Genomic DNA, 144,179 nt, shown 5'->3' on the forward strand with positions numbered 1-144,179 from the left:
TCTGTGTTCTAGAGCTGACAACATAGCTAAACAGCAGTTGCCCAGTGCCCGCCCAGTTAGAGCAAGTGTTAATGCCAAGAGGTTAGGGTGCGTGTCATCTTGCCTTGGCTAGTTAATTGCAGTCTGCAAAACACGACACTCGTTGCTAATGTAGCTAACGTTAGGTGTAAACGTCGGAGCCAGCTCTAAACTCCAGCTCTAATGCATTCTAAGCAGCTGTGATTGGCGCTATTCAGCTATACAGCTTGCTAGTGGACACACAGCCTTATATATTATGGATATTGCACCCACTGACCAGTTTTCCCAGGCAGTTAGTTATAGCTCTGGAATAATGGTGCGTTCGTTTATAACTGGGAGGTGGCAAATTGCGACTTGCTACTAGGAATGATTAAATAAAACGCTGCATGAACTCACACTTCCTCGTCGCAAATTCGGATATGTTTCTCAGCCTCCAGTTGCCGGCTGATGTCAATATCATATCATATCATCATCGTATCATTCGCTATAGCTCGAATGCACACAGGTCGGAGGTAGGTATTTTGCCACTTGCCACTTGCCACCTCCGACCACAAACGAATGCACCATAACACCGACAGGCACTATTGAGTGAAAATAATCAGAATGGGCGCTTGGGTCTGGTTTTCTGGTTGAACATTAGTGCTATACTGTAGAAGCCTACTGCTAGCTAATTTAGCTGTCAGTGGAAGTAAGGTTAACGTTAGCTACCCTAACGTTTGACATTAGCTAACGTTAACTTACCGGCAAATGTTTTTTCAGGTTGGACATTGAGTCCTTGGCCGTCGAGGCAGGTGGCTGGGAGGCATAGTTTACACTGTGCTGTAATATTGTTGTGGTTCTGTGACAGGTAAATAAAAAAAATGCTGGTATTTCCAGGATTTTAATGCACATTGCGATATTTCTGCCATGATGCCCGTGCTGCTCGCTGTCTGTCTGGCAGCTGTGGTCCAACAAGCACATCAATGGGAATCTTGTTGGCGCGCTGCGCGCAATTGGTATTACTAGCCTACTTCTTTTTTTTTTTTTTAACCTATTTTGTAAAACTGATGATGAGGCGAGGGGTGATTGTAATCACGCCTGTAATCCCCGTTACTATGCAAATGTAACTGTAATCTAGATTACATATTTTAAATTGTACTGTAACGGATTAGTTACTGATTTTTTGTAATCTGATTACGTAACGGCGTTACATGTAATCCGTTACTCCCCAACCCTGGTAATGAGCTCTAGGGCACTATAGAGACGAGAGCTGTGTTCCAAGCGCTTTTTAGCGCTATAGCACTGTGAGCTCTAGGCTTTTTTTTGCAGTTGAAAAAAGTTTAACTTTTTGGGCTAGAGTGCAGGCTGTAAACAGCTGTTCTGACAATAGCAACGGTCAGTTTTTGCCAAAACCGCAGAGATGGCGAACGTTAGCACTAGCTAACATGAGCTAGCTATCTTAACTTGACTAATCTGCAGTCTGCAATAACACAACACTCGTTGCTAACGTCTCTCACTCCTATCTTCTAACCAGGTCCAGTGGATGCCCCACTGTCACCAGCAGACTTCCCGGAGTCCGATAGATACCCCCGTGTCTGCTGTGGATGTCGTAGCATGTCCGTAGAATGTTCTCTCTCCTATGATGCTTTGAGCCTCTCTTACTCTGAAATGTAATTTAATGTAATGTATTGCTTTATAAATGTTCTTAGCCGGTAGACAAACATACTCCTGGAGCTTGCTCGATCGCCTTGTTGAGAGGGGTCAGGGAAGAATTTTTACAGCTCACTTATCTGGCCCCTGGGTGATTACTGTTTTTTTGCTTCCCTCTGGAATATGTAGAGAGTGGGTCGTATGCCCACCTCCCTTGTTCTCTGTAAAGCGCATTGTGTTGCCTCTGGGTATGAAATGCGCTATACAAATAAAGCTTTGATTGATTGATTGATTGATTGATAACGTAGCTATAAAACATCGGTAGCCTAGTCAGCTCTAAACTCTAGCTCTAGTGTGCTCTACGCACCTGTAAACTTGGCGCTGTTCAGCTACATACAGCTCGTTGGTGGACACAAAGACCACTACAACCAATGTAAGAGAATAATGGCTGCAACCTTTCCACTTCATGAACTCCAATGTATGCTGCATGAGAGAACAATGGAATAATAGATTACCACGAAGGAAAAATAACAAGGAAACCACTTGAGCCCTATTCTTCGTGCTCGCTGTTTTGCTAAGCATTTTACCAAAGTATAGGCTTCCCACTTCTATATGTGTGACCACTAACACCTTTAACAAAACAACCCAGATGTTGTCGGATTAAAATTATGCCATGTTACAGTAGTTTGCTTGAATACAGAAATAGAACATACTCGAAAGAGAGAGGGAGAAAGAGAGAACAAGAGAGAGCGCTTAGGGGGATAGACCACCTCTCCTGTATCCCTCTTCCTGTACAAGCCAATGCAAGATTGATATGATAGAAAAAAGTAAAGCTCTGTTAACTGAGAGATTGATAAAATCTTGAGAAGGAACAGAACAATTCTAATATTCATGGTATACAGTAGGGAGATGTTACTCCAATATATATCCTGGGCGGGTTATTCCCTCGTGTCCTTAATGGTGGATGTTAGGGTGAGGGGGGGATGATTCTATATTTCTGCCAAGAGGTAGCTTCACCCTGGAGCATACAAAGTAGTTATGCAGACATACCAGAAAACTTACAACTTTCTGGCCTGACCCAGTTTTTGATCCAGTGTATCCATTTCTCTGTTGATGCAGCTTCACCAGAAAGTATATTGCTGGATATGATGTAGGCGAACATAGGCATGCTATAATGCATAATGTGCAGACTGGAACATACCACTACTGCACCTCATTCACCTTGATCTGAACATAAGCATCATTAGTTGTACTTGTTTCAACAGGGAACTGGCTAAAGCACTCATACCAGTGTGAGACCAGACAGTGTATAGAACAAATCTGCACCAATTTATTCAAATGATACAGTAGAGAGGATGTGTGATTGCAATAATATGTATTTGATGGTCTGGAGGACCCGATCTGATTAGATCTAGGGGCCCATGCTATCATTAAATGTTCGGATGCAAGAGGGCAACATTTGAAATGTAAATTTGACATTTTGAGAATGAGATCAGTTTTCAAAGCTGATTGCAAAGAACTGATGGGTTTGATAGGACAAAGAATATAGATCTAAATACATCTAAATATACCAGTGTATCTACCAGAAACTAAATTAATGAATTAATCTGTATGGCAAGTGGGTTTTGTAAAAAAATTGTTTCTAATAAATAAATAAATCATTCAAATGAGGTCTAATGCAAAATGTAATTTTAATTGAATGTTTAATTGAACCAAACTATGCACAGGAGATAAGCCATTATAATAACCCTTTTCATAATCAAATAAGCTTTCATGTTTAACAAGTTATCATTTGTAAAGTGATTAATTTACCTCAAATTGGCATTCGTGAACAGAGTGTTCTGTTATTTGATGATGATGTCTGAGTGCCTGAGCTTTCCCAAAGCAGTCACAATGAGATTAATTAAATATAAAGAACTTCAATCAAAGCTCACCGTCTTGATACTTGACAATTTAAAGTGTGTTTACATGCCATGGCACATCTGTGTATCTCCAGTATCTGGTGTAATATTATATATATATATATATATATATATATATATATATATTCCACAACAGATTAATGGTCTTTAAAATGAATCATTGTACGGACATTTAACTATTTTTGAGGCTATATATTCACAATATAACAGCTTGGCACACAGTTCCCATTTGCAGTGTGCATACATATGTTTGGGTTTACATAGCACACTCTGCCGAGATGTGCTACCGCAGTCACTTAACAAACGTAGGGTTTAAACAGTTTCACTTTAACACTGCTCCTTTTATTTAAAATCTCACCCTGGCATGTGTTCTGAAGACATTAATACTGTACGTATGTCTTTTCCAGACATGCTGTTTGGTTGAGTCTAGTCTAATCCAATTTGCCTCCATTCTCTTGCTCTGCGACAGTACTGCATGTTGGATAGTGATACATAATGTAAAGGAATAAAGGAGTAAAGGAGTCAGGGGAACAAGACCTTTCCTGGTCTCTACGAGGACGTCTCTAATTAATGGTCTTTCCTTAATTGCAATCACATCTCAGGCAGCCAACCCCCTAATGTGAGGTTAATTCGACTGAGCAAAGCATTAGGGGCGTTTAAAAACGATCCCTGTTTCTGAGCCTGGATGTTAATACGGGACATTAAATGTAAATAAATAAATAATACATTTTATGCCGAGGGAACAGAATTATGCTGAAAGCTGGCAACCATCATGAAGGAGCTGCACGGGCAAGATGTGCTTAATTCATACAGTATGTGATTCATATGCATTTCTCCGTCGCCTTTTCTTCCATTTCGCTTTTCCAAGAGTGTGTCAGCCCATCTTACCAGGGTTTTTGGAGCATGATATGTCGATGCACTCTACTGTAGATGAAGGCCCCGTATCGAAAGCCACTCTGTTCCATTTCTATGCTTTCCATATGATTATGTTTCCATGACAGGGCCACATTAGAGGAAACAGAACTCTCTGGGGTCCGGGCCAGGAAGCACTTCAGGGAGCTGGGCCTCTTACCTGTCTCTTTGGATGCTTATCAAAGTGCATGGCTTCAGAGTACCTCAGGCTCGAATGACTGTAGTGTTCATAGCGACTGCCAACACAATCTTTCTTAACCCCATGATACCAAGTCTATTCTTCGAGCCCTCGGACACAAAAGTCTGTTTTACACCATCAGCCAGGCCTGTGCTCAGCTGGCCGGCTACTGACTGACGTTAGTGAACACCAGCCATGCCAAAAATCTGGGAGAAAACGAAGGGGTGGCTCATGTGACAGGCAGAGGCACAGTCATGTGATAGTGCCACGTGGTCAGCGGTCGACTTGTGTGACGGGGCTGATCGACCGTACGATGACAGCGATAGTTTTATGTCCTCGAAGTGTGCTATGTTTAGAAAACGCCAATATTTGGCGGCGCTGCTGGGGACCAAGTCGACAACCGAAGTGCACATATGAGACGTTTTCGGAGCCCTAAAACTACCTACGGTCTTTTAGGTATGCGATCAGGTTGATATGTTTGTGTGTGTGTGTGTAGGTTCTGGGTTCAGCAAGGATGGGGTAAATGCCTTGGAATCATATGTAATACTGCGGAGTTTCGCTGCTCGCCCCTGGGCCCACTGTCTCCTATAATGAAATTCTAACTATGACAAAGAGGAATGAGGAATGGGGAAATCAGAGCTGTTTTTTTATTAGTATCTGGATTCTTCGGCTTGCTCTCTCCTCTTGTGTGAGACCCACTAAAACATGACATTACAGATACATCGTCATACCGTAATTCATCACTATCAGGAAACGTATCTGCTAGCTGATTACGAGCCGAGATCAGGGGACAGAGATTTTGTGCAACGCAATTCACCTGGATCCTAAAAAAGTCCGGTCTCAACTCGCCTTAATTCCAATTCAGCAGTGCCCACACGACGCCTGTAAGACATTTGATGATTTAAGCCTGGAGAAAGCTGGGTGTGTCTCACATCAGCGCATCTCGTCAGCCCTGTCTGTCCTGAGCCTCGGTGCGTGACGATGTGTTTGTGTTGCTGGTGACCCTTGCACAGCGGTGCCCATCATCTCTCTGGGTTACTGGGCTTCCTCCGCCGCGGCTAGGCGGCGCTTCCCGACAGTGAACCGTATAAGGAGGCATTGCCGTGGGGGGAGCAGCAGGATGACAGGCTCCGGGTTGACTTCGGAAGGGCAGGTTGTCAGCAGGATGCCGCCGGTCTTCCGCGTCTGAGAATCTTGACTTTGCTCTGCCCCCCCTCCACCCCCTCCCCTCCCCTGTCCTCTCATCTTCCCACCTCCCTTTTCTTCACCTTTCTTCTGCAGAATGCAGAAGTGTCCTAAAGATGAAAAGTATTCTACGTCAATGTTCATTCTCTCCATGTGCCATAAGAAACAAATCAGTCTAAAGACATTTACTAGGCATAATAAAACATTTTGTCGTCCTACAAGGCCCAAACAATGGTTTTATTTTACCTGTGTATAACTATATTTTGTGTTTTGGAAATTGAAATGTGGCTCTTTTGGCACAGAGATGCCGGACAGGTACAATAAAAGTTTTGGCCAGCATGTCACATCAACACCTCAACACTGGGAGCGTGGCGACAGCACATGACACCCGTTCTTCTTCTCATCCATCCCAACTCATCCCTCTCTTCTCTTCTCTCCTCTCCTCCCCAGATCCCGCAGGTGAGCTACGCCTCCACGGCGCCGGAGCTGAGCGACAATACGCGCTACGACTTCTTCTCCAGGGTGGTCCCGCCCGACACCTACCAGGCCCAGGCCATGGTGGACATCGTGAAGGCCATGCGCTGGAACTACGTGTCCACCGTGGCGTCCGAGGGGAACTACGGCGAGAGCGGCGTGGAGGCCTTCATCCAGAAGTCTCGGGAGGAGGGTGAGTCGGCGAGCCTCTCGTACATCATCGCCTCGGACGAAAGGCAGGGAGACCCACACGCTGGAGATACCATGCATCACAATGGAGATACCATACATCACACTGCCATGTACACAACATGGGACTGTAGTCTAGGGAGACACGTGGTCCCTGCTGTATCAGCCACACGTGATCATGAACCAATCAAACAGCTGTAATATTACATGTAATGGGGGGAGCACAAAAATCAGCCAAAGATTAATTGGGGTGTCGATCATACACACACAGGAACCAAGGGCACACTGTATCATGAGATTAAATGATATATGTGACCGCCACTGGAGGTTTGGTCCTAATGTAGGCAGTCCTCAAAATGCACTAGAGGGCAAAATGCTTTTTTTTTCATATTATGAAGATTGAAGTTGCGAAAAACCCACTCAATATAACAAACAACAGTTTTAGGATCAGTAAATAGTTATATTTTGTCATCATATGTCCATGTCCTTTGAGAAGTGTGAACAGCTCTGAATCATTGAAGCCCTTTTTTCTCTGCTTAGGGATTTCAGGTGTGCCAACATTCACAGAAGCGTATCTACTTCAGATATTTGCAGATTTCAATGTATGGCACATCATTTGAAAGTTGATAAACTAAAAAATGACCTTGCCGTACATCAGGACCAAACCTCCAGTGGGGTCACATATGTGATTTAATTATATATGTACAGTATTATGTATATTAAGAGAGGCTAGTTATCATTCATTGCTTACCATCAGTACAAAGACTTCCCTTGCAAAACTACACTACCAAAAGAATAACTGTTGTACTGTACGTTCATTTTTTTTTCATCCAAAGAAATGCTTTAAAAATCAAAGGACTGTGTCAAGACTATTGAGCAAAATGATTGATTGGGTTTGCTGTTGAAGCACCAAGGCCATCTGTCTCTGTCAACCAACTCTCAAAATTAGTTCATTCGGGCTTGGCCCGTTTGGCAGAATCGGGTTGATGGGGCGGAGGCGACGGTCCGCTCTGCACACTTAGGAAAAACACTTCCAGATGCCAGATCTGTTTTTGAACAACTTTCTATATGCCTGGGGCAGACTGTGGATCAGGAGTTAGAGCAGGTCGTCCGATGGCCACAGGGTCAGTGGATCAAATCCTTGTTCCTCCTGTCTACATGTCGAAGTGTCCTTGGTAGGGTTGCAAAATTCTGGGAATAAATTGGAAACTTTCTGTGGGAATTAATGGGAATTAACAGGATTAAACTGGGAATTTTGTGGTTATTTATACCAACTGCATTTACCTTGCCATAAACAATGACAAGATGGTGACATGGTGGTCTCGCCAGATCCGAGTATTGCCAGATCCCAGAGGGAGTGGCCTATTGGGCTGCCGCTCCTTGAGGGTGGTTATTTTAATCTCAGTTTGAGGGTTCGTCACACAACAGGAACCCTGTTTGGTGTTGTAATTACAGTTGCGACCTCAGATAGTCAAGGAAATGTCTCTCCATTTCGCATTGCCGACCGGCTGGGTTGTGTGACGAATCCTCAACAGTTAGTAGGGGTAATTGGACACTAGGTCAGGGTCAATTGCTTACCAAATTGGATGAAAACGGGATACAATCCAAAAATAAGTATGTATAAAATAAAATAACAAATTGTTGAAAAAAAGCTGTTATAGGCTACAAAAAAATTCCAAAATTTCCTAGCTTAACTTCTGATGGTAAATTTTACACCCCTTTGCAACCCTAGTCTTTGGGCCAGAAATTAACCCCAAATTCCTCCCAATGAGCAGGCTAGCACATTGCATGGCAGCTGCCGCCATTGATGTGTGAATGGGTGAATGAGAGTCCATTGTAAAGTGCTTTGGATAAAAGTGCTATATTGTAATACTTTCACTTTTTTGTAAACTGTCTCTCCCGTTTGAAACCATTCAGATTGCGATACATTTCACAGGAGAGCATATTGAGACCAGTAAGATTACACTCTGTGCTTCCCGTCTCTGAAAAGCACATTCATCATAGTTTTTCCAATGCATTTACGGTGCCCCATTGACTTCCATTATAGCCTAGTGAGAGCCTGCATAAAAACTGCAGCTAGCTCAATACTGGAACGAACAGTGAAATGATGGTCTCTATGCTTCAGGTTCATGGTAGACAGACCACAAATATGGCTAAATGTCCAAAACACATTACATAGCACACTACCCCTTTAAGCAGAAGTCTAATTTAATGCCTGAGGCGTTGGCGTCGTCTGGTCGCGTCCCTGCCAGGCTGGGGCGGAATAGGCCTCTGCTGCTCATCAATAACTCCCTCCATCACTCTCCTGACTGGCCTTTAAATCAGCTGCCCACCAGTCGGGGGACAGCGCGGGACGCATAACAGTGACCCCGGGCCACTATAAGTAAACAGGAGCTAGCTGTCCCTCCTATCCTACAGGTACGTCACCCTCTGGACTCTGGCCTGATGGGAAAAGAAAGGGCAGGATTCAGTATACTGTATCAGCTTGTCCAGCAGCCATCTCTTTTTGGTGCTTGCAACTGCTCGGGGGCCTGGCTGCTCAAACAAATCTCTCTCACCCAAAGGAGAGAAGGCAAATACCTCCGACACAAACGATACTGGCAAAGGTGGCAGACGAAATGTGCTTGTAAATGCCGTACAGCATGTCTCCCAGCCAGGTGTGTGTGTGTGTGTGTGTGTGTGGGCAGAGTGCCACCGTGCTGCGTGCCCCCTTACCCCAGCTCCACTGCTTGGCCGGGCCGGGCCTAGGGAGCAGCTGTTCTCTTCCCATGCAGTGTGCCGGGTTGTGACTCCTCAACTACAGTACCCCCCCGCCAACTCCCCCCCTCCCCACCCAGAGAGGGAGACGGGGGCTGGGGAGGAGAGAGATGAAGGTTGGCGGCCAGGAAGAAAACCCCCTCAGAAATATGGGAAGGAGCTATAAGATCTAAGGCTCAGATTGCGCAAGGTTTGATTGCTGTCGCGCTGTTGTTATGAAGATAATTGATAGCGTCTTGATTTGAAATAAGCTACATCTATGTATGTTTTGACTGTGGCAGAAACAGGGAGGTTGTAAACTAAAGTTACCAACAGCGCAGTGGGGGCGGTTCGGAGACCGGGGTTGAGTGTGGGCGACCCTGCCGTCCCGGTCACACCCCTGTAGCAACAGCTGTTCTGAAGGCGGGACACAGCCGTGCACAGCCAGGGAGGGTTCAGTACAAACTCAGGCTAATGGGCAAGAGACCTGCAGAGCCCCGTCTCTGTTGCAGAGATGTTGATTGCCATGGAGCCATGCCCTGAGAGACGCCATTAATCAAGTTAATGAAACGCAATGTCAATAAAGGGCCTAACGAGATTCCCTGCTAACCAGCGGGCCGTCTGAGATCAACATGAGAAACTTCGCTAATGGAGTCACTGTCTCTGGGTGGGGACGATCACACACAGGTTGGGCCAGAAGATAACATGGCCTGACAGAATAGACGGATAGCTCACTACTTGTTCTTTAGAAAGTATGTTAACCTTTTCCAAGTTCATTGCATTACGTTACAATCATTTAGCTGGTGCTTCTATCCAAAGCAGCATGCAAGAATTGCATTTAATGTAGGAAATGTCAGTGTACTACTACTTGCCAGAACTCACAAGTGCATCTCCTTTCTAAAACAGGTGACTAAGAGCATAATCTAGTGCTGAAGGCAAAGTCAAGAATAGTAAAAGCCTGGACAAGCTCCAGAGGTTTAATGGCTGACCCCGGGGCCCCGGAGGAGGTAGTCCAGGTGCGAGATGACAAGGGTGAGCACCTGGGCCGTTTCGTCAGTGAGGAAAGGACAAATGCTCCTGATGTTGTACAGCAGGAATCTGCGTGTAACTGATGTGATATGTGCAGAGAACGACAGTTGGTCGTCCAGAGTCACACCCAGATTCCTCGCAGTCAGAGTTGGCATCACCACTGTGTCTTCAATCTTCTTCAAGGTCGCGGTGCAGCCAGCCCTTCCCCGGGACGAACAGCAGCTCAGACTTGTCCAAGTGGAGGATAGACAATCCTACAGTCGTACTAAATCAGACAGTACGATGCAGTACTATGTATTGTCAATTTAAATGATAAACCTCACACATTTAAACTTCACAAACCTTGCATCGCATCTCTCTGTCCTGAAATATTTTGTGACACAGACTCTGAACGATGTGATTTCTGAACAATGCGGTTCCCAGGGTCCAGATCAGAGCACACACAGGTCTTCTCGTGATCTCCCCTCCTCCTCTCCATACAGCCCTCTTATATCCACCTCTTCTCATCACCACTGTGAGCTAAGGTTTGGAATTGGGGGGTTAGATCACCAAATGATTCTCGAGCGCGGCACCGCTGCTGCTCACCGCTCCCCCAGGGGATGGGTCAAATGCGGAGAACAAATTTCACGCACTCAGGTGTGTGATAAATCAGTGGGACTTTAACCTTCTCCAATATCTTCTCCGTTTGTGTGATTATTTATGATCTGACATTACGCAAATGACCACCTAATGATCCAGATGTCTTCGTAATTTGTTTAGACAATTACATATCTCGGCCCTAATTGGGCCATACGAATGAAAGGGTAATCATCACTCATGCTTTTTTTTCTACTTTTTTCTTGCTCCAAGGCTTTCCCTTCATGACATAATGATTAGCTGAATCTTCACTAATGCACAGGCAAGCTAAACGCCAATTAGCTGGGCAAGAGCTGCTGTTTTAACCTTGGTCCTGACTCTGCTGGACCTGCCCAGAACGCCAAAGCTGTGATAACGTCAGTCTTGCTGAGAGCGGGAACTCCAGCCTCACACTGGACTTGGTCCATGGGACTCAGAGAAGGTCAGAGGTCATAAGACTGGACAGATGTTTTTCACACTCATATGAGGCGAGGATAAAATTTGTCCAGTATGTGTGTGTATGTTTATATATACTCATATGAGTATGTGCGTGCATGTGTGTGTGTGTGTGTATGTGTATGTGTGCGCACACACACACACACACACACACACACACACACACACACACACACACACACACACACACACACACACACGCTGTGGACACTAGATGCTTAATCTATCCTGAAGTACCCTTTGGGATGTTCGAATGCACAAATTGGCCACAAAAGGCGTGACTTGCCACAGGTAAGGCAAGCAGCTACTGAGCTAATATATGAATATAATTGGCTTGGAAATATAGATAAGAATAGGCTGATGCAGGCTCTAGGAGACCACCGCCAACATGTCTCCCAATCAGCAGCCAGCCCAGTCTGCCTGCCCTGGAATGGAGTTTGAATTCCATTTGGTGGATCAAATTGCTTTCAGTGGAGAGTATATTGACCACGAAATGAAACAAATTTGAGGACAGGAAATGCTCAAGACAATTGTACAATTCAAGCATGCAATGACAATTTGCTGGTTAAATTATTGAAAAGGATGCTATGGGAAAGAGCCGTAGCGTAGACCAGCTGTGGGTGGAGACGCAGAAGCAGGGAGGTGCACGGGGGACGCTGGAAGACACGATGTCTAAACCGCCGTCATGAGGCACTGAAGAGGGCTCCACATCTACATCTAAACATGGCAATTGATGGGCTCATGCACCTAATCTGGATTACAGGGCTCTGTCTGCTAATCCACCAACTCCTTCTCATTAGCTGTCAATGCAAATTCAAAGCACTTTTGTGAGTGGGATTTTACACTAAGCACCCAGACATCTTTATAGTGGTTCTGTTGGCAGAAGAGCTTTCAACACATATAGTATGCACCACACGCTACCAGAGGTTGACGATAACATCTTACAATATTGGGCTGTCCCCGGTTAGACAGCTACTGTGCTCAGAGTTTAGCTGAGATAGTTGGATATAGATGGCGGGAGTACGAACAGCAATATCCCCACATATTCGCCCCGGGGCGTGGATCTCAGACCAGGGTATGGCAGCAGTGCTGAGCTGGCCAGACACGACTCCGCCGGCCTTTTAGATGGATCTCATCCTGTCTCTGTTGCTGTGTACTATCTGACACAGAGCTAAAAACAGCCTGTGTTCTGACAGGTGCTGCGTGTCTTAGGTACAGACACATCTGTGCCCCTTCACTTCAGTCAGAGAGCGGGTCTAGATGGCGGGGAGGAGGGGCTTAGTGTAGAATACCCACAAACCCTCGCAGGCTGCCAGCTGTCCTCACAGGACCTCTCTATAGAGCCAGACCAGATCCCTCATCCTCCATGTCCACGCTCGCACACTGTGAGGGCTGAGAACCTCTTCCAATGTAACTGGGATGAGCTTGAAAGGTCAGAGAGAGAGAGTATTATCTAATTGTCTGGAAGATGAAATGCCATATAGTTCCTGCAATTTGTACTGTAGAATGAAGAGCTAATTTAACTCTCCTGCTATAAAGTGCACATTCCATACTTGTCGCTCTGCTATTATAGGTTTATGAAAGGGCCTTGAAAGTGCAGTAATAAAGGTTGCCAAAGATCAGACAGTGCAACACAAATGGAATTCATCTCTGCCCCTGAATCCTTTCTGGTTTAAAACCTGAATCAAGGTCCCACATACTTGAGAAAGAATGCAATTGAGGTGGTATTGTGACAAGCAGATGGCCCCCCAACAGACCTTTAAGTGAGGCCGTTGGCCCTTTGCTAAAATGGAAACTGACCTTTCCCTCTAATTTGCATAATAATTCTATTACTTATTACTATGCAGCATTCACCAGTGTCACAGAGTTCCATCCATTTCCCAAATCCCTGGGCTTCTTGTAATACGGGGACAAATGTAATTTATTTTCTGTGCAAGGACCTTGAAGGGATCAATTTGGAAACACACACACACACACAAACTCCGTGTTTGGGAGGGAGACAGTGAAAAATTGGGGTGCTGGGTTAGGTAATAATCAACAATGAAAAGAATAGAACCTGCACACTTGAATTTATTTATTTGAATTTATTTATTGAGGATAGCCCCTTGAGATGTATCATCTAATTTTCGAGGGGGTCCTATAACACAAATACAAACATTAAACAATGAATTACAGAATACATAAAACAACACAAATACACACGCACACTTGGCTCAACAACTCCAACCCACCCACACAGCCTAGTTACATCTTAACCACCACAACACACACCCGGCCCACGGAGCACAGAAGTGAGCCAGCAAGGTATGGATGGCAACAAGGCCACTCTCCTCATCCGAAGACCACACGTAAATATTCAGGGGAAAGAACTACAATGACCAGAACAATAAAGTATTAATAACAGTCATGAAAATAATAACATAAAAATAATCAAATTAAGTACACAATAAACAGACACAGGAATTAAAAACATGAACAAGTTGATTTAAACTGAGAAAGTAAAGATGATTTAAAGCGATGGTATGAAGTAATGGACCTAAGAGAGGGGGGAAGGTTATTCCAATCAGTAGGGGCTTTATATGCAAATGACCTACGACCTACTTCTTTAAAGATTCTAAGGACATAGAAACAGGGATCTTGCAAATGCCTCAAAGGGTAGGAGGATCTAGATGGAACTAAGTACTCTTTCAAATATGGAGGATAATTAAAATGAATACATTTGAAAATAGATTGATACCAATGAAATTGTCTTCTGGCTTTAAGCGGCATCCAGTTAAGTGAGTCGTACATGAGACAGTGGTGTGTTCTATAGGGGCATCTAAGGACAAAGCGGCATAGGGAGTTAAACACTACATTCAAGGGCCTAAGGTAAGTGTCATTAGTGTTTTGATAAACTATATCAACATAATCAATAATGGGTAAAATAAGTTGAGAAATTAGTATTTTCCTTATCTCCAGAGTAAAGCAGTTAATAGAACGGTAAAGTGAACCAAGACAACCATACACTCTTTTTATAATATAATCAATATGGGGCTTAAAAGAGAGTTCAGGATCAACCCAGAGTCCAAGATATTTAAACAACTCCACTTTTTCCAGGGGTGAGCCATCATCATAAATAATATTTAAATTTAAGAGATTTGGGCGCCGATGTCTTGAGCCAAACACCATGCTACAAGACTTCTTCTTGTTCAAAACAAGTTTGTTTTTGTAAAACCAGTTTTGGACTGAGTGAAAATCTAATTGTAAGGAATTCTGGGTTTGTGCTATGTCTTTATCAGCGGTGTAGATAACTGTGTCATCAGCGTATAGATGAACAAGGCAGTTGGAACAAGACAGAGGAAGATCATTAATGAAAATGGAAAAAAGTAGTGGCCCAAGAGTGGAACCTTGAGGAACACCCCTTTCAACAATTAAATAATCAGACTGAGAACCCTGAATGGCAACATATTGACGGTGATTATGAAGATATGCATTAAACCAAAAAAGAGCATTTTGAGAAAAACCAATTAAATATAACTTATCAAGAAGGAGGTAGTGATCAACCATGTCAAAAGCTTTAGAAAGGTCAATAAAAATAGCACCAGTGACCTGGTCTTTATCAAAGGATGAGAGCACATCACTAGTAAACTTTAACAGGGCAGTGGTAGTTGAAAAGGATGGTCTAAACCCAGATTGAGATGATGATAAGATATTAAATAAATCAAGATAATGTGACAGTTGATTAAAAATCAATTTCTCAAAAACCTTTGCAATAAAACAAATAATAGAAATTGGACGATAGTTGTTCATGTCAGCTGGGTTTCCACCTTTGAAAAGAGGGGTAACACGGGCACATTTCCATACTGAAGGAATTAGGCAAGTAGAGAGAGACAGGTTAAATAGGTGTGAGGGGATACATCAACACGAGCTGCTAATTTAACAAACTTAGCTTCCACACCATCTGGACCAGCACTACTACCTTTAAACTCAAAGATCGCATTGTAAACATCCATGGGCAAAATCTTTTGAAAAGAAAATGAATTGTTGCAAGTTGTAAGGTTCAAGGAGTCAGCCGCACCAGAGCAATTGGCATCAGGGGGACCAGAAATGGAAGTAAAATGCTGATTAAAGGCCTGAGAAATTAGTAAGGGATCAGAGATAGTTTGATCATTAACATTTATCTGGTTTATAAGGCCTTTGTTTGTTTTGTTGAGAACACGGTTCAGCTGATTCCAGAACTGTCTGGGGTTGTTGAAGTCCTGAGATAGACTATCTTTATAATAATTTGATTTTGCATTTCTTGTTTTGGTCTTGCAAGAGTTCCTCAAACCTTTGTAAATTTCCCAATCAACAGAATCTTTAGACTGGCGATATTTGGCCCAGGCTTTGTCTCTTGATTTAAAAAGATTGATGAGGTCTGAGTTGATCCAGGGTAAATGCCTGCCTTTAACTCTGATTAACTTAAAAGGAGCATGCTTATCAATAATATTTGTAACTTCGGAATGAAAAAAACTCCAAGCATCCTCAGGAAAAGGGATAAGCTGAAACCTATCCCAGTTAATAGCAGTTATGTCATGAATGAAACAGTCAACATTCATTTTTTTACATTGTCTCATTCTAATGAATTTAGGAGGAGAACGTGGAATTCCAATTTTCCAAACACAAAATATAACAGAATGATCACTAAAACAATCAGACATAACACCAGATGAAATTATTCTTTCAGGATTAGTGACCAAAATCCAATCTAATAAAGATGAAGATCGAGAATCGACTCGTGTAGGCTCCTTAATTAATTTTGCTAACTTAACTTGCTATGAATGAACTTAAATTAATGTTACGGGCATCTGCCCTTCATCAGGTCAATTTAAAAACTTACACAATAATCAATAATCATTAATCAATAAAAAATGGTGTCAATATTGGGTGGACTCACAAATGAATCATAATAATAGTACATTTCATATTCACCAAGACCCCAAAAGCTCAGTCGCCATGCACTTCATGCCAGGTTAAACACAAGGTGCACAAGTACAATCCCTAGATGCCAGGGGGTTGAACATGAGAAGTGTCCCAGATGAGGAGAAGACACTAGTAAACCAATAGTTGTTAGAGCGTGAATCCTTTTGGATCTACACATTGGACACGTGTCTCCCTCCTAAAGGCATGAATGAGGACTTCCCCATCAACCATTTCTTAGTTCCAGATGTCAGTCTGTATTCTGTCTCACCATAAGACACCTGACTATGGGAATCTTGTGTTACCAATCATGTCTTTGACACATGACACTGCGAATATGAAATGTATTATGATTCCTGTGTAAGTCCTCCCACTATTGATACTATTGATTATTGTGTAAGTCCGCCCACTAGTGATGACAGAACCTGAGGGTGTCTATTTATATGGGTCTGACATTTTATCTGACGCTCAAAACATTGTCAAGTAGTTTATTCTGGAGCGTACGAGTGTGCAGGTTCCATTCTTTTCATTGGGAGGAAGACAGACCACTGTCCCAGTGACCCAGGGAGGGAGGGGGGAGGGGGGGAGGGAGGACTGACATCCGGTGCCATGAAAAAAAAACATCATCACCTGGCAGCACGACCCGGGGCACGGGAAAATCCCCCGGCACAGCGAGCTCAAATAGATCAAACCTCCACCGCTGCAGAAACCAGAATTGGGAAAACATTTGCATTTAATGCAATTTCAGGACTGCAATTTCCATAAGGTAATAGGCTGCACACTGAGATGCAAATAGGATTCCAATTGGCCTATTAGCGCTGATGAGGCTGGGCTGAAGTTCAGGCCGGGGGCTCGACAGAGAGGTTTGATTGAGGTGAATGATGGAGTAATAGCCCTCTCCGTTTACCGCTGTATCAAACCCCCGTTCAACTGCCTCCTTCGCTAGCGTGAACCTGCATGTAGGCTGCTCCAATTCTGATCAATAATGAGCTGCTTCAGAAAGATAGGAGAATAAATTACTGCTGAAAGATTGTAATACATTCCGCTGCTCGCTGATGAGAACACATGCATGTAGGACGCCGAGTCCCGCGAGCTTAAACCCGGTAAAGTCAAGGGACTCAGCCTCCTACATGACTGTCTGTTGGCCATTGACCAATGGATGGCGGATAACTTCCTGCAATTGAACGCCTCCAAGACTGAAGTGCTGGTCGTTGCGAATGACAAGACTGCCGCTACAGTGGTAAACCACATGGGGTCCCTCAAGGGAAATGTTAGGCCCTCTGTTAGAAACCTGGGTGTCTTCTTTGATCAAGCTATGCACTTGGACAAATGTGAAATCTCTTACGCGTTCCTGTTTTTTCCACCTCAGAAATATTGTCAAACTCCGGTCCATTGTATCATATACTGAATTAGAAATGTCTGTCCATGCATTTATTTCATCACGACTTGACTACTGTAATTCACTGTTTACCTGCCTCAACAAATCCTCTGTGGGACAACTTCACCCAGCAAGCATTTTCTAATGTTACACAGGTCTATTAGACCAAGACGTCTAGGCTAAATTTCGTATAGATTTGGGCCAACAGCGCAACACCGATAGACGTCTATCTTAGACCGAAATTAGCACAAACGGGCTAACATAGTCCACACATAGACGTGCACTATACGTCTACCTTAGCCCAAGTAGTAGCTAAAATAGCCATAAATTATACGTTTATTAGACGACAAGTCAGCTAGCATAGCCATGAAATTCACGTTCATTAGCCGTGTAGCTTAGCAGACCTAAATTAGCCATTTCTATAGCATTCTAATGTTGTCCTTTTCCTGACACTTACATGGCTGAAGTTGTCCTCGCTGTCATCATGTTTCAAGCTGTTGTCTTGGCACCAACCACAATACCATAACACTGTTATACAATATAATGTAGCCTAGTATATTCAAGGAGTCACGGAGACTGGGAATTCCGTATGGATATTGATTTAGAACGGCGGGTATCATACAACTACTGAACCGTGGCTGATTAGAAGTCAAGCTCTCGTTGACTGACTTGAGGGGGGGAAGCTGGCTCAGAAACTGAACTGTGAACTCTCAACTAAACCACTAATTCCACCCTGAGGTTGGTATACTTATTACAGCAAGGTTACTACAAGTGTTATATAAAATAGTGTGTTATATTAAATACAACTACACAACATAATGGATAAAGTAGGCTATATTACACTTTCCCATTAATTCAACAAAGAGGAGAGGCAGATATAAATGACATTTTTACAATTAAATTCATGAAAATAAAATAAAATCAGGTATAGTTAAAAGTGGTTAACTAATGGTTTTGGGGTCTAGGGGACAGTAAGATATCAGATGGTCCCATCCTACTTTGCTAACCCCACCCACAATCTGCACCCTCCCCAAAGGATGCCACAAGTCAAGTCAAGTCAAACTTTATTTATATAGCGCATTTCATACCCAGAGGCAACACAAAGCACTTCACAGAAAGCCATGGGGCTTATGGAAAGCTATATTCCAGAGGAAAGCAAAAAAACCACCCAGGTCATCACCCAGGGGCCAGAAAAGTGAGGCTGAAAAATTCTTCCCTGACCTCTCCACGAGATGATCGAGCAAGCTTCTGGAGTATGTTTTCTAATGGCTAAGGACATTTACAGAACAATAAATCAACAATAAAAAACACATATAATGCAACAGGATAATAATACAAAGGACATGGCATTGGCTAAGGAACAATATACAGAGGAATATATTACAATTTACAGAGTAAAAAGGGCTAGATAATTTGTAGGACACATGGTGTGTATATAGTAACCACTGGTGTGTGTGTGTGTGTGTGTGTGTGTGTGTGTGTGTGTGTGCGCGTGTGTGCGCGCGCGCGTGAGCGAGTGTGTGTGTTTGTGTGCCAGGGCCTAGGTAGAGGCAGGGTTGAGGGTTGGGGTGGGAAAAGGATACAGACCCGGGCTAGGGTAAGGGGGAGGGGAACTGGGCCCACAGCAATTGAAACAGTGACACACTGCAAACTACAAAGATGGCAACATTGCACATGAGCTTAATTCATCACACAATTGTATTCACAGCCTCGGGGGTTCCTGCAGTCGTGCTTCACACTTGTGAATGGAGGCAGACAGTGACTATCCCTACAGCCATGGTTAGAAAAAAATAAGTCACACGGTGGTCCAGCAGCTGAGACTAAGGTGTAAACTAGAGCCCACTAGTGCTACAAGGTAGTGCTACAATAACCGTAATTTATATATATATTTGCTTTCTATAGGAGTTATGAGGAGGTAGGTGTCTGCGTAAGGGTCAGTTTTATGCTTCCTAAAGAGGCGAGTTTTCAGCCTACGGCGAAAGGTAGGTAAGTACTCTACCATCATCAGTGGGGAGTTGGTCCACCACTTAGGAGGCAGGGGCCGGTTGCACAAAACACCTTAAGTTAATATTTCCCATAAGTTCTGACTTAAGGTTTCCTTAAAATAAAATCTGTTGCACAAACACCCTTAAGTATTTCCCTTATGGTTTCCTTAAGATGTCCCTCAAGTATTTAAGGTTTTCTACTCATCTCGGTCTAATACTTAAGGAGTCCCTTAAAGTCCGTTAAGGTATTGCACAAAAGACCTTAGCAAGCAAAATAAGGGAAAAAACGTAAGGGACCTCTAACCCAACCTTAGCTAAGTCACATGGCTGCATTTATGAACATAAATGATGGAAATCGCATCCCAAGAAGAGTGTTCCGCGACAGGGAGAACCCACTAGACACTCTTAGTGAGGAGCGACTGATATTTCGTTACAGATTTGATCGACAGTCCATAGTTTTCATCACAGCGTTGCAGGACGTTTCAGTGTAGTGTTGTGACAGATAGCCAGTCACGTGCAAGCAAACCAATGGTCACCATGGAAACTACAATTTTACTGCTGTAAAATCTCTTTCCTTGTATGAAAATCCTTAACGTTTCTCCTTAGCTAAGGCAACCTTGTAAGGGATTCTGTGCAACACCCTTAAGTAATTCCCTTAACTAAGGGGAAATTAACCCTTAAGGGTCATACTTAAGGGGAAAACTTAAGATGTTTTGTGCAACCGGCCCCAGGACTCTGGAGCATTGGGTTAGCCAACCGTCCCTCAGTGTGATGTGGTCGGGCGGGGACGTAAGGCTTGATCATGGTCTGGAGGTAGAAGGAGCCAGTTGTTCATACTGCTCCATAGGCAAGGACCAGGGTCTTGACCAGGATTTGGGCTGCTACAGGTCAGCAGTGTAGAGCACGCAGCAAGAGGATCCAGTCCAGAGGATGGATATGGTCCAGTTGTCTGTCACAGTTGCAGCGTACAAACGCAACTCGATTCCCCACAGCTTTTGTGTCTTTCTCCTGAATTCCTCCGTCCTTCCGTGTTCACAGCACCTTCCATCCTCCACCAATTGTGAAGAACACAAAGGTAGACCTAACGTGAACTACAGAAAATATATCACAATACAAGCACAAATATTAATTTTGAATGTCTACATTATCCATCTCAGACCCGTACTTTTGTTTGGTGTGTTTTTTTTAAATAGCTTTTTGGGATTTGTCAAACTTAAAAGATAGGGCACGTTTAGCTCTAATGTCCCTTTGTCCTCAGTGAAACCGATCCGTACACACCAACAATTAACCGATCCATGCAGTAGTAAGCTAGCCCCACTTTTCTGTGCGTGCACCCCCTTTATAATGGAAGTATAGGGGACTCTTAACTATGATAAACACATGCATTGTCAAGGCAGAAAGTGCAGGGTATGTTCTTACCGGTGTTGTTAGGCTCTCATGTGAAATACATTACATTCTCAAACCAAATATTGAAACAAAAGAACAATTTGAACCACAACTATTTCACCAAACGCACTAAACCATGGTTTAAAAGTGGAGCTAATTACTCTATGGATCGGTTAAATGTTGGTGTGTACTCATCGGCATTAAGCTAGCTAGTTTGTTAGCTTGCTTAGCTAACTAGCTAATGATAGTGAAGAAGTTTCACATGGTAAGTGAATTTACATAACATCGTATGGATAATAATCGTAACTCTTACCGATTATGCTTCAGAACACCGTTGAATGTTGTAAACACGAAATGCTGTGGACACGAAAGTTGAAAGTTAGACACAGGGCTAGCTCCTATTGGCTAGCGAAACCCAGCTAGCCACATTGACTGAAGAAAAAAACATACTGTACACGCACCTGTGTCCAACCAAGTCCGGTGCACCACTGTATAAGCGGGCTTCGCCCGCACATCTGCTCCTTCGAAATTTTCAGCACGCATTGTGCTAGAAGAAAATCAAGATAAGAAAATGTCTACTCAGCGGACCCAAGCTGAGCCGGCGGCGTCCCTCGATGACCCCCTGCCGGCGCCGATTGATCCGCCAGATCGTTTCTGTGTCTGCGGCTCCCACTACAGCGACACCACCTCTGCTTCCGCCGTTGGCCATCAGAGGTCTTCTTCGCCAGTTCAACAGAGCTACAAGGGTAACCGGCTGGACTGACGTAGCAGCTATCGGCACTCCTCCCCTGGAACCCGAAATTGCAGCGGTCCTGGTGCCTGGTTCCTCCGCCTGGGGCTCGGCCAGGAAGCCTCTCATGCAGGACGTCAAGACAACCCTGTCCTTGGCCGTGGCTGCCTCCTCCTCCATTGCTATGCTGGCCATTTACATCGGCCAGCTGGCTACGGAGCAAACCCCCTCCTCTATGGATGAAGACAGGAGAGCAGAGATGACCGAAGCCGCCGGAGCCATTGCTCAGCTTGTGAGAGTCTCTGCCTCCTGTCTGGGTGGAGTGATGGCCACGTCGGTGGTGCAGCAGCGCCACCTATGGCTCTCCCTGACTCGTCTGCGCAAGGAGAACAAAGGTGTCCTCCTCAACTCACGGGTCAGTAGGGAGGGGTTGTTTGGGGCGGCTGTGTCTAACATCCTGGAGCAGTGTCGCTGCCAGGAGCAGGACCGGCTCCTCCTCGCTCGCCACCTCGCTGCTCCAGGGGAGCGCAGTGTGCCGGCACGTCTGCATGCTCCGGCTGATGCTGCCACGACCGGGAGCAAGCGCCGGCGAACACACAAGTCCAAACAACCTGCCACGGGGTCCCGCCCCGCTACGGCCCATGGACCGGCTCGCCCGGGCTCCTGGACTGCGCGTGCGGCTCCTCCCCCGCGACCTCCCCCTGCCTACCCCGCCCAGGGTGCCGGGACCGGACTGGCGTCTTCAAGCGCGCCCACCGCTCCGCCTCCGGCTTGGGTCAAGAAGAGACGCACCTATTGACGGTGCGTGGAGATGCGTGGCTGTGTTGTGCCCACACCACGCTCTGTTAAGAGCGGCGGTGAGCAAGTTTCCTTTTTTTCCCTGAGGAATAAAGCCACAATGCAACGCTATCCTGGTTGTCATGTAGCCTACAGTCCGCATCTCCTCCTGTTTCAGCTTCTGTAATGTGCTCGGCTAGAGCCGCTGGGTCTTCTGTGAAAGAGTCAGAATTGACCACGGCAGGTTTCGCCGCAGCTGAAAGACCGGCTCGAGCCGTGGAGTCTTTTCCTGCTAAAGCAGATGTGAATCACGCGGGGCTCGCCGGCTCAGCTGATGTGATGTATTCGGCTAGAGCCACTGGGTCTTACGGGTAAAAGTCGGAATTGATCATGGCAGGTCTCGTTGCAGCTGAAAAACCAGCTAGAGCCGCGGAGTCTTTTCCTGCTAAAACAGACGTGACTCACGCGGGTATTGCCAGCTCAGCTGATGTAATGTATTTGGCTAGAGCCACCGAGTCTTCCGTGAAAAAGTCGGAATTGACCACGGCAGGTATCGCCGCTGCTGGAAATCCGGTTCGAGCCATGGAGTCTTTTCCTGGTAAGAAAGCAGACGTGACGTGCGCAGCTCTCGCCAATTCAGCGAATGTAGGCCTAATATATTCGGCTAGAGCCGCCGGGTCGTCTGTGAGAAAGTCCGAATTGACCACGGCAGGTCTCGCCGCCCCTGTTCTAAACAGACCGTTTTGGTTGTTAAGGGGGAATGTGTGAGGCCAAGTGCTATGGCTGTACTGCCCTGTTCGGAGTTTTCTCGGGACCGACCGCTGGCAGGGTTTGGCGGCGAAAAAGATGCACTAGACCCCCAGACGGCTTTCATTCATTCGGGCCGAGCGTGTTCGACAGGTAGAGAGGTTTCACGCTCACCGGCCAGTGAGAATACTTCCATGTTTACTAAGCCTCCGGCTGGGACAGTGGCACATTTTTCTGCTTCGGCAGTTAAAACGTTTTCACTTGCCACCGGGGATAGACGAGGTAAACAGGGTGATGGTTTGACGGCAGCCTCGGCTAGCTATTTTCATGAGCAGCCGAGGCGCCGCTCCGTCAGTGTGTGTGATGCTAACGCTCGGCCTTTAGCTAAAAGGAGCAGGCCTATGGGGTCTGATATCCACACTTCATCTCACAACGTGCACCAGTCGCATGGTTTTCGCCTAGCCGCTTTGTGTGATGTTGGTGAGAAATCACTGCCCGCCTCTCATGTCCCGTCTAGGTGGTCTGCGAAAAAACGGCACCTTGACAGATCATGCAAATGAGAAGGCAGGGTTCCCCGCATTGCAACACTCCACAGTTTTCTCTCAATGGGTTGAGCAACGGCGGCTTGTTAGCAATGCAGACGGTGTAGACTCACTTCCTCTTTTTATGAATGAAGTGCTTCTTGACAGGAATGAAATGTCTCCTGGACAGCTGGTTGCAGCGTGTTCTACAGGAAGGATATCTCATTCAGTTTTGTTGCCCCCCACCGCCCTTCACGGGCGTAGTGGAGACAGTAATACCGCGTTTCAGCACAGATTGCAGAACTGATAGCGAAGGGAGCGGTAACTGTGGTCCTATCAGAGCAGAGGAATGAGGGATTTTATTCCCGCTACTTCCTTGTGCCAAAGAAGACGGGGGGCGTGAGGCCAATTTTGACGCCTTTTCAACAAAACGGTGGCGAATCTGAAGTTCCATATGCTTACAGTGCGGCAAATGCTGGAGGCATTCCAGATATGCGCTCGCCCCCAGAACCTTCTCCAATTGTGTGGAGACCACTACGCCTGCAGGGCATCAGGATCCTGGCGTATCTGGACGACCTGCTAGTACTGGCTCCGTCGCCTTTGTTGGCTCTGACGCATACTGCCATGGTGGTGAGGCATCTCACCGACCTGGGATTTGCAGTCAACTGGGAGAAGAGCGCTCTGTGGCCGGCCCGTCAGATTGTTTACCTGGGTATCAATCTGGACAAGAGCGCCATGAGAGCACGGCTATCCGATTCAAGGAGGGAAACACTAGAGAAGAGTCTCAGCGTTTGCCGTCCTTCTCGGAAGATCGCGGTTCTGTCGATCATGCGCCTTCTGGGTCTCATGGCAGCCGCCCATGTGGTAGTGTCACTGGGCCTACTTCACATGAGGCGCGTGCAGAGATGGTTCGTGCGGCTTCGTCTGGACCCTGTGAGGCACAGACGGTGCCTTGTGCGGATGCGGGGGTCGTTGTCAGCAGACCTTGACTATTGGAGGAACCGGCGCGTAATTGCGCACGATGGGCTCATGTCAATCTCCGGTCCCTGACGGCGCGGCACATTGCTGGCCGGGCGCGTTGCTGTATGCTTTCCCGCGGATGTGGCTGATTTTACCATTGTTGGCTAGGGTGCGGTCAGAGGGTGTATCAGTAATACTGATAGCGCCGGACCACCACTGGGCGAGATGCTATGCAGAAGTTATGGCCATGACTACTGTAGAACCGTGGCACATCCCTCATTGGCCGAACACGCTGTCCCAGGCGGAGGGCTCGATTTGCGCGCCTCCGGTCTTGGGACGGCCGCCGGTGGCCTGGCTGGCTTGAACGGCGGAGATTGTCTGATAGGGGACTCTCTGCGGCCGTGATCTGTACGATTCAGAGCTGCCTCGGTTTACTCTGGCAAATGGGCTGCTTTCGCGCGTTGGTGTGAAGAAAGGGACTTCGCTCCCGAGTCATGCTCGGTCGAGGTGATTTTGGAATTCCTTCAGCACCTGATGGATCATGGTGGCGGTTTGGCAGCATTCACTATCAAAGTGTATGCGTGTGCTATTTCCGCATGCCATGAGGGGTTCGCCAAAACTACGGTTTTCGGGAATCCCCTGGTTAAACGTTTCCTGGCTGGCGCACACCATCTTCGCCCTGTGCATAAGGCTGCGGCACCGCCTTGGGATTTGCTCTTGGTTCTGGATGCGCTATGTAAAGCGCCGTTTGAACCAATGGAGCAGCTCCACGAAATAGAATGATGGTTACGTCTTGTAACCCTAGTTCTATGAGTTGAGCAGAGCCCCACAGGGAACAGACTTGCTGACCCCGCAGTCTGCTCACTGAAAATTTCGGTTAGGAGCAGATGTGCAGGCGAAGCCCACTTATACAGTGGTGCACCGGACTTGGTTGGACACAGGTGTGTGTATGTTTTTTTCTTCAGTCAATGTGGCTAGCTGGGTTTCGCTAGCCAATAGGAGCTAGCCCTGTGGGGCTCCGCTCCACTCATAGAGCTAGGGTTACAATACGTAACCATCGTTGTTCTTCTTGTAGCAACATATATACCCAGCCGGCTACGCTCCCCACGGAACCAATATTTCCACCCCACAGGTAAATCAGCCGTGCATGCGTAGTAGGTGTATATAGGAACTTGCGGAAATGCTGAATAGCGGAAGAGATAGCCTAGAAGTTGGCTAAGAGAGACGTTTAGTTGCTGTATAATTCTGGGCTGATGTAGACTATGTATAACAACCCAAAAAGAGAGGAAATCGATATTGCAATGCATTGATATTGCAATTCGAGATTCATGATTATGTTTATCATAAGCTGCTTAGGCCAGAGCTGTAACAAAAATAGCTTGGGCTATTGTCGGCAAAAAAATAGACCGGTGAATTGAGGGCTACATCATGGCTAGCATAGACCATGTCAAATATATTCAACTAAAACCGTGTAACTACACGTTAACGTTGCTTCCATAATGTAACATTAAACATCTTACAAGCAGTGTACGCAAAAACGAATTCTAACCATTTAAAAAAAAAAGAATCTGGCTAAAAGTGGGCTAAGCTAAACCGGCTATATCTGGTATATGCTTAGCCTAGACGTCTATTAGACGTATTTTGCTTGCTGGGAAGCTAGTCCAAAATGCCGCTGCAAGACTACTCACTAGGTCAAAGAAGACATGCCACATCACCCCCATCCTGGCCTCCCTGCACTGGCTCCCAGTTCACCTCCGGATCCAGTTCAAAGTCCTGGTCTTCACCCACAGAGCTCTTCACGGATAGACCCCGGCCTACATCTCAGAACTTTTACACCCTCACTCTCTGAGTCTAAAAGACCCCAGGCCCTGAGAGAGCCATCCACTGAACTCATGTTCAAAAAACCTCTTAAGACACACATTTTCAGACAGGCCTTCGGCCATCTATAACACCTTGCTGCTCACAATGTTCTTTTTTTTTCCTGTTCTGTCGTTTTAATTTTGTCTCGTGTTGTATTGCCTTTGATTTTAATTTATTACTGTAAAGCACTCTGTGCATCCGTGCTGTGAAGAGCGCTATATAAATAAAGCTTACTTACTTACTAACACCGTTCTGTCATGACATCATCAGACAAAATAATCACACGTATCAGCCTTGGGGACAAAGAAAACAAAATATTTCCATTGCGGAATGTGTGACATTGAGTCAGTCTTACTCAGCTAAGCATGGCTATACAGTTTTTAACAAGGGGGGAATCCAGGACGGTTGTCATTGTTACCCGTTGCCCTCTTCTGGAAACCTTTTTTTTATTGGCCCAAAATAGTTTCATCCGAAAAACAACAACAGCAACAAATCTAAGACAAATCTCACAGCTTGATGAAAATTTGAGGTTATCTATCAAATCGCCTGGAGAAACTCTAGGAAGCAGAGGCAGGAAGCAGAGGCAGTGTATCCTTAGAGCAAGTACTGAATGAGAGGAGGCATAGCTATTTCACTGGAGAGAGGGGAAAAACAAGCAATATTTCAAATATTTAGTCATTTTAAAGTCCCGCGTAATCTCATTATTTTCTGTGGCAGAAAAAGAACGCAGTCAAGAGGTATGGAGGCTTTCAACTTTCTCAGCAAAACTCCAGTGAAGGCATTGGCTGGAGTTCATCAATCTTAAGTGTTATTGAAGACATTACGCTGGAGTCCTTTTGAAGTTATGGGGGCTCCGTGAGAGGGTTTGGATTTTAAATGAGGCGCGTGGCAAGAGTGATTGACTCTGGCAGGAATCACACGATTAAATTCTGACATAATGTCACTTTGACTCAGGGTGCGTCATTTCCATTATAAATGACAATACGCTTAACAGAGTCTGACGAAAATGAAATGGGAGAAGGAGAGAGAGGGCTAGGGAGAGAGAGAGAGATTATGGAGAGAATTGGATGTATAAAGAGGGGGAGTAATTGAGAAAGGGTACGATGTGTTGCACACAGACAGAATTGTTTCTTCTTTCTGCCTGTGAATATAGTGAGACTGCAACATTGTATTGTAATGATGAAAGGCAAAGGGTTAATTTCGTCCCAAAACAAAGTCTGCTGGCTACAATTTGGTTAAAACCAATTTCCTTTTAAGGATTTAGACATGCAAACTCCTGTAGAGGGCGGAGCAGGAAATCAATCCATTCCTCAGGTGTTCAGATGACTTTTTCCATCTCCTCCTATATACAGTAATTCTTTTCCTGGTATTGATCTGCATGCTGCAGCGGAGGCAGCTGTGTGAACGTGTTAACCAACGGACCGATAGACCGAGCGTGTTGTCCAAGCAGCATCAGCCGTCTGATCAATGACAGCGACAGTGCGGGTCAAGCATTCCAGAGCTGGTGTTTACTGAGGCAGAGTATTGGAGCTGAGGGAGGGGGTGTGTGCAGTGTAACAGAGGGCACAAACTAGAATCGATGGAACAGCGATCATCATTTGCAGGGTTTATTAATGGCTTAGCCCCAAGCTGGCAAAAAGTATAGCCCTCGCTTGCGTTCAGGCAACGCTCCAGCTCTTATGGCCTGCTCACTTCCCATCTATCAACTCTGTCCACACCGCTCCCAGCAACGATCTAGCTTTTTCAGTTTGGCACCCCCCCCCCCCCCTCACAAAAAAACACACAAAAAAACACAATAGCTTCCAATCTGTATTAATGAACGCCATCAATTATGTGACAAGGCTGCCAGGATATACAAATGATCTGAAATGGGGGTCAGAGTCTGAGACCTGCCACAGCAGGGTGAGTTTAAACGGGCTTCGCTTCGCACACCGCACGCCTTCCTGGCTCGGTACCGTACAGTAGAACCTCAGTGCATTTTAAAGCGACTAGTGCTGCAGAACCGACTGTACAGGCTCATCAGTTCCACTGAAAGCAGCCATAAGGAATAAGGCTGGCCCACTAACAGGTGCTGCTGCTTTCCTCCCTTGGGTCGGTAAGAAAATACATTTCCCCTCAGCGGCGAGGCCCGCCCTGCCCCCTGAGAGACTGCATCCGACATACGTAGCCGGGGGGAACAAAAGAGACTCCTCCATATGAATGGGATTGATGCTTCAGAATACAGTCAGTTGAAGAAAGAGAGCTCAATTCAAACAGAATAACATCTATCAATTCTGGGATTTTCCGACCGTCAAATTAAGGTACAGGATGTATTTGAATACTGCAAAGATTCTGTCGTATGTTAGTGTTTGGATCAATTAGAGACTACGGAAAGTGGTAAAATGGAGTTGAACAAAGAAAGCAGGGACTGAATATGCAGGTCATTAAATGAAAGAATAAATTACATCTACTGTAGATCAATCAAGCACCTTGATTCAATATGGCCCAAGTCTACACAGGCCAAACGTGATGGCATAAAACCTATTAAATCAATGAGACAGAAAAGGAGGAGTGCTTCAGACAATAGCATGATTCGGAATCACTGTGCTTCACAGTCCACAGATTGCACAATGAAAAAGACCAGGCTAATGAATTTGGCTGATGGAACGAGTTTTCTATCTCCAGCTACTGAGCTGTACTAAATGGGCTTTTGTGGTACAGTACTCAGTAGCGGACATGTTGGACGGTACAGGGCGGTCCTGGTTCCGGCCGTGCTGCAACCCACATGTCCAGGGATTAGCCCGCTGCTAGCAGAACCCTCCAGTTCTGACCCAGGCGAGGGGTGTCGGCCTGCTTGACTTGGACCTGGTCCTGGTTTACTGTACTCTGGTCGGCCGCGCCACGAAGCCTCTGGCTGACTGGTATCTCCTGTTCTCTGTCTCCCTCCCACTGCTCTCCTCATCTTTACAGGTACCTGACCTTTACTTGACCATCCCCTTCTCTCTCTCTCTGGGAACATTAGGATGGTCTACTCACACAGCAACTAACACTGGTGCTGCATGTGCTCTCTCTCTCTTTCTTTCTCTCTCTCTTTCTCTCTTTCTTTCTCCCCCCCTCTACCTCTCCCTTGCAACCTCCCATCCTCACCTCCAGACAGGCAGAACGACACCTTAACAACATGTTATTCAAACATTGCCTACTATATCTTTCAGTTGCTGCTTGTTGTGTTGGTAGGCATATGCATACTATGCATTCTGTTATTTGTGCAGGTATTGGCAAGGCAATACCGTTCTATTAGTTCCAGTAAGATACGCTTTACATAGCAACAACAATCCCAACAAGTCAAGCAAACGCAGCATGCAGCGTAGACACAGAGATGGACCATATCTCAGTGCATCTCTCTGCTGTTGCTGCTGCAGTGTCTAATGTAATTTGGCTTGAGCCAGGGATGCCATGAAGTAATTTGTTATCCATTTTATTCTTGGCCCAGATTCCTCTGTCAAAAATTCCTTTACTGTAGATCCAGGGAGATGAACAATGCGTTGACTCCTCTAGGAATTCTTCTGTGAATACACGTCACAAGTGAAGAGGGTAATAAAGCGTCACGTTTTAGTCACATCTTTCAGTCTCATCTTTCTGTCATCCCTTATGTTTCTGGATTATACAGTTTAATTCTACTGCTGCAATGTGTTGATAAAAAAACTGAATTCTACAATCTCATCTCATACTGTACATAAATCTATATTGTCTCATAGAGGCCTGTCTTAGAAAACTCTATCTGTTCTATGAAAGTGTTTATATACTTGGTTTAAGGTAGATTTCAAAGAACACGCGATTGTGATCGATTCAAGCTGGTTTCAAACAAAAGACAATAGTTATATTCTGTTACGATTTGCAAAAAGGACTCGAAACAGGAAGTGTATCCTGGTCAAGAGTACTGGGACCCTGTCGTGCAGTCTGTTTTATAACTTCGTATAGAGGGAGGTGACGGGTACTGAGACAAAGGGTAAAGGGGAGTGACGTCACAGACCAAATGTTCTATCTAAACAGATTCTCTGGGAATGGAGGAATAGGCAGTTTCACAAAGGTTGTAAAACAATAAACTGAGAGAAACTCAGAAAACATCAATCAAGTAGGATAAACAGAAAAGGCAAATTGGGTGTAACACATTGGTGAGACTTGAATTTCCTTCACAGTTCCTGTGCCATTAACACCTGTTATCATTCCAACTGTTCAGATCAGCATAAACACCACATCTTCAGGTTGACTGAGGTGATACTTGGCTCTGGTAGGTATTGTAAATCCAGTAAATAGCGTCAGATTGCCTATTTCATGAGTGTCTCAGTCACCCCTCCACCAGTCACTACAATGGACTATTCGATAACTGCATCTGCAGAAATGGTTCAGATACTTGGCACACTATTTCAAAACTGAAATAAGCTAACGTTACCCCAACCGCCAACAAACCAAAAGAAGACGAAGAAGAAGACAAAGAAGAAGAAGGTTACCCCAGTGATGTTGAAACAAGGAGGAAGCAGAAGTAAACTTAGGAAAACATAAAGTTTATTTTCGCAAAACTGACAAAGATAACAACCTTTTTCACGACGGGTTCTGACAACACTAACAAAGAGAAGTGCTAGCGGTGGGAGCATTGCTAATGCAGGAATACTCCAACTGGAGATGGTAACGTAGCAGATGGCGATAACAGATAATAACCGACTAGTGAGTAACAGTCACCCTATTATCCATTGTCAAACTAAGTCACTGCCAAGCCCAATGATTCATAAACCATAACTAGCTAGCTAGCTAACATTATAGCTTAATATGTGGTGATTAAGGTTATATGAGACAAATAAGCTTGCTAGCTAATGTATCTAACTACTCAAAGTAGTTCAAGATTCAAGATTGAAGATCTGTTTATTAGCCATGTATGATTCACACGTACTAGGAAATTGACTTCGGCAAGGCAAACGCTGTTGCAGACGACACAGGACAGAATGCAGGACAGTCAAGACATGTCAGTGCAAAATAGTGCAAAGAACAGTGAAAATACAAAAAACAGTGCAAACAAAATACAGTGCAATGTACAAATTACAATTACTCCCAAAAAAAAAAAAAAGAACAAAAACGGGGAGGCACAAATTTGTACAGTACTACATAAAGAATGGAGTGTGGTGAGTGTATGTATGTGTGTGCAGAGTGTAGTGTGGTGGATGAGCGGTGTTGTGTACCGTGTGTGTGCCGTTGAGGTATGTGGCACAATCAGAGGTTGTGTGCAAATGGTGCAGAACAATTAGCCTATGTCAATGTTTTTTAGACAAACACATATTAGCATAATAAAGAATGTCCACAGAATCCACAGAATATCATTATCCATTCATCCTCCCATTCCTTCATCCATCCCTCCCTCCATCCCTGCAGGGCCCTCTATCAGCTAATGATTAATAGAGAATCCCAGTGAGAATAGACATTGTATTCTGTTTATGTCTTTAAGCCAAAATCCCTTGATATGCAAAAGTGCATTTTAAATATGAAAAGCTGAGCTAAGGATAGTCACATTTATAATATAAATATAGCTGTATTAGATTCAGGAAGAAAGAGATGAATAAAATATTGTCCCTTTGAATTCTTGTCTTGTTGATGAAAAATTGCAGTGCGGAGCGGCACTTAAAGGGGTAGGCTCTTTTTCGACAACCTGGACCTTATTTACGGCATATAAGACGTTTGACCCACAGAGATAACTTTGGTGTAATTTGGAGGCCTGTAGAAGAAATTTAAAATCCAGCGCGAGCCAAGTATATCCATGTAATGGCGGCGGACGGGGCACCGAGAATGCCGCTTCTAAATAAAAAAAATATTTTCTGCCTCGAAACAGTTGTTTTCATCAATCTATTTTTATGAATCGCTAGTTGTGCTTCCCTAGAGCGAGGGCTTGTTGTAGTTTTCACATCTGTGGTTTGTTGCCTGTGTAATATGATATTTAGAAACGTCTTTCCCCACTTGCTCCAGACTGGCTATTCTCCGTGCTGGAGCATATATAATATGCCGTAAATAAGGTCCAGGTTGTCGAAAAAGAGCCTTTAAGTGCCGCTCTGCACCAAACCAATTTTGCATCAACAAGATAAGAATTAAATTTTTTTAGAAGCTGCATTCTCGGTGCCCCATCTGCCGCTATTACATAGATATACTTGGCTCGCGCTGGATTTTAAATTTCTTCTACACGCCTCTGAATTACACCAAAGTTATCTCGGTGAGTCAAACGTCTTATAATATGCCGTAAATAAGGTCCACGTTGTCGAAAAAAAGCCTACCACTTTAAGAAAAACACAGGGTAGGTGGAATATTTTTATTTATTTTTTCTCTCATAAAAACACTGAGCCTTAAAGCCCTGTTTTTATGTGACACAGAGCAATAGTACATGACATGTTTTTATACAAATCAAATGATATTCCAAGCATCGTTTGAATGTGATTGAGAGTGTTTACTATATCCTTCCCTCCCCCAAAAAACACTGAATAAATCAACAAAGACAGAAAATCAGAAATCTGACTTGACCTTCCCAAGACATGCAACTCTCTCTCTCTCTCTCTCTCTCTCTCTCTCTCTCTCTCTCTCTCTCTCTCTCACACCCACACACACACACACGCACACACGCACACACACACACATCCAAAACTCAAAAGCCAACGGCTTCACACAGCCGTCAGGTCGTCCCTCTATTTTTCATTCCTGGTGCTTTACAGTGTTTTTTTATGCAAACGTTTCCCCTGGTTGTGCATCCATTATGTATAGCGGAGTGTTTGATTTAGCATTGTTCCCGCCCGGTGTAATGAATGGGAGGTACGGCTCTGTGTTTTGCTCATATCTCTGCCAGCGTTTTTTTCTGCAGCAGTGGCAGCCCGTGCTGCTTATCTCCCAGCTTATGCGCTCAGACACTCTTCCTAGGCTGCTCCAGGGGCAACAGGTCTCATCTAATGATGGAAGATGGTGCTAGTGGCATGTCAATTATAGTGTTTGTGTGTGTGTGTGTGTGGGGGGGGGGGTTTCAGAGAAGAAGTCATGATTCATTGCTGCAGGTTTGACACTGTTCCCATTACAAGCTTTTATTTAAAACTGTACAAATTAGTTTAAAGCCCATACTGTATATGGAGCTGTCTGACTGGAGCATTACAAACAGATGATGTGATTATGCGCAGAGTTGTAAAGCAAATCAGGGTCCCGTTTGAGACAGCCGGGTGTGGTGTAACATTCACCATTCATCAGCTCGTCCACAGACAGGCCTCCCATCTTTGTCGCCAGTTATCCCGGGCCTCCATACACCTGGCGATCTCATCCCTGGCGGTGGTCTTCACTCCCGCATCCATCTTGATTATGCCTATCAATGTTTTGGCAGGCCGTTCTCGAGACTCGTGCCCAACGGGACGCACAGGGTGTAATCTTACCAGTCTCAGTATGCTCTCCTGTGAAATGTATAATCTGAATATTTTTACATGTTTGGCATGGCTTGGACATACTGTAAGCATTCCTCTGGCACTTGTTTTCACTGCTTCCTTCACAGGAGAGCATAATGAGACTGGTAAGATTACACCCTGTGTTTCCCATCTCAGAAAAGCACATTTATCCTAGCTTTTCCAATGCATTTACGGGTGCCCCATTGACTTCCATTGTAGCCCAGTGAAAGCCTGCAGAAAAACTGCAACTAGCGCAATACTAACGATCAGTGAAGTTATGTTCTCTAATGTATGTCAGGTTCATGGAAGACAGACCACAATTAGGGCTAAATGGCCAAAATAGCACACTACCCCTTTAATTTCATATTTCACAGTGAGTCAGAAATAAACGTACTGTCTGGTGGCGCTCTGTCATTTCCTCATCACCACGGTGACAGAGGGAAGCAGCAGAGCAGCGAGCCAGAGCATCGGGATCCTGCAGTCAGCCCGTCGCCTCCATATGGCGCCTGTGAGAATCCCCTCTCCATTTTTTTAATTATCATCTTTTTATAGCAGCGGCCCCTTTTTTTCAAGAAAAAGAGGTCAGAACCTTTGCAAAATGCTGTACCAAGGTGGGGCGTCCACAGGCCGTCCCACACAAGCATGTTCCTGTTCCTCTCAGCACGCCACTGCGTATTGTATTCCAAAATAATGAAGTCGATCCAGAACCCTGTGTCCCCTCTCAATAGCGGGGCACAATAGCATGTCTGGCAGTTCCACAGACGTTCCTCTCACTCCGAACTACCGGTGTGCATCTTTGTCTGTTCACTCAATGTTCACTTTAGGAGAGTATATGGCTTATACTCCATTATCTGGGGTTGCAGAGAAGGCACAGAGCTCCATGTTGAAGCCTGATGCATTTGAGCCTCCAGTTCATTGCTTACCTGTAGCATACCTGAACATAGTTAATTTGGAGATAGGAACCCTCTGTAAAGGATTTTAGATAGAACCCTTTTCAGGTCAGACACATTTTGGGGTTCTAAACAGCATCTTACAGACCTGAAAAAGTTTTCCATATTTCCAGAAGGGGTGTATTACCATTATCAATGGCTCTATGCTGCACTTTCTTTTTTTTCTTTTTTGAGTGCACTGAACTGTCACCGGAACACAAAGCACTCATTGAATCTCCCTACTGTTGTCAGAACCTATTCTCTGAGAGGTTACTATTAGAGACAGCTCAGCTGGAGGCATCCAGGAAGACTAAGCAGGGGAGGACAGAGAGAAGTCAACTGTTTTGAATGAAATCTCTTACCTGATCCACAACTCGCCTTTTTCTCTCTCCATACCCTCCAGTCAGAGAGATGTTCGAGCTCTCTGTCAGGCATGGCGCTCTGCTGCAGGGTCACAACACTTTGAGTTAGCTAAACCTGAGGCTCAGAGCTCCTCTCAGAACAATAGGTGCTGCTGTCTGTGTGGAGCGAACGACAATGTTCTAAACAGCGGAAAGCAATTTGCAGACTGGAATGCAACCTTGAGTGTGTGTTTACTTAAAATTGACACTGCATGCTACTGCATGTACATTACATTACATTACATTACAGTCATTTCAGATGCTTTTATCCAAAGCGACTTGAATAATTGCATTTAATGTAGGTACTCACCAGAACTCACAAAGGCATCTCCTTTCTAAACAAGTGACTAAGAGCATAATCTAATGCTGAAGCCAAAGTACAAGAGTAGCAAAATATAGATACAATATGTGCTTATGGGGAAGGATCCGGGGAGTACTTCTTGATGAGGTGAGTTTTGAGCCTGCGGCAAAAGATGGGCAACGACTCTATTGTTCTGACATCAGTGGGCAGTTCGTTCCACCACTGCAGGGTCAGGACAGAAAAGAGAGAGGGGCAATCAATCGCCCTGAGGTAGCAGAGCGTAGTAGTCAGGAGGGGGTGTAGGGCTTGACCATGGCCTGGAGGTACTGTAGGAAGGGAGCTGTTGCTTTAATTGCCCTGTAGGCTAGTACCAGTTTTAAACTGGATGTGAGGGAGCCAGTGTAGAGAATGGAGAAGGGAAGTTGTGTAGGAGAACTTGGGGTGGTGAACCCTAGGCGAAATGCAGCTTTCTGGCCAAGCTCAAAAGATTTAATGGCTGACACCGGGGCCCCAGCAAGGAGGGAGTTGCAGTAGTCCAGGTGGGAAATGACAAAGCCTGAATGAGCACAATGTTCATCCAGAGCATCGGTGAGGAAAGGGCCAATCCTCCTGGTGTTGTAGAGCAGGAATCAGCAAGAGCGCGTAACGGATGTGATATGTGTCGAGAACGACAGTTGGTTGTCCAGGGTTACATCCATATTTCTTGCAGTCTGAGTTGACGTCGCCATTGTATCGTCAGTGCTGATGGCCAGTTTGCGGTGTGGGCAGCCCTTCCCCGGGAGGAACAGCAGCTCAGTCTTGTCAAGGTTGAGCTTGAGGTGGTGTGTCCTCATCCACTCTGACGCTAGTGTGTCAGAGGAGGGAAATGACAGGACCAGCTGGGTGTCATCAGCTTAACAGTGGTAGGAGAAGCCATGCGAGCAAATGACAGAACTCAGAGTTGTAGTGTATAGAGGGAAAAAAAGAAGTGGACCCAGGACTGACCCTTATGGAACACCCATAGTCAGACTGCGTGATTCCGACACGTACTTTCAACATATCACCTGGTACTGTAGGAGAGACCCGTCCATTAGGATACAAACAGGGAGAGTGCAGAGCCTGTGATGTGTTTATTCCAGAGGGTGGAGAGGACGATCTGGTGGTCCACCTTGATCATGAGTCACCACCATGACTCATCACCATGAGTATCAGGACAGAGGGGAGAGAGTTTGCTCTCTTGCGCTTGCGGAGGGGAGTGACTCTGCATATTCATTATCATTGTATTTTACAAGAACAAAAAACGATCCACAAAAGCGCCTTGCTGATATTCAACAGCCTTCCACAGGCGTGGTAAAGGTGCAGCATATGCCAGTCAGGTTCTGTGATGCTCCAGCTTGCAGGAGCCAAATACTTTGTCGCGGCGTAGATTGACGCAGTCCCACCTGAGTTACACACCACAGACGAGAAGGAAAGGAGAGGAGAATGGAGCATTATGACACAGCTTGTGGCAGAAAGCCGAGCCAGAGCCCTGGTCTCAGTGGAGGGAGCTATTTTGGGTGGAAATCTCACACTGGGACGAAAGAGTTCACTTGTTCAGATCTGTTATCTTATACACTTGACTGAGCTTAAGATCCTCTGAGTGCTCTCTGGCCTGCGCGAGCACTACAAACACAGCCCTAATCACTTATTAGTAATTAAAACGATTTTGCATCATATTACAGTGCTTGGATGGCTATGGAAAAGGAGTAGGAGGATGATCCAAGGGCATTTGGAATGGCTGAGATCACATGAAGACCAGCTGAAACTGGGCCCAACAACCCTATAATTGTTGGATAGGCTGAAAAAACAAGATGGTGTAAGGCAATTATTTTGCCCGGATGGATCCATAGGCTGCTAAACACTTAGAAACCATGCTATAAAGGAGATAGGTGTAATTAGGACATCCAGTGAAGCAAGAAAATCACAAATTGTTTCTCTCAGGGCTAAAGCTATCGTATTTTGTATCTAATTGAACATGAACTTGGCAGAGACAGAACATTGTGACAGATTGAGGGCCGCAAACTACAATACCCTCTAGCATTTTAACAATGCAGGTAGTCTCTACCAGTATTGTGGCAATCTACTACAGAGGCATTATTTGTCAGGGTTTCCAGAATATTGTTGTTGAAACACTATCTGTCATTTCTATAATTTTCTAATTAGCATATAACATATACATGGCCTGACTCTTGTAGTTTGCTAAGCGTAATAATCCCTGCTGGTGTGTTTCAGCGTGAGACATCTACCCCAGTCCTGTTCATTATCACGCCATGAGGGCTTTTCTGCGCTTCTCCTTTGACTCTGTGTCTAATTCTGCATTCATTTGAAGTGTCTAGAATAGATGAAAGCCATCCTTGATCAAGGAAGGGCATCTTCAAAATGAGCAAGACTCAAGTGATGTCAGATTCCCCCCCTGCACCCCCCCCCCCCCCTCCCTTCCCCCACGGGGCAGTTACATGAGAATCAGACACAAGTGGATTCTCTCAGCAGGTCCTCAAACCACAGCTTTGATGATTCATGCGCTATCATGAAGACTATAGCCATCCTGTCAACACTGTTCTTTTTGGGACTATTATGGTGACCTACTGTCTATGCCCAAATTACTCTATGTGTTCTCTCTCTCTCTCTCTCTCTCATTCTCTTCCCCTCACATTATCTGCCCCCCCTCTCTCTTTCTGTACATCACACTCTCTATCCCCCTCTCACTTTGTCCCTCACACTCTCTTACCCTTTCTCTCTGTCCCTCACATGCTCTCCCTCTATCTTTCTCTGTCCCTCACTCTCTCTCTGTCCATCACACTCTCTCCCTCTCTCTGTCCCTCACATGCTCTCTCCCTCTCTCTATCTTTCTCTGTCCCTCACTCTCTCTATCTTTCTCTGTCCCTCACTCTCTCTCTTTCTCTTTCCCTCACTCTATCTCTGTCCCTCACTCTATCTTTCTCTGTCCCTCACTCTCTCTATATTTCTCTGTCCCTCACTCAATCTATCTTTCTCTGTCCCTCACTCTATCTCTGTCCCTCACTCTATCTTTCTCTGTCCCTCACTCTCTCTCTATTTCTCTGTCCCTCACTCTATCTATCTTTCTCTGTCCCTCACTCTCTCTCCTTCTCTCTGTCCATCACACTCTCTATATTCCTCACACTGTCTGTCCATCTCACTCTGTCCTTTCCCCTCTCACTCTGTCTATCCCTCTCTCTCTATCCCTCACTCTCTCTCTCTGTGTCCCTCACACTCTCACCCTCTCTTTTTCTCTCACTCTCCTTCTGTAGGGGGTGTGTGTATCTCTCAGTCGGTCAAGATTCCCCGCGAGCCAAAACCCGGAGAGTTCGACAAGGTCATCCGCCGTCTCAGAGAAAACCCCAACGCCAGGGTGGTCATCATATTTGCCAACGAGGATGACATAAAGTGAGATAAAACTTTACACTGTTGGGCTTTTGGGGAACCTTCCACACAAACCACTGTTATTATTGATACCACAGGTAATCATTGGTCCCCAGAGGAAAAATAGGTGTGTTTCTATTGGACAGCACATACTGTAGGTCTATACTGTAGGTCAGACAGGACTGGTCAGAGTGAGATGACCTTTACTCTCAGCTGGTTGTAATAACTGTGTTTACCTGCTGCTGTGTAATGACAGGCGGTTGCTGCACGCAGCCAAGAAGGCCAACCAGACGGGTCACTTCATCTGGGTGGGCTCAGACAGCTGGGGCTCCAAGATCTCCCCCGTCCTGAACCAAGAGGAGATGGCAGAGGGCGCCGTAACAATCCTGCCCAAACGGCAGTCTATCAGAGGTGAGGGGAAGAGGGAGGGGGAGGTAATTGAGTGGGGTAGGTGTGATGGGGTTGGGGGTGAGGGGAGAGGATGTGTGGTGCGGGTGAGGAGGTCAGAGGGTGGAGAGATGATGATGTTGGGTACTAGCCTGGTATGACCATCCCGATCTAGCGAGCTCACTGCTTCACTCTGCAATATCGGTCTGGCCTTCGCCCCATAGACAACGATTACGTGGGCGGGGGTACTTGCCTTGACAGACAAACACCTTCAGCCAATCAGCGTTCAGCAAACGTTTGCCAAATCCAGTCGGAAGAATGGCAACAACGTCTTTTCCACCGAGAAACTCCGCTAGTGCATACTCTTGATCTTGTTTAAGTGTTGTAATTAAGTCTATTTCTGCAATAACTGCACTTATAGCTGTGTTTATTCTTGAATAAATAATAGAATGTGAGCTTGCGAGAACAGGATGGTCGTACCAGGCTAGTTGGGTACTGGCTAGGACATAACTTGATCAAAACTGTGTAGCTTACAGAACATGGAGTTGTCCGATTCTGTCGCCAATTTAAAGCGACAGAATCGGACAACTCCATGTTCTGTAAGATACACAGTTAAAGTGTATTTCTTATAATACTATATTAATTTCTATAACTATATTATTACTATATTAATATAATACTAATTTCTTAGTAGACGGGAACTTGTGGCAATAATAACAATGTGAAAAAGAAAGGTGTTCAATAAAATCATTGTCAGTTTTGTGAACTGTAATGACTCTGCACTTTACTTCCTTAAAAAACAACAACTTTATAATGGATCTGTAACCATGCCAACATCATCAGGCGTACACCGCAGTCTCCACAGGACATGTTCTTAGTTTCAAAGACACAATTGGCTGCCAGAATCACCTGTTCAGCTAGGCCGTCGATAAGCAGTTAAAACAATACAAGTGTCAGAGGCTGGGTATAAAACGCCAGAGGTATATTCAATTACCGAGCAGGTCTGTCCGCCCCCACCCTGTCAATGCTACTCTTTTAGCGCTGAGGCCGTGGTGTACTCCTGTAACTGTGATCCCCTCGGTCTCTGCAGGCTTTGATCGTTACTTCATCAGCCGGACGCTGGAGAACAACAGGAGGAACATCTGGTTTGCTGAGTTCTGGGAGAACAACTTCAACTGCAAGCTCAACCGCCACGCCGTCAAGAAAGGCTCCGGCTTGAAAAAGTGCACCAGTAAGATGTTTTTTTCCTAAGAGCGCGGTTATATATCAAGCTCATCTCATCTCTGCTCCCGTGTTTCGGTTGACGCAACACTTCCCACCCCCCTCTGAGGGGAAGTGACGGATCTGGCCCACGCTTGATGATCCATGGCAACAGTCCTGCAGCGTGCAGTCTTGCAACCAGAGGAGAATTACCTTCCATATTGGTTAAGGCTGCCTGTCTGGGCGGCCGCAGCTCAGAGCTGCTGCTCTGCCTAATTTTTCTGCTGAGTGGAGTGTTTACCCACCTGGCTAGAGCAAGTGAATGGAGAAGCAGCAGGCCTGCCTGGTTACACAGCTCCTCCTGCACTGGGCTCTGGGCCATATGCTACCCAGCTGAGTGGAGCTGCAGTCTGCAGTCTCTCTCTCTCTCTCTCTCTCTCTCTCTCTCTCTCTCTCTCTCTCTTTTTGCTCTCTCAACTTTCAGCACTTTGAAGCCTGAAAACATGAATTCACACCTTTAGTCTGTTCTATCACCTGTCACACAGTGTTGTCATTCAGTTATTTTGGTGAGATGAGCCAATTAGTGTTCTATTTATTGAACAGGCATGAACAAGTTCAATAGTTACCAAGCAATTACTGTGAATGTAAGATCTTATCAGCTAGTTGGAATCTATAGAACATACCTTGTAAGAGCAGCATAACAGCATGCATAACACCATGCAAAGCTTGCTTTGTTGAATTGGTCTACCTCATTGAATTAGTCTACCTCATACATGTTATCAGGTCAATACCTTAATCTTGGGAGAGTTCAATAATAGTTGTTGGCAGAAGAAGTTTGTGGCAGCCAAGCCACAAAACCACAAAACATGAAAAATATGCTGTATGATGCCAAGTTGCAATTAAAAACATTTGTACCTTAGTTGGTCGAGACCAGTGCTTGCAACTCAGTTCAGGGTTTGATTCCTGTGGGGTCAACATATTTAAAACTAGAAATGGTGCTCAGAGAGCACAGACCTCTGCCCCTGAATACATTCCGTGGCTCTGTGCATGCCAACATTGAATGGGTTCTATGTTGGCCCATGCTACACCCCTCCACTAAGTTTTATGAAAAGCAGACTGGTAGTTTTTGTGTAATCCTAGTCCAAATAATGATCCAAAAATGAATGGAGGTGATTGGCCGTCCGGGCCGTGTTTGGGCGGGTAGGTAAAAATTACTGGAGGTGAATGGGTGGCTATATTTGCATTTGCCCTTGGGTCACAGCCAGAGGGAGGCAGTGCGGTGCACTCCTGGCTCTCACCCCGCACACCCCAGTCCAAACCCTGTGTCTCTAGCACCCTCACACAGGTACAGTAGCTGGCTTCGTTCTAAATTTTGTTTTAATTTTGTTTAATCCTAGTCCAAAAAATTACTGGAGGTAAATGGGTGGCTTTATTTGGCCGGCTCTGTGTGGCCCTCCTTGTGTCAAAACTGGCGTGTGGCAATGCGGTGCACTCCAGGCTCTCCCCCCGCAGTCCAAACCCCATGTTTCTGGCACCCCCACACCAGGAGCTGGCTTCGTTCTAAGTTTTGTTTTCATTCGTGGATCCGGTCCGTCATTCGGATCTGCTCCAAAATTTGATGAGTTCTAAGGTGGCCCATGATACACCCCTTCACTGAGTTTCATAAAAATCGGCCAGGTATTTTTTGCATAATCCTGGTTCAACAGAGTACTCAAGGTCATGCTTCTTGCATGTGCACCTCAGGCTGCTGCACTCTGTCTAGCAGGTGCATCAAAGATTGTGGTACTTTGCTGCTGCTGACGTGGGTGGCAGACTCTGTGGCTGTAAATAAGAAGTTCTAGTAGCCACCTTCTCACAAAGGCGCTTGTGTCGTTGAGTCGAGTCCCTCCCCAGGCTTCCCATTGTACAGGCACAGCAAAGCCTTCTTTCCTTCAGACACAACATCTGGGGTGGAAGCTGACTGTGTGTCAAACACTTTAGCTTTCTCAAGTCACCGCTGGTTGTGAATTTCTTGAGGGGAGCTCCTTTCCCAATGCCATGAAGGCGGGAGGTAGTGTCACACCCGGCTTTGCATGGATGAAGAAGATGTGAGTGCACACACACACACTGGGACCCAGCTGCTGCTTGACGGCCTTGATGTTCCAGACATGTGGCTTCTTCATGCATGTCTTTGGCTCAGGTTTGAATAAGAGGTCATGTGACTTGAGGTTGTCATGGTAGATGAGGACGAGCAGATCTGTATCATCACCAATGAGCACAGTGTTTGTTGTGGTGGCAGACTCCACTGCTTTTTGCACTATAAGGAGATCAGCATCACCTGGGGTATGGTGTGACAGTTCTTCGTCTGTAGGTGACCACTGAGCATGTTGAGGAACTGCTGCTTGTTTGTGTTGTTTGGAAGGAAGTTGTCTTTATTCCTTGTAAGCGGCATGTCCTCATCCATGGTTACGGTGGCTCCAGTCCTCCCACCTGCTCGCCTGTGGTGTCATGTCTTTCGTGGATGTGCTCTGATAACCGTCAAACACGACAACTGCCTCTACATACTTCCTTGTGACACTCGCTGTACAGCTCTTTTGCACAAGTCATGAATGTGCAACAGATAAAGAAGAAGATAAGAAGATGAAAAATGAAGATACCTCCTACATGTATCAGACATTGCTGTGTAAAATAATGCTCATCGCACTAGGCCACTTACTACTGGCAGTTACAGTTGATAAAAATCAATGGCTCCTATGAGATTAAATGCATAGCATATGGGTTAATTTTGACTTGGGTTAGTAATACAAAAACTACAATTTATTTATAACTATAAAAGGTACATTAAAATTCTAAATGTCTGATATTAAAAACATATTTTTTGAGGAATACAGGAATGTGTTCCCTGGGGGGAGAGGAAGCAAAAACCGACCCATACAAAGAAGAAACAAGGGGGAATGAGCTAGCATTTCAGAGTTAACTTGCTAGCTAACCAGCTAACTAACTAATGTTAGCTCTGACAATAATCGAGTTTCCATATTATTATGTTGCTAATTTTATAAAATGTAATATTGTATGGCAATAATAATTGGCATAAGCAAATTACTTACCGTTTAGGTGGTCCGTGGTGGTGTAGCGGTCTGCATCACCGTTTTGGTGCAGCGACCAACCGTGTTGTTGGAGTAACAGTGACAAGCCGAGAGTCAGGTAGCTGGCTCTCTTTTGGATCGCCAACCGTGGGGTTGTACAATGAATCCTCCACAGTACCAAGGGGACAATAGGTCGGGTGTGATTGGCTGCCAAATTGGGTGAAAATGGGACAAAATTTGAAAATAATAATAATAATAATACTTACTGTTTGCAGTCAGCCTCTTCTCCGTTTGCTTGTTGAAAGACAGTGACAAGGCAGGAAACTTTCTTTAAACCCATGATGAGCACGTGCACTAATTACCTTAACCCAAATGCTGGATATTTTTCAGATTCAGTAGTCCTCAACTCCGTATGTGTTGCTGGGTACAATTAACAGCTAGGCAAATTACCCAAATAATGGTCAAACTGCTCTTACATACCCTGCACATTGTAGTGAATAAGTGAGGACCCGCACTCACTCTCAAATATCCTGCTGTTGCAAAGGAAATTAAAATCAGATTTTGATTGCCCATGCTGGATTGTAACATCTGTGCACGACCCTGTAGTTGCATGTCCTTATATGGGGCTAGCGGGGAGCTTACCTATGATAATTCGGGTGAGCGGCCACGCGCTTTCAACTTGCGAAACCATGGGATTCATCATTAAGATAAGGCCCAATGACCCTATGCACACAGCCAAGATAACAAAGGAGTGGCATCGGGACAAGTCTGTGAATGTCCTCGAGTGGCCCAGCCAGAGCCCAGACTTGAACCCTCTGGAGCGATTTGAAAATGGCAGTGCACTGACGCTCCCCACACAACCTGATGGAGCTTGAGAGGATTATGGGGTATTGTGTGTAGTATTTTGAGAAAAAAAAGAAGAATGTAATCCATTTTGGAATAAGGCTGTAACATAATGTGGAAAAAGTGACTACATTCCGGATGCACTGTATTCATGAGTTCCCTGTACCCTGTGGGGATGATTTGTTAGGCTGGTGTAAACGTGTATTCATGTAGGAGGTGGAGGGGAGAGGTTTTGAGAAAAACCTTTGGCTCTGTGGTTTACTCCGGTCTGTCTGGCAGCTCTGCTACTGCTCTCGGGCTGCATGTGAGTCTGCAGGTGTCTCTTGGCTTTCACTCAGGGTCTGCGGTACTCTTCAAGGCTATTAGCAGAGCACACTGCCACAGAGGGACTTCAGGTTAGAAATAATCAATGTCTTGAGATGGCTTCGGTAGCTCTGTGAGATCAAAGGCAGAGAGAGGTTGTGTGAATGACAGGGAGAGGGGGCGGGGAGACATCTAGTCTTTTATCTGTGAATGAATGGGAGAGATATAGGGTTGATATTGATTATGGTGGAGTGGAGGAGGGAGGTAGAGAGGGGCCCAGTCTCATGGGGTGTGCTGTTTCTAGCTAATTAATATCTGAGCGGACAGCGAACTATGCGAACCTACTAGCACTAGGTCTGTGTATGTGTAATAAGGACAAGTGTGTTACATCATGCTGTATGGTACAGCATGATGTCATATGAGGCCGCCAAGGATGAAGTCATGATTAAACATTTACTCCATTTGATTCAGAGGGTATGAAGGCACAGTTCACAGACAAGCCACCACGGAACCAAAAAGTTCAGCAAACTCCATTAGAGAACATCCTCAGAAGTTGTAGTTTGTCAGTCTTCGGGCGAAAATCCTTCACAAATCAAATGTAATGGCGTCCATTGTTTCCAGCATCCGTTGAAGTGGAATCACATGAAACTACAGACTCAACCTGAAGTTTCCATTGATTGATGAGCCTGCCGTCTGGCCCAGCTTGTAGACAGCTGTTTTAGTTTACTCCAGCTGAAACACCTGACAGTTATCGTCGCAGGCCTATCGGTTACAGCTGAGTTCTTATTTATCGAATGCAACCACAGACAAGGCATCTCATCATCTTTCCATCTGATGAGAGAGACAGCCACCCTCCTCCGAGACAGCGTTGTGTAAAATTGTTTGGTGTATTGCGGGTAGTGTGTGTGTGTGTGTGTGGGGGGGGGGGGGGGGGGAGTATGTTTGGCCTCGGGGGTTAAGGGATGATGCCTGAGAGGATGTCCTGAGGACAGCAAAACACCGTGTTAGCGACTGTCCTGGGAGACACTTGGGAGAGGCCCTGGATGGGCTGCTCCTGCTGTTGCTCCTCGTCTGAATGGAATACATGGAGCTGGCCCCTGTGTGGTCGCGATCTAACTTGCCAATGAGATGGAGAGAGAGGGGGGGGGGCAGAGAGAGAGAGAGAGAGAGAGGGGAGAGAGAATATGAGCATGATGCATCTTGCCAATGAGATGAAGAGAGAGAGGGGGGGGGGTATGAGCGTGATGCGACTTGCCAATGAGATGGAGAGAGAGACATGAAGACAGAGATAAAGATAGAGAGAGAGGGGGGTGAAGAAAGAAGAAGAGAGAGGGAGAAAGAGAGAGACAGCTAGGGACAGAGTGATAGAGGCCTGCGTTGGAGTGAGGTAACACCAAGTTGGTGTGTGTGTGTGGCGATCCACCCTTGTGGGGCAGACATCACTTGCTCCCTCCCTCCCGGGCTTTCCATCAGCCCAAATGCATCAGCCAAACTGTGACATTGTACTTCTGGCCAATCAAAGCGCCCAGAGGAACGCTTATCCCAGACAATGGTCTTTGATTTCCAGTGGGAAGCGAAGATATCCTCTGTGGCAGATGAGAGATGGGTGAAAGAAACAGACTTACATTAATTTGGGTCTGCGATGCTTTCAGCTTGAAGTGGTTCTGCTGAGATAGGAAAATTGGCCTGCACCCCTGTAAGGACAGCCTTCCAGAGAAATGGTAGAAAAAAGAAATCTTGGCAGAGTGCAATAACAGTGCATGTCCTAAGTGTTTAGAGAGGGCTATGACCTGTAAGAGGCACTTTTCCTGTGAGGTTAGTGAGGTTCAATTTCTGATCATTTCAGATATATATATTTTTTTTTAAAACAAGTTTTTGATTGGTGTATAGTGAGGACTAGCCATCTCTTGGACATGTGAAATTGCGCTTTTTTCCAGCCAAAAGGCTAACTAGCTCTACAGAAGGCACAGGCAACATAGAAGAAACCAGAAAGTAGCTAATCCATTATTTTAATCCATTATTTAACCCTTTTCTCTCTTGAAACATACAGTCACCACCCCCCTACTGTCCACTTTTCAACTTAATTGAATTCAATTCGGCAGGTAAATGAATAATACACAACTCTGTCATTAGCTCATGCTAGGTAATGACTCTATTGTTAATCTAAATTGAACATACTCATGCAGTCTTTATCTCCCTCCCACATACAGTGGAGCTTCTGAACACAGCTTTAAGACCAAAGTGCTCCTAAGGAGAGGAGGACCAGGGAGTTAGGATTGGCCTTTTTTTTTAGCTCCTCCTTAACCTCCCCCAACGCCTAACAGCAATTAACACTTACAAAAACCAGAGGAACAACCGGGGCTGGGATTAATCAACACCTTTCATAAGTGATTATACTCAGTGTGGTTGATTATGTCCTGGCCTCACGCTGCATGCTTCCATGCGCTATCTCTTCCCAGGACTCCTCTACAATTGCTGCTGTGTCGGCTGGTGGACCACAGCCTTGGAAGAAAAAAATGATGGAACAGCAGCAGATTGTCTATGTTCACGTCAGGCTTGTAGAAGTGAAGAAGAGGAATGTTGCAAGCCAGCTTCTGACACTGAAGCCATTTCATGGCCAAACAGAGATGTTTACAGTACAAAAAACCCTCAGGATAGAAAAATCCATGAGTTTCCTGGAGGAAACAAGGGGGAGTTTTTGTTTTGACTAATTGGATTTCTCTGAGGAGAGAGAACCTTGCACTCCAGATATTGGCATTGATTTGCTCCTCTGCAGAGCTTCAGACATTCACCATCCAGCTAATTGTGTGAGGCAGCGCCCAGTCAGTCCTGGAAAGGCCGGGCTCGCCGAAAGTGTAATGTATTTAGCTCAACGTCTTCTGGCCTAGCGCCACACCCTCCATTAAAAGCGTCTACTTCTCTTTAGTGTTGCAAATAGAACTATGTTATCCAACTTTGTTGAGTTGCTTTACACGCTGGGAGAAAACTTTATTTCATATGGACAGGAAGTTGGCAGGATAAACACTAGGCTATTGGTATGAGAACTTACTGTAGGCCTGTGATACCAGTAGATGCTGTCCAATTCCTGGTCATTGGAATGGGAATAACTGTTATGGTTGCAGCCAGATTCATAGAGCACTTTTCTCTTTGATTTTCCTCATAGACCATATATAGTACGTACATCAACTACCTCAGTCTTGAAGACCTGTCTTTCCCATCAGATCAGTTTGCTGTGGAGTACCACTAGGTAATGCTGGTCACAAAAGCAATGACAGATTCCTGAGTAGGTAATCATAAAATCTCTCTTCACAAAGACACCACTTTGAACCTCATCTTTGAATCTCTTTTGATTGGCTACCTCCGTTGACAGTATACCAATCAGTAATCATGTGTGGTAAGGCCAGACTGATGTTTATTTCAAAGATGCATAAAAATAAAATAAAAATCATTCTGTTTCTAGTGATGGCCTCCCAGCACAGATACAGTGTGTGAATTGACACACGTTTGACAAAGACTAATAATGGGACAGTTGAGTCAAGCTGAGGGATCTAATTTCCTTGATTTGTAGTCTAAGAGTCCGTTCATTATTCTTTTAAAGGCTCCCTATGAATGGAAGATTTGCTGTCTGAGAAAACCTCACATGTTGGGGTGAAGCCAGTATACTAATTGTGGTAAAGGTAAAAGAGTTACAACTGTCGATATCAAACTAAAACAAAAATAAAACTCTTTCCAGTCCACTCAGTCCACTCTTATGCCGGTTCCTGATCACTGTACTAAAACCACTCGATTCAGTCTGTCACTATGCACTGCACTTTATTATTGATGCTGATCATTTTAGTACCTGCCTTCATACGGTGTAGTGTAGGCTGGCCCTCTCTAAAGTCATTACATTACAGTCATTATAATAATTTAGCTGACACTTTTATCCAAAGCAACTTAACAATAATTGCATTTAACGTAGGAAAAGCCAATGTACTACTACTTGCCAGAACTCACAAGTTCATCTCATTTCTAAAACAAGTGACTAAGAGCATAATCTAGTGCTAAAGGCAAAGTGCAAGAATAGCAGTCTAAAATACAATAGGTGCTTAACAGGGAGAGATTGTTGTAGTACTTCTTGAAGAGATGAGTTTTGAGCCTGCGACAAAAGATGGCCAGCGACAAAAGATGGGCACTTATGCTGTCCTGACATCAGTGGGCAGTTCGTTCCACCACTGTGGGGCCAGGACAGAGAAGAGCCGTGACCGTGTCGATCGACCGCAGTGGCCTCGGAGTGGCGGGGCAGCCAGTCGCCCTGAGGTAGCAGAGCGTAGCGGTCCGCAGGGGGTGTAGGGTTTGACCATGGCTTGGAGGTACAGTAGGAGGGGGCTGTTTCTTTCATTGCCCTGCAGGCTAGTGCCAGGAGTTTTAAACTGGATGCAAGCCGCTACCGGGAGCCAGTGTAGGGAACGTGGAAGGGAAGTTGTGTGGGAGAACTTGGCAGACAAGCTGTTAGGGTTGGGTGGTAGGTGGACGGTAGGACCCAAAAGCAGACAGCAGGCAGGCAGCGCAGGTTCAAAGAAATAAAGTTTTAATCTCTGAAAGGCAAAAATAAACAGAGGAACACTGGGAAAAAAACATTGACAATGAACTGACAGAGAACAAAGGAAACAGGAGGGGATATATACTCTGGGAGAACAATCAAGGAACAACGTATAGGTGTGGAACAAGACATAACGAGACAGGTGCAGACAATCACTCAGACAAGGACATGGAGGGATTCCAACAAGACACCAACACAAGGACAGAGGAACTAGGACACAAGGGAAGGGAACAGGGAACGAGGCTGGGACTGGGAATAGGACTGGGCAGAAAACTAGGGGAAACTAGAGGGGGGAGCTAGAGGGAACCAGACAACTAAACAAGGGGACTAGAACTAGGGACTGGGAACTAGAGAGGGGAGTAAAGAAACACAAGGAGGGGGCTAGAAGGGAAGACTAAGCTACTGTAGAGGGCCAGGAGTGATGCGGGACTAGTGAGGGACTGGTGTCTAGAGCTGGGGCTGGGAGGACACAAACCAACATAGACATAGAAGACGAGACAAACACAAAACGAAACACATGGAGGCAGAATAAAACCAGGTGACAACGTGAACAAAGTACTAATGTGTCTAGGGGTAGAGCAGGGGCAGTCACTGGGAGGGGAGGTGCTCAGGAGGGTCCAGGGGGCACAGGAGCTCAGGGTCAGGGGCAGGTGTGAGGGTCCAGACTGGGAGCAGGAGGCGAGCTGGGGCGGACCAGGCCCGAACCATAACACGAGCAGCAGCTTTCTGGACAAGTTCCAGGAGTTTAATGGCTGACGCCGGGGCCCCTGCAAGGAGGGAGTTGCAGTAGTCCAATCATGTAGATCGATTGCTCCCTCTTCATGTTTGAGGCCCTATTGCAGAACCTTACCTCATACCTTGATACTTGATATCTTTATACACACAGCTCATCACGCTATAACTCAGGACTGGTTAACACTTGAGGTCACTGTGATCAGTTCAGAACTTGAAAAGCCTGTTTTTAGTTATTATAAATATTGTTTTCTCAATGGGAAACCCTGCATAAATAAAGCCAAGGTTAAATAGAATAAAAATCAAGCGCTATCGAGTATAAGGATTCATCCAAGTTAATGATATCCGCATAATGTTCTGGTTTTGACATTGTAATATATGATCGCAGTTGATAGAGATATAGCCTACTGATTTGTATTCCCTCTCTTGAGTCTGTGTGTGTGTGTGTGCCCTGCAGACCAGGAGCGGATTGGGAAGGACTCGTCGTACGAGCAAGAGGGGAAGGTGCAGTTTGTCATCGACGCCGTCTACTCTATGGCCCACGCCCTGCACAATATGCACCGGGAGCTGTGTCCAGGGACCGTGGGCCTCTGCCCCAAGATGGACCCCATCAATGGCACGCTGCTGCTCAAGCACATCCGACTCCTCAACTTCGCAGGTCAGTAAACCCCTGTTTGTACATACAGTGCTGCTGTAAGGTTCACTCCTTCTTATTCTCTCCCTCCTCTATCGATCTCACTCTTTAACACACACACACGCACGCACACACACACACACACACATACAAACAGTAGTGTAATAAGGCTTAAAATATTGTTCTCTGTTCGGTGATGAGATGTGAACTGTTTATATACAGTACCTGTAGCTAAAGTTACATATTTACATAGGCTTCTGAGGAAGACAGTACAGTATACATACACAATCAAAAGCACAGACACACATGCATGCACGCATACACACACTCACACTCACACACACACACACACACACACACACACACACACACACACACACACACACACACACAAAACAGTGGTGTAATAAGGCTTAAATTATTATTCTCTGTTCTGTGAACATAATAGAGATGTGAACTGTTTATGTACACTGCAGCTAAAGTGACATGTTTACATAAGCCTCTGAGGAAGACAGGAAAGTAAAACAGAAAATGACTAAAGTAACAAAGCATACACAACACAGCACCCTATACCCTATAATAATGGTTCATACAGTAGGCTATATGTAGCCTACTGTATAGGGCATACAGTACAATAACACTCCCAGATGGACACACTTCAGTCAGCTACAAAAGAACATTCAAACCAGAGAGCTAAAAGAACAGTGGCTTAACAACAATACAAACACACAGCCCTGTAGCTGTATAACTTCACATTGTAAGGGAGGAAGGTTTGTAAGAGTTTGATGAAGCTGGCAAGAAGTCACAGTATCAACATGACTATGGTCCCAAACAACCTGGAGATACAGAACGACAGGGGTGGTGATTTAGGCATGTGAGACAGGGAGAGAGAAGAGGAGCTTCTTATATAGAGAAGGAGGATTGCACTTCATACACCAGATGTCTAGTGACCCGCAATCCTGCTGATCTGCATCTCTCAGTCATCATCCGGTACCCATGGAGTCGCCCAGGTCCCCGTAGCTGGGCAGCTAGTTTACGACGATATCAGGCTTTGATTGCGCCACCGATAAAGCTGAAGCCTTGCTAACAATCTTCTTAGATGACGCACACTAATATGCTCATTATCTGTGCCTTGCCGTAACGGCAAGGCACACAACTATTTCAGCCTGTGTCCAGCCTTGATTGAATAGAAATGTCACACGCTGTCCTGCAATTAGGCTATTTATAGGCCCGTGTTTTGTTATCTCGAGATCTCGAGAAAATTATCCCGTTATCACGAAAAAAACAAAGTTTGGTTATCTTGAGATCTCGAGAAAATTATCCCGTTATCTCGAGAAAACAAATTAAATTATCTCGTTATCACGAGAAAACAAAATTTGGTTATCTTGAGATCTCGAGAAAATTATCTCGTTATCACGAGAAAACAAATACAATTATCTCGTTATCACGAGAAAACAAAGGAAATTTACTCGTTATCAGAAACGGAAAACGGTGGGAAAAAAATGTATGAATGCATCGCCGCTTAGGGCTTCCGTACTATACATACTAAGTACACAGTACACAATTAGTCCTTAGTTAAGTACATTCCAGGTCTCAAGTTCAGGATTGTGTGTGTGTGTGTGTGTGTGTGGTTGTGTGTGTGTGTGTTTGTGTGTGCTTTTGTGTGGTAATGTGAGGGAGTGGATGGAGTAAGGAATGCAGGAGTTAGAACATTAAAATGTTGTCGAGGACTGTAGCATTCTAAGGGTTAGAACCATGGAAATATGACTATATAATATGACTATATAATTTATGATTATACCGTGGTTATCACAAATATTGATTTAATATATTAAATCAACTCCTATAATGGAGCTCCACTATATGTTCTATACAGGGAAACAGATAACATTATCAATAGTCTAATTTATCAATCTCAGTCTGAAAGATGTCTTGACTCAAGCAAGTGACCTAGATACCAGTTGATGACTCTACAATGACGTGATCAAAGCTCATATAAAATGTATTGAAGTTATACTAATCAATTATTAAGATGATATGAAAACACAATTCCATAATCAACAGAAACACAAATGTGGCAGTATGAAAACCCAGCAGAAATGAAATGAATGATATAAGATTGCAGCCTGTCCTACATTCTCTAAGCTCAAACAGCATAGCATCACACCACACCAATAGAGAGCAGCTGGGTTTCGACCTTACATTACTGTAGGTGTGTTGCCTGCTCGCTAGCGTCACTGGCATCTCTCGGCGTGGAGACTTGAAGAGGCACGTGACCGATGGTCGGTGGATCTGGTTTAGCGCGTAGCACGCCCGGGGCTCCTCCGTCGATGCAGCTTTGAAGGTAGACTGTTTGGTGAACGTTGGGAGTTGCAGAGACTCAGAGTTTGGACTTAGCACTCAGACTTAGAGTACAGAGTTCAATTTCAGCTCTGTTTGGTGTACAGCCCAACTGAAATGGTTCAGAATTAAAGTTGCAAATGTCTTACTGTTCAAACTCCCGCTCTCGCCAGGAGATTGTGGATAGGCTATTCAGCGGATACTCAACATGTCGACTCGCCGGTATCTACAGTTAGGCCTTTTTTTGAACAATTCCATGGAGTTACTTGTTACTTGTTTCAATGGCACAACAGGATCCGTAACGTTACAGTATGAACACAAAAGAACACAAGAGAACGAACAATGTTACTCTAGAGACTCAACATTCACAACACATTAGGCAGACATAATGAAGGATGGCATATTCATATACAGTACGTTAGCCGGAGTAAATAAAGTCCAAATATGCCATCTTTAATCACCTCAACATGTTGGATTCACAATTTCATTATTTCACCAAGCCTGCTCTGTCGTAGGACCATGTTACTCATACTGATATGCTTCACAGTATAGAATGAACAATGCACTTGGGAAATAACTCAGTTTCATGATTGAATTAGCGGTTTATCACTGAATTAGCAGTTTCATTCATCTGTACTTCAGTACATTGGTGCTCTGGAAAGTGTAGGGCGAGAGCAGCTACTCCGTGTGAGGGACGCATTGGGGGTCTGAGGCAATCATGTCAGCCAGTCTGAGGGGGCTTTGAAGATGGGCATAGTGAAAGGCATTCACCAGAGTCGGATCCACAATTTTAGAGAGCACACTGAGAAGCCTGGATAGTTTCGTTGTTGGATAGTTTCCATGGGAACTAGTGTAATGTCACTTGGACAGAAGCTGGGTGTCTGAACATGGCTGGGTGGTCTGGTTGGGGTTGTGATGTTAAAACACCCAAAACACCCTATGACCCCAGGAAGATCATTAATGACATGTACAAGAGCATCACAACATGTTTATTAGTTTGGAATATACATTATATTGAATATGAATATTGATACTTATATTGAATATGAATTATTGAATACATTACCCCCAGTGAGAAACATGTCTCAGAGGTCTAATCAAAGGAGCTACAGCATGGATTTACAGAACCGATCGGGATTGATAGCTGCTGACAGCACGCCAGGCCCGTCTGGACCGTGGTCTACAGCAGCACCGGGTTACTGGGACTGGATTAAGACGCTGTGCCGAAGCCAAACCAAAGCCTTGCTTCGGTTTGCTACAGCTCCAGTCAGTTGCATCAGCAGACATCAATATACTCAATAAGGACACACACATACACGCATGGATGCCGCGCGCACACACGCAAAGAAACACACACACACACGCACACACACACACACACACACACACACACACACACACACACACACACACACACACACACACACACACACACACACCAGGAAACAAACAGGATGGGGGTAGGGGGGTCACTCTTTAAAAAACATATCATCTGTTTTCATCTGTAGGATAGTGCAGGACACAGACAGTGCTGAATATCCATATTTCTGACACTGTAAATAAATATAATTTGACAGATGGGCGACGGCAATTTAATTTGTACGTTTCATTTGTACGTTTCATTACTTATCAATCATTGTTGAGAGGCCACAGTGACAGCCTGTTGACACATTCTTCTGTTTGCTTTCATGGCCAGATACAGACTCTCCGTGGATGGAGGACTAACACAGATCTGCTCCGAGTTGAGCTGCGGAGAGTTTCAGAGAGGTTCTGATGTCTCCATAGAGCTAGAAATACCGCTTTTATGAGTCTCCATCTGTCATCTCCTGTTATTATCTAACGTGTGTCTTGAATTCAAAGGGTAAAGGTCAGGTACAAATGCCTCTCCAGAACCACGGTGCAGCTGCAATTACTTACAGACACTGGGTCACATCTCTGACATGTCTGCTTGTTTAGGAGGCCTCGTTGGGCCTGTTCCTCAATAACGACAGCAGTGTGGCGGTACCATAAACTAGCCTGGCGTGACTGTCAGCGCCAGTACTAAGACACTTCATCTATTATTCTATACTAAGTTGACAGACATTTCTGCTAGATCTCATAATACCCATCTCTAGTAACAGAGCTTTAATATAATCACAAATAATATAACTAAGGTACTTCGCTCAGATATTTGCAGACGTTTGGCATATTTAATCTTTTTTTTTTGCAAAATGTATTCCAAATCCATTGTGAGCTGATTGAGAGATCGCAAAGCCTTTAAACCCCAATGCTTTAACTTCTTCCCAATCTAATCACGACTCTATTATCTATTCTAAAAACCCTCCCGCTTGTCAACAGCTCATTCTAGCTCTCTCAGCAGCAGCCAGAATACAAAGCAGAGTTCTCAAACAGTTTTAGAGCATATTCTCCGTTCCCTGTTCCACACACACACCTTGTCGGGCTTCCTCGCTTCGTGGCCGCCTCGTGCCTTTGAAGCGTCCTCAGAGTGGCTGGACACTCCAGCGGGCTGCCTGTCAGTGTTCCACGTCTGCAGCCGTCATGCCAGAGAGAGTGAGAGCAGGAGAGTGGGGAGATTTTGTGTCGTGCTGTGAGGCAGGATGGCGTCCACCCTCAGTCTCTCAGCCGTGCTAGGCTCTTGTGACTGACTACAGAACAAAGGGAAGCATTTGGTTTTCACATCTGCACAGCTCATTATCTTCCCTCCCCACACACACATACACACACACTTTCTCTCTCTCACTCTCTCCTCAGCTGTCTCTCTACCCTTTTCTCTCTGTCTCTCTCTCTCTCCAAATTCTCTCTTCGTCTCTCTCTCTCGCTCCCATTCTCTCTCTGTCTCTCTCTCTCTCATTCTCTCTTCATCTCTCTCTCTCATTCTCTCTTCGTCTCTCTCTCTCGCTCTCTCTCTCCGAAACGACACATCCAACAGGTGCTGAGACGAGGGTGAACAGACTGTAGAGAGGAAATAATGGAGATAGTAAAATCAGTCATAGGCCTACAGTACCTATTAATTTCTCAAGAACTTATCTCATTATAATTTCCCTCTTAACATAAACTGTAGTGTCTGCTCACATATTCAGTTTTAAATGCATCATATGGTTGATAACACTGTTTTAAGGACATACTTTATTTGGGCCTCTTATGCCCATGGGTCTGCCTGTGGGTATTAACACCCAGATTGAGACCACTTGATACAGCAGCACCGGTCCATTCAGTGATATTGACTAACTATTCAGACACTGGGGAAGTAATACACACACACACACACATGCAGATGCCCACACATATACCCCTCTCCATACTGTACACTCAGAGAAACACACACACACACACAGGCACATGCACACGCACACACACACACACACACACACACACACACACACACACACACACACACACACACACACACATACCCTGTGGGTCTGTATGTGCATGCATTGTGCACATGGCTGCATACACTTCATTAAGCACTAATAACTGGTGTGGCAGGCAACAGACTGAGCTGCTATCCACCAAGGTGCTCCAGCACACATGCTCAGTCACCCAGAACAAGTCCCAGACAGATTAATCATCATTCTCCCTTCAAGAGGGAAACAGGTAAAAGCAATATCACAATCATTACCTATTAGATCCACTTACCCGTAATCCATCAGCTCAAACATTGTCTTCAGTGCAGTGAATGAGCCTTTGCAAAAGGCAAGTCAAGTCAAGTCAGATGTATTTGACACACATACATCATACAGGAAAGGCTATAATATGCAGTGGAATGTCATTGTTTGGTCCTATGTAATTGTTTGGTCTTTAAACAGCAAATAAATAAAGTTGATGTTAAGCTCGTTTAACTCCTCATTGTAATGAAGAGAAAAGCTTTTGGCAGACGAAAAAGTTGCCGAGTAAAGATGGGGAGTTTGAGCGTTGTTGTAGCCTTCGTTAAATCTGGCAGAAACATAAGATAATATAATATTGGGTTGCTTAAACAGCCAATAAATAAAGCTGATATCTAAGTTGATTGAAGCTGATTTGACTCCTAATTGTAACGAAGAGCCAATGTTCTCTAAAGAAAAACAACACCTTCAATAGGACGCGAACCCGGGACTACAAATCACTAGAGCAGTGCCTTAAGCCGCATGTACACTGTGCGATAAAACCCACGATTCTGAGGTCGTAAGGTGGTCGTGGGTTGTCGCAGACCATCGTAGCTCATCGTATGCAAAATCGGGACTCGCAAGTCGCACAGTGTGAGAAGGTGTACGATCTGCGATTCATTGCTACGACGTTCTACGATGAGGCTACGACCTCCCGACAAAATATCTGGCATGTCAGATATTTTCGTCGTAGATCGCAGATCACATAGAACTTTAGCCAAGATGAATTGTGGGCATAATCATGGCTGACAGAAATCGTATAGTGTGAATACAAATTGCATAGCGTGAATACACATGTCGTATGGTCGTATGGTCTTGAGACGGAGTCACGGTCGTACAGTGGGAAGGGATCCCCGAAGACTTTTTCAGTCGTACAGTGTACAGAAGGCTACGACGGTAAATCTGGCACAGGAAGTAATGATGAACTGAAGGGAGATGGACTAAGTCTGGTCAAATATATATATATATATTTTTTTTTTATCCGCCCAGTGATTCTGATCCACTCCGTAATGTAATGCGTTCTAAGTTGGCCCATGCTACCCCCCACCGAGTTTCATGAAACTCGCTCTGGTTGTTTTTGTGTAATCCTGCTTTCTAACAAACAAACAAAATAACACATCCAGGTGAAAATATATCCTCCGCCCTGGCCGCCGCCAGCAGAGGCAAGTACAAGATATGTACAGTAATAATAACTAGACCGCACTCGGGCGTGGTGCCTTAGAGCGCAAATGACCACCCACTTTTGTATTTGCTTCTGATCAGAAAGTGAATTTTACCTACATTCACTTCACTGACATTTCAGAAAGTCCTTTTATAAAGAGTTTTAAACCTGAAACCAGGCTGGGCCATATGGGTGTGAAATCGGCTGAATGCGTTTGTCGAGTGCACGCTTCTGAAAATACTGCAGTCAAAAACGGACTTTTCCAAAATGCTTGCGAGGAGCTCAAAATCAAATGCAATGAGAGAGGTAGTCATTGCTGCCCTCTGGTGGTTGATCGGAAGTATTAATAACTCCTATAGACTCATATCGAAAGAGGAAAATTAATTTGTGGATCCGCCCTGTAATTCGGATCTTCTCCAAATCTAATCAGTTCCTGGGTACCTTGGGCGGAATATATGTACCAAGTATGAATGTCATAAGGTTATTTTTTTTCGAGCTATGGTGCAAACAACATGCCCATCTACCCACATACCCACATACTCACATACGACATACATACATACATACATACATACATACATACATACATACATACATACATACATACATACAAACATACATACATACATACATACATACATACATACATACATACATACATACATACATACATACATACATATATACATACATACATAAAAATAAAGTTTGATTTGATACATACATACACACAGACAGACAGACAGCAGTGAACATCTGCCTTGTGGTAGTGCAAGCAATAATCGAAAGAGCTAAAAAGGTATGTATAGAATCATTTATAGATGGGTTAAATGTATATGGATGTTAAATGATTAGAAATACATATACCGGAGGAGAGACTGACGGACATGGAGGAGTATAAGGCATTCAAATGCAACCTAAGGAGAGCGGTGATCTAGTTATTGGTGGAGGGGATGCACTGTGCTGTGGTTGCTGGTGAGTGTGCTGTCTGAGCCCTCTGTCTAGGTCTGGAATATATCCTATTCTAGCTCTGGAATATGTAGGGGTGGGACATATGCCCACCCTCCCATTGCTCTCTGTAAAGCACATTGTGTTACTTCTGTGTATGAAATGCTTTATACAAATAAAGTTTGATTTGATTTGAGGTCTCACTAGGTTCCTGGTGGAGACAGGTTCTGCTTAGACAGCCAGCATGTGGGACATGATAGGGCTAATCCCCCATGAGAAAGGCAAGGCGTTGACCGGCCAGCCTAGACCTGACTGGACCCTGCACTCACTCCTGCTGTCTGCACTGGACAGTACCTCTGAGTAGATCACTTTTTCTTGAATTGAATAGAATTGAAACCTGTATTTATTCAGGGGGAGACAATTGAGAACACATACAAAATAGGAACATGATACGACAAAACAACAAAATCAAGTACAAGAGATCCAGAATAAAAGCAAGACTACAAGATACAGGTACAGTCCACACGGAGCACAGCTTCTATTATAGTCCTGAACCTCTCCAGCAAGACAAGTTGGTCCAGCTTTAGGGAGTCCTGCTGTTTGTTCCGTCTCCACTGCTTATGTCTTTAGGGATATTCCCAAGTTACAGAGAAAGAAATGAAACATCAATACCAAACTGTCTCCAGTTCTCTTCATCCTTCAGGAGCTGCAATGTGGGATACAGTACCTAACTGGCAGTTTCTTACTATTCCAGACTAACCTAAATATTTTTTTGTCCCATTCCCTGAACTGTTTAAGAGGGATTTCTATTGGGAGTTGACTGAAACAGATAACAGTCTAGGTATTCATGTTAATTGCTCATATTCTGCTGCCAAAATCAAGAGTGAATATGTTCCATCTCTCAAAGCCATCATATTTTTGTTGATGTGACTATAGTTAATGTTATAGAGCAATGGTGTATCTTTGGACAGGTTTTCTCATGCGAGGGTATAATGGAATACTAAGCCTTATGAATATTGAGCACATGCCCAGAATTATGGACCATACATTTTCAGAATATCCATCAATTCAGGAAGACTTGAACCTGGGTTTGTCAGTGTTACTTGCACGTCGTCAGCTTACATACTGATCTTATATTCTACACCATTTATTGATATACCCCCTAGGGCTGTTTCCTGGCAGGGCAGCCCTGCCCACTCTATGTTGTGAGGTAGATAAACTAAATTTGCATGCATTGCATATGACGTCTTCACTAAATCTATTCATGACTTGGTACAGAAATTCCCACCCCACTGAATCAAAAGCTGATTTCAGAATCCAGACAGACCAAGATAGCGCTTTAATCTTCTTGCATTCCCCTGATTCTTATGAGACTGGTCTGGTCTGGTCGCCAATCAAAACAAGGATCACAGCCTCCATCCTTTTAGTCAGTCTGGATGCATGTAACTTGTTATTTGTGTTCAGAACACATATCGGCATATCCTTTACACTCCATCCTATCCTTACCCTCCTTTGAGATAATTGATATGTCTCCCTCCAAGATGGAGGGAGGGCCCCCTCTTTCAGGTGTAGTTAAAAGTGTCCTGAAGCAGGGGGATCAATGCTTCTCTCATGGTCTTGTGCCACTCTGGGGGGAACCCGTCAGTACCTGACAAATTATTTGCAAGGTTTGAGATTGCTTAATCAATTTCCTCGCTTGATATTTGTGAGGTGAGTTCCTCATTATGCTCCTTTCATTCCTAGATAAGAGAGGGCAGATCTAGAGAATTTAGGAACTGTTCAGTCGTGTGGGAATGGCCTTTACCTTGTTATATATAATGATCTGTAATAAGTTTCTAATGATTTCTTAATCCTATCCAGTTTATAGGTTATTCTCTTAGACAGTCTCATATTTTGTAGATTGTGTTCCTAAGCCTCGAGGCTAATACTGTATGTTTGCAGCTTTCAAGCCTGTCTCATTGTGTATTTTGGTTTCATGAACCCAATCTTTTTTCCCCTCAACCTCTTCATGTATTTATTTACTGCTTGTTTGGCCTCATTTGCTGTAGAAAGGAAACCTCGGGAGACCATTCTGATCTCGCGAGCTTCCCTCCACAGATTAGTCTGGCCTTCCTCCTATCTCAAGCGATTATTGTGGGCGGGACTATTTGCCTTGACATAATATCTCCTTCAGCCAATCAGCATAACAAAACCTTTGGCCAATCCAGTCAGAAGAAAAAAATTTCTTCAGAAAAACTGTGCATAACAGTATGCTTGTTTAATTGATATGTCTGCAGTACTGCACATACGTCTGTTTATTCTAATAACGTTAACATTACTGCTTGTTGCTTCGGGGACCAATCCGTGGTTACACCACATTTTCCTGCGGGAAGATCAGCAGTCAGAACACAGTCCCTGATTGGCCCGGTTAATACGTAATCTGAGAATAATCGAGATAGGGGGAAGTCCAGACTGATCTGCAGAGGCAAAGTGCAAGTGAGTTTGCGAGATTAGGATGGCCTCATGAGGCTAGTAGAATGGTGGGTTTTACGTTTATGTGACTGATCCGAGTCCTTAAGCTGCTCTTGTAAATCTATCAATTTCTTAGCCTTTATCATATCAGCAATACTCATTGAGGTACAGTATGCGTCTCCTTCTAAAAATTGCTTTGGCTGCATCCCATATGATGACTGGGTTCATGTGTGCATACATTATGTTCTGCTATCATCCCTGCTTTGAATGTGGTATCATTTAGCATACTTCTGCTTAACGTCCATGATGGGATTCTAGGACTGCTATGTTCTGTTTGATATAATGCAGAGTGGTCAAAGAGAGCATTTTGTCCTATTTTACAATCCTTCAGTCTATGCCAACCCATGCTGTGCTAAATTCTGGAATAGGCAGTACCTTCTTTTTACCCTCTTTATCTTTGAATTCTGAAGTGAGTTCAAAGCTAATGGAATTTGGAATCAATATTGCAACACCCTTTTACTACCGTTTTTTATATATGTTTTTCTAAAGCCCAACATTTTCATGTCTGGCATGGGATGAATGAGCTTCTGCCAAACAACAATGTTTATCCATTCCCTTTTCAGCTTAGCAATATGTTTTTCTCCTTTTGATGGTGTTTTATTTAGCTCATAATCATAATTATTCATGAAGCCTTTCAGTACCTGTCACCACCCAATCCTAGACCTCAAATAAGGATGACAACCAAACAAAAATATATAAAAACTACAATAACTATAAAACAGCACTTGTTCAACATATGTGTGTATCTGTTACCTCTATACATGAGGGGGTGGTTAGAAAATAAAAACAAACAACAGGGAGTGTTATGGCTCAATGTCAGCGCTGTCCGTGTATCCGTGTTTGTTTGTTTGTTCAAGTAGTATTGACCAGAGAAGGAGGGGGTCATCTCACTGTGTGGCAAAAAACAAATGGCAGCACGTACAGCTAACCGTCCAACTGTCAAATTAAGCGACATACAGGAAATGGGAAACGGCACAACTTCCTGTGGGGGAGTCATTCATCTGTCGCAGTAGTACCCTATCGATCCATCCTCTGGAGTTTTCCCCCGTAGACCTTCCTAGTAGAAGTTGGACTTTTGCTCCTGTGTCGGCGTCCACCGGCGTTCTTCCGGGGTAGAGTTTGGTGAGCGTCTCACCTGTTATGCCTCCTTGTGGCTCAGTGACGCCACACTTTTGCATGTCCCTCAGCCACTTACACAATGTCATACAGTTGGTGGCAGTGGCAGGTGCACACGCGCCCGCTTCCTGGTCAGTCGAGTTTGAAAGCGTAGACACAGTTGTATTGTCTGATGACTGCTGGCAAAAAGGCCTTAACTGTTCAGTCTTACACCTGGGCGGGATGAGTCTGTGGCTAAAGGTACACCACATCTGCTACAGATCGTCATAGAGGGGATGGGAGGGGTTGTCCAGGGTGGACTTTGTCCCTCATCCTCCTCTCTACCACTGCCCCCAGACAGTACCGTTTTTGCCCTACAACAGAGCTGGCCTTCCTCACCAGCTTGTTTAGCTTGTTGGTCTCCCCAGTCTTGATGCTGCCTCCCCAGCAAATCATGAACCGTGTGCTGGTTATCACACACAAAGCTATTTTTTCATGTATTGATGCAAATTGTAATGAAAATTAGTGTACTGCTGTGTTTTTTTGTCTTATACACAATCAATCATCCAGCAATAGACATGCAGAGGGTTATTGGGCAGGGAAGGTCTCTGAGCGGGGGAGCGGGGGACTGTGGACGAGGTTTAGAGTCTGCTAGGACACCTGCTGGGGAACTGCCTTCTTAAAGAGATACCCTAAACAATAGATACAGAGTCTGCTCACTTGAGTTTGAATCACTGGGAAAGCCTGTATTCCCAAGATCACAGACGTAAAACATTTAAATGCGGAGCGAGACAAGTAAATACTGAGAGCAGCGGTACATGCTTATAACCGTATGAAAATATGTTCATGCTTTTTGTCTAACCTTGATATTTTTTTTTACAGTGTTATTTGCTTGTTATTTGCTTGTTTGTTATTTACAGTTCAATCATGGTTTGATACTGTAGGATCCCGTAATGGTTGTCCGAGCTGACAGTATCAGGTAAGCCATGCTGCACGAAGAATGACTTGGTGTGTCATCACCGAGTTGACTGGAGTGCCCTTCAGTAACACCAGTCTGCGTAATGAGAATAATAGTCCATTAGAATCACGCAATGTAAAAAGATCTATCCCAACTGGAGACCTTTGAAGACCAACACCAGTACTGTACCTTGGTCTTGCTGATATAGCGTGTTCTAGGGTTAGAGCTAGGAATATGACCAGTATAATTATGATTATACCGCGGTTATCACAAATATGAAGGGAAATTGATTTTTATCAACTCGTATGGGGCACCACTCTGTTATGTACAGAGAAACAGATAACCTTTATCAATAGTCTAATTTATTCATCAATCTCATTCTGTAGGCGGAGTTCTTGACTCAATCAAGTGACCTAAGATAATGTAATGATGCTAGGACGTGATAAAAAAATAATAATATTTATTGAAGTTATACTAATTAATTATCAAGATAATATTATAACACAATTCAAATAATAGATTGGAAAAACACGTGGCAATATGAAAACATAGCAGAAATTAAAAGAATGATGTCAGAGATTATCACAGCCTATCCTAAATCTTCTAAGCTTAAACAACACTTTGGCATCACCCCACATCAAAGAGAACGCATGGATGTCGAACCTTACAGTGAGGGGTGCGCGTTGTCCGGGCGGTGTTGTCTGGCTCGAAGCATGGAGGAGGCACGTGGTGGTCGCTCGGTTTGATGAAGGGGCAGTGTGCCTGCGCTCCCGTTGAAACAGTGATAGTAGCATTGCTGCACGAAGTTGATGTTCGCAGAGTTTAAAAGTTCAGTTTCAGAGTTCACCAGTCATTCAAAACCTCTGCTCTCGCCAGAGGTGGATCTTTGAAGAGTTGGTGGAGATTCCTAAGCCCCTGTGTCGACTCAAGGCAAGGCAAGGCAAGTTTATTTATATAGCATATTTCAGCCACAGGGCAATTCAAGGTGCTTTACATGAGACATTAAAAGCATTAAAACAAAAAGCAAGACATTATAGACATTTAAAACAGACTCAGAGTTCTTAGATAGCGGTTCAGCATTCCACAGATACAGGCTGATTTGATCAACCAGCCACAAACTTAGTTCCTGGGTCGCGTGTTACTTGGAGAGACACGGACCCTGGCAGTTGAGGGTTACAAGAGAACAAGAGAGAGAGAGGGCACAAGAGAGAGAACTTCCTGTCTGATACCTTTTTAAGGAGCAGAGAGATGCGATTGGTCACTTGGGTCAATAAACCAGTGGGTCCTTGTTACCATCGTAAAACACAACTCACATTCTGTACACACTCTGGAATCAACAAATATCCCGGTTATGGTTTCAACATGATATGACAATTCCACAACCTGCCTAAACACCTGAGTCATGATTTTAGCCAAAGATAGATACCAAACATGGCTATGGTAGACTTAGCAGCATGGGAGCAGTTATTTTTAACACACAGTACAGTTGCATTACAAATACAGTGCATCACACCATAACTTGGTTCACCGGGCTTATTCACATGGTGTTTGCATCACATGGGGGAAGATGGAGCAGTTTCATCTTTATTAAAGTCCAGGTTAACCCAGTTCAAATTTTTGTTATGAGCTTCACACACCACAGGAAAACATGTCATTAACCACCCAGCCAAATCTGAGTGATTAAAAATGTCGCTAAGTATATAAAATAAGGCTTCAAAATCGGTTAAAAATCAGCAGCATTCTCTGGTCCGAGACTGTGGGGGCGTGTCTGCTGAAGGCACCGAAGCCACACCCAATTGCGTGGGGAGGGGGTGTGGAGGGAAGAACCTGTCAAATAGTACCGTTCTCTGGTCTGCATATTGTCACACTGGCACGCCGTCTCTTTTGTGGTAGGAAGGCACAGCTTTGTGAAAACAGAGAGGAGTTGAAATTACACTTGTCTAATGAGTCAAACGCACAGATGCTTCCTCCTAACCTACCTCCTGACAAACAACACAGGTAAAACTGTAGCTACTCTATACCAACGCGCCAGTGTTACTGCCCTTAGATGCAAAATACAAAAACAGGCAACGAGGAATGTATGAGTCTGTCCCTATTTTCTCCCTGCCACCTCCGGACCCATTCCTATCCCTAACAGGCGATCCTGTCGTCCCTTGGGATCAATGGAAAAAGTTGTTTAAAATGTACATTTTAGTCACTGGCTTGAACAGCGCTGATAGCGCGAAGAAGCGTACACTACCGGAGTTGATAATCGGGACAGACTCATCCACTCGCTTCAACTTTCCCGCAACATATCCAACAGAACTGGAATGTTCAGCCAGTAGCCGCCGAGCACCGCTTCACTGGGAGAGGGTGCGTCTTTCTCCAGCTGCAGCTGGTCTACCTAACCATCCCCCTCGCTCCCGTCTCTCCCGCTGGAGAAATATATTGTTACCATTATCGGTGAACCCATACGCATATCAGGTGCCACAAATATGGCAGGCAGTTTCTGTATAGTTAACGCTTATAGTCATAATATATCATCCGTAACGTTATTTGGTGGGTGGTCGCCTGGTCGGTGCTGCTAGCTATGTTAGCTAGACTAAGGTTATATACACACTCCCATCTGCAACAAACTACATAGCTAATGTTAGCTATAATTCCTCCTAAGATTACATATAATTAATCATAGCTGACATTACCACATAAATGTCAAGACACATTTTGTAGATTAATGTAGCAGTGTATTTTCCTATTGCTTACGTTACCTAGCTAACGTTATAATGTTAATTAGCTATAAGCACACAAGGCAGCGCTGTCGGCACCAAAGGTTGATGCAACAGGAGGAGAATGGAGGCCGGGGAGGGAGATGGTTGACAGGAGGAGAATGGAGGCCGGGGAGGGAGATGGTTGACAGGAGGAGATTGGAGGCCGGGGAGGGAGATGGTTGGCTCCGCCGAATTCACCAGGACCAGTCGTGAGTCCGTGAAACCCAAAAGCCTCATATTATAATTGCAGAAGCTTTCGGGGGTGAGGGTTTGCTGCAGAGGCGGGCGCTAGCGGTGACAGACTCTGTAACACCATGGCTCTTCACAAATGCTAACCATTTGCTTCTCATTTCAGCTTTACTCGGGAGTGAAAGAAGGAGACCTTATCATCCCATTCCTGCTGGCATCCAGGAAGGATGCATTTTCGTTTAGTTTTATGCATAGGCATTGCTAACTAAGAAAAACTAGCTAATTATAGACTGTTGGTTAAAACTAGCTAATTCTAGACTCAAGATTGAGCAGAACCGAAGATTCAAATCCGTTCTAGCTTTATATAGTGTTAGGGCGGGGATATGCTAAGAACACCGCTCTACGTCATCCGGTACCGTTTTAAGCCCGCCCAGAAAATCCAGAAATCAAAACTGGTCAAAAACACAAAACTGGTCTAACTTCACAATTCAGTACTACACATGGTTCATCCCATTTTTACATGTTATCAGCAATGCATCACTAACACATAGAATGTGTTTTCAAGCAAATCTCTGATTTTGGTTAACTGGGACTTTAAAGAACAAAGCAAGAATGGAGGTTCCTTTGTTCCACTGTGAGTGTCTGTTGATGTGTATTGTTGGCCTGGCCTGTTGCGGGGGATGGGGGGAGCAACAGGGTGTGAGAGGGTCTCCTTATGAAGATCTGCATTCCAACCTGAGGCAGAGTGTCCCACAATATCACAGAACTGTTTTGTGGTCAGTAGAACGGTCAGTAGTCTGTGTCATGTCCTACACCACTATACTGATGTTGAGTTGGTTCTCCTCAGACCATTCAAAAAATATCCTGATCACATCCCTGTACTCCTCCTCATCGTCTGCCCTGAAGCAGCCCACGATGGAGCAAAGTAAACACATTTACTTTAATTTTATGGACCTGCTAAACAGCCTCTACCTTGCACACTCTTTCGCTATCAGTGTGATCAAGTGGAATTGGTTAGACTCACTCCACAGTATAAATACCGCCCACCTGCACCATGGTTGTGCCATGGCCAGCACCATGGCTAGCTTGTTGGTGGCGTAGCTGGTGTCTCGTCCCTTTGCTTTTTTTTATTTTACTTCTTTTTTTGCTCCGAATTAAATGTGTTATGGTAATCTTGTAGTCGGTTGGCTTGCTTTCAGGCTTGAAACATCAATGACATGAATGGCATGAATGAATGGAAAAACCATTTCCAGAAATGGAGCCGTTCAAAAAGTGGGTGGTCACTGGTCACTGGTGAGCTCTGTCAAGGGGAAGTGTTGATAGCAGGTTAGCGCTGTGCAAGTTAACTCAGAGCAAAATTCTGCAAATTCTGTGGTTAGCTGTTTAAAAAAAAAACTTCTCTGAATTGGATTTCCCCAGTTTTTACTGTCAGGCATGTTAGGTTGTAGATGAATGAAGTAGGCTTTATCAGAATATTTATTTTCCTTTGCCCCTCACATGTCCGGCAGCTCTCCCTCCCTGGGATTGAAGAGGAACCGGAGCTGTCAGGAGCGAGAGCAGCTTCAAGGGCTGCGGTCTGATACTACAAACTTTGTTATTCACTTCTCCCAATCTGAAAACCTGCTCTGATCCAGAGGACCTGTCTCAACCCCCACCTCTTGATCAAACTCCAGCTGTGGAGAACAGTCAGATGTCAGATGAAGAGGACTAGGGAGCACCAGAACCAACCAGTGATTCTCTCAACTGTCACAGCTCAGAGTTTAGAAGAGGAGGAGAGAGGAGTGCTGTTGCCTGATCTAAGGCCATCAAATAAAGGAGAACACAGATCAAGGAGAACGCCGCCTAATGCTGTGTTCCATTTCGCTCGTGAAGTCATGATTCGCAAGATGCTACTCGCAGTTTTAACTGGAACGCCCCTCACGACTTGTTTTCTGGGCTTGTGAACTCGTACCACTTTTCCCGTCCGCCAACTAGCTCTACAAGTCATGAACAAGATGGCAGCCTCCTGTGTAACTAGGTGAAACTTTAGTAATACTGTTTTATTTGCATTTCTGTCTTATTTGTGTCTCATTAAATCAGTCGTACACACAGTATGCCCCAACTGTTCTGAGGACATGTTTTGCTACCTCTTTTCTACAGTATATGCAAAATACCGCGTGTGTAGCTCGTGGGTGACATCGTTCTCCATCTCTCTCACCTCACCACTTCCCAGACAAATGGAACGCAATATAAGTGTTTTAGACCTATTCCCAGCACTTGGCTGAGAGCAAGACAGCAGAAAAAAACACAACAGTGCCAATAATGTGAAAGAGCCTTTAGTTGTAAGAGTAATAGAGCGCAACAGTGACCGTCCCCTTTTGTGGGGGGTTCATGAAGTGAATTGTGCCTACATTACTACATTACTGATGGTTCAGAAACCTTATATCCGTATATAACATTTCAAACCAGGAATCAAACCAATTGGTCAGCTGATGAATTGTGACCTTAAAGGACAATGCTCCTTTTTGACATTAAGCTAAACGGTTGTTTTCATCAATCTATTTTTATGAATCGCTAGTTGTGCTTCCATAGAGCGAGGGCTTGTAGTGGTTTTCACATGCCTCTGTAATATGATCTTTAGAAACGTCTTTAGAAAGAAAATAAAGCTTCCCCACTTGCTCCAGCATGCATGCACAGAGCAGACTGGCTATTCTCCATCTGTAGGCTACACTCGCGGCTCACATTCTCTACGCTACGATCGGCTTCCCTCATATTCTAATCTTCCATTCATCTTCTATATCCTCAAAATCTGATAAATATTCAGCCTTATTGCACACAATATTCCAGGCACCAACAAGCCGATCGTAGCATAGAGAATGTGAGCCGCGAGTGTAGCCTACAGACAGAGAATAGCCTGTCTGCTCTGCGCAGGCGTGCTGAAACAAGTGGGGAAGCTTTATTTAGTTTCTAAAGACGTTTCTAAAGATATATTACAGAGACGTGAAAACCACAACAAGCCCTCGCTCTATGGAAACACAACTAGCGATTCATTAAAATAGATTGATGAAAACAACCGTTTCACGGCAGAGAATACTTTTTTTAGAAGCTGCATTCTCGGTGCCCCGTCCGCCGCCATTACATGGATATACTTGGCTTGCGCAGGATTTTAAGTTTCTTCTACAGGCCTCCAAATTACACCAAAGTTATCTCGGTGAGTCGTCCGCTAGAAGCATGCTTTGTGGTGTACAGTTAAGTTCTTTCTGAAAAATTCTATCTGAGAGAGCCTGCCACTTCTCTCCAAAAATCATGGACAGGACATAACATATAGGAATGTCTCTGTTTGGTCCAGGTGGCATAGAGTACAATAAGGAGATGTGTCTATTTTCATCTTATAGCGCCTCTTAGGTGTTAGATATGTTCTATACATTCTGTTTATATTTACGAATTTATTATTAAGTTTTGAGAAGTTCGTCTCGTATTCCTCCATACACTGGTCCAGTTTATTTGTGGTTCTGTACACTCAATGTTCCATACTGTTGTCACTGCCAATGGTGGTTGGGTGTGCTCGATCAATGTGCTATATATGGCCGATACGTGTCCTTTATTCAATGCTTGTACCTTCTTAACCCTTTAATGGCCTGCTCAACCGTTTGGTAGAGCACATTTTGGGTCTTGATATCTTGTTGAATTTTTTTTTTTTTTTTAATCACCTGTTTCAGCCATCTCTACCATTTGGTTGACACATGTTATACACAAACAAAACACTAGATGGCACTGTGTTTTTGAAGCGCATGCCTGTTCAGCTGGCTTCGTTCCAAGAAGTGAAAAGTGGAACAATCACTGCTCACATTTTCAGTGTTTTTGGTCAACTTTTCGAAGGTAAGCATATTATTTTTTACATATTATAGTATCAGAACACTTACTGAACAGAAATATATAACTTCATGCACAGAAAAATTCTTAACAAAGGTGTAAACATTTTTTTTTTTTACATGCTCAACCAAATAGTTGAATTGGCCTTTTATGGTAAAGGTAAGCAATGTGGTTAGCTATATGAGTTTTCAATATTTCAGAGATGTTTTCAAAGAAAATATGGTAAATAATTAGGTAGATTCATGGTAATACTAGTAATACTAGTATTAATCCTAATTCCATGATAACAAATTAACAGATTTTGTTAAACTAACAAGGGGCATCCACGTTTTTCAACGTTGACCTAAATGAGCAGGAGCTTCTTCTAGGGGCCAAAGTGGTGACAACCCTCTAGCACTGCCAACGATTTCAGTTGTCTACTTTGATAACTACTTCACCAGTTTCAACTTGATCCAGAACGTGCACTCAGCCCTGGGTGTCAAGTGCATCGGCACTGTCCGACAAAATTGCACCGGTGGAGCTCCGCTGATGACAGACAAGGAACTGATGAAGAAAGGGCGTGGAGCTTTCGATTACAGATCATATGAAGGGATCATCGCAGTCAAATGGTTTGACAACAAATGGGTCAACGTTCTAAGCAATGCCTGTGGGGTCGAGCCTCTTACGACTGTCAGGTGGTGGAGCAAAGAGGCCAAAGCAAAGATAGCCATCCCATGCCTCTCACTCATTCCAGCCTACAATTAGCATATGGGCGGGATTGATCTCTCCGACATGCTGGTCCACCTGTATAAGAGCCCAGCCAAGTCAAGGCGATGGTACTTTTCCCTGTTCGGCTACATCCTCGACCTGTCTGTCTCAAATGCCTGGCTGGTGTACAAGAGGGACTGTGGTCTGCTGAAGGAGAAACCCATACCTCTGAAAAGGTTTCGCCTGGTGGTCGCCCACAGTTTGGTCCAAGTCAACAAGCCAGCCAGAGTCGGAAGACCACCCAACTCCTCACCACCACACAGGCCAGCCCAAGTCAGGGGACCATCCTCCTCCTCACCACCACACAGGCCAGCCCAAGTCGGAAGACCATCCTCCTCCTCACCAACTCCCAGTGTCTCTGGTAAGAGGCACTACACCCAGGCAGGCCAAGCACCACCACCAGATGTGCGCTATGACAACTGCGGACACTTGCTCTTCACAGTGAGAACCGGGGCCGGTGCCTGTTCTGTCCAAAGGGTGTGTACAGATGGAAGTGCGAGAAATGCTTGGTTTTCCTATGTTTGAATGCAAGCCAGCAATGCTTTGTAGCATTCCACAAAAAATGAGGTGGATCTATTACCCTAAAACATAATTTGTGCTGTTGCACCACCACACAGATGAGCAAGTTAGGTCAACACAGGAACACAGGAAATGAGCAAGTCCTCATTTTATTATGCAAAAATGAGCATTTCACACCACATTTTGACGTTTTTCATATATTTTCTATTATAATTCTTTTTTTATATATATATTTGGTTTTGTATGTTGCTCATTTTCCATTAAAGACGTGTATGAATAAAAATGTATTTTATTTCAGTTTAAAGCATAATAATCTATGATTATTCATGAAAATGCACTTTTACCATAAAAGGCCGGCTCAACCATTTGGTAGATGTTCATAAAAATAAAACGGTGTGGTAAAAAAAAAAAAAATCTTAATTTGTTGTTATTTGTGTCCCAATTAACTAAAAAATGCAAATAAATACATTTTCAATAGCAGTTTTCTTGGTCTGGCTATTAAAGGGTTTTAATGAGAAATATTACTGTGTGGGGTATAAGGCATTGCTCAATCTCGAGGTTTGTTGATCTTAGAGCCGAACGTAGTTGTAAATATAAATAAAAGGTCTGAGGGGATATGCTTTATGTTTATTTTAGGTCTTGGAAGCTTCTGATGCCATTACCACTCACAATGTCTTCTAAAGTGTCTATTCCTGCTCTTCGCCACTCCTGTGAAGAGAACTGTTTACCACCTGATTTCAATAGTTCATTATAAAATATGGGTGTGTTGGAGTGCCATTTTGATTTCCATTTAAATATTTTTTCTATTTTCCCTAAGTTTTCAATTGTGCTAGTTATAATAATATAATAAATAAGTATTTCTGTTTATATTTTTTGATAGAGAAGTTTGTTAATAAAATGTCCTGTAGTTGCGCCGGGCCACTAAGCAGAGATGGGCAAAAATACATCCAAATGTATTTTGATACAAAATACCCCTCAAATAAATGTATCAAAATAAAATACTAAATACTGGTGCCAGAAAAATTATCAAAATACAATACATGTATTTTGTATATAAAATATAGGAAATGCTTTTCTTCTTTTAGTTTTTTCTCTCAATTTGGTATAGCAGAGTATTCAGGTCTGGGCTATATGATACTGTATACACAAAGCTCTGGTGAACCCCACACAAAGGGAGAACAGTCACAGAATGTCAGTGTAACTAAGCAAAGCTATTAAAAGACAACAGCTTGATTGATAGGTAGTTTGTCTCTTAAAGTGGCCAGCTGATTCAAACTGTCAACATAGAATTCCAACGTGTTGGGCATTGTGTTTTCAACTGTTCTTTTGTCAATTCTGACAGGAGCTCTGTCATCCTAGACAGCATGCTAGTGCTAGGGACATGTGTCCTAAAATATTATTTATTGTTACATCCAATATTATAAGAATATGTATTATTTTTGTTTTTTTATTTGTGGAGAAATATTTGGAGTATTTTAAATACCAAATTACTCCACTCTAAAATATTTTGTTACAAATTACATTAGATTTTTTATCGGCCTTATCAAATACAAATTACAAAAATACTACAATAAGTACAGTACCTGAAATACGTATTTCAAATACAAGTAATAGAAATACTGCCCATCCCTGCCACTAAGCTCCTTTCAATATTAATCCATGCATTCAACCTGCTGGCATCAAACCAAATTGCCACAGGACGGAGAGCAAGTGCATGGAAGTATAATTTGAAATTAGGTACTGACATTCCCCCCAGCTCCTTCTTTCTTTGTAAATTGGCTCATTTTATCTTTGCTCATCGACCTTTCCACAAAAAGCGAATGATCATAGCTTGTATATCATTCCAGTATCTTGGTGGAGGTGGCAAGGGTAAAATTTGACTGCAGTAATTAATTCTGGGTAGTACGTTCATTTTTATTATAGAGATTCCGCCTGGCAGGAAGATTTGTAGATTCTTCCATCTATCTAAGTCTTCTTTAATTTCGTTCAGAGTACCACTATAGTTCTTAGTGATTGTTTTTTTGTGGAGATGCAAATATGTTTATTTCTAAGTATCTAAACTGTGAAACCACAGTGATGTCAATATTGAAGTACTCAATATAACTAATTCGATATAGTGGTAGTAGTACGTATTTTGTCCAATTTATTTTGTAGCTAGATACCTGACTGTATTGCTTAAATATAGTGAGGATATGTGAAAGTGAATGCCCTACATCTGAAAAATACAAGATAACATCATCAGCAAAAAGACTTATGTGATGTTGGGTGGGTCCTATCTGTATTGGTTTGATGTTTGAGGATAATCTGGTCGCTTGTGCCAAGGGTTCCAGTGACAGAATTAAAAGCATTGCTGATATTGGGTCTCCTTGTTGACTACTGCTTAGCTCAAAAGGAGGAGAGCATAAATCACCGGTCACCACACAGGCTGTGGGTTTCATGTATAGAGTTTTAAGCATCTTAATGAAACCAGTGCTTACGCCCATTTGTTTAAGAATTGACCATAAAAAGGACCACTCTAACCAGTCAAAGGCTTTATCAGCATCCACCGATAGGATTGCTGATGGTGTAATATTGCTGGAGGCGTCAAGTACATGTAGTAGCCGTCTTAAATTAATGCTAACCGCCCTTTGACGAAACCGCTTTGGTCTGAGTGGATCAGTTTTGTTATGTATTTTTCTAAGCGGCTTGCAAGTGACTTGGATAAAAGTTTAATTTCTGTATTTAGCAGAGATACGGGGCGGTAGTTGTTACATCTGGATGGGTCCTTATTTTTCTTCAAGATTAGAGTTATTATAGCTATATTTACATCTCTACCAAACAATCCTGTTTGTATTGCAATGTTGAACATTTGACTTGAGTTTCTGATGGCCAATTGACCATTGTTTTTGCAATGTTGTCACATAGGTTACTCAGATTGGTCATCCTCAAAGCAACTCTGAGTTTGAATTCTTACAGTTGATGGTTTGGTGTAAAAGGGAATGGGTTGTGTAGTAACAGAAGCATTATTTTGAGACTTTGTTTAGCACACTGTCCTGTGCATTAGGCACATATTATCCAGTTCAGAGTCTAGTTTAGAGCCAACTCTTGTAGTCTATGTATTATATCTTAGGGAATACATTAATTGATTGATTGATTGATTGGTTGATTGATTGGTTGATTGATTTTACTATTTGGCTAAGAAATCTATGCCTACAAGCATGCATTTAAAGTGCCTGATTCTGATTCTCCTCATTTACACTCTTATCCTACTCAATTAATAAGCAATGTACTGTACTAACAGCTATTTAGAAATATCTTATTTAGAAATAGCTTCCGCCACACTTCTGCTATATCACTCACAGAGCTGGGCAGAGTGGAGCTGAATAAAGTGGATGGATGGAGAGTTTAGCTAGTTATCTCAGGTTTAGCTACTGTAGCAGTGAAATTGACAGCTTTGACTTGAAATGAGCGCAGAAGTGTTAGCTTGCATAGCAAAATTGTTACTTCCACTACAACACGGCTTAAGAATTCAAAAGATCCATAGGTAATCATAAAATGAAAATCCTGTGTTAACCATTGACCTTATAGGGGTGATTAGTAGTGAGTCTTTTGGGTGACTTGGGAGTTACAAGTCATCTCAGCGAGTGATCTGCTCATTTTCTGTATTGTGTATGTTCTGCATACACCCAAAAGGTTTGAATTAAATCGTTTGCGAATGATACACCACAGATCTCAATCATTCTTCACCTGACAGCTGCAGCAGTGCAATATGGGAAAAAATTGTGGCTAGCACCCCCAGTGGTGGACTCTGGTACATCTCGGGTGACGGATGAACAAACGGACAGACAAACAAACGGTCAGAGACTGGTCCACAGTCCACCACCCCTCACCCTGCCCCCAATTTCATCATGGCAGACAGTTATAGTATATGCAGAGCCTGAGGCTTGCACTGCATGCAGATCTCTTTAGTATGTAATTGGCAAGCATGATGCACACATACAGTACAGTCCTGCCTTCAGCCAACAATATCTGGGCGGGCCTCAATTTGATATTCAAGTGTGACAGAGAGACCATAAGCTGTTCATTCTAATTGGACCAACAGTGGCAGAATGTGTTGCTGTTGAATTAGCCTGCCTGAGAACACCATGTGTTATTTAGGATCCATATTGGCCTCTCAGAAGCAGCGAGTGCCCAGGCAAGGGACAGACACATAAAACACTCTCAGCCTCCAACACACAACTCCTACTGGGTGGGTGGAGACAGCATGAGATTTAAAGAAGTGGGGAGAAAAAAAAAAGGGGAGGGGTAATATATCACGTAACATTCACAATTAATAGTAATCGTGAATTATTAACAGATCCAAACTTTCAGTTGTGGAGTGTCTAAAAGAACTTCTTCTTATCCTCCCCTATACCTCCTCATTAAGTCCATGTAACCCCCTTGTTGATCATTATTGTCACCATCATTATTGTCACTTTAATCCAGAGGGGCTGACTCATTCAGATGAGTGGATTTAAGAAGCTACGCGCGTCTTCCGGCTCCAATCAATGAGGGGGAAAGAATACCTTCATCAGCAGAAACCCAGCAGCAACATCAGAAATGCTCCACACCCCCCAACACACACCATCTTATCCTTGTTCTTAACTGGGACGCTCATTGTGATTCAGAGGGGCTTAATAGTAAGCCAGACCTGACTGGGGAAATGCCCAGAGCTAGAGTCTTTCAACAGGAGATGGAAGACAGCCAGCCAGATGTTTGTGAAGCGCTATACTGGAGTACAATTACAAGGAATTACACCCCGTGTGCCAACTGTGAAGTCCTGTGACAACACAATACCCCCATTAAATCTCAATAATATGTCTGATATTGTAGGCTATGTGCCGTGTACAATGAGTTGTCTCACTCGACTTGTTTTTGGTGATTTGATGGGACATAATGAACATGAATTTGGACTTGTTCTCCTCTCTCGTTCAGGCATAGCTGGGAACCCTGTGTTCTTCAATGAGAACGGAGATGCTCCCGGTCGCTACGAGATCTACCAGTTCCAGATCAGAAACAAAATAGCCGAATACAAGATCATCGGCCACTGGACTGACCAGCTCCATCTGAACGTAAGACTTTCCTCTTCCGGTAATGAACAGTGATTAACTGGGATGAAATCCTAATCTCCTAGTTGTCCAAGCCCAAATGTCATTCCAACATCATTAGACCAAGTGGTCCATGGTGGGCCGAGCCTTTGGTGTTCATTTATACTGGATTGCCTCAATTACACACATTTATTTGATACATTGTGTTATTTCCAGTTCTGCTTAATCCCACTTAAACTATTAGATCTAATTTGGTGCTCCTCTCTTCAAAGGTCTAAATATCTAGAGGGGTCTTCAATGATTAACAGGGTGGATTTTGATGAAAGGAAAGCAATAAAAGCTTAAAGGCACATTCCTATAATGACTATGGTGTGGACAGAGGGTTGGCTATAAGAAAATAAATGACATGTAGCTGGCTACAAATGATGTCTGAACAGAATGGGAAGAGAAAAGAAAGCCTTGGGGGAGAAAAATAAAGCGGAGAAAATAAACAAGGTTGCCAGGGAGTGGCCTCTACAGCTCGTCCAAAGCCATGTGCACGGCACACAGAAGTGTCACTAGCTGTGGTGTGTGCCAGCTTTCACTTCAAAAATTATTTTACTCAATTAGTATTCTTTGAGCTGTTAATTAAACATAAATTTAGGGATGAATTTGCCAGTTAGGAATTCAAAAAATGCCATTTAAGAAAAATACAATTTAATATATACTTTAGCAATAAATTAAATATGCCCCTTTGGAAAACAGTTTTTATTAACATATTGTCTGAAAGTCACAGTGTGCCATCGCTAATTGTCATCGCTAATTGTAATTTCTACATGCTGTTTCCATCTCTATTTATTGCTCTGTCTATCTCTCTCTCTCTCTCTCTCTCTCTTTCTCTCTCTCATTTACTGTATCACTTTCAATTCAGTTCAGTTCAATTCAGTGTGCTTCATTGGCATGAATGTTCAAGATAAACAATGTTGCCAAAGCAGCTTCCAGCAAAGGGACAAAACATAATTTATTTAATTGAGAATGAATCTGAAATCATCACTCAAAACACATGAAATAGTAATGCAATTAATTATGCAAAAAAAAATGTCCCTCTCTCTCTCTCCCTCTCTCCCTTTCTCCCTCTCTCTCTCTCTCTCTCCCTCTCTCCCTCTCCCAGATCCAGACCATGCAGTGGCCCAGCGGTCAGCGTCAGGTCCCCCACTCCATCTGCAGCCACCCCTGCCGGGCCGGGGAGCGCAAGAAGATGGTGAAGGGCATCCACTGCTGCTGGCACTGCGAACGCTGCGACGGCTACCAGTACCAGGCCGACGCCTACACCTGCAAGATGTGCCGCTTTAACCTGCGGCCCAACGAGAACCACACCGCTTGCCGTCCGATCCCCATCGTCAAGCTGGAGTGGAGCTCGCCCTGGGCGGTCATCCCCATGCTCCTAGCCGTGGTGGGGATCGTGGCGACGCTGTTCGTGGTGGTCACGTTCGTCTGCTACAACGACACGCCCATCGTCAAGGCGTCGGGCCGCGAGCTCAGCTACGTGCTGCTGACGGGCATCTTCCTGTGCTACGCCACCACCTTCCTGATGATCGCCCCCCCCGACGTGGGCATCTGCTCGCTGCGCCGGATCTTCCTGGGCCTGGGCATGAGCATCAGCTACGCAGCTCTGCTCACCAAGACCAACCGCATCTACCGCATCTTCGAGCAGGGCAGCATGTCGGTGAGCGCGCCGCGGTTCATCTCGCCCGCCTCCCAGCTGGTCATCACCTTCACCCTGACCTCGGTGCAACTGCTGGGGGTGTGCATCTGGTTCGGCGTGGACCCCTCGCAGGCCATCGTCGACTACGAGGACCAGCGCACGGCCAACCCAGGGTTGGCGCGCGGCGTGCTGAAGTGCGACATCTCGGACCTGTCGCTGATCTGCCTGCTGGGTTACAGCATGCTGCTCATGGTCACCTGCACGGTCTACGCCATCAAGACCCGCGGGGTCCCTGAGACCTTCAACGAGGCCAAGCCCATCGGCTTCACCATGTACACCACCTGCATCATCTGGCTGGCCTTCATCCCCATCTTCTTCGGCACCTCGCGGTCCACAGAGAAGGTAAGCAGTGGGATTTAGAGAAGAACTACAATCCTTTTCAGGTTTGTTCTTCTGTTGCTATCCGGGGGGACAGCAGAGCCTGATATCCGGGGCTTATAGAATTCTCTCTCTCTCTCTCACACACACACACAAATTCTCCTGCTCTCTTCTTCTGCTTCTCTCTCTCTCTCTTTGTCTCTAGTCTCTACTTTCAAGTCCTGGATTATTTTTGTTTATAGAGGCCTCTTTCAGTGTCTTCTCATTACAACAGAGCGTGTGTAGGTGGAGAGGCATGGATCAAAACAGAAATATGGCACAGGATACCCAAGCCATTCCTGGCACAGCAAATGCTGAACCAACTGTTTTACTACTATATATTTTTAGCTAGCTCACAAATCTTCGATGTTAATCGTTAAAATTTAATCTCACCCCTGCAGCAATGGGTTTTATGAGAATGATGAGTGGAATTAAAAAATGCAATTTGTACAACTCCATGACTTTTATCTGAGGGTGGGAAATAATTACATTTGTGTTGGACTGCAGTTGGAATAGCCTCCATCCGAGCCCGAAGAAATAATGACACTACTAGATACCGAAAGAAATAATGACACTACTAGATAGATAGATAGATAGATAGATAGATAGATAGATAGATAGATAGATAGATAGATAGATTTCATGCTATTATTTTCAATTTCCCTGGACCCTCAGAGGACCAAACATAGACATTTTGACAGCCCTTGTTTGCTCCTGTGTGCATCCAGGAAAATTAATTTCAAAAGCATGAAAATAACCTTTGGAACAAGATCTCTCTTTTTTGAGTGCAACCCAGACCTCTCCTTCAAGAACATCCTTCAAGCTTTTTGCACACGTCAAAGGACCCGAGCCTTCAAAGGAAGAACAGTCTGCTTTGTCCTTTCCTATAGAGGGTATTGGTGTTGTCCACTCAGTCCAGTTTGTTGTTCAAGTGCACTCATAAGAACTTGTATTAGTCCACCATCTCAATATCCTCCCCCTGAATGGGAATAGGGGCTGGGAGCCTCTTGTTCCTTCTGAAGTCTACAACCAGCATCTTGGTTTTGCTGATGTTGAGTTAGAGCTGGTTCTCCTCAGACCATCTGACCAATCTCCCGACCACAGCTCTGTACTCATCTACATCTCCGCTGATGAAGCCCACAATAGAAAAGTTGTTGACCTTCATGACAAGTGACATCAGTGCCACTGGCCTGTAGTCATTGAGAACACTGGGACATGCTTTTTGGGCAACGCAGGAGGTCTTCCACAGCTGTAGCACCTTCTTCAGCCTCAGAGAGAGGTTGAATAGATGCTAGAACACTCCAGCTAGCTGTCCGGCACATTCCTTAAGCACCCTGGGGCTGATGTTATCTGGGCCATCTGCTTTGGTGATTCATAGCTTGCGAAGTTCTCCCCTTCCCTGGCTCTGTGTGATGAATGGACTGGTGGGGGTAGGGGTGGGGGCGGTGGGGTGGGGGGGGCGGGTAGACTGTTTTTCGAGCTCACAGGAATGGGAGTGGAAGCTAAGTGAAACCTATTGAAGAACTGGTTTAGCTAATTAGCCCCTTATTGACCCTCCCACCCCCCCTACACACACACACACACACACACACACACATACAGCTGGACCCAAAATACTTTGTTTTACATACATTCTGTCCCACCCTTCCTTCTGTTCTTGGCCTTTAGCACATTCTGGACTGACCTGGCCTCCTCCCTGTCTTTTGCCATGAGGGCCCTCATCTTTCTGTCGAGTAAGGCTTTAATGACCTTGTCTATCCCCAGCTATAGTTGGAGAAGCAGTGTCACTTTTTGGTGGGTACAATGCACTCCTTACAGAACCCGATGTTGTGTGACGTGCAGTCCTCCCTGTTGTCCTCCGTGAACAGGTCCCAGTCCATGGTCTGGAGACAGTCCGGTAGGCTCTCCACAGCCTCTCGACCTCACTTCCGCGATCCTGGTGGTAGCCGACTGCAGATGTATGAGGTTGTGATCTGATCTGCCAAGAGGGGGGAGGGCAGTGCTGTATGCCTCCTTCACATTAGCATACAGTAGGTCCAAGATCTTATTCTCTCTACTGTACTGCATTTGAAATACTGGGCGAAGTTGGAGACATGCAGTCGCCAATGATAATCATGAAGGCTCTGGGATGCTTTGTTTGCAGAGGATGACATCACAGACTCACACTGCCACTGCCGATGGTGGAATGTAGGCAAGAATGACAATGGCGCGCAGGAATGTGCGATGGAGATAGTATGGTCTTACTCCTATCGCCAGCAGTTCAATGTCAGGAGGACAGATGCTCTCCTACACAGCTATATGTCCGGGGCTACACCATTTCTCATTGAAAGACAGCTAGGACCACCCCCTCTTTCTTTTTACTGCACTCTTGTACAGTACCCTGTCTACTCGCACCACCACCAAGGCCCTCAATTCTAGGCCCTCAATTCTACTGCGCAGTCCAAGATATTATCATTTAACCACATCTCCGAGAGACACAGCGGGCGACTCTCTCGGTCCTCACCTTGGTTGTTGACCAGAGCTGTAAGTTCATCCATCTTGTTGGCCAGTGATCTCACATTCCCCATTACAATCGTTGGAAGGCAGGGTTTCAATCTCCTTTTTCCCTCTCCCTCTCACTCAGGCTCTCTTACCCTGGATGTGAATGCTTACTGTAGTTCTCCTGGTATAGTCCCAGCTGGTGGACTGCCCGTTTCTGCCCTGCGTCCATGTAGGTCAAACTATGTTTTAGGCTATACACACTCAAAAAATAGCGATTGAAAATAAAAACAAAGTCAATAATGCATGTGAAATAAGATAAAGGAGCGCTCTTGCGCTCCACGGCACTGAGACGATGGGAAAGCAGAAATAAGCAACAAAGAATAGTCAAAGAATAGTCAAAGAAACACAGAGCTGCTGAAACAGGCTGCCACTCAGAGTGGTGCCGGATGCTCTGTACATGTTCCCAGAGATAACAACATCACTACATGTTCTGTACATGTTCCCAGAGATAACAACATCACTACATGTTCTGTACATGTTCCCAGAGATAACAACATCACTACATGTTCTGTAACATGTTCCCAGAGATAACAACATCACTACATGTTCTGTAACATGTTCCCAGAGATAACAACATCACTACATGTTCTGTACATGTTCCCAGAGATAACAACATCACTACATGTTCTGTAACATGTTCCCAGAGATAACAACATCACTACATGTTCTGTACATGTTCCAAGAGATAATAATATCACTACTGTTCTGTACATGTTCAGAAAAATAATAACATAATGTCTAGAGTGCAGTATTATTTCACCCCTCAGGCTTGTTCTGCTTTGGCCTAATGCGATCCAGTGATTCATGTGTGTGACAGCCATGCGCCACAGCGCATTAGAGACCCCTGAGCTTTTTGAACAACCACCAGCTCGCCCCTGGTGTCACCGTGTCACATCATCATATCTGGGGGCCTTTGAGCCGAGCGCTGGGAACACACCCAGCGGAAACAGGGAGGATACAGAAGGATAGAATAAACAGACACACTGAATAAACACACACACACACATGCATGTGAGCATGTACACACACACACACAAATGCATGTACTGTAAGCATGCCATGGGCGTTGGAAGGGAAATGAAAGTGGGTGGGACACCAAAAGGGGGGGTCTGGGGGTTCTAATTATACGTGTTGAAAGTTAAGATAATTAGCCTACAAGCCGCTAGGCTACGCAACACAATAAGCAAAACAATCTTACTGTTTCACTAGTCCCACTCCTCTGTTTCACTCGCCCCGCACGGCAGGGACAAGAGAAACAATGCACATCTTCTGTTCTCGGCCATCTTGAATTGAACTGTTACACCACAGAACGAAACTTACAACTAATAGGTTAGTAAACGACATGTACAAGTTGTTTGTCATCAAAAAAATGTAATCTCCATCTTTATTAATTTCTGTGTTAATCTGATCAAACCAAAAAGTGTTTCATTCGTCCCGGTCCTCCCCTACAGTAAATAATAACAGTCTGTGGTCTACTTGAACAGTAATATAGCCTATGCTGCACACAGTGTAAGTAGTATTAGGAGGATACACTGGTGATCAAGTTAACAAACGCAAAAGGAACATTGAAACAACAGGAAGGTGGGAACCTCCAAAGGAACCCTACACGTTAGCTAGCCGAAAGACAGACGAAAAGACGAAAAATCTCTCTCAGGTGTGTGCCAGTAACGTTAGCCCAACTGCCGTGGGTCAGTGTTGCCAACTCTTCAGTAAGGGAAGTAGCTATTGGCTGTCCCAGAAGTCGCTAGAAGTAGCTAGATGGCGGGGGTATTTACAAACTTGTTTTTTTGTTGCTGTATAACATTAGCTTTTCTTTTTTTTTTCTTTACAGTGCAACCCTAGTAGCCTACATGAGCCATGTGATGATGATGGGCATGGGACAAAGAATCAAACTATTGACTTATTTACAAACTTGTTTTTTTGTTGCTGTATAACATTAGCTTTTTTCTTTTAAACAACGTAGGTCTGTAAACCTAAAGAATAACGGGGAATAAAATAGCCTACATGGCTTAATTAAAACTTAACCTAACATCACCAGTATCTAGGTAAACTAGCCGTTTCTGACAATATGATTGGTTGTTGCGGGAAGGATCCCAGCGCGTGTGGTGTGTGTGTGGGCGAGCGAGCGAGGGAGAGAGGACGTGAAGGCAGCTAAAAAACTCTTCTCTTGTCGTGACTCGTGAGCTGAGCTCGCTTCCTTGTCAACACAATAATTCCCCAAATGACCAGAAAAAGTAGCTAGATTTGTCGCTAGTCGCTTTTCATGAAATAAGTCGCCAGGGGGGTCTGGAAAGTCGCTAAATCTAGCGACAAAGTCGCTAAGTTGGCATCACTGCCATGGGTGCCTCTAATGGTGCACACCCTCCGAGGTGTCACATAAGCCCTCTCCCACCACCCGGCTGCGCAAAAGTTTTGCATACAGTTGCACTTTGCTAGATTTACCGCAAGATCGGGAATTGTAAGCATTTCCCGGTTAATGTGCACAATCCCCGACCGTGCGGGAGATGTTAGAAATTGGTTAGTATTTCTCACATCTCCCGCATGGTCGGGGATTGTGCACATTGCCAGGGAGATGTGAGAAACGCACATGTTTCTCCTACATTCCCCGCGAGGTCGGGGAATGTGCACATTAACCGGGAAAAGCCCACATTCCCCGTTTTCTCACATTCACCGTAACATATATATAGATATTTATTTATATTTCCTGCACAAATTTAACATACTAAATAACATAGTATCCAGAGCCCTAGAGAGAAAGAGGGCTGGCAAGCTTTCATAATGCTGCCAACGAAAGTCTAATTTACCTGCGACTCTCTGTCTCTCCCTGTCTGTCTCTCGGACCATGGCAGAGTTAGGCTACTGGTCCAGTCACGTTATCCCTAGCCTACAATGCATTATCTGGCACTAACGTTAGCTAGCTAACAGTTACCTATGAAGGTACGCTCCATCAATGCATAATGCTGCAGTAAATGGCAGGGTAAAAGCGTCAATGATGGCCTACAATGCGTTTTAAGGCTATTTTAACCGTTTTATGGCAAAACTAATCTACCTTTTCTCAGTTGGTAGGGTCGACGCTATACTCTACTCTGCTCGGGTATACGTTGTCTAGACTCAGATGAAAACGCCCGCGCAGTATTGCAGGTGGAGCAAACCAAGTGTAGGCTACTACCGGGGGGGTCCAAGTGAAATAGTGACCAAAAAAATGGTACATGCTGGTAAAAAAAGAAGAAAAAGTGTCCTCACACACTGAGTCACTCAATATTTCAGTACACAAAGTGTATGTACTGAATTTGAGTAGACAAGTGCAGAAAACAATGGTAAAAGTGGGTGGGTCCAATATTATTGGACCTAAAAAGTGAGTGGGACTTGTCATACTTATAATGGTTCCGACGCCCATGAAGCATGCACACAAAGCGCACACACACACACACACACACACACACACACACACACACATACACACACATACAGTACATGCATGCAAGTGAGCATGCATGCACACACACACACACACACACAAATGCATGTACTGTAAGCATGCACACACATACACATGCAAGTATTGTAAGCATGCATATACAGCACACATACACACACACAACTACACACACATACACACACGCAAGTGAGCAAGCATGCACACACACACACACACATACACACACACATGCATGTACTGTAAGCATGCACATACAGCACACATACACACACACACTTGTGTAGCAGCGATTAAGTACGTGTTTTACGGCGATATAACAATGGTAGCTGGAAAGGAGTCAGTCCTGTAGAGAGAGGATTGGTAGCAGTCTGACAGACCGATAGGGCTCAGAGAGAGATTTACAGATCAGCAGGCATCGCTGGAGACAGGGGATCGGGGATGCCTTATGCTGGCAGACACACTGCCATTTGGGGGGGGTTTACAGATACAACCAAGTAATCCCTATCTTCCCTTCGATTTGGATTGAAGAGTGCAATCAGCATTCCATTTTAAGAACCTTTCTGGTTGGGGTATCTGCTGCAATTCTGTGTGAAGCAATGCATTTCATAAACTGTACACACCATTCCCAATGCGATTCACATGTTGAGGTAACATTTGTGAATATTAAGAACAAAGAACATAATTTGATGAAAGGAAGTCACTTACTTGGAGATTTGTGCCAAATTTTCAGTATTATTCAGCTCTATTTACCTGCACAATGTGCTGTGTTAACACACTGAAGTGGAGAGGTTATTTTGCTTGAGGGCTGAAAATGAAGATATTTTTAGCGTGAGATTGTACAGCGTCTGCTTTGCCTCCTTTGACTTGTCAACGAACGTCTGTCATGTTCATAATCACTGTTCATCATCATTGCGTAGAGCGCGGCAATGGACACCTTTGGCTTTTTCGTTTATGTTGCTTTTCTTTGTTCTCTGAAGATGAAACAGAATGGTGGAATAGTAGTGAAATTTAACATCAGCTTCTTTTTTGCAGATAAGACAGTGTTTTCTGGCATTGCTTTGAATAACAAAATAGGTGGATGAGAAAAGAAGTTGAGTCAGTAAAGCCTTGTTTAGTGTCATCCAGGTCTAATTCAATTTGAAAACCAAAGAAATAAGTTATCTTACTGGGGCATAAGATAAGAGGCCCATTTTTCTTCTGCTACATTTAATTAGATTAGTTCATTAATAAAGATGTCTCACAGTGGCAGCAGGATAGGCCCATTTCTACTCACTAGGAGTAGGTCCAACTTTACATCACGCTCTATACACACTACACAGCTGGGTTCTGATGTCACCCTCTAGGTTGTTTAGCATCTTGAGCTTTATTCCAGAAGCTGTTTTTTACTACCATGCAGGAGGCTTTCAATGTAAAGAATGCTCCAGGATAGCCCACATCAAGTTATGATGTTAGTTAGTCAATGCGACCTGCACTCTGAATAAATGTTAATCTTTTTTTTTCAAACTTCAAAACATGATTGCATGACTGCTGCAAAGATGATTTGTATCTGCAGCCACTGAGGAAGGCAGAAGCCAAAAAGTCTAATTGCTTTATGGCTGAATGAAAGCAATCATATTTTGAAGTTTGAATTTAATTTATTATAATATAAATAAATTATACCCAGAGTGTGGGTCATATTGAACTGTGTTGGAGTCTCCTTGCTATGGAGTGACCCAGCACCTGAGTAAAAATAAACAAAACCGTTTTTTGTGGGTGAGTACATTACAACTGGTTCTTGAACTAGTTGTAAGTTGTAGCATTGAGTTAAAGGACTGTTGTCAGCCCTTCCAGATGGGGCATTTAAAGATTCACAATGGCAGTCAGCCACTCCAGGGCCGGGGGCGCCTCAAACAAGATACACTTAGTTTTCAAATCAAGTAGAAGAATTCTGTGACAGCTGCTCTGAGCGGGTTAAGTAAACAACCCTCCCTTTTTTTCAGAAATTTTAACATGCCACAACAGAAGCACCATTGTGATCATCGTAAGTGACAGGCGCAACAAAAGCCTGGCAGCCCGAGGATGACACGTCTCTTAGAGCAATTAAACACTCCGCTTCCACGGGCTCTTGATTTACCCCGGCCGTCTGCCGGTCCTCTCATCGTTGGTTTACAGCCAGACTTAGCTCCCCCGGGACCCTCATTTATTTGTCATCTCGCGTCGGGATAACTGTAAGGAATGCCATGGGGGCCTTTCTCTGTCATTCGAGAGGTGGTTGTCTGGCTCTATCTATAGTGTGCGATCACAGAGAGTCTGATACTAGAACAGATCTGTCGGTGGCTCCCGCTCACCTGTGAAGAGCACTCAAAGTAAGAGGCCGTGTGACAGGCAGGGAGCTGGAGGAGGGGAAGCGGCCGCTTCAACGATAGGGTCCTGGAGGAAGGGCTGTCTCTCTTTACGATGGACCCGTTCCAAATGCAATCAGACTGCGCGGAGAGCTCTGTCATTACAGCGGCCTGAGCGGCTGATTGAGCGAGTGAGACGTTTTGTTTACTTCCTTGTAAAGCCGCCGTTACGTCGTTGGCGGTGTCAGTGGCGTGATGATAACGGTTGTCAGTGTCCTCCGGTGAGTTATGAAAGAGAGAGAGAGAGAGCAGAAGATTAGAGCGGGAGAATGTGTGTGTGAGAGTGTGTGTGTGTGTGTGTGTGTGTGTGTGTGTGTGTGTGTGTGTGTAAGATAGAGAGTGAGAGAGAGACAAAGAGAGAGAAAGAGATAATGAGATTGAGAGGGAGAGTTCTACAGCAGACAGCGCGAGATGCCAGGATGATGCCTACAATATGCCCACCCAGCATCAGGTCCGTCTCTAGCAGCAGCTCCAGGTCCCAGCCCCCCCCCTCTCCTCCAAAGCTGTCCAGCCCATAGATAAACACCATTCCTCACAGCGCTGTCCCACAGGCCCAATAACACATAATGAGGATCAATGCCATAGAGCAGGGAGGGCTGAGGGCTTACATCTTGGATTTCATAGTGGTTTTACCCCAGCTGCAAAACACAATGAGGCCCTGTGGTGATGGTCTTCTGCGGGTCTTAGGTCTCCCCCGGGGGTCGGGGTGCAGCGGGCCAATCAAGACGAAGTCTTGTTGTTCTCTGAACATGTCACTCCACAGCCACGCTGCCCGTCCTTCCCCTGAGGGACGGCGTTGGCTTTTTTTTGGCGGTTTAATCAGGCCGAGCCCCAGGCACAACGGCGCCGCCACGCCGGGCCACGTTCCCACCCACAAAAAACACATGCGTGACGCGGGCCGTGCAAAATCATTCCTGGCATTTCGCTCGTGTGTGTAAAACACTGATTAGGAGCAGAGCCCCCTTGGACAGGAACCATGGACATTGAGCCGGTCAGCTACTCCATAATACTTTGCTTTCAATTTATCAGCCTTAAGATAAAGACTCCTGCTATCTTGACTTGTTGAAGGATTGGCCCTCTCTTATTAGAACAGTACAGTAGAGACAGTGAGTGCCAAGTCTCCTAGGACTCACTGACATCCCTTCTTCTCCTCTACATTCTCTCTCTCATTAGTGTTGCAGTACGGTTATAGTTATGGGGCGTCTAACTATGCACGCGTGGCCCGGGGCTACTGGTGTTGATGACTCGATGATGAGAGGCGTGTGTGTGTGTGTGTGTGTGTGTGTGTGTGTGTGTGTGGATCCTCCTCAGCTTGTCTGCCTACAGTATGTGCTGCTCCCTTCCTCCTCCTCCTCCTCCTCCTCCTCCTCCTCCTCCCCCCTCAGTCTGTCTGTGTGCTCCTCCTCAACCTGGGTGCTGCTCCACTCTACTCTACTTAGGCAGAAGGCCATTACAGACACACTAATGAGCTGGTCGGCACCACCATGTTCCTGTCGGCCATCATAAATGAGCTCTCCTCCTGTGGGTGCCACCCAAACCCAGGTTGGACGACTCTACATAACTGGGATTATTAGGATACAGAGGGGACTGATTCCCCATTGCCAATGCTTATTGTTTTTCTAATTATATTTCCATTCCTAGAGCATGCACAGCCATTGCTGCAGAGGCCCTACCCCCAGTGGGATATTTTCAATGAGTAGAAAACAGGATATTGTTTTTTTTCTTGTATTATCTGAGAGTTTGCTGTGTTCCGTCTTCTCCCCAAAGCTGCAGCGAGGTCATCGTAAAAAGGGCGCACTACAGTGCTATAGTAATTACCCTCCCTCCCATCTGGCTGGGTGGGGGAGCGCTACAGATGCTCTCCTCTCCTCCAGCTCTCTGCCCCTGACCCACCACACCAGGGGTGGCTGAGGTGAGGCACGGCCAATCAGGAGAAAAAGTGGGAGCCAGCGGGGGAGAGAGAGGAGAGTATAGAGAGAGAGGAGAGTGTAGAGAGAAGGGGGAGGGGGGGGGGTGGGTGTAGAGAGGGAGGGATGAGGGTTGTGGGGGAGGGGGCGGGGGGTAGATGGACCCCCAGAGAGTCCTCCCTTCGAATGAAAACAAACACAGCAACTCGCCCAGAGGTCACGAATGATGACACCCAGTGGGGATCCGTGTTAACGAAACATCAGCAGGGCTCCACACTCCATACTCTGGAGTCTGGACCCTTGCTCACTGACCAGAAAAAAAAGTGGTGTATTTTTTATGGTGCTGAGAGGGAGTGGGGGGGGGGGGGGGGGCAGTGTGGATCAGCAGTGCACCTGGTTGTGTTGGCTTGGCTACCCCGGCTTGGCGCGGACCCCCGTTGTTCTTCATGCCATCCTGCGTTGGCAGGCAATCTTTAATCATTGCGGCGTGAGCGGTGCGCCGATCGGCACTTCCTACGACGTATGCCGCTCCTGAGAGCATTTCCTCCACTTTAATGCTCTCATTAATGCAACACGGATCCACAAACACTTTAGAGTGGAGTGAGGGATATGGATACTCAACAGGGTCCTCCTCCGCCATTCAGAATGCTCAGCCGTGTATAACATTTTCATGAGGCTGTTTCTTTTTTATGGCGGCAGCTTGTAGCGGATCACAATGGGACCCTATTGACTGATGTGATGAAATTCATTTCCAGGCTGACGTGATGGCCATACTAAACCTAGCGCCGCAGAAAATTAAACAAACAAGGTGGGCTTGGTTTGCCATTGTAAAAGCTGAGGACATGTTGATTTAATAGGAAACATGATGTCGTCCCCCCAGGTAGTTACAGGATGTTTAAGACATCAGACCAACTCCGTCAGATCAAGGGCCACGAAACCTCCATGGTTGCCACATAACACAACACACAGCTTCTCAGCCTCCATTTGGAAATACATACACAAGAACATTGACAAAGAGCTACAGTATCGCCAAGTACAGTATAGTGTTACGTGTTTGATGATGCACACAGAGGCGTTGAATACACAGTACACCAAGTCCTTCTGCTTCAACAACTCTCGAAATTGGGACTGCATGTCCCCAGTGGGAACCGTTGAGCCTTACAAATCAGAGAAATGAGATGAGGCTGGGTGCTACTTAGATTCTAATGTTAGACAAAAGGTTGTTTGGTGGGTGCTTTTTGGATATAAGGGTCAAGTCATTGAGAAAATGTACTCCCAAGGCTCTAGGATACCTATTCAAAAGCACTGTATTCACTTCTACTTTCTATGCCACTCACATAAAGGCTTTTTAATGGATTTTGGAGTGCTTGCCTTGGACTAGTTTTAGACTACCGTCTATTACTACTCAGGACATCATTCATAACATATCAGATTTGCTGCGTATTTGTAACTGCGTGTCATTCTGTGCTCTACCCCCCCCCCCACCTCCTCTCCTCCTCTTCTCTCCAGATGTACATCCAGACCACCACCCTCACCATCTCCGTGAGCCTGAGCGCCTCCGTGTCTCTGGGCCTGCTCTACATGCCCAAGGTCTACGTGGTCCTCTTCCACCCAGAGCAGAACGTGCCCAAGCGCAGCCGCAGCCTCAAAGCCGTGTTCACCGCAGCCACCATGTCCAACAAGTTCAACCCCAAGGCCGGCCTCCGGCCCAACGGAGAGGCCAAGACCGAGCTGTGCGAGAGCCTGGAGACCCAAGGTGAGGGACTGACCGAAGCTGAGGTCAGGATGAGTTTGAGTTTTGGGATAGAGGTTTGAGGTGAACCGAGGAGTGATTTGATTTGATTTTTATTAGATTTTTATTTGGAACTCTTTTAGCCAATGGCTATTCTTCCAAGAGTCCATTAAAACACAAGAATACACAAAATACATAAAATACATTCAAATCACAAAATACATTATAGAATACATTAGAAACTACATTCAAATCACACAACATAGTAAAATACATCATATATACCCACTCCATAAGTTTTACATAAAAAATGAAACAATACAATATCAATACCAGAGTTAGTTAATTCCAATGACCATCTAACAAAGTCCTTAGCTGTTTCTTGAAATCCCTTTTGGGTAGCATTCTGATAGATGCCGAAAAGCTGGTTCCATAATGTTAAAGCTCGATGAGTAAATGTACGCCTACCACTAGAGTTTTTGAAATATGGAATAGCATAATCAAATGTCTGTGCAGCTCGAGTATTGAATGAGTGTCTGCTTCTCACTGAATGAAATCTGGAATTAGTTGATTTTGGCGTCTTTTAATGTGTAAAATAGAGTCCATTGAGTCCAGACCTATCAATTGTATCCCTAGCTGGCCAGCATAAGTCGGTGTGAAGCTCAACAGTTGGAGTGTCCCATGGACATTTGAGAATGATTATGTGATGACACATTACATCGATTCGCAAACACTTTCAGTTGCAAATGTGGTCCCCGATGCCTGTGACCTGGCTCCAGCCCCTGAATCGCACGCCTGCTTTAATTTTCAAAATGTGATTTGGGGTCTGGAAAGGCTCTCGTCGGAGGCCAATCAGCGTCCTTTGAATGAGAAGACATGCTGTAATTTAACTGTGCAATGTGATTGGTCAGGGCATGCACTACAGTAATTGCTGAGACTCCCTCTTGGGTAACGCCCATTTCAGAAAATGGCAGTGAGAGCTTATACAGACCAAATACCGTAATGAAGTGAAACGATATGACAATTCAGTCTGGGCATCAGGCTACGATGCTGGATGAGCAGAACGAATAGGAGTAACAGCACTGAACACAAGAACCCAGCATCAGGGGTCCGGTGGATGATGGTAAAGGGCTTACTGTATACAGTATATGGTATACAGCATATGGCTGTTTGTTCAGTGCTTTCTCAGCTCTGTTTCTGTCCTTCAATAACAGAAACAAATTTATGTAATTCAGAGCTACCACAGAGGGACCGAGGCATAAAATAATTACTTTACCGGCCAATGCGCCCCGTTGGTATTTTACACCTCAGTGAATTTAGGAAATTAGCTGCCATCTTTCATTTTAGGAGAAAGAAACAAACAAATGAGTTTGTTTGTGAGTCAGGGAAAAGCATTGAAACATATCTAATGTGTTGTGTGTGTATCTGGATGTCCCAGAGCGATACATACTACTGTCAAATTAGCCTTTAGAGGGACAGGCCCCCTGCCCCCGACGTGAACCGGATTGTGCTGACCTCAGTGCCTCACCGTGTAACATCACTGTAGAACCTTAATGACCAATTAAGCGTTCAAGCACTGTGATGGCCACCTCTCTGGCTTCAGGCCTAGAGTAGTCTCTTACACGCAAATATATATTACCGAACAGGCCTACCAGGGCCAGTGGCCCAAGAGCTCAGAGGACCCTTTGCATTTCATGTTGCCTACTCAAAGGGCTTAGTCATTCATGTCAATAACAGAGACCCCAAAATCCTGCTGAAGCAACTGAAACAATAGCCTAAATATTCTCTTTGAAGACGTCACAAGAAAGAAACCATCATGATACTTTACGATACGAGTGTTTATAGTACTTCAGAGGGACTGAGTACTCCATGCTATATGGGCCATTCAACTCTTTTGGAGAGAAATCCAAAAAGCAAGTCCTCCCCACAAAGTTGAGGTCCCTCGAGTCAAAACCGAGCTGGGTAAAGTTTTATTGTGAGTTTTCTCAAATTATCTTCAAATTGGATGCCGTCTCATGAGGCAAATTCAAAAATGTTATAAATTAAATGGTTTTGGGGGGGCTTTATGTGTCTGGGCCTAGGGGCCCATCATGTCCTAATCTGTCTATTCCTACACGTGTTTCCCTCCCACAATCATTATTTTAATGAACTGTGTGTAGGTTTTACTGGATTTGAGAAGTTCAAATGTGTGTGGGATTTTTTTTCTCCAGCAATAGTGTTCTAGAGACAGGCACCTCTTCCAACCAATCACACGTTTGGGTTGGTGGAGGTGAAAGTGGAGGGATGTCTTGGTGGCATGTTGACAATGATGCACCAGCGACAACGGAAGTGGAAACTTCATACCACATCTAGCGACTCACCCCTTTCCTGTACACAGTAAGAGCTGAATTATATCAGACGGTTTGCTGGAACAATGAATGGAGGAAGCAACCAGATGTGCGAGAGACTGGACTTACTAGTACAGCTAGTACTAGTCAGGGAAGACCAGGAGTTGTCCAGAATTCATTTCAATCAGATCAGTAACATTACATCCAGCAGCATGTTTCTCTATTAAGTTACATTTCAAAACAAACCATTAGGTTCAATATGCTGAACAAGGAGGCCTTTCTCTTGCTGAATTCTCTTTCTTTGTGGTCCACCATGTAATTGTCTGATAGTGCTGTTTTAAAAAGCCCCAGACTGTAAATAATTCAGGAGAAAATTACTTTATTTTCTGAACAAGCTGAACCTCTCCCAGGGTCCATCACCCTCTAATTTCAAATGACAAAGCACTATAAGTGTCACAGTCACAGACACTCAGTGTTTATATAACTGGGGTGAATAATTACTTCCTTGATTAACTCAGAAACGCAGAAATGACTGAGGTGATGAGCAAAAGCATTCTGCCTCAGCTGGCTTCCTTGGCGCAGGCGGGGGATAGGGGGGCGGAGTTATCAGTCAGGTCTGTCAGACGGATATAGACTCCCTCCCTGTTTCTGTCCCATCTTAATGAGGCATGCATAGAACGTCACGCTATGTGTTCAGGGATGGTTCAGAACCTCTCTTTGTCACTTGATAACAAAAGGAAAGTAGAGCAGTTGTGGTTTATGGAAGGTCAAGGTCAAGGTCAACTTTATTTATATAGCACATTTAAAATCAACCGAAGTTGCACCAACACAAGACCACTGAGCTGGTATAATTAAGTGAAAGATGGGATTACCCTTTACAACCTCTGAACACCTCCCAGGGACCAATTAAATATATTCTAAACAGCTCATCGTATATGATTTAATGTAAAAACAAACAAACAGAAATTGGAATGTTATTTTCTGAAAATGTTTGTTGAAAATGTTTATAAGGCTTTTGTTACCACGACACATCAACAAGTGGCATGACAGGAGACTTGGAGAATATCAGAGTGCCAGTGCCAATTTCTCCTGATGGGACTTAGTGTGTTCACATCATCCAAACAGTGTATGGGTATTTAAATAAGCACCATTTGTCATTGTCAGTGCCATTGCAGACACATCGCTTGATGGAATTGAAAATTTCCTTTCTGGCCCATTTTGCCCAGCCAGCGTCTGCTTCTGCTAGCAGAATGTCAGGATTTATCTGCTCCACCTCGACGAATCAGGCGACACGGTCTGGTGACACAACAGGGAGTCTAAGGCCTGATTAACCAGCAGACAGCATGAGGCAGAGATTAGGAGGCATAGAGGAGGAGGAGCAGGTTAGGAAGCAGAGAGGAGGAGGGGGAGGAGGAGGTGCAGGTTAGGAAGCAGAGAGGAGGAGATGCAGGTAAGGAAGGGGGGCATGGAAGATCAACAGGTGCAACAGTCGACTACGATCTGTTGTAGATTTTGCTTAAAAGCAGTGAGTGATGTGAGGACGGTGAGTTTGAGAGTGTGCTGCAGCAAATCGGAAGGCGTTGCGGACAAAAACGGTGCGGGATTTTGGAATGGTGAGTCTGATGAAGTCATTGGACAGGGATGAGTCCAGCCAGATGCCAAGATAGAGAGGAGGAGTTCCAAGTTAGGAAGAAGAGAGGAGGAGGTGCAGGTTAGGAAGCAGAGAGGAGGAGGAGGTGCAGGTTAGGAAGAAAAGAGTAGGAGGTACAAGTTAGGAAGCAGAGAGGAGGAGGTGCAGGTTAGGAAGCAGAGAGGAGGAGATGCAGGCTAGGAAGCAGAGAGGAGGAGATGCAGGTTAGGAAGCAGAGAGGAGGAGATGCAGGTTAGGAAGCAGAGAGGAGGAGATGCAGGTTATGAAGCAGAGAGGAGGAGGAGGAGGTGCAGGTTAGGAAGCAGAAAGGAGGAGGTGCGAGTTAGGAAGCAGAGAGGAGGAGGAGTTGCAGGTTAGGTAGCAGAGAGGAGGAGGTGCAGGTAAGGAAGCAGAGAGGAGGAGGTGCAAGTTAGGAAGCAGAGAAGAGGAGGAGGTGCAGGTTAGGAAGCAGAGAGGAGGAGGTGCAGGTAAGGAAGCAGAGAGGAGGAGGTGCAGGTTAGGAAGCAGAGAGGAGGAGTATGTGCAGGTTAAGAAGCAGAGAGCAGGAGGTGCAGGTGAAGAAGCAGAGAGGAGGGGGTGCAGGTTAGGAAGCAGAGAGGAGGAGATGCAGGTAAGGAAGCAGAGAGGAGAATGTGCAGGTTAGGAAGCAGAGAGGAGGAGATGCAGGTAAGGAAGCAGAGAAGAGGAGGAGGAGGTGCAGGTTAGGAAGCAGAGAGGAGGAGGGGGAGGTGCAGGTTAGGAAGCAGAGAGGAGGAGGAGGTGCAGGTTAGGAAGCAGAGAGGAGGAGATGCAGGTGAGGAAGCAGAGAGGAGGAGATGCAGGTTAGGAAGCAGAGAGGAGGAGGTGCAGGTTAGGAAGCAGAGAGGAGGAGGAGGTGCAGGTTAGGAAGCAGAAAGGAGGAGGTGCAGGCTAGGAAGCAGAGAGGAGGAGGTGCAAGTTAGGAAGCAGAGAGGAGGAGGAGGTGCAGGTTGAGAAGCAGAGAGGAGGAGGTGCATGTGTAACCAGTACCAAAAGCTTAGCACTGTGGTAACAAATTAGTTTGGGTCCATGCCCTTCAGTCCTGGGAAACAGGACAAAATTCACAGGATGAAGACGTGAACCAGCTTTCTCTCTCCCAAATCCTCTCTTCTGTTCATTAACAACATTCAATAAAAATATACAAAAATATCAATCATGTCCCTTGTGCTAGTGTATAATGCCCATGTCAATATCTCAATTCAATGTCCAGAGTCTCAGCATTCATGCTGGTTTGTATGCTACATATTGTATGTACTTATAGTAAGTAAATAATATTAGATATAATAAATGTTCCATATACACTCTTTCCAATTCACCAAACACAAATACATTCTGACAGGAAATAAGACTACTGCTGTCTTGAAAATTAGTGACTCACTCCTAAACATACAAAGTCGGCTCCTCCAACTATTCAGCACGTCACACGGGGAGCTAGTATTCAATGTGGAGCATTCAAACTCAAGTCTCACTATGAGGCTTTTACCATTCAATACATGTAACACATGTAGGCTATATTGGTTAATAATTATAAACAACAAATCCATAAAATATGTTCTGCGATTCTCTGAATTCGGTGCACATTGGGTTTGAAAAAAATACCACAAATAATTTTGTTTCTACATTGCATCTGATAAAGGACTATTTAAACCTCTGAGAAAATACTTTTCCCCACCTTAGGCATGAAATCCCAAACATTATTAGGCATTTCTTTGTCACCTAAGTTGTTTTGAATTCAACCCTGTAACGGACAACTTGATCCCTGTGTGAATATAATTCTAAAACATATTCCAACTATTTCTTGCAGAATATTGGTAGTCATCTGTCCCTTGTTTAAAATAACTTATTATAAGTAGATTTTATTTTATTTTAAATATTAATAATTTGACCGTCAAGTAGGATATGGCAACTTTATGTAAAAACGGTCTTCATATATTAGGAAAATTTGCATTAACTTTAAGATCCGATTAGGCTTTCATATATTTTCTGGTTGTCCTCTACATTCTACATACAGTTCAACAAACATTTATCTAATATTTCTTATTATTATCCAAAAATGTATGAGACTATCAAATAACAGGGTTGAACTCACTGTAACAGGGTTGAACTCACTGTAACAGGGTTGAAGTGACAATCAATATTTCAATTCTGTATTGCCTAAGAAATTAATGACACAACATTTAATCAAATTGAAATTGATTTTAATGAATTCATTAAAACAGACAAGAGGAAAAAACTGACTACACTATAGTAAATGGTAAATGGTAAATGGACTGCACTTATATAGCGCTTTTCCGCCTTTGCGGCACTCAAAGCGCTTTACAATGGCCTCTCATTCACCCATTCACACACACATTCACACACAAATGGCGGTAGCTGCCATGCAAGGTACTAACCTGCTCATTGGGAGCAATTTGGGGTTAGGTGTCTTGCTCAAGGACACTTCGACATGTGGACAGTCAGAGCTGGGATTCGGACCACTGACACTTCGATCATTGAACAACCCGCTTTACCAACTGAGCTACAGCTGCCCCTAGTATAGTATTTACATAGTATGCATAGTATTGACATAGTAATTAATTGTAACTACTATGTAATAAATGCATTCATTACTATGTAATTACACAGTAGTTAAAAACACTTAATGTAAAGTGTTACCCAGTTCACATAAATCTTTCCAACTGAATTGACTTAAGAACTGTCCAACTTTCAATCACGTAACAATAATTCAACCCCATGAGTGTTTTTTGTTATGGGGTTGAATGTTACGGGGTTGAAGATTTTAGCTAAAAGTAGCCATAAGTCCATAATTAGCTAGGGTATGTTGCACCACTTGGCATTAGGAAATCATAAAATTAATATATTTTTCAACACTATTGTTTGTTTTTTCCTAAACAATAGTTAACTATCATTTATTTATGTAACAGCGTTGAAAGGTTGAGCTTGACGACGTCAATCTGACAGTGAAAATATAATAATAACACTTAACTCTCTTTACAGCATGACCTGGAAAAGACTTGAGTGATGTCACTTCCTGAATGCTGAGGATGTTGGACTGAATCAATACATTTAAAAGGGGGGAAATTGGTATGCTGTTATGGGGTTGAACTAAACTGGGGGACATGATTAAATAGTGCTTTTTCATAAAGAGTTAATGTATTTTTTTCTGATTTCTTTTATTTTGGTTAAAGTAGACAGCCAAGTGATTATATTAGCAGAAATAACTTGGGTTAAATCGCAATTTTTATTCATTGTATATTCAATGAAAAAGTAGCTTTGGTCAGTGGGGACATGCACATTTGGCTGTCATCTACTCCTAAGCAACCCATAAAAATTTTTAAAACATATTTTATTTTTTATTTTGTGTGTGTGTTATAATCTAAAGACACGTGGATCTATCCATTAATTGCTTTAAAACGCATTTTATGGGTTACATAATTTTTTAAATCTTTGAGGTAAACCTGTGGGACGTAAAGTGCACCGAATTCAGAGAATCACATCTGACGTTTTGACCGCGGCACCGCAGTGCCGTTAGCTACTAGCTAGCTGGCTAGCTAGACGGAGAAATGCAGAGGCCGCGGGGCACAACTCTCCTCTAAACTCAAATACTGACACTCAAATGTACACAAACTGCATCGGACGTATTCTACATGAATATAACAACCTTAGAAGTTAGTTTCTTGTGCTTATCATGATCTACTGACCTGGGAAACAGGACAAAATTCACAGGATGAAGACGTGACCCAGTTTTCTCTCTCCCAAATCTTCTCTGAGGGGAAAGGCGCGCGCGCCCTCAGAGGAACTGGGCAGAATATCACATGACCTCCTTATCCTAAACTCATTGGCTCCATTCCTGATCTAAACTAAACTTATTACAGTGTATGTAGAATACATTATTAATTTGAATAATATAGAATAATAATAATATATATATATAGAATAATATAAAATAGCAAATACCAAAATGAATATAGCTTTTCTTTGAGTGTACTACACATGCTAGGAAGCAGAGAGGAGATGGTGCAGGTTAGGAAGCAGAGAGGAGGAGATGCAGGTTAGGAAGCAGAGAGGAGGAGGTGCAGGTCAGTTACTGTAGGAAAATAACACTGAAAGGGTCAGATGGTAAACTGTATGTCATCCAATAACAGAAGCTTACCACACTGTGCAGTGTGGTAGCCTTATTGCTTTGTCTTATTCGCCTTCAACAATTGTGAGTGAAGTGATTAAGACAAAGTAATAAGGCAAAATAATCCATAATGTGTTACAAAAGTTACAAGAGTTCATCCTAAACAGCACTCCCAAGGCAAGATCTGAAACTCTAGGTGCATGGGGAGGCTGCTGTCAGTCAGGATGGATTCTGCTGAATCAGACAGACTTTTCTCTTTGGTACCTGTGATACTGCTGCAGACCTTGATAACCTTGGTTAATGCATTTTTCATCTTCAAAATAAGAGAAGCTTACCAATAGATAAAAGAAAAAGTTAAAATTATCTCAATAAAAGATCTGTAGAACAAAGTCATCAGAGACCTGTTAACCCCGAACTTCGCCAGCTTCCTCAGACAGAAAAGCTGCTGGCTTCTTTTTTTTTACACAGCATACTGGTGCTGCAATCAAAGCTCAGCTTATTATCAAGTATAGTGCCCAAGTACTTGTATGACTCAACAATTTCTATATCCAAATGGCACATTCTTTAGGATCAAAGAAAAAAAATATGTACATCGGCATTTGGTCTGCATTTTGATCTGCTTTCTGCAAGACGTTTAAACATAAACCCAACAAAACCAAAACCTTTGTAGGCCTACCACTCGTAAAATAAGAATCAACGTGATACTTAACATGGGCACTAAAAGCATTCAATGTACAATTTACAGAAACACAGCTTTTAATGCAAATTTTTGAGTCGTCATCAGTTTGTCTTCGTCTCACAGAACACACAGAACGCAACAGAACACTACAATATATCATACACCATACACAATACACTACAATACATCATACACCATACACAATACACTACAATACATCATACACCATACACAATACACTACAATACATCATACACAAAACACTACAATACATCATACACCATTTACAAAACACTACAATACATCATACACCATACACAATACACTACAATACATCATACACCATACACAATACACTACAATACATCATACACAATACACTACAATACATCATACACCCTACACAATACGCAATATAAAATACAATACAAGACAGGGGCCATCGGGTGTCCCGCTCAACCTGAGTTGAAGGCCTGGGAGAACAGGTGAGTCTTTAAAGAAGACTTAAAACTCTGTACGGTCTGGGCAGACCTAATGAGCCAGGGCAGACTGTTCCAGAGCCTAGGGGCTGCCGCCCCAAAGGCTCGGTCACCTCTAGTCTTCAGGCGAGTCTTTGGGACAGCCAGCAGCAGCTGATTAGAACATCTCAGTTCTCTAGCTGGGGCATGAAAGAACCTGATCTTGAAGACCCAGATCTGTGAACATCCTCCTGCTGTCTGTGCCCGGTAGTGTGCACTTAAAGATCTGGAATAGGGATGAAAGCGGCCCTTGTCTTAGAACAGTCCTTCAAGTGTAACTGTCAGGAATGTCGTCAGGCCACTTCTGACTCAGCGGCCAGTAAAATCACATGTTTTGCCATGACTCTCTCTTGATTATTTCTCCTTCCTTCTCTTTCAGCGTTCGCCTCGAAGCAGACCTACATCAGCTACAGCAACCATGCAATCTAAGAGGAGGGAGGCCTTCCTCATTGTTGTTCAGCATTGTCACCTCATGGTGAGCGTGCCTATGCAGTGGACACAGTGGAGAGAGAGAGAGAGAGAGAGAGAGAGATGAGTGTGTGGATCACAGAGGAGTGTCCTGGAACATGAACACCATTAATGGGAACAGACCACTCAGAACAGGGACACCAGGTGGTTCCTTCCCCCCGGGGGGCCACAACAGACAAGGTATAATAGTGATTTTCCATCTTCAGTAAGCCTCAGCACACAAACACTATGGAGTGAACGAGACAGGACATAAAGGACGGGCCTCTCTTCCGCTGAGTTAAACCTCAAAGGTGTATCCTCTCTCTCTATGCTGTCTCACCCTGGGGTCAACGGACTGGCATGCTACCAATGCAAGATCATGTTCAGGTGTGAGCCATGTTGTCTGCCAGTTTCTGTGTTCCATAGTGAATTATTGTTCTCTGAGGCTTCAGGAAGACGCCGAAACGCAAGGGTATATATGGACACAGTCCTTTATTTCAATTAGGGTGTTTATCTTTGTATCTATACTCCTGATCGTATTCCAGATGACGGGGGGTAAAAATCTTTCCAACAAGACAGGACACTTGTATGGCTCCATCTTTCATTGTTTGTACTCTTCCTGTCTTCATACTTCGCACTGCAACAAAAGAAAAATCGTCATTATTGATTTTTAGCATGCCGGTTTGAACATCCTGTGTTGTGTTGTTAAGAAAAAAAAAATCTTTGGAATGCGTTCACTCTTGCAGTATTGTTGCAACTGTTCAGGTCTGAGTCTGTTGTACGTATAAATTGGATCTCGAACTGGTGAATAAGGTCTAGTGAGTGATCTCTGTTTATCTGCTAAAGTAAGGCCATGATCGTAATGACCAGCTAGCCAAAGCCTGTTACTGCCCTCTGCATTTGTGCTTACCTACAGTGGGCCATGATTAAATAAATAGAGTACTCCAGCCCTGAAGTCCTGTCCTGATCCATCATCTTAGATGATGCCCATCACTGCCACAGGCTGCCCCTCCAGTCACACAGAGACATACAGATCAGCTATACTCCCCAGGTAAGACCCAGACTGGGTCAAAGCCCTTTGGAGTATTTTCTGACTGTTTGTGCCCCCCTCTTGTGAGAATCCCCCACAAATGTAGGTTGATTGATTCATACCATATAATCAAATGAAATGGTCTCAGAGGGTTTCAGGAAGGTGAATGACTTCTGTTAAAAGGTGTGTGGAAGAAAACAAAAAAACGTGTGTGGAATATAAAAAAGGGATAGTTCATTCATTTCAATCATGCTCAGCTGACTGCTTAGATTCATCAGAGGCTGTTGCTACAGTGCTGAAGCGAACCCTCTCCTGTCTTAGGGGGAATAATGTGGGGTCATTTGTGAGTTCAAAGCTGCTTTTCATCTATCCCTCTGTATTACTTTCACTAGTGTTGCAGAATTAAAAAAAAATAATAATAATATGAGTGCTGACCAAATTAAATGGCAAGTTAATGTACGTTATTAAATATATTGATGATGTCTGCTTTTATGTCCTGACATATCTATATATAAAAATAGGGGGAAAAAAGTAAACAAAAAGAAACAGTGCCTGGCTATCTAAATGACTATGTATTTGTAAAACATCATGAAAACTATGAAGTGTGTGGAGCATGTCAGTTTTTTTTTTAATACAAAATCTTATTTCTAATAAAAATGTTTAATAAAAATTCCAGGTTGCCCTCTCTCAGAATGATTACTTTAAAGGCATTCATATATTATACGTATATATATATACATATAATACATATATACAAGAAATGTGGAAAAAAGGAAGCAAATGTCATTCTGGCTCACTCGTCACACAGTGGGTTACCTGATGCTTCAGACAGTGTGACACTGTTGACAAACAAGTTCTTCACGCATAAAACATACATGATGTCTCGCTGCCCGAAATGATCACCAAAAAAAGACAGCTCTTTTGAATAAGATTCAATAAACCGGATGTTATTTTCACTGAATGAGTTTCAAGTGTTTTTGCTCTGATACGCAAGGTACAGACTAGTTTGAATCCAGTGGAGCACTGAGCTCTTAAGGTTGTTCTTAAATGACCATGATTACTTGTTAGAGAAGCTGTATTTATCAGTAAAATGGACACAGCAGCCTACTTTACCTAGACCTCCGCTAATGACCTCTGACCCAGTGACAGCAGGATTAAGCAAAAACTGCCAGATGGATTTTCATGAAACTAGGTGCGGAGGTAGCATTGGCCACCATAGAACCCATCACATTTTAGAAGTGCCCCCTCTGTGGCCCGAAGGGGGTGCCACAGAGCCACCCAAACACAGCCACCGCTACCCCTCCATTCAATTGGACTGTGTGGGGGTGCCAGCGACACAACGTTTGGACTGGGGGTGTGTGGGGTATGGGGGAAAGCCTGGAGGGCACCGACCTCCTGAGGGGGGCGCCACAGAGCCACCCCCACACAGCCTCCCATTCACCTCCATTCATCTGGACTTGTTTCATAGCACAATGGCAAAGACCAACTGCTCTGAATTATCAAAAACCTGATTTGAGCTGTACTGCGACATGACAAAGTCTAGGTGTGTTGACCTCCTGAAGAGAGGTCATCCTGTCATAAATTAGGTTAGCACAGCTATGTGAAAGGTTGATGGAGGTGGTGAATTACAAGGGAGGTGGTGAAACTACAATTTTCTATGACAGGCGTACCCCAAAAACAACCTCGGCCTGCACTAGGGCAGAATGAAGCAGCAGTTGATGTAGGTGTACAGACAACATTTGCAGTCCTATTCCTCAGAAAAGGATACTGTTCCCAGAATCTGTTTCCAAGGAAAAGGCACCACCGACTCAAGAACAAAAGGCTCCGACTCATCTGCACCTCACAGAATCCTGACCAACACCCTGTCATCACTCACTCACTCACAAATACATTGAATTGAGTTCCATCACACTCAATGGTTTTATATCCAGCTGTACCTGAGCCTGGGCATCAAGACTAGTAGGTGAGGGGCAGTGGGAAACCTCAGCGAAATAATAATTCCTACGCAACCCACGGTCAGACCTTTATAAACTTGACTCAGGCCCTGCACCGAGAGGTCAGCGGGGCCAAAACCAAAAGAAGTCTCCCTATAACCCTAGTCGCCGCAGCCACAGCACTCACCAAAACTCCCTTTATAAGTCAGGGCATATGTTTCGGCTAGGACAGTAGCCTCTGAGGCAGTCTGTACTTTATTTTCATTAATATATCTGAAAATAATAGTCAGAGACAGAACATTTCAGAACATTTGAACTGTTCCGATGTCATCAAGCTGCTCTTTGACTCATAGGTGGTACCATCAGAAGTTGAAATGGCTGACGAGCTCTCTGACGAACTCAACGTAGGGCTGCATTTCCGCTTTGGGCAATGTTCTGAACCGCGGTCGGTAAGCCTCCGGCACAAGCTAGTACGATTCCGGAACAGCCGCCTCAAAGTCTGGGAGTCTGTAAAGGTATGGGTTCGTAAGCAGTCATTTTGAGCCCTTTATGCCCCTTTACGGCAAGTCTGCGGACTTCTGCAGACGCTGCCTAAAGGAATTACCCACAGTTCATATCATTGTGACGTGAAACATGGGGTTACCTGAAAAACGGCCAATAAACAAGCACGGGTGGATCTACTGAACTACTGCAGTTTTCCTTGAATTGAGATTTCCAGCATGAATATGGAAAGAGTTGTGAGGTACAGAAATGTGTGTTGTCACTCTTCAGTAAATACTTTTGGATTCATCACAAACAAGAATCACAGGCAGTAATGTAATTAGCTTATGACCACAAAATGAAATTGTTTTCAAGTTGAACAGAAATATTTTGAGGGTGACACAGAGGTATGTAATGGGGATTTGATTCAGCCCGTCGTTAAATAAACGTTAAAAAAAAAGATCCAAACCCACAATAGTAAGAAATATGTTTTGGCATCAACATAACGTGATGTCTCATTCATTTTTAGACCATTTCGAGCCTCTCGCACTCAACCACTTACAAGGTGACGTCAATAAGTGAGGGTTCAGCGTTTGAGGGTTTAGGGGGAACATTGGGACTGGCCCACCATTGTATTGATAATAGGATCTCAAGGAGAAAGAAGTAGTGGTGAGAAACATGCAATTATTTCTAATGAAAGACTTCAAATTGGTTTATAGCCTACTTGCATCCATTGACCGTACAATGGCACAGCATAGTTGTCAGACTCTTACTATCTACAATAATCTCCAGCCTAGATGGATGTGACACCCCTTTAGCTGACTACAAAAGGCAAGAAAATATAAATCTGATTCTGTACACGTTCACTTACAAAGACTTTCAGAGAAATTGCATTTCAACCCTCATGGTGCATTCCATGTGCCAGTGTTTCAACAGAAGGCTATGGACAATAAATCATACCCCATACCAATTGCTTTTACAGTGCATCTGGAAAGTATTCATATCCCTTCACTTTTTCCACATTTTGCTACAGCCTTTTTCCAAAATGAATTAAATTATTTTCAATCTACACACAATACCCCATAATGACAAAGTGAAAAAAGCATTTTTTTTACCTTTTTGCAAATTTATTAAAAATAAAAAACTCAAATATCACATGTGAATGTATTCACACCCTTTACTCAATACTTTGTTGACAAAGCCTCAAGTCTTCTTCAGTATGAGGCTACCAGCTTGGCACACCTATTTTTGGGCAGTTTCTCCCATTCTTCTTTGCAGATCCTCTCAAGCTTAGGCTGGATGGGGAGCGTCTGGCACAGCCATTTTCCAATCTCTCCAATCAGGTTCAAGTCTGGGCTCTGGCTGGGCCACTCAAGGACATTCACAGACTTGTCCAGAGGCCACTCCTTTGTTATCTTGGCTGTGTGCTTAGGGTTGTAGGGATGCTGTCCTGTTGGAAGGTGAACCTTTGCTTCAGTCTGAGGTCCAGAGTGCTTTGGAGCAGGTTTTCATCAAGGATCTATCTGTGCATCGCTGCATTTATCCTTCCCTTGATCTTGAATAGTCTCCCAGTTCCTGCCGCTGAAAAACATCCCCATGGCATGATGCTGCCACCACCATGCTTCACTAATACTGATACTGATACACATCATGCAAAACCTTTTTTAGTTTGTCATTATGGGGTATTGCGTGTAGTTTTTTTAGAAAAAAGTGAAGGGATATGAATACTTTCTGGATGCACTGTACTATGGATAGTGGCATCATGCTAGCCTCTGAAAGCTTTTAATTTATAGATGTATGAATAAGATGTCACATTGTTTAAGTTCAAAATGGTTTGGTAAAAAAGCAAGGCTATAGAGATCCTCTTGAGCATGATAGCATAGTACATGAATGGCTCTAAATGATCCAGATCACTAAACTAGACTTTTCTCCAAAACAGATACAGTTACAGATATCACTACAGCAGCTGTCTCAGCTTTTGCTTCAGCAGGTCTAAATCTGAAAGCCAGCGATTTTCAATAAACTCTAGCGTATTAGGACAAGTTCAGCTTTTGTTATGCAAAGTAGTAGCTGTGTACATAGAGAAACACAATTCTGGGCTGTCAAAATGAGTCTGCCCACTCTTTCTCTTCTGTGAAGTGGCTATTAAAGGGACTGCAATTTGCTGGAGTGTGTAATTGCAGATGGTATGTTACATTTGGCCTGATTGAGATTGAAAGGTTTATCTGAGCAGGCCTGTGACTTCAATATGAACTGATGAGGCTGTAATGGACAGCTACTATAGGAGGTTGATTGGAAGGCCTGTTTGAACGTGAGGTTGCCCAGTGGTCATGTAGTAATGAACGTCGACGACTATCTCTCACATCCAGATAAAAGCTTGTGGCAGGGCTCCTCTCGGGACCTGTCAGTACTGACAGTAAAGAATCATTTCAAATGGATGAATCACTGGAATAGCGCTTCTCTCTAGGGAAGAACAGGACTGAGTAAAAATGGACTGATCCACCTACTGATTATGCAGTGTCCCAGAATACACTTACCTATTCATACTGTACGCATTAGTCTAAAGTCCCAGAGGGAGTGGATGGACAGTGTACAATCTAAGATCCAGGTAAACCCACCGATCTGAGGAGCCCATTCTCTTCACCTTCCACCCTAGCCTTTGAGGGTGTCCAGGCAATTGTCTGGTCCCTGTGCTCATTATGTAACCCCGCCTAAACAGAGAAGAACACAGAACCTGGTCCTTTGCTAGATAGCGAACAGTGCTGCCGTCAGCATTGACGACAGAATGAGACCAAACAATAGACTACAGCACATCTCTCTGGGATTGAACAGCAGCAACTGATACAGAGGGCTACTGCAGTAATGTTTATCTCAGGATTTCTTTAATGGGAACTGAGCTCGCTCTGTTGTAGTGTGCCATTGCATAGCCTAAACAGATGGCCAACTCAACTGAGAAAACATGTCACTGAACGTGGACAACAAAACATCTTACAGAATGCCATATCTTTCCTTTTGGATGGGCCATCTTGGCATTATGTGACTTATTTCCTCACTATTCTATTCTTCTTATAGTAGTACAAAGCTGCTCACTGGTTGGGCCAGAGTCATGCCGTATACAATTGCATACGGTACGTTGCTAGGAAACACAGGGCCTCATGAATACCCCACAGAGAATGCTAAAATCAAAGCGTTGATGCCCTGACTATTCAATGATTGGTTAAAAGGCACTGTGTTGCGTTAATACCGATCTCACAGAGATACAGTACATACAGTAAGACCAGCTGCAATGATGTTGAATGCATGAATACTAATTACCAGACAGACGCACATAGTGAAAGGTGGAGATCACCTCCCATTCAATCGTACTGAAATGGCCTCAACCTGGAAATGGGTATCAATATGGAGTTGATATTATCAAGGGATAATATCATTATAACTGAACTGCACTCCTCCTTTCAATCTGAACTCATTCATTCTTCTCCTATTGTACAATTTCCCATCTCGGTGTCCTGTGGTTAGGATGTAGGTTGTTGGGGGGGGGGGGGGGAGGGGGTCATTGGTCTTCTTATCTGAAGGTTGTAGTGTTACAGAGAACACCCTAAAGGATGATATACACCAGTCAGATAGGACTCCCACTTCAGAGTCCACTGAATGCTACCTCTTAATTGAGCCCACGGGAGAAGGAGAGAGAGTGAGACGAGAGAGAAGGAGAGAGAGGGTGAGAGACAGAGGAGAGAGTAAATTAGGGGGGGGGGGTAGAGTTGATGACAGAAGAGGGAGGGAGGAGTGTGCTGAGGTCCCCAGGTTAAGGACAGACATTGTTAGCATGTCCTCCACAGAGAGAGAGAAAGCCAGTGTGAGGACTGGTGAGGTGAGCGCGGGTTTGATCATGAAAGTAGGCCAACGTTGTGAGAGAGACTCTGGAGGAGAGGGGGGGGGGGGGGTACTGAGCGCACCACTCTCAAAGCTTCATCAACTCACTGCCAGATTCTTTGTATCCTCTTAAGCTTAACTTCACTGTCCTATTTACACTACTATATATACCTACAGTTCACAAATGAAAAACTGTACGTGGCATTTTCGGGTGGTCATTGACTTTATATAAATGCCTTGCAATGCCTTGGAATATTCAGTGAGTGGTAATACAACCCAGCACAACACGACCTGGCAAGAGGGAGGAACTGATTGTGTGGCTGCCAAAGGCGCGTCATCTGAATGATTGTTCGTCTGGTCTCCCATCTGGCTGTTTGCAGTGCGAAGACCAGACTGGCAATACCGTGACTGAACGGTGTCTTCCTAAAACAGCGTCTGTTCTTGGGTCTACAGTGATAACCGCGCCACAAGAAAACAGTAAGAATGAAAAGACAGTGCAGTTGTATCATTCCGGGTCGGACATGGGAGCAACAGATAGTTTCCCTCTTGTTTTGATTCTGGTCTGGGTCTTGGTGCATATGTCTGGTAGAGAGAGAGACACCCACTGAAGCATATTTGTCCCACAAGCTGACTGCTTTTTGGCTGGTTTCCCTGTGTTATATAGCACCCCTCTGTCCTCCTGACACCTCCAGCCCTCTGCAGGGGTAAGATCAAATGAGACTGCTGCTTAGAGGGCAATAGATGAGGGCAGCACAGACAGCAGGGATAAAGGCCCACACTCGGTTTATCATCGCTGTCTAATTAGGGGGATTGATTACATGGATGACTAGTGTGTTTATCAAGCTTTGTATGTTTAAATAGACGAATGAGCTAGTGTTTTGTTGATTGTTTACTTTGACTTGTCGTCAGCTAGATCTGACAGATGGGAGACTCTACTGAGACTGGAGTCTATCTATCTGAACATCTGCGGGGTTGTAATATGTGGTCCTCACCCAATCACCAAACCGTGACACAAGGAAATGCTGTGCTTAAATGTTATGTTATAATCAGATTTTAAATCAAATGAAGCATGGGAATTCTACTTAGGCAGATGGGTACAGCTTGTTCAATCAATTTGCACGCTTCTTAATAAAGCTACATTTTAATACGATACATGTGGGTAGGAAGAAGTGCAAATGACTGGAATAGACTCTCTGTCACAGCGTCCATGCAGTTCCTGGGTAGAATGAGGCCTACATTCTGTATACAGAACATCTAGAATCAAGAGTGCAGACCTGGGTCAAAATACTATTTGAAACACATTCATGTACTTTATGTGCATGATTGCTCTTGTTTGGCACAACGGAACTAATATGCTGTTCCCAAATATAGAAGCCCCACCCACCGGACACTCCAAACAGACTCAAGGGAATGCTAAAGGGATTGAAACTATTTCAAATGGTATCTCAATCCAGGTCTGGTCCAGTCTTCCTACAGTAGCAACTCTTCTCTCCAGCACTGCAAGGCACAGGGTCCATCCCCCTCTGTTAATAGACTGCAGGTGTTTGGCTAATTGAGTGCCTGCCAGCTATTCAAAGAACCATCCTGCTGGTGTTTGTTTTAAAATTTAAATAATTGCCTTACAGCTCACCAAATTGCACTGGCCTTTGTTCTACAGATGTACTGGTGGATTTTAGCATGGAGGCCAAGGTGTTGAGATGAATATCAAATCAAAGACTCAATAAAGTGTATTTTATTTGAAGTATGACTATACTGTAGCATGCATATAATTACATACAGTACTGCAAACCACTTTGGTGGATTTAGTCCCTGGTTGCACACAATCAATGTTACACATGGTGGCATCATACCCTGCATCACAGCAATTCTCTGGCCTTTAACTAAAAGATAAATAAAGAGCAGTGCAATCCATTCAAATTGTTATCTTAAGTGCAAATAAATGGCATCTGCATCTGATGTGGAATTAGTGATCGGAAACAGACTCAGTTCTATTTTGGGGAGCTCCGCCCCACAGGGCAAGCTCCTATTGGCTTCTGAAACCTAGCCAGCTACAATTGACTGAAGAAAAAAAAACATACACACACCTGTGCCCAACCAGGTCCAGTGAACCACTGTATAATCTAAGCGGGCTTCATCTGTACATCTGCTCCTAACCGAAAATTTCAGCGAGCAGACTGCAGGCTGCACCCTTTGTGGCTACGCTGCACTCATAGAACTTGGGTTACAATATGTAACCATCGTTCTATTTCGTGGAGCTTCGCCCCACAGGGCTAGCTCCTATTGGCATAAGCGGAGCTACATGACCGCACCATACACTCTTGCTGGACTCATAACAAACTGGCCAGCCAGGACACAAGCCAGTGCTTGTGAGACCATAGGTGAGACCATACCAAAAGTTGGCCCAACCCAAGCACTGGCCCCTCCCCGCTACACCCAGTTTATCCCAACCGAGGGCAAGGAGAGGTACTTGAAGGGAGAGCCGGACCAGAAGCGGTTACACCGTAACATAGCCCGTCGGAGCCTCTCCCAAAAGACAGGAGCGGACCGCCACTCACCAGACGGTCTCGCCCTGGACCATCATGTCTAACACTGACTCCCGCTGGCGGCTGTGCCCAGCACAGACGACGCCACAGAGACAGTAGACATGGATAACAGATAATAACGGAGAAAAGGAGACGGTGACGACCAAGTCGCCGCCACACAAATATCCTCCACAGACACACCATTGAACAGGGCAACCGATGTGGCCACGCCCCTCGTAGAGTGCGCCCGAACAGTCCCAGGCAGAGGGCGACCCACAGTCTCATAAGACTTGGAGATGCCCTCAAAATTCCACTGGGAGAAACACGGTGTAGACAGCGACAAACCCATCTTGCCCGGGCCGTGACAAACTAACAGCTGGGGAGTAGTTCTGACCACAGCCGTACGCTGAACATAACAAGTCAGCGCATGCACAGGACACAGCAGGTGTAAGCGAGTCTCTTCCTCGCTCGCATGAGACAGAGGATAGAAGGCTCTTAACTCCAAATCCTGCGTGATGAACACACCCCGGACCACTTTTGGATCTGTGCACAAAACAGCTTTGCTCCTATCACCCATGATGGGAGAAACTGTCAGCAGTCTTGATGGAGAGCCACTTGATGGAGATCCACTCCATTGGTTCGAATGGCGCCTCACATAGTGACCAAGAGCAAATCCCAAGGCGGCGCCATAGCTTCGCGCACTGGACGAAGACAGTGCACGCCGGTCAGAAAACGCTTAACCAGGGGATGCCCATAAACCGGTTTTGGCGAACCCCTCATGACAAGTGGAAATAGAGCATGCACACACTTTGATAGTGGATGCTGCTAAACCGTCCTCATGATCCACCATGTGTTGAAGAAATTTCAGGATCAACCGAGCAGGACTCGGAAGCAATGTCCCTCACTTTACACCAGCGCGTGAAAACGGTCCATTTGCCAGAGTAAACCATGACAGGGATGCATCATACGCACTCCAAATCGTACTGATCACAGCCAGAGAGAGTCCTCTACCAGACAATCTCTGCCACTCAAGAGCCAGGCCGCCACACCTGAGACGGTGCGTTCGGCCACCGAGGGATGAACCACGGTCCTGCAGACACCATGGCCATCACCTCCGCATACAACCATGCCCAGTGTTGGTCCGGCGCTATCTGAATCACTGATAGGGCCTTAAACTGTATCCTGGCTAAGAATGGTAGGATTAATCCCATGGGTGGGAAGGCATACAGCAGCGCTCTCAGCCAGGGGGCATGCGCGGACGTGTCCACCCCCAGCAGAGGCTGGTCCTGCTGACTCAGAGAGAACGAGCAATGACACTTCGCGCTTTCTTTTGAAGCGAAGAGATTCACCTCAGCCCTCCCAAACCGAGCCCAGAGCTGAGCCAAAATCAGAGGATGTAGGCTCCATATGCCCGGATGAGGTCTGCCCAAGGACATCAAGTCCGCACCAACATTCAGGCGGCCGGCAACGTGCCACACCGTCAGAGACTGGAGGTTGACATGAGCCCATCGCCATAGCACTACCGCCAGTCGGTGAAGCGCTGGCGACCAAACTCCCCGTTGCCGGTTGATGTAAGCCACAATTTCAGAAGATTTTCAACGTGCAGCCAAAGCCATCATGGCAGAAACTATGGTAAATGGCAAGTTTGTTCCGCATGAGGAATGACGTAAGTGCACCAAGTTTCATCCATTTTCATCCAATGGGGTGGAAATGGCAAGTATTGTATGCTAAATTGCTCATTATAGGCGAATCTGCAAATGCTGGTGCAACATGGTAGGGCCATATTCGTGTACAGTGAGTTTCATGTTCGTAGATTATTGTTGATAAGCACTTGAACTTTGCAGCCCAATTTTTTGACTTTTTAAATTTTTCATGCCAGTTTCTCCGCCATCTCGTATTGGATCTCTTAGCTGTGAACACACTATAGGAGACATGCACCCTAAACATATGTATGGAATTTCAGACCGATCAGACTTACAGTTTATGAGAAGAAACCTTTTGTAGCTTTTGCCAAATTTTTAACCTGCAGCCAAATCCATCATGGCGGAGATCATGGGTTCCAAATTGCAAAGTTGTTCCTCATGAGGAATGACGTACGTCTACCAAGTTTCATACATTTTCGTCAATCAAGGCGGACATGGCAGCATTGTACGCTAAATTGCTTATTATAGTGCCAAACCATGGTGAGTCTTTATGGCGTAGTTACTCATGGTTTGTTGTTGCGACATGCCGAGTTACAGCATTTTTGGTTGAGGACTTCAAGAGTTATTCGAGGGTGTCAAGGAATATAATAAGAAAGCAATTACCAAAAAATTACCATAGGGTTCTACGCACCTGCAGTGCTTGACCCCTAATAATAGATTGAAAAATACATGTGGCAATATGAAAACACAGCAGAAATGAAATGACTGATGTCATAGATTATCACAGCCTATCTTAAATCCTCTAAGCTTAAACAACACTTGGTATCACATCACATCAAAAGAGAATACTGGATGGCAGGCTTATGGGTAGTGTGTTGGAAAGCGATGCATCCATAGGCTCGAAGAAGGGAAGAGGCATGTGACTGATGGTCGCTCGGTTTGATGCAGGTTGTAGAGCTCCTGCCCTTCTGTTGAAACAGTGATGGTAGACTGTTGGCGAACGTTGATATTCCTGGAGCTTCAGAGTTCAATTACAGCAACTTGTTGCAAATGTCTCGTTCAAAACCTCTAAAACGGTTTTGTGTTAAAAATGCTTCAGGTGTTTGGACTTGTCGGGTGGTACAGTACATGACAATACAGCCCTCAGTAAGTCAGTGGTACATGACAATACAGCCCTCAGTGCGTCAGTGTGTTCTTTTTTTTAATGAAACCAAATCCCCACCACACTCACATGTATTTTATTAGCTTAAACCAACCAACTGCTCCAGCGGTGCGCTATCGTCATTTGTCATAAAATTACTGAAATTGTGTTGTCCACGCCTTAAAGTGTTGCTGTCCTCACTTTTGCGTCTGCGTGTTGAATTCACCAAAATAGGGTACCTTGTGTTTAAGTGCACGATATATTTGAAAGTGTATAGTGATTGGAAACACACAATTTCCTTTTCATAAAATGCTTTTTAATCTGTATGAGGCTTCCATGGTGATTTATCCCGAGTCATAACCTCTTGGTGAGACTCTGAAAAACCTCTCACAACCAGAAGGAAATAACATGGTGGCTGACTTTCTGAAGTGGTGGCTGGAATTGACTGCAGTAATATTTCTGATGGTGAACCCGTTGGTGTTTTTAATTATGGAAAAATGCCAAACTCTGTCACACTCAATCAAATAATGCATGTGCTGAGGTTTGATTTGAAGTGTCCTTATTGAGTGAAAGCAGAACTGATTGTGGCTGCCGAGTAGCCTACCTGATATTTACATTGTTGACCCAAAATGGCACAGAACTATATGCTGATGAAATCATTTGAAATAAAGTTATGATGTGGATAAGTTATAGCTAGCTAGCTGGTTTTTATATCAAGAAAATTACCTTCAAACCTAATATCGTAGCTCCGTATTTCCCAACCTCAGGGCGGAACTTGTCACTCTCACCAATGCACTTGGGATAGACACTTGGCTGACCACAATGTTCTGGAGTGCCTCATGTGTTTATATACTTTCAAAATATTTCCAGATAGTCCTACTTCTGGGTAGCATTTGAGTGATCGTTTCATAGTAACATGGTTGATCTTTCGTTTATTTTTTTCCGTTTCATTTTATTGCTGTGCTGTGACTTTCGACTTTAATATACTGAGAGAAGTTCAGCTGCCGCAGCGCAGTGCCTGGTCCACAGAATGAATGGCTGTTATGATGGGAGGTGATAGATTGCACACACATATTTGGTTTTCACTCCAGACTGCCTTGTCCAAGGCCGGAAACAGCCGAGGCGGCAGCAAAACATTAAATGAGTACACAATCCCATTCCAAACAAGCTTCCAACTGCACAAGCCAATTTCTCTTTTTATACTGCTCCCCAAACTATAATTTATCTCCTAAACTGGCAATCCATCATGTTTTAGGAAGTAGCGACTGCCACTGGGAAGCCCACCCATGATGTGAATGAAGGTGTAACAGTGATACAGTTCACAGTTTCCCCATTTTACTTCAAACTAAAAAAAGTTGTTCAATGTGTTGTTTTGTCTTAGAAAACATGTACAGACCATGTACAGTCAGTCATGTACAGTCATGTTTGTAGACACCACGTACTGTACTAAAGGTGTTATTTACTGCAGAACACAAAATCAATGCTCTAACGTTATGGTTGACACATACAGCAGCTCCCCCAGTACTGCACGTGCATCAACTTGTGGAGTTGAAAGGTCAATCATCAAAACTCCATCTAATTCCCCCTCTTGATTCCAATTGCCCTTTCTTCCTGCTGTTCCACAGCTGGCAGTGGGAAGCACAAGCGTCCCAGAAGTCCATTAGGATGTGGTATGTCAGAAAGCTCATCAGCCAGTGCAGGATGAATGGCATTCAGTGCAGCTCAAGCAAAGCCTAAGATGTGCATTTAAATATATCAGGCTAAATGATGACCATCATTCCCTCAAGCAAAGGCTAAGGTCGCTCACCATGACCGGTCCAAAGTAATGGCCGTTAAGTCAAGGAGTAATGGTCATGGAGACATTAAGAAAATAAACTGATTTACTGAGGTGTGAGGCCATATTTCAGTGACACCTTAATCACATTTTTGAAGCTGATAGTAGAATTTGGCTCAAGGATAGGGAGCTTGTGGTTGATAAAAGCATATAAACCTGAAATGAAATGTTCTTCTAAGAGTTAATGGGCAATACGTAGCCTATAAAACTGTAGTCAGCTAACTGTAGTCTAGCTAGCCCAAACTAGACAGGGTACTGGAAATGTGTCTTAAAAGACTACATTTTGCTGTAGTTCTCAGGTTTGGAGTGAGGACCAGAATTTCCCCCACCTGCCCATCAGTGTGCCATGGAGAGGGGCGCCCAAGCATGGTGGATGAATTACCTTGTCTGGAGGTGCTGAGCACCAAATTGGACAACAAATTATTCTCATTTCTGAGAACCCCAACTGGCTCCGGAGTGGTGAGTGAGGACTCAGGTCTCTCTGGGTTTCCCACACCGGTGAGTCTCATGGGGGGTGGTCCAGGAGTAGTAGAGCTTTTATTAAAGAAGGGTGTTTTATTAAGAGTGTATTTCTACAAGAGGGGCTCGTCCATCATTAATTCTGTGCTAGGCCCCATTATTGGAGCAGAGTTATCGCTCCATGCCTCTGATAGCTCTGCAGCTCCCAGACAGCTCCTATAAGGAAGACCTATCGTGTCCAGGACAGAGAGATATACAGTATAATAGCCACATACATCACATGATGAATTACTACTATGGCTGCCTTTATTCACTGGCACTTAGAAGTAGCTGGAGTAATACACTAAATTACAGCAGTCTGATCTAAAGCTGTTTGGAGTCAGTCAGTCAGTCAGTCAGTAGAGTTGACTGTCAGATAGTCCGCGGCACCAGGGAGGGTGAGGGTGGTAGGCCTAAAGACAATAATAATGTGATTTGAGTATCTCATACATTGTGACCGCATGAGTCGCTATGCTGTGCATGCTACAGTATGCTAACCCTAACCCTACACAAACGAGCACTATACTGTCAAGGTCTAGGTTATCTATATCTCACAGAGGGAAACATGTTAAACAGCTAGCTCAGACTCCCAACTTTAATGGCAGAAAGTGTAGGTCTTGATGATGCGACAGCAAATTGGCTTCCTGTACAGAAACCGTTCTAGCATTCCTGTGTTCAGCTGGAAGATAATTGTTCAGGCTGTCTTCTTATCAGTATAGTATTAGACTATAATGACACAATCTATAGACATGCTTCTGTGACTACCCTGAAACCCCTAGACTTTGTCTACCATTCCAGCCTAAGATTTATTATGGGTGATAGTTATGACACCCACCACTGTGTTCTTTATGATAAAGTAGGCTAGTCTCCTCTCTATTTAACTATCACTGGTATTTGTTTATTTTCAAAGCCATTATTGGTAAACTTCCACCATACATCTCGTCTCTGTTGGATTGGAGCCTTGGTACCTACCAGACCCGATCAAACGAACGACTTGTTTTTAGGGTTCCTCGAGTGCATTCTGAACTTGGTAGAGCTGCTTTTTTCCATGATGCTCCTTACACCTGGAATACTTTACAACAGACTCTAATGCCAGGCTCACACTACAGGATATTTAAAATCCTAGGAGAGATATTCTTTTTGCGTATCTCAAACAAGCACACACAGCAAGATTTGAAAATAACGGCTCAGCAAACACTACAGGATCTTATCGTGCCCGAGGGATCAACGAACCACTGGTCTCACCGTCTCACTTGTAAAGTCGGGACGTAATAATCTTAAATATCAAACATGTTTGATATTATCGGGGCCGCCCCGATGGGTCTGCGAGCCAATCGGGAGGTATAAGATTGGATCTGTAAACCCCTCACATTACAAGATAATCTGGGCCGATCATTGGCCCCGACCAACGTTCCAGACCAGATTTCTCCTCCGATTGTCGGAGGGGTGAATCGGGGATAAATCGGCCCAAAAGTCCTGTAGTCTGAGCCTGGCATAAAGCTTGAGGTACTTCCTTCAGTCACAGTTAAATCCATGGCTCTTGACATTTGTACTTCGACCTGTAACTGTTTTATTATTATTATGATTATTATTATTCTACAAGCTAGCCCAACTTGTGATATTCCCACTATTTCTTTCTTTCTTTCTTTCTTTCTTTCTTTCTTTCTTTCTTTCTTTCTTTCTTTCTTTCTTTCTTTCTTTCTTTCTTTCTTTCTTATAGTTTTCCCCAGTTTTTGCTGCTTAACTACTTCTTCATACTTTGTGCTAGAAACTTCATTCAAACTTTAAAATGTTCATGACGTTTAGCTATTAATCGGATGTATTCAGATTTTTTATAGTTTTTATAGTTTTTTAGTTATTTAACTTTTAATAGTAATGTTTGTGCCATTGAAACTGCTGGTGGAACGTTCAGTATCATTATGTTTTTACACCGTGTCCTAATTGCTTGCGACGCGAGCGAGCGTCAGCGACAAAATGCATTCCATTGCTTTGTTTTCTGTTGTTTTGTCCTAACTGGACGCGAGCGACGCAGCGCGAAGCGGCACAACGTTTTCACTGCCCTTTTGACGCTCGCCCTGTTCCTATTTTCCGCTTGCGTTGACAGGTGTTCGTTCTTTAACTGTCTTCAGTTGGGAATATAGACAAGTGACGTAACAGAACAGGAAATTTAATGGTTTCAGTTAGGACAGCAAGCATGTGATGTCGCGTTCTGTTGCTCGCGTCGCAAGCAGTTAAGACACGGTGTTAGAGTGGTGGCAGCTGTTGCTTTGAAAATATTCACACATTTAGTAAACTGCTGGCACTCCTACAGTTTTGACAGCTCACACACATTATATATCTAAATGTCCACACAACTGTGCTGATTCGCACAATGTAAGTATCTAAGCTGTGTGACTTATAGTTTTCGCTGTATGACGATTTGTTCGGCAACTGCGCTCCTTATTGAAACATATGGCGACGCACTAACTTTTGAGCTGCTAATTTTGCATTTTTACCCTTTTTCTAACTTGTCGCTATGCCTACAGTTTTAACAGCTCATACACATATTATATATCGAAATGTTCACACAACTGTGCTGATTCGTACAATGTAAGTATCTAAGCTGTGTGTCTTACAGTTTTCGCTTTGTTCGGTTATTACAGAATGCGTTTTTTGCACTTTTTTAGGAAGAAAATGTAATAATTTGGTGCATTATGTAATAAACCACCAAAATTGATGTCTTTATTAGAAAGAAAAAACTACACCAGAACAGCATTGATTTTAAGCATGTAGCGCCGTGTAGCGCCGCATTATGTAATAATCGTGCATTATGTAATAATGTAATACATTTTCACATCATTATGTAATAACGCCGCATTTTGTAATAATCTGCCTCATTAGGCTATGTAATAACATTCTTGAATGCAATATGTAATAAACTTTGACACATTTTCTAATAAGTTGTTACATATTGCCTCGGTTATTACAGAATGCGATTGTTGCACTTTTTTTTATGAAGAAAATGTAATAGTTTGGTGCATTATGTAATAAACCACCAACATGGATGTCTTTATTAGAATTGTCAGACTTATTATTATTATTCAATAATCTAAGTAGCCTATGCTGTTTTAAATAGCAGTATTCACGATAAGCTAATAAAATAGATGCAGGCCTAGTTTAAGCAGGCCTAAGACGTCCATAATTGCCAAGGTGTAATTTTAACCAATTCACCCAATGAAGCGAAAAGCCGGCATGTAGGGTAGGTCTACTACCTGCACGCATATGGAAATCAGCGCGTATGGGCAGATGAAAGTAGCTAGCATTGCCTTGTCGATTCGTGATGGATTACAGTTTGGAACAGCTTGAAATGACCACGAAAGGGTAAGGAAACAATATTTGTTGCATTTTATGACAAATACGTTGGGATTTGATGTCATATTGAGACATGAACACAATAGTTGATATAGATTACTGCAAAACTTGAAGTTTACGCAACGTGTTTGTTCTGGCATTGACAAGATCTGCCTAGCTCAATTATTTTAATGGGCCATTTTTTGTTGCTTATACATGCAGTTTGTTTTGCCATCTTGAACGTGTCCTTTGCTATTATTTCTAGCCTACCTGTTATGGGATCTCACATTGTCCCGTGCATCTGTGAGCTGTTGATATTTGGTGGACATGGCTTCGACTCCTGCTCTCCATGAATATCTCAGCGTTTTCCCCATTATGTTTGTTGGGGTCACGGCATCATGTAATGTTATTTCATTTTGTTTTCATTTACTTATTTTTCTGATTTTTATCAGGGTTATTGGACATTATTTGCATCAGTTGATGTTTTCATTCTGCTGCGTGCGTAATGGCACTTTCGTGGGGAACAAGTAGGCCTGTCACTGGTGATTCATATTTGCATGGGCAATGTGAGCAAGCCTATTTAATTTGTTTAGCACAATACACATTGCACATTTATGGGACATAATGTTATCCTACATAGAATATGTAGGCATAATAGCAGGGGAATGGGAGATGTGTGGATTCAGCCCGCAATTAGTATTATAATCGTGTTCGGGCGTCTCCTTTCCCCGCGTGTTCATTTTTAGCATTATTTTATTGGTGGGGATGAGTAGGACTCCACTTGTTACATCAAAACTTCATTTGGGAGCATATGGAACAATCTATTAGTCTGGTATCGATTGATTTGTTTTCAGCACTGAGGTGGTATAGCTCATGTTAAGAAGCTTCTTAAGTCACTGTCATGTTACAACTGAAGGCTTTCAGCAAAAGATTCCCTGATGTAGATTTGAGGAAGAAATTGTGATGCAAGGTCATGAAAAAGTTTAGAAACCCTGTTGAATACACCAAGCATTGACAGTGCGTGCTGGCTAAAGGATTACAAATGAATGGCGATAAGACCCTATACCAACTTCCACAACAAGCCACGATTCGGTGTTCCATGCAAATTGCTATAATGTAGTACTTGTTTCTCTTTATTTTATTTTTTGGCAGTCTGTAAAAAGACATCTGCTTTCTTGTGAAATCTGTTAGTAGGCGACATGTGCAACAGCTCCAGATGTTTTTTGGCACAACGCGGTGCCAGATTCTTGCCACTCATAACGCGTTACTGCTGTGAGTTGCGCATCCCCTCTACAGTATATAGGCCTCATGTTTAGTTGTTTAGGACATTAAAAACTAAACTTCAGACATGTGTAGGTTATCAAAGAAAGATGACAAAATGTCATGACAGTTCATTCACTCGTAGGCTAATCTTTAATCTCATCCATTGAGTGTGCTATAGGCTACAGTTACGAAAACGAAATCACATATGGGCAATACTTTAAAACTGAACGAACAAGATAGCCTGGCGAGGCAGATAGGCCTACCACTGTAGTCTATGCCAGCCAGACAAAATAAGACCCATGTTCGTGTCCATCTCAATGAGCTTTCAAACATTATCTATCATAATGAATACAGTTAAGTCTATTTTGATTTAATTTTGACCAATGAAACATCCTACTAGTTAAAAAAAATAAAAAATAATAATCCCTAGTTATGATTCAAGCTGGGATGCTTAAAATCAATGTTGTTCTGGTGTTATTTTTTTCTTCAATCAATCAATTTTGGTGGTTTATTACATAATGCCCCAAATTATTACATTTTCTTCATAAAAAAGTACAACAACCGCATTCTGTAATAACCGAGGCAATATGTAACAACTTATTACAAAATGCGTCAAAGTTTATTATATATTGCGTTCAAGAATTTTATTACATAACGCGGCAGATTATTACAAAATGCGGCGTTATTACATAATGAAGTGAAAAATTATTACATTATTACATTTTGCACGATTATTACATAATGCGGCATGTAGCGCCATCGATCGATCGATCAGTAGACCACGGTGGCTCACCAAACAGATAATGAGTTTTGAATGTAAACATCCGGACTGTTTTTGTGTCGTACTGGGTGACTTCAACAGAGCTAATCTGAGCCAAATTCTTCCCAAAACCCGGCAGCATTACTTAATTTGTGACACTACTGATGCAAAGGGCATAACGTGAAAAGACAAAAAATAAATTATACTGCATATAAATGAAATAAAGTAGCCAATAGGCTATGCTTTACATAACAACATAACAACACACCATTACATAACAAATGGCTGCTCTTAACTAAAGAGTATTAGAGAAAGACAATCTCCCTCCCTCTTTCCATCCCCTTCTTCCCTCTCTCCCTCCCTCTCTCTCCATCTCCCTCTCTCCCACTCTGTCCCCCTCACTACAGTATACTTTACACAACAATAACAACAACAACATGACATGACCAGCACTGCAGCTTGCTAACGTTAACCAGCTAGTGCTATAGCATTGTACATGCAAGTGCTATGCTATACACTATTAGGCTATTTTACGTTGACATTGACAGTCCTTAAATCTAGATGTCTTCTTTGCAAGCTAGATTCCCTCTGTCATCTGCTTGCTAAAGGCTACAAAAACATTGTAGTATAACTTAGACTACAGTGGGTCATTCATTCATTTACTATCTGTGCCCAGTAACGTAACGTCACTGCACCGAGCTAGCAAGCTAACAGTAGCTAACTTTAGGTATAGCTGGCTAGCTGCAGTATGTTACTACTAGTCTAATGAATGAACCACTGTAAATTATAGCTTTAGCAAGCCGATGACGGAGGGAATCTAGCTAGCAAAGAAGACATCTAGCAGTAGATTTAAGTACTGTCAATAATCACGTTTCCATTACACCTAGAATTGTGCAAAACCTAAATATCGCAATAAAAAATTGGTAATGGAAACACCTAAATTTCGATATACCTCTCAAATTTCGATAAAACGTTTTTACGCTGTCATGAGGTGGTTTTTCAGAAGTTTCGATATAGAAGTATTGCAAAAGCGTAATGGAAACACTTTTTTAGAATTTAGGCAGGAGAAGAAGAGGTAGGGGTCACGTGATTTGCTCGCTTCAAAAAATTACGTGATATGCCTCCGGAGCAAGTGGAAGACCCTAAGCAACGATACTCAGCTGGGAAACGCACGCTGTTTAAGAGCAGAGCCGAGGGGAAAGCTAAAATAAAGTTCAACGGTTTGTTTACTTAATACATCCATGGTTTACTTCCTGGTTGCGCTTTGCGTGAATTGTGTGGAATCGCGAACACTAGACTACGAGAATTACGGCTCTTGCGCAAAACACCTTTCAATGGAAACACCTGTGTAGGAGTGTAGGACATGACACCGTGCTACTGACCACCAAACAGTTGTGATATTGTGGGACACTGCCTCAGGTTGGAATGTGGGATCGTGATAAATAGACCCTCTCACACCCTGTTGCTCCCCATCCCCTGGTGACAGGCCAGCCACATTCCACATCCACAGACACTCACAGTGAGACAAAGGATCCTCCATTCTTGCCTTGTTTCTTTAATAAAATGAAATTGCTCCATCTCCACCATGGGATGCAAACGCCACATGAATAAGCCTGGTGAACCAAGTTATTGTGTGATGCACTGTATTTGTTAATGCAACTGTACTGTGTGTTATAAATAACTGATTCGATGCTGCTAAGTCTACCATAGTCATGTTTGATATCCATCTTTGGCTAAAATCATGAACCAGTTGATTAGGCATGTTGTGGAATTGTCATATCATGTTGAAACCATAACCGGGATATTTGATGATTCCAGAGTGAGTACAGAATCTGAATCTTTTACGATGGGAGCCGCCCTCTGGGTGATCCAGTGACCAGTCGTGTGCCTGGCTATGCCCACAGGACACACCTCGCCTCTCTGCTCCTTAAAAGTGGTCAGACAAGGACTCTCTCTCTCTCTTGATCTCTTGCTCTCTCGTGCACTCTCCTTCAACTCTCCAGTAACTTCAAGTGTGTGCCTGGTTGATACAATCAGCATATATCTGTGGAATGCTGAACCGCTATCGAAGAACTCTGTAGTCGACACAGGGCTTAGGAATTTCCACCAACTCTTCAAAGATCCACCTCTGGTGAGAGCAGAGGTTTTGAATGAGATATGTGCAACTTGTGAACTCTGAAACTGAAAATTTAAACTCCACGAACATCAACTTCGCGCAGCAACGCTACTATCACTGTTCCAGTGGGAGCGCAGGCGCGCTGACCCCTTCCTCAAACTGAGCGACCATCAGTCACTTGCCTCCTCCATGCTTCAAGCCAGACAACACCGCCCGGACAACGCTCTTCACACATCACTGTAAGGTTGACATCCATGCGTTCTCTTTGATGTGGGGTGATGCCAAAGGGTCGTTTAAGCTTAGAAGATTTAGGATAGGCTGTGATAATCTGACGTCATTCTTTTCATTTCTGCTGTGTTTTCATATTGCCACATGTGTTTTTCCATCTATTATTGAATTGTGTTATAACATTATTTTGATAATTGATAAGTATAATTTCAGTAAATATTAACTTTTGACCACGTCCGAGCGTCATCACATTATCTAAGGTCAGTCCTGCAGACTGAGATTGATGAATAAATTAGACTATTGATAAAAGTTATCTTGTGTCCCTGTACAAAACAGGGTGGTGCCCCATATGAGTTGATTTAATCCATTTTCCTTCATATTTGTGATAACCGTGGTATAATCATAAATTATACCGGTCATAGTCATAGCTCTAACCCTAGAACACGCTACACCTGCAAGTCGCAATTGTACTTTGTCGAAACTTTATAAATATCGCTTTTATTTTGCGAAAAAGTGTAATGGAAACGCAGCTAATGTCAACGAACGGGACTTATTGAGGTGTGCACAGCATGCATACCTGGGGTGGTAGAAGAGGACGAGGGAGTTGGTCTGTCTCGCACTTTGAGACTATCACATGTAGTGCAAGTCCCAATTCTAATCTGATGGGCACCATTTAAGTTCTTTAGCATAGACGTTGTATTTCCCCCCTTGTTGGAAAATATCTTAGAGCACAGGTTGCATTTCGCCTCCCCCTTTTCTTTCACTTTTGTGAAATGTAACCACGTCTTAGATCGCTTTGTGCGCTCAGCCATTCTTTCCGCCAAAATACATCTCACTTTCGGCAATGGCGCTAGTGTTGTTGTTTTCGCCTGAAGTCAAAACTCCGCCTACACGCTGCTACCTGTGTGGCTCTTCCTCGGAAATTGAACGGGGATGAGGGTCAGAAAGCATATAGCATGTTTTTCAAAGTCAGAGAGCTTTTAGTATGATTTTTCAGTGACGTAGTCATGCACGGTTTTTTATTTTTTATGCACGGTTATCTTGATAAATTAAATTTTAACCAGTTGTACTGTTTTCACCGCGGTTCACCGTGACACCGGTAACCGTCCCATCCCTACCCTCGGGGGTTTCTTATTCCACAGCAACCGTGAGATTTCACTGTCCAATTGTCCAAAAAAAGATTTGTTAAGCATGATGGGAATACATTGGAACAAAAACATAAATCTCGGAAGAACATTCATTTTAACAAGATTCACCTTTCCTGCCTATGTCAATGGGAGGTGGGACCATCTGTCCAGGTCCCTAATCATACGTTGTACCAGTGGCTTAAAATTCAATTGAAAAAGGTCAGAATATGTTCTGTTCACCCTAACACCCAGATGTTTAAAAGAGCCCTGCACCACCTTGAATGGGAATTGAGTGTATGATATTTCCTGAGCAGCCTTATTGATTGGAAAGAGCTCACTCTTAGAAAGGTTAAGCCTATAGCCTGAGACTCTGCCAAATTCGTCAAACAGGGACAGGATGTGAGGGAGGGACTCAACAGGATTTTGAACATATAGGAGCAAGTCATCCACGTACAAGGAGACCATCTGTTCTCTACTTCCCCTGTGCACACCCTGAAACTTGACAGACGATCGCAACGCGATTGCGAGAGGTTCGATAAACAGGGCGAACAACAGGGGGGAGAGGGGGCATCCCTGCCTGGTGCCTCTATGTAGAGGAAAGGGGGCAGAGATAATATTGTTAGTCTGGACACATGCTTGTGGACATTTGTACAAAGGTTTCACCCAAAATATGAATCGTTCACCAAATCCGTCTCAATGCGGTAAACAAAAGGTTTGATGGATTTGAGCTAGGTGTATGGATAATATTAAGAAGTTTGCGAACGTTTGAAAAAAAAAGTCTGTTTGGTCTTGTGATATCACTGTTGGGAGAACTCTCTCCAACCGGATGGCCTGTATCTTTGCCAGTATCTTGGTATCCACATTTAAAAGACTAATGGGTCTATAGGAACCGGGTTCAAGTGGGTCCTTATCTTGCTTAAGTATTAAAGAAATGGAAGCCATATAAAATGTATGGGGGAGTGTCTTGTCTTTTCCTGTAAATGATTTGTTGAACACATCTAGAAATCTGTGCCTCAATAGCCTCATATTTACATTCCTGAATTTAAGAGAGCAGTTTACAATCAACAAAAAAATAATTTTTAATACAGCTAAATGATTGGTGGACCGGAGAAAAAAATAGTAGGTGCGATCTGAGGCGTTTTTGAAACGCCACGGGTCCATAATTTTGTAAGTGGAAAGAAAAGTTTTAATACATTTAGCCAACCTCGTCAGTGGCTGGGTAGAGGTAGCTTATCTGTCAAATCTGGGATCCAATACACAATTAAAATCTCCAGCCACGACGAGATCATAATTGTTCAGGGCCGGAAGGGATGAGAAAAATGTGGAGAAGAATTTCTCATCATCAAAGTTAGGGGCGTATATACTCGCCAAAATGAGAGGAACATTGTACAAATGACCTGCAACTACCACATATCTACCGAGGCGGTCAGCTTTAATGTATGATGGGCTAAAAGGGATTTTTTTGTTTATTAGAATGGCTGCCCCTCGTGATTTCTGGTTAAAGTTTGAATTAAATATTTGTCCAACCCAATCTTTCCTTACACAGGGACGGTCCTTATCAATTAGATGTGTCTCCTGTATGAATGCAATATCCACTTTTAACATTTTAAGGTGCAATAATACCCAGGTTCTTTTTTCCGGTTTGAGTCCCTTCACATTCCACGATGCATAGCATACTAAATTCCCTTCTGATGCATTAATACTAGTCATGGTGCATTATCAGGCAACATATCAAGGGAATGATCATATCGTAAAGTTGAAATACACTGTGTCTCATTGGGAATAAACATAAAACACACAAATACCCCGCTTAAACATATAACCTCCCCTCCCCCCACCCCTCTGTGCGGAGCAACAAAAATAACTTAATAGCTCCCGGTATGGGCCATTGAGCCATTATCACTTCTTATTCTGGTCTTGACTAACCAATACAGCAGAATTGGGTCAGAGAAAAAAAAGAAAAAAAAAACTAGTAGCAAAAGGCCTATTGTAATAGGTAAAGAAAAAGAACGAAAAGTAGACACCTGTCAATTTGCCAATAATTATATTCCCAAGGGCTATGCAACCTTTTACGCAAGTTAACCTACTCGGTTATGTCTAAGGGAAAGTAGGTTAGTAAAGACTATTGCCAGTTATAATAAATAAAGACAACGAACGAAAAAAATAGTGTCGCATATAGTGTGCATGCGCACAGCGTGCTGGAGCAACGATTGCGCGCTGTGCGCATGCGTGCTAGAGCAAGTGGGGAAGCTATTTCGTTTCGAAAGACGTTTCTAAAGATCATATTACAGAGGCATGTGAACAACCACAACAGGCCTACGCTCTATGTAAGCACAACTAGCGATTCATAAAGACAGATTGATGAAAACAACTGTTTCACGGCAGAAAATAGATTTTGAGAAACTGCATTCTCGGTGCCCCCACCACCGCCATTACATGGATATACTGGCTCGCACTGGATTTTACATTTCTTCTACATGCCTCCGAACTACACCAAAGTGATCTCGGTGAGTCAAACGTCTTATAATATGTCGTAAATAAGGTCCAGGTTGTCAAAAACGAGCATTGTCCTTTAAGTGGTGCGTAATCGAGGGTTTCTTTTTTTCGAGAATTGCTTTTTCGACATCAAGCCACCGTTTAACTCTTTTTCATTCTTATTTTTTATGCCATCTAGGCTCTATCTCGCCACATAAACTCGGATACTGGTTCAAAAAGTAATTTTTGCTCATGACGTCCGCTTCACACCGCCATTATTGGAAAGTCTGGGATTTGATTTTAAGCTTATTTGTTCAATAGCTGTGTTAAATTTTGGAGATGCCTCATTTTATTCAAATCCCTGCTGTTCACTGACATGTTCAACGCCTCACTGGAGTCATGCCATGTACCAGCCTGCTTCAAGACCTCTACCATCATCCCGGTTCCCAAGAAGGTGAAGATCACAGGCCTAAACGACTACAGACCCGTCGCCCTGACCTCTGTAGTCATGAAGGTCTTTAAGCGCCTCATCCTCGCCCATCTCAAGGCCATCACAAACCCACTCTTGGACCCCCTGAAGTTTCCATACAGAACCAACAGGTCCGTTGAATTTTGCGGACGACACCACCCTCATAGGACTCATCTCCAAGGGGGATGAGTCCTCCTATAGGTAGGAGATTGAACAGCTGCTGACCTTGTGCGGCCAGAACAACCTGGAGCTTAACACTCTAAAGACAGTGGAAATGGTGGTCGGCTTCAGGAAGAACCCCCCCCCCCCCCCCCATATATCTGCTCAGCTTACTGGCACTGCTACCAGGTGTTTTCTGTGAAAGGGGTCAACTGAATTAGGTTAGCCCTTTGGAGTGCTGGGCACTGGCAGTGGCAACTGACAGCCCATCGGCATTGCAGTGATGATCTGCTTACCTAAGGGTTAGGCTTAAAGGAAAATGCTCGTTTTTGACAACCTGGACCTTATTTACGACATATTATAAGAAGTTTGACTCACCCAGATCACTTTTGTGTTGTTCGGAGGCCTGTAGAAGAAATTTAAAATCCAGCGCGAGCCAGTATATCCATGTAATGGCGGCGCACGGGGCATAGGGAATGCAGTTTCTCAAAATCCATTTTCGGCCGCTAAACGGTTGTTTTCATCAATCACATTGCATGAATCGACAGTTGATATTCCTCTACGCGAGCCATTCTTTCGGTTTTCAAATACGTGGTCTGTAGCCTCTGTAATATGATCTTTACAAGCCTCTCCCCCACTTGCTCCAGCACGCATGCGCACAGGCCAGCGCGCAGCCTGCTATTCTCCGGCTCACATTCTCTGCTCACATTCTCTGCGCTACGATCGTAGTTGGTGCCGAGAATATTGTCGTCGTCATTCGTCAGCAACAATCCGATCGTAGCGCAGAGAATGTGAGGGAGCATAGCCAGTGTAAAGATCATATTACAGAGGCTACAGACCACGTATTTGAAAACCGAAAGAATGGCTCGCGTAGAGGAATATCAACTGTCGATTCATGCAATCTGATTGATGAAAACAACCGTTTAGCGGCCGAAAATGGATTTTGAGAAACTGCATTCCCTATGCCCCGTGCGCCGCCATTACATGGATATACTGGCTCGCGCTGGATTTTAAATTTCTTCTACAGGCCTCCGAACAACACAAAAGTGATCTGGGTGAGTCAAACTTCTTATAATATGTCGTAAATAAGGTCCAGGTTGTCAAAAACGAGCATTTTCCTTTAACCCTTATTATGTAGCGCAAATATTCAATGTAATATTTGAGTCTGTAAAGAGACTAGATAGCTGCCATTTGCCTTATTGGGACTCAGAATTGTGGTTAGTGGATGATGATCAGTTTCGCCTGGTTCAGTGTTCTTGATGCAAAGTCCTCATTAGACCTCTCTTGTCCATTTGGAGGGATGTGGGAAATGACAATGCCTAGACTACAGAGGAATATGTTAAACACCAGCCTGATGGGAAGCTGTGGGTCAAAGTGGGTCAATACACTTTGTGATAGCAGCTGCTCGTTGGGCTCTTTAAATTGCACATTCTGACTATAGCCTTGTGAGACCATCCTGATATTGCAACTGGCTGACTATTGTTCAGGCGATTGTTTAGGAGCCTACACAATCGTCTGAGCCTTTTCAGGAGACTTAGGCGGCAATCTGGACCCATAACCAAAATATTGTCTTAGGTAGCAAAGAACGTTTGAAAGACCCTGAAGAACCCGGTTCATGGCTCGTTGGAACATGGTTGGTTCTGATGTGATTCCAATCCAGTTAGAAAAGAGCAGTCCTTTTGATGTTGTGATGACGAGGTACTGTAATGTTTCAAAAGGTGGACCCAGTGGTGCAGAGAATGAAACAGATAGAGGCAGGTTTTCAGAATAATCCAAACTTGGTCTTTATCTAGAATATGGCTTGGCTTGACAGTCAGGGTAACAGACAACTCAACAGACAGCTGGGTAGAAAGGGGAGGGGTCACCAAGGGGGGAGGACAGGAGGACATCTAGTGGACCAGGAGGGGAACACGGAGACAAGAGGTTAGAGAGAGAGAACACATGAGAGGGCAAAAAAAGGGCAAGTGACAGGTACTGTATTTGTGAGATTGTCCCTTTGCATGCATTTGTAAGTAGGCTACACATGAGACAAAGTCAAGCTTACAGAAATGCTGACCCACTGAGAGCGAGGAGAATAAATCTTCAATTTGTGGGAACGACAAAATCCTGGTTCAGAGCTATGGTACAGTAGCTTCAATGCCTTTATATTTCTATTTCAGAGCCTTTATTTCAGCACATCCAACATTTACTGCATTCTACAACTAGGGTGTGTAGCAGAGGGGACATGACCCCATGCTCCTGTCAACCAGACATTGGACAGTCCAAACTACCAAGGTCTGATTGGTGACCCCGACCCAAAGGGAGTCACAGCAGAATGGAGAACTGTTGCACTGTTAGACATTCCACAACTACCCCGTTCCTCTGGACTGGGCCATTAAGTCAAAAAATGAATCTAATCGAGTTCATTCCAGGATGCCTGTGTCAACAGACTGGCACGTGAGACCAGGGAAATTGTCGTTCATTGTGTAGCGTGTTCTAGGCTTAGAGTTATGACTATGACCAGTATAATTTATGATTATACCGCGGTTATCACAAATATGAAGGAAAATGGATTTAAGACATTAAATCAAAACTCGTATCGGGCACCACCCTGTTTTGTACAGGGAAACAAGATAACCTTTATCAATAGTCTAATTTATTAATCAATCTCATTCTGTAGGCGGAGTTCTTGACTCAATCAAGTGACTTAAGATAATGTGATGGCGCTCGGACGTGGTCAAAAGTTAATAATGTTTATTGAAATTATACTTATCAATTATCAAGATAATATTATAACACAATTCAATATTAGATGGAAAGCTTAAACAACACTTTGGCATCTCACACCACAATCACAGGCGACTGTTGGATACAACCTTAGTACAGATGTGAGAACATAAGAATGTAACTTGACACGCGGTATTCTAACAGGCGCTTTACGGCATTCCGCACCACCGCTCGCACACCCATAGGGGCGCAGTAATACTACTCATTGACCCATTCCTGTAGCTCATCTCGCACATTAGATGAGCCTACCTTGTTCTCAAACTCCTTGTTCTCTGTCTGGTTGTAATTTAATTATTACGAACAAAGCCTATCTATCTATAGTTTATATCTCTGTAACTGTCGCCGGGTCTATATGTTAACTCATGTGTCGGGACAAGTAGAAGTTTAATACAGTAGGCTAACTGAGTGTTCTCATATGGAACATGGCATCAGGACGAGTAAGATGGCTAACGGAGCTGACCAGAGATGTGTTTGAAATGGTTCACTCACTCCCTATTCCCTATGTAGTGCTACTCATAGTAAACTGCATAGGGAATGATTTAACATTTAACAGTTTTGGGACACTACATGGAATGTCATTGCGTAGGATATTCATGACGCAAACAAGCAGACGCGCCGATCACTGATGGCAGCCGGTTGAAATATCAGGTAGTATTCAGGTTCCATGTTTAGTTGAATGATAAATCCCATATAAATGGTTGGAATTCTAATGATGTGCAAGTGTGATTTTGTCAACTTTAGTGCTGTCTGCTAATAGAAGGCTGTGAAGCTGCACGATAAGACCGTGATAGCAAGTTAGCTCACGACAGCAGCTTCCATAATATTAACGGTAGCTGTCGGTGGCTAAAAAGCAGATAGCTAACTTTACAACGATGATTCCTGTAGCTATTTTGATTTTGATGCTATTAGTTCAACTTCTGTTTCTCGGGCAGGAACGGAAACGAGCTCGCATTAGCAGCAAATCAGCTACAGGAATGATCTTAACATTAGCTAACTGCTTTAGCCACTGATAGCTACCGTCTTCCTTACTTCTCCTTAAACATGACACCGTTGTATTGTGGAGTGCTTAGGCAGAAGCAGGAAGAGAAACCCGTCATGGGACCTTAAATCAGAAAAAATATGGAATGGTAGTGAACGGCGTGAGAAGCTATTGTAAGCTAGACTGCAACGTAAACAACCACCATTCACGTAACACAGGGGACGTCAGGGGTCAGCTAGCTAGCTAACTACTGTACCAGTTAGCTAACAACTATGTGAACTCAAACTCCTTGTTCTCTGTCTGGTTGTAATTTTAATTATTACGAACAAAGCCTATCTATCTATAGTAGGCCTATCTATCTCTGTAACTGTCGTCGGGTCTGTATCTGTTAACTCATATGGAACAAGGTATCGGGACAAGTAGAGGTTTAATACAGTAGGCGGAGAGTGTTCTAATGGAACATGGCATCAGGACGAGTAAGCTAGCTAACGGGGCTGACTAGAGATGTGTTTGAAATGGTTCACTCACTCCCTATTCGCTAAGTAGTGTTACCCATATAGTGAACTACATAGGGAATAATTGCTTCGGATATTCATGGAATGTACACACCAGTTAGCTAGCAACTACGTGGACACAGGCTGATCTACTATACGGAATTGGACCGAGGAGTGTTCTCATATGGAACTAGGCTAACACAGTTGTTTCAAGACCAGCAGTAACGTTTGTGGTTTAATTTTTGTCCTTCGCTTGGCTATTCTTGTTGGGGTGAATTGACCAGCTGTTTCAAATCGCCGGACGAGATGCCCGCTTCTATGACTGGATCTACACAGCAAACAAGCATAACAGTGCGTCATGAAGACCGATGACTTGCTACATTAGGCTACCTCCTGGAATACCCCACTTTAGGTCTTTCATATTGAAATTATCTTGATGGTCTGGGGAGTTGCGAGACGTGTTTAGGGAGTGCATCAGTCGTGATCCTTGACAGTAGGCTACCAGCCTGCGCTGCGCTCAGCACAAAGTTGGATGAATGGATGGACTTATTGGAATCCTGGAAAATGTTGATTGCGCTCTAAAATCATGAAAGCATAAATGTAAAAATGCAGCAACAGAAGTAGTCTAGATGAGATGGTGGTTTAAATGAATGGCAACACGTAGGAAAGCATCAATTGAGACTGGTGATAATGCTGATCATCTGCAGTAGGGCCTACCTCTGGCTGAGTTCATGGTTACAACCATTCATCTCTTACACATGGGCCTATACAATACTTGCACAATACTTTGGACGTTAAATCCATCCATCTATCAATCAAACTAGCGAATTCAATCCAACACCTGTGGAATGGCCGGTCATGGCAAAGCACCCGCTAACGCAGGCTACGATCCCCACGATCCAGGGCTAGGAAACCGGTCCATCCAGTTTATTTGAATATAAAATAATTTGTAGGGGGAGGGGGGGGTTACAATAGTCTAGTCCAGGTTCACTTAGGGCTGCTCGATTAATCGGATTTTAATTTAGATTACGATTTGGGCTGTCAACGATCATTAAAACTAAATAATCGCCATAAAACGATTTTGCACAAATCAAGCGCACCCTACACTGCAGAGCTATACTGCGCTTGACACTTTAGTTCAGAGCGAGACGAGTTGTCAAGCAAGGCGCACGCATGCTCCTCTCGAACAAAACACGACAAGAAGAAGATTATGGCAGCAGAACGAGAGGTGGACAAGAGAGCTAAAACAATGTCAGTGGTGTGGAAACACTATGGGTTCGCGGAGACAGATTTGGACCAAGTTGACACGGTGTGTAAAATTTGCTACGCAGTCGTAGCTGCCCCTCAAAGTAGCCCTTCTCAGTCCCGTTGTGGCATTCCGCTCGCTCATGCCAGACAACAGTCCTTTGCCGGTCCATTCACTTTGCCGTCAAAATAAATCGGTGTCGGCCTAGTTAGGAGAGGCGCTCATATTTACAAGTGTCAGATAAACATGAAACGTCACTCACCTAAGCAAAAGGGTCTATTTTAACAAATGCTGGGTTTTGAAGCCTCGGCGCTACCATTAAATAACTTATTTAGACGCGTTCTGTCCTAGTGAAATTATTTTTCCGAGGTAGTCTTCTGTGGTGGTGCCGGTGCTTTGAAGCTTCTTTATTTATCAGTTTTGGCACTTTTATTAATTTATTTATCAAGGTCAAGGTTCACTATTTGTCTCCCATGGGAGAAATGTATCTAATCCAAAGAACATTGTTAAAAAGAAAAGCCACTGTCAACATTTAATAAATTAATTGTTATCAAAGTCAATAATTTGATTTGTTAAGAAAATGTGTTAAGAAAATGTTAAAACTTTTGATTAAAAAAAAGAATCAATGAATAATCGTGTTAAATAATCGTGATCTCAATATCAATCAAAATAATCGTGATTATGATTTTTGCCATAATCGAGCAGCCCTAGGTTCACTGGCGAGTGGCGAGTTAGTCAGATGGCGCATGCATGTGTTGACATTGTAGGCCGATTCTGTAAAACCTAAAGAATAAAAGTAGGCTACGTTCAACATTCATTGGAGTGGTCCAGTTGGATAGGCTAGTCTAATCTAAATAAATTGAGGACCTGTATTTTCAGTGTTTGCTGGTAGCGAATGCCACAGACAGACAGGGAGGAAATCTATTCGTTTCATTGTTTCATTGTTTGTGCTCTGTATGCACAAGATAGTTAATGTCCGGATATAATTGGCAGTAGGGCGGGAAAAAACCCTATCAAAGGCCAAGATTAGAAGGGATTTGAAGATGTAATTGGTCATTTTAAATGGGCCTTCTTTATCTTATGATGCCTATTTGAACGGACTGCATCGATCAATGCAATGACTCTTAACATGTTTTTCAGTTTTACCCTTTTCATCAATAAAATATCATTTTTACAACCATGTCTCATTGATAGGGAAGGCTTTTAGAGCTGCCGGTCTATTAGCCTACTTATTCGGACTCAGAGGATGACATAACTGTTTATTGAGAAACAATTGATAGGCAGGCTGGGCTTTATAAAGAAATACCACAATGCATGTAGTCTAGATATATTACATTATGGTTATACACTTTATGGTAGACTGCCCTCTCGCTCGCTATAAGCAGGCTACATTGTTGCTGTTTTGTTCATCGCAGAAGCCTATAGCCTAGGCTACACATAAAAAAATTTAAATTATACAGAAGGAATCAGAATATGTGGAAATAAAATGTTTGCCTATTTTAATCAATCAATCAATCAATCAAAGCTTTTTTTATATAGCGCATTTCATACCCAGAGGCAACACAATGCGCTTTACAGAGAACAAGGGAGGTGGGCAGATATCCCACCCCTACATATTCCAGAGGGAAGCAAAAAAACAGTAATCACCCGGGGGCCAGATAAGTGAGCTGTAAAAATTCTTCCCTGACCCCTCTCAACGAGGCGATCGAGCAAGCTCCAGGAGTATGTTTGTCTACCGGCTAAGAACATTTATAGAGCAATAAATAACATTAAATTACATTTTCAGAGTAAGAGAGGCTAATAACATCATAGGAGAGACATGGCAAACATTGGTGTATGTCTGTGTGTGCATAAATGTGCCTGGGCCAAGATAGAGGCAGGGTCAGGGGTAGGATCGGGGTAGGAAAAGGATACGGACCCGGGTTAGGGTGAGGGGAAGGGGATCTGAGCCCAGGACTGGTGTATGTCAGTGTGTGTGTGAGTGTGCCTGGGTCCAGGTAGAGGCAGGGGTCAGGGGTAGGGTGGGGGTAGGAAGAGGATACGGACCCGGGCTAGGGTGAGGGGAAGGGGGTACTGGGCCCAGGCCTAAGGCCGGAAGTGGACTGTTGTATGTCTGTGTGTGCGTGTGTGTGTGTGTTAACTAATTTGCTACGACATCTGCAGCAGACACAGGGGTATCTATCGGACTCAGGGTGGTCTGCTGGTGACAGTGGGGCATCCACTGGACCTGGTTAGAAGATAGGAGGGAGAGAGAGAGGCACTAGGGAGAGGGGAGGCAGAACAGGGTTAGTAGCACACGGAGCCATATATAGAGCAATACATTACGTCAAACTACATTTTCAGAGCAAGAAAGGCTAAGAGCATCATGGGAGAGGTGTGGCAAACACTAATGTGTGTCTGTGTGTGTGCGTGCCTGGGCCCCGATAGAGGCAGGGGTTGGGGTAGGGTGGGGGGTAGGAAAAGGATACGGACCCGGGTTAGGGTGAGGGGAAGGGGATCTGAGCCCAGGACTGGTGTATGTCAGTGTGTGTGTGAGTGTGCCTGGGTCCAGGTAGAGGCAGGGGTCAGGGGTAGGGTGGGGGTAGGAAGAGGATACGGACCCGGGTTAGGGTGAGGGGTAGGGGGTACTGGGCCCAGGCCTAAAGCCGGAAGTGGACTGTTGTATGTCTGTGTGTACGTGTGTGTGTGTTAACTAATTTGCTACGACATCTGCAGCAGACACAGGGGTATCTATCGGACTCAGGGTGGTCTGCTGGTGACAGTGGGGCATCCACTGGACCTGGTTAGAAGATAGGAGGGAGAGAGAGAGGCACTAGGGAGAGGGGAGGCAGAACAGGGTAAGTAGCACACAGAGCCATATATAGAGCAATACATTACATCAAACTACATTTTCAGAGCAATAAAGGATAAGAGCATCATGGGAGAGGTGTGGCAAACACTGATGTGTGTCTGTGTGTGTGTGCGTGCCTGGGCCCAGGTAGAGGCAGGGGTTGGGGTAGGGTGGGGGGTAGGAAAAGGATACGGACCCGGGTTAGGGGATCTGAGCCCAGGACTGGTGTATGTCAGTGTGTGTGTGAGTGTGCCTGGGTCCAGGTAGAGGCAGGGGTTGGGGTAGGGTGGGGGGTAGGAAAAGAGTAGGTAGGTTTGAGGCTGCCTTTCTGTGTCTCAAGTTCCTAGCTAGTGATTGTAGGCTAGGTCGAAAAGGTATGTCTTGAGGTCTCGCTTGAAGACCTCCGTTGTTTCGGCCCTTCTTAGGCACTCCGGTAGGGTGTTCCAGAGGTTGGGGGCATAGAAACTAAAAGCTGCCTCTCCGTGTTTCTTGGTCCTGGCTTTTGGAACTGTTAAAAGTTCAGTACCTGAGGATCTGAGTGGTCTGTTGGGCATGTACTTAACAAGCATGTTTGAAATATATTCTGGTGAGTGATTGTGGAGAGATTTATAGACTAGTAGTAGTATTTTAAAGTCTATTCTAGAGTTGACTGGTAACCAGTGTAGTGATTTTAAGGCTGGTGTGATGTGTGCCCTTCGTCTAGTCTTAGTGAGGACTCGTGCTGCAGCATTCTGTATCATTTGTAGCTTAGAGATTGCTTTCTTTGGTAGGCCTGATAGTAGAGCATTGCAGTAGTCCAGCCTGCTTGTGATGAAAGCATGCATTAATCTTTCGGTGTCAGCCTGAGAGAGAAAGGGTTGCACCTTGGCAATGTTCCTTAGGTGGTAGAAAGATGTCTTTGTAATATTCTTTATGTGGTTTTCGAAATTAAGATCTGAGTCAAGTATGACACCTAGGTTTTTAGCCTGGCAATTGGTGTCAATTTCCAGAGTTTTTAAGTGTGCAGCTAGTTTCTCTCTTTCAGCTTTTTCTCCAATGATCAGTACTTCTGTTTTGTCCTGGTTTAGTTGGAGGAAATTATGTGACATCCATACATTTATATCTGTAGTACACTTGACAAGGCAGTCAACCAAGCTGTAGTTACTGGGTGTTACGGAAATATAGAGTTGGGTATCATCTGCGTAGCTATGGTAGCTAATGTTGTGCCTCCTGATGACACTGCCAAGGGGCAGCATGTACAGGCTGAAGAGTAGAGGTCCTAGGATCGATCCTTGGGGCACCCCACAGGTCATAGGGATCTTTCCTGAGCTATAATCACCGAGGGCGACGAAGAAATCCCGACCGGTTAGATAGGTCTTAAGCCAATTTAGGACTGGACCAGAGAGGCCAACCCACTTTTCCAGTCTCCAGAGGTTTCCAGAGGTTTATGTTTGGCAGTAGGGTGGTTGAGACGGGTCGGGCTAACCCCACATCAGACGCTGGAAGATCTCAGCGTCAGGTCCATATTCATACTGAGCAGACGGGCACTTGACCTACTAGGATGGAGGCCGTCCCTGGCGAAGAGGTCCGAGTGGTTCAAGAACGTGGTGAAATTTTCATGAAGGGAAGCTTCAACTGGCAGCAGTAGCCTTTCAGCCAGATGTGGAGCTGACGGATCCTACTATATTTGGCATCACCATACCGGGGGGAGGAGAAAGGGCCAGAGATGATGCAGGTCTTTCCTGACGCCTGAGCAGTGGAGACCAGGGCCTTGAAATCCTCCTTCAGCCGCTCAGACTGCTGGAGCTTGATGTCATTTGTTCCGACATGGATGATAATGGATGAGGCCAGGGGATAATCTGCGAGGAGTGATGGCACAACAGTCCTGATGTCCGAGACCTTAGCTCCTAGGAAGCAGCACGTCCGGGCTTTCGGGACCATTACATGGCGCACCATGGATGATCCGATGACGAGCACAGATGGGGGGGGCGGGCTCAGCGGTGGGCCCACTGGGCTTAGGGGACTTCCTTTGCTGCCTCACACCTGAAGGCCAAGTGGTAGAGGGTGGGGGCCGGGGGTCCCCTCGGTGGACTGGGCTATGCTTAGGCCGGGGAGCAGGCTTATTAGCCTGGCTATTATGCCGCTCACTAACCGGAGAGGTGTGGGTGGGCTGCGGAGTATGGGTATGGTACTGAGTAGGGCTGGGTGTGAAATGAGCCTCAGTAGCAGGGAGCCAGGACGAGGAGCTGATGCTAGTATCCTTGGACCTCTTGGGTACAGGCTCGGCCAGTAAAGTAAAGCTATTCCTCAGTTGGAGGGTGTCGTCGTCGGAGGGTTGGGAGGGGACCCTGGAGGTTTCCCTTCCTCGTTTCCTCCTAACAGTGGCCCAAGGGGTGGAGCTTAAATGCTTGGGTTCGGCTCTGAGTCTGGGCCAGGATTTCTCACTCAGGGGGAGATCAAAATCCACATTCCCACCCCCGGATGCCGCCGACGGTGGAGCAGTGGGAGGCTGGACGTCGACATCTGGGTCGGGTAGCAGTGAGTCCAGGAAATGTTCGACTTGATGTATAGAGTGTAGAGTAGAGATCCTACCTTCCAACTCTGAGATTTTTTGGCTACGCTGGAGGCAACCCGAGCAGTTTGGGGCGGTAGGGTGTGGAGCCATCGCGAGACTCGTTAAAATAATTGCGGAATTAAAATAAGAGGATAAAACCGCCAATCTATTTGCTAAAAGCGATGCTAGCGGGGAGAGGGAGTGCTATTTATGTAGTAATGCTAACGGGGAGGTAGGGCTACTTACTTAGCCGTGCTAGCAGGGGGAGTGGGGGCTGCTAGCTAGCAGTGCTAGCCGGGAGAGCGGGGCTACTTACCTAGTAGTGCTGGTAATACTCACGCGATCTACTGGGAGCAAGGCACAGCCTCCGGTGTGTTGGGTTGGTACTGGAAAGGCAGGGGACGGCTGTCCCCTGTTGGCTAATGGGCTATCCCAGTCAGGAGCTGATTAGGGCTGGCGGCCGCGGCTAGCTGCGGCAGCCTAGCTGTGTTGATCTAGACTTGGGGCTCGATGTCCAAGCGTCGGATCCAAAAAATCGAATTATTGTGTACCACCAATGTTAGTGCGCGGTTTTTAAACGCAGAGATATGGTATACAAGTGAAGAAAACTGGATAAAACAATACACTTTGGGAGAGCTGGCGAGCGCAGCAAACTTAGACTACTTCCGCATTCAATACACCGGGTGTATTAATAGAATTCAAATTGTGCTTAGAGGGAATTATTTTCAACTGACATTATGACCTGAGCATCTATAGATCATGCCAACACTAGCCTAACTGATGAAGTCGTGGCCTTCAACTTTGCATGATTTGCATTTGCATTGTTTTTAATGTTACTGAAAGCAACATATGATTTGTATGTGTCTGTAGGCCTATGACGCCTTTCTGATATTTTTTAGAATAAAGCCTAGGCCGCACTTTAACAAGAATATAGCCTACACTTCACAAAAGGAGAAGAATCGATGAAACGGCTACAAGAACAGCATTTTGGCCAACGATCCAAATAAAGCAGTAGTCTACTGTACAGATGCAGCATAGAACATAGATACAGTACATAATACTTATCTAATTAATAATTATCTAAGTTAATAGGCCTATGAGAACACAACGCTTTTTACGGTAGCCTAGGCCTACGCGTCTTGTGATTGTACTGTAGCCTAGGCTACAACTTAAGGCTAATTAGGCCCTATTGAATTCCTTTTATAGCCTACTAGGCTACTCATTATTATCGAATTATCTAGTTGATATATGAATAAAACAATAAGCCGTTTTAATGGCTATGGGCTACTACAGATGTGGGAAGTTAGAAATGTCACTTGCTGCAGCATTTCACGTCGCGGTATTTGGCAGGGAAATCCCGTTGGAAATCTCATGGGATTTCAGACGGGTGTTATTTCGTTTTAGTGATGCACCACCGCCAGGTGGCGTCTTTGAGTAGATTTAGCAGGCTGGGCTCAGTGTTTTTCTCCTATAGTCTACGAATGAAGCATCATTAAATTTCACATTCTTTAATTTAAATGCTCTGTTGTAAAGCACTTTGAGCTGAATTTATCTGTATGAAAGGGGCTATACAAATAACGTTTAATTGTTATTATTACCTTGTTCTCAAACACATGTTTTATCCATCTCGATGTAATTTAATTATTACGAACACCTATAATATATCTAGGCCTACAGTAGCCTATCTATCTCGGCAACTGACGTCGGGTCAAGACGTGGTGTCTGTTAAAGTCCAGGTTAACCCAGTTCAAATTTTTGTTATGAGCTTCACACACCACAGGAAAACATGTCATTAACCACCCAGCCAAATCTGAGTGATTAAAAATGTCGCTAAGTATATAAAATAAGGCTTCAAAATCGGTCAAAAATCAGCAGCATTCTCTGGTCTGAGACTGTGGGGGCGTGTCTGCTGAAGGCACCGAAGCCACACCCAATTGCGTGGGGAGGGGGTGTGGAGGGAAGAACCTGTCAAATAGTACAGTTCTCTGGTCTGCATATTGTCACACTGGCACGCCGTCTCTTTTGTGGTAGGAAGGCACAGCTTTGTGAAAACAGAGAGGAGTTGAAATTACACTTGTCTAATGAGTCAAACGCACAGATGCTTCCTCCTAACCTACCTCCTGACAAACAACACAGGTAAAACTGTAGCTACTCTATACCAACGCGCCAGTGTTACTGCTATTAGATGCAAAATACAAAAACAGGCAACGAGGAATGTATGAGTCTGTCCCTATTTTCTCCCTGCCACCTCCGGACCCATTCCTATCCCTAACAGGCGATCCTGTCGTCCCTTGGGATCAATGGAAAAAGTTGTTTAAAATGTACCTTTTAGTCACTGGCTTGAACAGCGCTGATAGCGCGAAGAAGCGTACACTACCGGAGTTGATAATCGGGACAGACTCATCCACTCTCGTTGGCAATGTTATGTGTGAGAATAACGAGCACTCGGCTTCAACTTTCCCGCAACATATCCAACAGAACTGGAATGTTCAGCCAGTAGCCGCCGAGCACCGCTTCGCTGGGAGAGGGTGCGTCTTTCTCCAGCTGCAGCTGGTCTACCTAACCATCCCCCTCGCTCCCGCCTCCCGGTCTCCCGCTGGAGAAATATATTGTAACCATTACCGGTGAACCCATATGCACATCAGGTGCCACAAATATGGCAGGCAGTTTCTGTATAGTTAACGCTTATAGTCATAATATATCATCCGTAACGTTATTTGGTGGGTGGTCGCCTGGTCGGTGCTGCTAGCTATGTTAGCTAGACTAAGGTTATTACACACTCCCATTTGCAACAAGCTACATAGCTAATGTTAGCTATAATTCCTCCTAAGATTACATCCCTACTAACACACGCAGGTTGCGCAAACGTTCTACATACGGCCGCTATAGGTGACGATTCATCTGCGCCGCGTGCGGAAATTCTCATCCTCATCTGAATACTCCACTGTGGTCAGGGCTGGAGCTGCGGTCAGGGGCTGGGCTGGGGAGGTCAGCTGGGCTGGAGCAGATGCCTAAGGACATAATGAAATGGCTGTAAAAGCAAGTCGCATACGTTCATTGGAAGCGTGCCATGTCACTGGATACGAGAAAATTAACTGCCTGACATCACATACCTTTTTGAATCGAGCAGGGGCATGTTTCAGCATCTCCTGCAACTGGGCAGACACCTCCGTCACAGTGGTGCTTGGCTTACAGGCCATAACTGCACCTTTTAACCAAAAAGGGAATGGTTTCAATGCACATGGCATGAAGCAAAGACAATGTATTATTTTGCGAAAATATGAACAATCCCTTACGTAATATGACATTGTAGAGGGTCATATTCTTCAGAGGCTTCTTCCCCCTCTTCCCATGGACGCTGTAGACACACCACACTCTGTGTATGGCAATGGCTGACAGCACCCGCCGGACCACATCTGGCAGATCTTTGCCGCCAATGGAACTCAGATATCGTGTCTGCAAAACATAAAGACAATCATTTACTTTTACATTTCCTTAACACTTCCCTGCAAAAATAAGGAACAAAGTTCTGCCCTGAAGTTACTCACCATCTTCCTTTGATGATCCTTGTCCTTCAGCTGCTCCTCCAAGACCAGCAGCTCCTCCTCCGTTGTAGCAGGGTGCAGGTCATCCAGTACTGCTCCCCGATAGCTGTCTGCAGACTCGCCGGACAGTTTCTGCTCCAGCCTCATCATTGTCTGTGCCATCTCCCTCAGACTCTGCATGACGCTGGAGAACTGCTGACACATCATCCTCTGGAAGTCAGGATATTAAACACAGATGTGGCTATAAGTAATTGTACGGTCCCATAATGGATATTCAACTCAAAGTATATCCCTACATGCAGCATGAAGTAGTTCACAAAATTCAGCATACCAGCATCTGCAGAGCTTGATGGCAACACTGCTGGAGCTGTTGGTCTCACAGGCGATGGCATCAGAGAACTACCTGAAAACCAGAGGATAAAGGGATGAGCAGGAAACTATGGTGCTGGCGGCGTAGTGATTCTGGCATAAGGGGAAGAATCAACTCGACATGAGACATGTCAGACCCTGACCTGGTCTGGCCGGGGTGCTAATCGCTGATGCATGCTGCTCGTGCCTGGACGTCTGAAGGGCTGAAGGGCCTGGGCTCACAGCGCCCTGGCTCAAAGGACCCGGGCGATGAACATCTACTGCCGAGTAGTGAGATGTGAGATGAGCGAATTAGTGAACTGAGTACATGAGTCTTCAGAAAGTCCTGAGTTAACTGTAAGTGTGCAAATATGCATAGACATTTCACCAACACAAACATGCATGGATACCTGCATTGATAACTGGCAGAGCAGGCCTTCCGGCTCTGGCACCTGGCATAGCTGGTCTGGTCTGAGTTCTGCCGACCGGCTGCCTGGGCACTGGAACATATAGTAGAGGTAAATTAGCTCAGATTAGTCAACTCAAGTAGTACTCTTTTGGGACTGTTGAATGCACTTTATTATATTACCTTCGTCACTGGAGTCATAGTGCGTGTTGCGCTGTCTCTTCCTTGTGTCTTGGGAGTTAATCCATTGATGACTGCTGCTCAAACACCTTCGCCAAGGCACTGGCTACTTCATAATGCTCTGTGTGTTCCTCAGCAGAGACAGAGGTTGTCATGGCTCCTCTTGATGTGCTTGTGGAGGTAGATCTGGGAGGTATAGGAGAATGGGCACTCAGAGCAGGAGAACACCCAAGTCTTGCACAACTCTAACATCACAGCTAGGAGAGCGAATGAGAGAGACCATTAAAAAGGATTATCTCACCTGTAGTACAAGTTCAAATATAGAGTGATTTTACGTCATTGTAAATGAGAGCTTACTCTCAATTGATTCACGAGGTTAAATAAATATTGAATGAATATGTAGCTAGTGGGGGGTTACAACCACACAACTGTGGAGAGAGAATGAGACACTTGGTTCCCTCCTCTACTGGTGTTCATGGCCATGGCCACACACCTGGAATACTCCAACCCTGATTTAAAGGCATAAAAGTGGGGAACACATTCTTGAGACGGTTCCTAAAACTGGAGGGAAAAAAAACGGGAAAATGATCTTCCCTCTCCTCATCACTCACTTCTGCATGGGGCTGAGCTCTACCCTGTCAGCAGTGGCAATACATGGGATAGCGGCTCAGCACACAGGAGAACTGCACAGAGAGGAAGGAGGAGAGAGAAAACCAACAACAAAAAAGGCAAGAAGGGTTAATAACTGAGCGAATCTTGCAAGTTTGCACTACAGGGAAGCAATTGCTCAATTTCCCTGATATTGTGGCGTCACTGGCGTCAGAGATGCGTCTTATGAATCTCACATGTCTACCGCTAACATTAACTCAATATCAATATCCCCATTTGTTTATCCCGTCTATGGAAACGTATGTGCATTTGTACTTACGTGTGCCTGCCTTTATTGATGATCAGGTGTTTCTCCACCTAAGGGCTGGCCAGACAGAACCATCAGAGACCATTGGGCTGAGCTGAGGAGAGAGCGACATGTTAGAGTGTATGTGTGCATATGTATATGGTGCTCTTCTGTTAATACTCATGAGGGCATTCAACTGAACAAGACTCACAGAGCCTGTGGTGCTGTCCCAGGACTGCCCCTGGCCACGCCTGTCCCCGTCTTAGCGCCTCTTCCTGTCCCGCTCACCTGCTTCTTGCTCAGTTCAAACAAGAACTGGGAGGTTGGCAACTGAGAGCATGGGAGGGGAGAGAGGGAGAGAGAGAGAGAGAGTGGGTGGGTGACCCTCTCGTAGGCTGACATGCCCACTCCACAGGACCACGTGATTTCTGACACGTTTAGAGGAACAGGGCAACATGTCTACCACCCTTCACACTCAGTAATTAAATAGATTTTGCAAGACACTATATTAGTAGTCCACATCATGAGTACCTATTATGCAAAATTTGGATTTGTATGTGAGTGAAAACGTAGTACACAATTCTTTACCCGTTTGACAGAAT

At 44.3% G+C, this 144,179-nt stretch overlaps 1 protein-coding gene across 1 annotated transcript; it reads left to right on the forward strand.

The window, feature by feature from the left end:
• Positions 1-6,399: 6,399 nt before the first annotated feature.
• Positions 6,400-100,455, forward strand: LOC311311421 (metabotropic glutamate receptor 4-like; the record flags this gene model as incomplete). Its single annotated transcript, XM_084441130.1, has 9 exons — positions 6,400-6,511; positions 38,974-39,109; positions 39,342-39,496; positions 40,563-40,703; positions 50,655-50,855; positions 76,497-76,633; positions 77,760-78,695; positions 90,488-90,734; positions 100,406-100,455. 9 exons carry the CDS (start codon positions 6,400-6,402, stop codon positions 100,453-100,455), a joined length of 2,115 nt encoding a protein of 704 aa, XP_084297256.1.
• Between the last annotated feature and the right edge of the window lie 43,724 nt (positions 100,456-144,179).

This window comes from Borostomias antarcticus (assembly GCF_949987555.1).
Source record: "Borostomias antarcticus genome assembly, chromosome: 7".
Classification (NCBI taxonomy): Eukaryota; Metazoa; Chordata; class Actinopteri; order Stomiiformes; family Stomiidae; genus Borostomias; species Borostomias antarcticus.